Here is a 144179-nt window from a genome sequence, read left to right on the forward strand (position 1 = left end):
ATATATATATATATATTTATATATATATATTATTTGAACTATGAAGATGTTTAAAGAAGATGTGTAGGATGAGCAATCATAATACTCTTAATGATCCTTACTTTACCTTCCATCAATGTCAGTTAACATCATGAGATCTTAATAAGAGGATTACTTAGTATATATGAATTGGTAATAATAAAGTAAGATCATAATTCAGATTGCCAGTGAAGTACTCAGCACCTCTACATATTTTTTTTCTATTCCTGACCTACTTTCACTTTGTATACTTTCTGTTAGAAGTCATTATGCATTTGTCAATCTTAACACTCCATGTGGGAGTTTCAAAAGGATTGCAGGTTTTCATATAGGTATATAAAATTGGAATGGAAATTTTCCACTTAATATAATCATGAGTCTTTAGTAGCTCCACAATTTATTTGCAACATATGAACTTATAAATTTATTTAAATAAATAGATGGAGAAGATAAACATTTAGCTATTAGAGAAAGCTATGAAATGAAGATGAAAATAAGATAATCCCTTAAAAAGTATGTACAAATGTTACAGGATGTTCATTTAATTTATCACAAAATGCAATTGTATGAATCAGATTTTTAAAGGAAAAAATTAAAATCTCCAAACTCTCTTAATATAAACTTTTAGATTTAAAACACTTTAAAATGTACAAGAAAGGAAAAATAGTTTCAAAATATAATTTAAGAATTGTTAGATAATTAGTACTCAATTATTTAACTAATGATATTAATGAATACCACATTTGATCCATTTTAATTTAGATTTCAAAAAATATAGCAATAAACAAGTAATATGGGGGATTAGTATATTTGGTCTTCATGAGAAGAATTTGGGTGTTTTGTCAGTTGTGTGGGAGATAGTAAATGAAAATTAATTGACTAACTAGAATCAAAGCAGCTTACTTTTGGTGAACAACAATGAAATTGGCACTGATGATATTGCTGTCTTTCCATCTGATCTCTGAAGAGACCCATACTGACATATCAGACAGAATGAAGGAGAGTCAATTTCAAATGCATGGGCATTATTTAGCCCTATTGTAACTGCTTGACTTATTCTTTATTTTAAGCTTATAGCTTTTGAAATTATCAGATTCTCATCCACTTATATATGTGTACTATAAATTTAATATTACTAGAGTCTATTGAATCATTTCTAAGAAATCAATTAATATTAATATTGATTAAGCATATATAAATGTCACTATTTAACATAATTAAACGAACATCTGCACCATTGTTTCCAAGTGAATGCATACCAAATTCACCAGAAACTCGTTTTTTGGGGGGGTTGTTGGGGAGAGATAATAACACACAAGTTGTATAACACTTTTAAAGATAACATATTATCAATAACATTTGTTCTGATGTCTTCTATAATTGTGTTCTAAGTCTAATTCTAGAAAAAAATGCTTTTGTTCTTTAAATTCTATTTTATTGCAGGAAAGAAGGACTTGGGAAAAAGTTGTAAATGAAAGAAAGGATGATATTAAGACAGACACAATTCAATATTCTATCATCAAATGGTACCACAATACACACACACACACACACACACACACACACACACACACACACCTACTTCTAGGACTGCCTGCAACTCCTCACCCTACTTCCTCAATCTCATTCCTCAAACTCCTAAGTATCAGGGTGCCAGAGACACACCACCATGCTTAGCTTAAGACAACCATGATGCTTACAGTTCTCCCAGTGTCTGGCTTTTTTCTTTGTTCATTTGTTTGTTTTATTTTCTTGGAGACAAAATGCATTTTCAAATTATTCACAAACAATTTAGGAACCATCAACATAGTAAAGAATAGGAGAATTAAGAGAAAACTCATATTAGCAGCATAAGTTGGAAAAAATTTTTCAGATGATAAATCAAGCATTCTAGAGAAGATATAAAATACTGCAAGAATTTAGAAATGAGAAAATCTGTGCTATGCCCTCAAATTAGACATCTATTCCTAAGTGCAGGCATCTTAGCTAGCTGTCCTTAGACGTGTTCTGCTGCTTTGGAGATCCAAGTGAATCTCTTAATTGTCTAAAGCTTTGCGACATAGAAAGTCTTTTAGAACCAGAATGTACCTGTATCAGACAAGTGTGTGTAACAGTTTTGCTTACTGGTCAAAGTGCCACAGTAAGTATGAAGTAAGAATACTTTTCATATAAACTACTCCAAATGCCAATTACTTAGACAAATCCCAGACAAGAAATGGAGCAAAGTTCAAAATTTGTTTTTACCTCTTTAAAATGTTGAAAATTTTTGAGCAAGTTGTGTGATTTTAGAAGCTATAAACTTCAAATATCTCAGAACAAAATAGGTTATAGGCTCAAAAAGTAACTCAAGAAAATATGTATGTATGTATGTATGTATTAGTTAATGGGTCATGAGTCAGCCTATATGATTCAAGATTTTGTACTGCCATCTTCAAAAGTAGGTATAATTTCTGAGACTTGCATTACATTGTCATATACGACAATGTTCCTGTAAGCTGTGCTTATGATCTACTCCTAAGTGTTTTATAGCCAAAGTGGGCATTTCCCCAGAATTAGTCCATTCTATCTCAACCTTGACCACATGATTTACGTGACTGAATGGGCAGTACAGTGCCTTGGTCCTTCTCATGCACTTTGAAAAAATGAACAGAAGAATAGACTAACGGTGTTTGACACTCTTATGAAAGAGCAGGTTAATTCCTATGTGCATAGCTATCATAAAGTACAAATTGTGAAGATTCTGCATGCAAAATATAGTTGTCTTGTTGCTTCTCTATATCTTAGAACCCTTCTGTAGTCACTGGCATCTAGCTTAATGTTCAACAAACAAAAAGTCTAACATAAATGAATCAAATTGTGGACAAGTAATTATTTGATTTGTACTAATAAGTCTAATTAATGCAACAAAGTTGTTGATGATGTCATAAAATTTAAGACAGAACTGCCTATGAGGAAAAAATGTTGTGGGTGTGAACTGTAAGGAGTTGTCATCTGTTATGAATTAGCAAGAACACAGAGTGTCTGAGGTAACTCATGAATAGCAGGAATAATCCAATGTACTTTCTGAAGAACTGGGTGGATAAAAACTTGTCCAGTTGTTTTTAGCACAGGACTGCAACCCAGACACCACCCAGCCATAACAGTGTAATACCGGGGTGAACATAAGATATGAGTTCAACAAATACATCCTGAGATGGTAAGAGAGGCTTATAATTGCAAATGTTTAAATAAGCAAGTACTTACTGTAAGTGTTCTTACAAACAGATGCCTTTATCGTTCCTTTGAGAGAGTGGGAGTTTTATGGAGTGACTTCTCTGTATAGTTTCAGGATCTTATTTCAATTTATTGTTATACAAAATGTAAATAATGAAAAGTACAAGACTCCATAGGTAATGGTTTCATAGTAATTATTTGACTAACCCATTTATCCAAGGTGTTTGAAAAAAATGTTAATTCATTCCTGTTAGAAACTAATGACATATACTATTAAATTACTTTTAAATCTCATTTTACAAGAGAACCGATAATTAGCAAAGAATTGCAATACCATATTTGCTTTTCCATACTAATTATGGTTAGGGTCCTTTGTGATATGCAGTGTGGATTGCTTCACTATTGTGTTAATAAACTCAAGGGAAGGAAACACCACTATTAGTAACAGCTTTTTATTCGGAGTTCTCATTTTCCAGACAGGTCATATGAAACACAGCCATTAAACAATAGGTGTTGAGATAAATCCATACAATGTATGCTGCTTTTGTTGTTGTTGTCCTTGTTCACCAATCACTTGGTGCAGGAAGAACCTTATGAAGTGATGGGACTGATAAATGAAACTAGCTAACCTGCAAAACACTGGGGCCAGGAGAGTCAGACTTTAATCAGGTCTCATTCAATTATGTTTCAAACCAACACATCTTGATAGCCAAAACTCTCATGGAATTAATGCTCTGGTAAATGTTGTCTCTTGTCAAAAGAATATAATTAGACAATAATGAGTAGGTATATATTGTGCTAGTCAATCAATTTGTTGACCCCAGCTTCTTCCATTGCATTAGACAACAAACAGCTTTTAACCTGCTCATTCCTACATTTGTGCCATATTTTGGTTGTTGTTGTTGTTTTTTGAACAGTACCTGAATCCTTAAAAGGAAAGTCACATTTTCCAAGAGCTCAGTTAATTTAGGGAAGTGAACAATTAATTTCTCACCCAATAATTCTACGGAACAGGGTCCAACCTTTGTATGTTGCTTGCAATAGGGATAAGTTTGTTGGGAAAAGAAACAATATGATAGCTTCTTTGAGATTACGTAAGGCATTTCTCTGCAGCTATTACTTTGATATATTATAACACTGATTTTTATTTTTACTATTTTGGACTTCAATGAAAACATTTTTATTATTAACAAGTGGAGAAATGATTTCATTACTGAAGATTTTTTTGCAGTTCACCAATAAGCATTTTTCAGTATTTTGAGTCTCTTAACTAAAACTTCCCAAAATGTAGTTTTCCTTTACTTAAAGAGCTCTAAAAAATTAAAAGACTTTATTTTTCATCATGTGTGTATTTGTGTGTATGTGTTTGTGTGTGTGTTTGTGTGTGTGTATGTGTGTAAAGCATTCTAATTCCAGAAACCCCTTCAACTCTACTGATTGTGTGCCACCCATTAGAGACATTGTTTCCCAAAGGTGTGATTTTGGCATCGCAAAGGCTTCCTTGGAAGCCAAGCACCAGAGTTCTGTGACAAGGGCAGGTCCCAGGGAGATAAATAAAAGCATGATTCCCTCAACTATAAAAGCTCAGAGTTCAGACTTGAACTACCACCAACTACCCCTTGTAAATAAATAATCACTAGTAAATACACATAAAGTATTAAACAGCTAACACTAATAAATCACTGGTGGCTGCTTCGAGTCAATTCCTCACATATTGGCACAAGCGATTCTGTGACTCATGTGGTGTTTCAATATCATCAGACACAATACATTGAACAACCAGTTACTTAGAATTAAGAAGTTTTAAAAAATAAACTTATTCTTTATGTTGAATTCATTTGCACACTGCTTTAGATTTTAATAAGTGGTTATCTGGATAGTGAGAGAGAGGCAAAGCTTGGAAAAACTAAGAGGAAACAGTTTTCCATCAACTTTCATCTATCAAGCTAAGTCATTTTGTAGTCTCCTGGAAAAAGTAACATTATAGAACAGAGACAACACGCCGTAGACACAAAAGTTGCTCAAAATATAGTGTCAATTGGATTTCACATGTACAAGATCCCTTGTTTTCTGATTTAGACATTTACAGATAACAAAAAATCCAGAGTAGAGCTGTGGAAAGGCTGTAATAAAGAACCAAATGCAGTTCTCAGGAGGATAAGGCTGATTGATGGAGGTCACCCCTTCATACCTGCAAAGCAATTTTGCTAGTGAGGTACGATCTAAAACTTTTCTGAAATGATGGAAATATGTCCAGAAGATTTTTTTTAATTACAAAACTCAATTTAGCACAATGTTTGTTTTGCTTTTCCTTTTGTTTTTAGTATAAGGATTTTATGACATTATGCTGTTTCTACACTGGCTTGGTGGCCAGAAAAGAAGGCACAAATTCTCTCCAGTTTGTAAATAATCTTTTTTTTTTTTTCTGCTCCAGTGCAAAAACAGCCTTTATTTAACTGAGCACCACGTTCTCCAAGGTATGGGCTCAAACTGTTTGCCATGAAGCTGTTAAATGCCAAAAACAAAATTTAAATGCTGAAGGAAAATGTCAATCAAGGCATTTCTCCATCTGCTACTACTTCTGTGAGTGCTAATTTTATTTTTCCCAATTCCCAAAGTTAGAGTTGTCTTAGCTTAAGAAGGAAGTAAGTTGGAAACTTGCTAAACGTTACGAGAAATGGGGCAATCGAGTGATGGAATAAAGGGTATTGTTCTTAAAGGACAGCGATAAAAGGAGGCAGAAGAGCACAGAGAGAAAGGAAAACAAATTTTGTTAAGACCCAGACCTCTTGAAATACAGTACACAATGCATGTAACCAGCACTTGTACTACACATGCATCAAACCATGTTTAGTAGTAATATGATGTGTACACACACCTGAACCACTGAAGGTACTTTTGAGAACAAATCAATGTTATGATATCTACACAGCAGAGCTTTGTGTTATTGAAAACATGGTAAAGAATTTTCAGGTATTGGTACAAATGTATTTCTTGTGATTTAGCATGACTTTAATTGAAGCTTCTACAAGGACTTGCACAGAACTATGACTGACATGTATTCTTTTTGACCTTTCAGTTAGTTCCATCAGCTCACTCGAACACATTTTGAACAGAATTATGTACTGTAGTACTTGGTAGACTATACATTAAACAAGAGACTTTGCTCTGAGGCACTGCTTCCCACGCTCCATGGGGAAAAGGAAGCAGGAAAAAAACAAAACTCATAGAGTTCGACAGCTACCGAGGCAACACTTGCCATTTACAATATAAGCCCAAATATTTTGCAACACAACTATATATTAATTTAATAAAATACACAATATAGCTCTTATACACTCAACAATTTGGCTCATATGCACAGAATCTGCAATAAATCAATAAAAATATGCCATTTGATGTAAACACATTGAATCTTACATCTGCACATTAACGGTCATGTGATTTGTTATGTCTAAGACTTTTCTTTTACTTTCCTGAGCTATTTTAGTGTCCAAAAATGAATAAGACATTTTAGTCATGTTAATTTTCTCTCAGTATTAGCACTCAATGATAACTCATAATTCAGAATAGTCACCACCATTTATGTCTTACTTGGACACTAAAATGCTGTATACACATTTTTAAGTCTTCATTTTTTTTTTCTTTAATGACGTGAATAGATCTACATGTGTTCAGGACAACACAGACTATATCTTTTTACATTGAACTTTTATACGACATGAGGTGTCTTACAAATGACCAAGGGTTTTGTTGTATTTTTTGTTTTGTCATTATTATATATATATATATATATTTTTTTTTGCTTTATGATGATGATATGGAATGGTCTTTGTGTTTCTATGCTTGGCAGGTACTTTATACAGAAATGTTTACCACAAATATGTGTTAATGTTTGGTGTAGCTCGGACTACTGCAAGGTCTTTTCAGGACTTTCAGTAGAAGCCTGTGATGTCAGCTAGAAATCCACCACAGATAACAAATATGACCCTGCTTTGTATGAGATTTATAGGTAAACAGTTAAGTCAGCATCGATCTCAGAGGACAGTCTTAGAATGATTAGAAATACTTTAAGTCTCCCGCTGTGTACCTTCCTAACAGATTGTCAAAAGGTAACTTGTCTCCTCATCCTCCTTTTTTTGCTCTCCATTTTCTTCTCTCTCTCTTTTCTTGTTTATTCTTAAGCGTCTTTAATTCTGTCCTAATATAAGTTTGGTCAAAACCATTGTTATTTCTGTAAAAGAAACAGCAGTGAAAAGAACATACTTGTGGGCACTTCAGATGTTCACTAAAAGCCTTAAAGCAGCATTGGTCCTTTTCCATCCCTGTAAAATGGGTTGTCACCGGGAGGAACCATTTTTAAATCAACAGAAGAGACAAGAAAACACCAATGCTGTTCCCCCCTCACTTTCTCACAGCTACAGGGTCATTTCCCCGGCAGTCTTGCAAGAGTTTATCAATCTCTCTCACAACTTCTTCTGCATCCACGGACTCTCCGCCCAGATCTCTATTGGAGTGATCAAGCTGCTCCAGCACAGCTCCCATCTCATTGGAATCCCGGCTGACTCTGGAATGAACATCCGCAAAGACTCTCGCCATCTGATCAGAAGCCATGAAGGAAGGGTCTCTTGGTTGCTTACTGGGTGACAGATATTGACTGTCAGTGGGCATATAGGAACTGCTTGCTTCAGCTAAAGCCCCTGGTTTTGCTTCACAGCCATCCAGGGAGCCTTTTGTTGAGGCGCAAGGCTCAATGCATGCCTTGGTTGGGCTGCTAGATGCTGAGGGGACCTCTTGGAGGAGAGGGCTCAGGGCACGTTTGGCTTTTAAATAAGGTTTCACATTGGCAATGAGAATAGTGTGCTCTCGCTTGTCTTTTCCAAATGTACAAAAAGTCTTTTTCCCAGTGGGGTTCACAGTTTCGTAAGTCTCAGTCTCAACATTAGCTTCAACTGTGGGTACAAAGAGATTTGTGCGGTAATCTGCGTTTTCAGCTTGATTGGCAGCAGGGAACTGTGGCATCCAACACCTATCAGAATGACCAAGCACTCGGCACTCATCTGTGCAGTTAATGCACTCTTCCGGTTCTGTAAAACAAAAGGGAAAAGCAATCCTTAGAGTTTCTTTGAAAATTTCTACTTGAGGCTGTGATCAGCTGTCTCAATGGGCTTGCTTGACCTCTGGTCTCTTAATTAAAAAGGAAAGAAAACAATAATTAAAACGTTTCAGGATGGTTGCATAAACCTGCTGGTTGAGACAATGGTTTTATTTAAGTCTATTCTCCAGATATTAACGAATTCCCCTAGCCTGGGAAGAAGTAAAAACTGGTCACTGGAGAATGATTCTCTATGGAAGACAGCATCACTGTTACTTAATCCCATAGGAAACTTAGTCTTTGTTCTATGTAGCCTGACCTGGAAACAGTGAACGTCAAAAAAGATGGTCAGGATTTGTTTGTTAAATCAAATAACAGGTAAACAGTGGACCACAAATTTCCATAATAAATTCTAAGCTGCTTTTAAAATATTTTATCATTATTTATTTGTAAATGTTATTTTGGTGACAGTCATGAAATTAAAAGTGTTACTTTCTGTACTGCCTTTTTCCCTACTGAGAGAAGCAAATAGAATTTCTTTTTCTATCAGACTGTATTTTGAATAAGCTCGTCAAAAGGGCACTTTCCTGATTTATTATATATGCATATGAATCTTACTATCAATTTCTTTCACTTAAAGTTTTTTATATTGGTGTAAGTACGTGAAAATAGATTTGCTCAACAGGAATAGTTCAGAATAATGGCACTTTATAGTTTCCTACCCTAAGCAATGTTTTCTGTGAGAATTTGCACTTCTCTCTTTTGCCAATAGAGGAATGGGGAATCTATATAAAGCATGATCTAATGATTACTACTTTAAAGACACTGAAGAGGACACATTAAGCAAAATGCCTTTGCTGTGATGCTATGAACTTCCTATTGGCCCCAACATTTTCCACCATATCTTTGAATTACATCTTCTCAGTTGTTCCTTCTATGAATGGTTGCTTCCTTTTCGTTTAATGATGCATTTAGATCAGGGACTCCTACTAGGAGAAGAGGTGCATTTACAATTCACCTACATGTGATGGGAGTATAATTCCCTACACATTTAAAGGCTCTTAGGGATTGCCTTTTAATTGATGCTAGATGATCCTTACAAATAAATGGTGTGCTCTGAAAGGAAAGACAAGTCTACAAACAATACATTTGACACAGGAAATAGCAAGTATAAAATAATTTATGTGTTAGTTTTCCAAAGTCACACAAAACATTTGATTTTTATATTTAAAGCCCACAGAGAATTCTTATCAGTCAACCAAACATACCCTCAAACATTTTTACCATAAGAAATTTGAGCCATGAAATAATTATGATTATACCGAGTATCAGAGCACCTTGACAAGACAAAATATTATGATATCTCATAGCATGCATGATTTATACTTGTGAATTTTAAAATGTATTTTGTTTGCGTATGTCTAATTTAAGTTGCCATTTTTTTAGTGAGATATTTTCCTTGGAATAAATGCAGTGCTATCTTTTAACTTTACTATGTAAAGCAGGCACCAATAGGGTATCACAGTCTCTGCATGTGGAACAAGAGGAACAAGAACTACTAGAGAAGAACCTGGGCCACCGGAATGTTTTAGGATGCTTTGTTACGTATTTAAATAAGAGCTGAGATTAAAATGTACTTCTAATGTCTTAGTGGTTCAGCATCAGGAATTTCTGTTAACTAATCTGAATGGCCATCATATGACTGTGTGAGTGCTTCATATCATTTAAAGCTAGGCATTTCATCTTGAAATGATTTACAACTAATACACTCATTTTTAATTTTGCTGACATGGTTTTGTAATTCAGTATTGACTGGACTTCCATTTCAGCTATTTAAATAAGCAGCACTGAATGAACTCAACATGGCTTTAGGGTCAGGGAAAGAGGTAGACTAATGCAGGCTTGAGAAAATGTGAATCGACCCTGAATTTGAAACTGCCAACATACAATGACTATGCTTCACAACCGCACATTGTAGCTTCTTCCTTGATTCTTCTATGTCACATTCAGGCGAGTAAAGTTTCAGTATTGATTATGATACATTACAAGCCATTCACCTTGTGATCAGACCGTAATTTTGATGCCAGCAGTTCACAGACAGTGAGGAAAATCGAATGGCATTTTTGTATAAACAGCAGAAACCATCAGCACAAAGTAAACTATAACTGTCACAGTTCAGATAGAAATTTATAAGTAGAACCTTTCTGAAAGAACATAAATAAACATACAAATAGGGAGGTAAAAAGGAGACACGCTTATACGCAGGGAGTAATTAGCTAGACAAGCTAAAACAACTGAAAGTAAGGAAAGTGAATATTAAAAGGAAGGGTAGAAGGAATAAGAAAAAGATGGGATGGGAAAGAACACTAAGTAGTTAGGAAAGGAGAGAGGTAAAGGTAGAGGAGTAATAGAGAAATATAAAGAGAAAGAAGGATCCTATGAAGGTGTATATTGAAAACACAGTTACATCAACTAGGGAGATGGGGACACATGCACAATCTATCATATATATTTTACATTTCAAATACGCTGAGTGTGTATAATAAAGAAAATCATGCAGAGTATTCAGTCAGGTGTTACAGATATTAAATAAGATAAACAATTTGTGCTCTGTGTCTTACAAGGAATGATCCAAGAAAAGACATGTGGAATAATAGAATTATAAAATTAGAGAGTGAGGAGAAGCACATTATTTTTATTGATATAGATTTGGTGCTTGTGATCAACAAGTAGAGAGGCCTTGGGCAGAAGATCACATAACAGAATTGGTCATATCCAATTTACCTTCTAATTTAAGATTACCTAGAAAAAACTCACGTTTATTGTCATCCTTGCTACAGTGCATGTGGTCACCCTTTCAAAGAATGTGATAATTCTATGAAAGGTAACAGAGCCCTAAGGAAATACATTTGACAGAAACTGACAAAACAACAATAACAAAAATTAGCAAGACAAATTTGAACATTGACAATGATTTCTTATGTATCTAATTCAAGGAAACATCTCATGACAAACAAATAGCTTCACGCATTTACTTGGTATTTCGATTTATTTTCAACTAAGTTCAGTGGTAGATGCCTATAGGCTATAGCCTTATTACTTGGAATGGTGAGGTGGGGAAATGCTGAATTTCAGTCCCAGTCTGGACTGGGAGTATGAATATATATTTCAGAACAGCCAGTACAGTCTTTTACTCTTGCCATATAGTAAGAGCTTGCATAGATAAATAAATAAATAAATAGAGAAAGAAATGTGCATACAAAGACAATATGTATAGCTAAGAGTGTGAAATCACTGGTTAGATCAGTAACAACTATATATAAGTTCATATTTTCATAGCTAAATAACACACATTTAAATAATTCAACTTTTAGAAGTCTTAGGGAAAAGGACATTATTATTTAGCATTTTTTATTAAAAATTTAATCTTGGAATGGCAGGACATCACTAGACATACTTAACCATTCTGACGATCAGTGAAAGGTGTCAGCAACCACTCTGAACATTAAAACTAAAAGTCAAGACATTGGAGCTATCAAGGTATAGCAAAGTAAAGTGAGCCCTTGTCAAACAGGTGTTTTGCAAACCTCAGATGAGGCTCTGATACACCACATTCATGTGTGTATATTTTTCCACTATAAAAGAAACCTGCTGAATAATTAGTCAAAAAAACTTAACTCTCAGAGAATATATTTAATTATTCCTTTCTGTCTTGTTCTGAGTCAGAAGCTTATCACAAATCACAAGTTTAAACTTATTCCCTTGTAGACTGCACACCTGGGAAAAAGTACCTAGCAACTAACTTGTTACCACTTAGGAAAGTAGTAGTAGAGGATGTCAAAGAATTCCCTGATCTTAGCTTAAGATTTATTTGATATCTCCAAGGTTTTCATGTTCTTATATATGAGAAAACATAGTTTTCAGCATCAGAGTTTGCATATATTTAGTATTCTCACTCTGATCTATTTAAAAATACACACACAGGGTTGGGGATTTAGCTCAGTGGTAGAGTGCTTGCCTAACAAGAACAAGACCCTGGTTTCAGTCCTCAACTCTGGAAAAAAATAATAAAATAAAATGAAATTTTAAAAAAAGACCAAAAAACAAGGTTAAAAAAAATACACACACAGGTTATGTTATAGAATATATGTATAATTATACATATGTATATAGGATATATACATACATACATACATAGTCTGTGACACAGATGTTTGTAAATCTGTCTATAAATCAGGATATCAGTGAGGAAGGTCTACATTGCTGTGGCTCTGGGGATGGATATTTAGAACTCTTCTGTGTTTTACGACTAACAACAAGATGTTTTTATTTCTGTTTTGTAAACAGCTATAAATAGGCACAGTGCTTCTCTATTATAGCAGTTGTTGGTAGTGTTTCTTAGAACATCTTAAAATTAGAGTTGTTTCCAAGCAGATCACTCTATAAATGGAAGTCCATTTTTATTCTCATTAACTTCCTTTTTCATTTCTAATTTACCTTATTCCACCACTGTAAGCTTCCATAACACCTATCAGCTGTCTGGAAAGTGGAATATACATTGATATCTATTTCCAGGTGGCATTGTATTTTTTAGAGTATTTCCATAGAATTTAAACATAGTGTGCATCTCAGATTCTCTTCTACTTGTAAGCCTTAACAAAACAAAACTTTTGACTGCAAATCAGGACATACAGTTTCTTACACTGCCCTGCTGCTTCCCTTTTCTATATACAGTACCTATACATAAATGCACATGGCAGAATGTACATGCTTTTCTAAGAGCAAAACACACTGCAATTTCTTCAAATGTATTCTTATATTCAAAAATAAAGGTATCACCACGAATGCCAGATACAGAGAGGGAGGACAAGACCAGGCTACAAAACCCCACAGAGACAGCTGATCAGAACAAGGGGAAGCTAATGGGCCTCCAGACTGGTAGCTGGAAATACAGCATTGGACTGACTCAGATCCCCTGAACATGGGTCTCAGTTAGAAGGCCTGAGCAGTCTAAGAGACCTCTGACAGTGGAACTGGGATGTATCCCTGATGCACAAAAGGACTGTGGGATCACATTCCTCATGGAGGGATTCTCTCTTAACCTAGAGGCAGGAGGCAGGGCCTGGTCCCTACTCCAAATGACTTGACAGATTTTGTTGACCCCCTCCTGGAAGTCATCACCCTTCTTGTAGATTGGGGTGGAATGGGATGGGAGGGTGGTCTGGTGTCATGGGAGGGTGGGAAAGAGGGAGGGAAGGAGAGGGAACTGGGATCTATATGTAAAATAAGATAAATAAATACATAAATAAGAAAGAAGTATCACAGTCAACTTAGGAATCTTGTTAGAATACAGTTAACAAACCTAATGAAGCGATTTTTCTTTCACTGAGTTGGTATGACTTGCAACATCCTGTGAAATGACACTTCTCTACCATAAACAGTCAGGTTTTTTTTTGTTTTTTTTTTTTATTTTCACTGTTATTATTCATTTACTTCCCTTTGCCATTCTGCAAATCCCTAGAGCTTGTGGTGATGATATGAGTCATTACAAACAACTGGGATCTTAACTACACATATGCATACAAATTAATTCCAGTTATAACTTATGTGACCCCATTTACTAGAGTATTTGATAAAAATAAACCTGGTTTCATCCTTCCTGCCTGTGAATGGAATACAGATTTTACTTTCAATATTGTTCTGAAAAATATGAAGTAACGATATGTTGCCTCAAAAACTTTTCTTTTCCTTTTCAGTATGAAAAATGAATATTCTGATAATGCAGTCATATTAGATGTAGGATATTTCTTAACAAGGATTTTCACAGCTCACTTGCTTTATTTTAACTACCTTTTAAAAAACATGGTGTGTAAATTATGCAAGTGAAAAGGAGAATGGGAATGGAAAATTGTGATGTGGGAAAACCAATTACTTACTTAGCTAGACAATCTTTTATCCACTGCTTTTTATTTCTCATGTTTCTCATTTGAGCACAAGGAGGTATATTACTTATAGGCGGAGCTGAGATGTTGTCTTGCTTTTAATTTTGATGCAATAAATAAAATATCTTGTTACAGTATACTCATTAGAGAAGGTACCTGTTTACACTGCAGTGATTTCATAGGGAAAAAATCCTTGATATTAGAAACATTGAATTTAATTATTTATAATAATTATAAATGACAAGAATTTAAAAGCAAAATTCACACTAAAAGAATACAATGAAAGAAGCACTTGTAGTTTCTTTGAATGCACAGCCAAGGCAGCTACCAGACTTTATCTTAGTTGTGAGATGCCATTCTATCTGCTCTAGATAGGCCAAGAGCACATTTTAAAGAGGAGGTTATTATAATACCATCAAATAGTCAAAGCATGGGCACACTGAAGTACCAATCCTCAAGTGTGCATCTGCATTGCACAATGCTTCAAAATGCATTGCCATGGATGCATTCAGATACCGGAAACCACTGGCCTATATCATCCAAGTGAATCCAATCACAGTGGGGTATTTGGAGCTGCTTGGAGCAGTAGCACTTATTATTCAATGCACCTGCTCACCTTCAGGGATGGTTTTAAGTGTCTGTGATCTCCTGGACATAATAAAATGCCTATCAGAGTGGCATTTTTTGGAATATATATTGATAATGCATAGCAAATGCCCAGAGATGAAGGAAAGCTGAGATAAATTGAAATGAAATTTATGTTACGGAACAAGTACAAAACAATATAAGGAAATTTGATATCAAAGCACTTGGTATATGAAACAATAAGATTCTAAAGCACACGGTGGAAATTTATGGCACAAATATAAGTGTGTTCCAAGACATACCTCTCTGAGGTTATCATTTAAAATTTAGTTGCCCTCCTACCTCAGTCCTGTTATGTAGTCACAATTATCACCTGGGGCACCAGCAGATGCTTGGATGTGAAGGCACAGCTAAATGGGTCCATCTCTTTTCTAACAGGCACCCTTAGGAGAACTGGCTCTAACACTTAGTGTTGTACAATGACACAGGTTTGCATATGCTTTGAGAAAACGATTTTTGCAGAACCACCAAAGCAAAACAATGCAGTCCCAGTGTTTCAATATAGAGGTTCTGTGAGCTCTGTGTGCTTCTCCAATCTCTTTAAAAATTTTGTGCTTAACGAGTCATTATGTATCATTGTATTAAGCAACTATTTTGTGTCTAGGTGTTATAACAAGTAGTGGTTTATGGCAAGTGAACCACTTTTAAATTCACAAGTTTATGACATTTTAACTCATCCCCCAATGAATTTTAAATTTCAAGAAAGTGTGTAGTAGATTTGAATTCTGCATAAAGGAAGTGATTCATGAACAATTACGTTTTGAACTGTGTCATAGTAATTCCAAGGCACAGAAATCTTCAGAATGATGTAGATGATAATACCATGAAGGAATTTATACAAAAGATGCTATTTGATCTTCAATTCACAGGATGAATAGCGCTGAAAGGGAGTTTAGAGAGAACATGTTGCAAGTAAAGAAGTGGAAACAAAAACAATAACCTTTCACAGATCTATGAGAGATTAACTTGATCAGTTTAGGAACTATTGTTGCATCACCAAACATTAACAAAAAATAAAAGTAAAAACATAAAGTAACTGTGTTGGTGAAATTAACAAGTACCTGGAGAGAGAATAGAAAAGTTTTGAGTGAGATTATTGACTCAGTGCAGCAGGCACTGTAGTACAATCGTGATTGAGAACAGACCACGTGTTTTGTAAGATTTTGGTTATTTGAGCCTTTAACGGGGACGACGTTGACCACCATTTATGGCCCCAAAATACTTAGATGCACTAAAGGGATGGTATTATTTAATCAGCATATTTTTCAAAACCCTTGCATCTCATGTCTTTCTATCTCTAACAGTAACATAGTTCACTGTTCCCCCAAACCATTCTCAGGTGTGGTCACTGTGTTCCCAAATATTTTCTATTAAGATTTCATTCTACTCTACCTCTCCTCATTTGAACACAATCTTAAATTACTTAGGTTTGAATAACATTTTTTTTCAGTATAAATCCAATACGGAATGCAAGCATGCACCAGATTAATGCTTCCTCTTCCTACTCCAACTTCTATCTTTCCTTAATTTTTGCATCATCATCAACTAGCGTTCATATTTTTGACTACATATATGAAGTAAAACCTTCTTTTAGAAAATGAAGAATCTATAAGAGGAAGAATAATCTCAAATATGGTACAGTATGAATGTCAGAAGCCTATCCAATAATACAGATAATTTAAATAATCAGGAATAAGTAATTAAATTAGGCCTTTAAAATGTCTTAACAATAAGCATTTCAGTTTCAGATAATGAAAATGTAATGTTTACCTAATAATTTTGAATCATCCATTATTGTCCTACATTTTTTTTTAGTTTGACCAGTTTGCCTTCAGAAATGATTTTGACCCTTGAGGAAGAAGATAGAATACATACTTTTCAGTTCACCATACCTTGAAAGAATACAACTCAATGAGCACAAGAGACTGTAGAAGGAAGGAATGCTGAATTTAAAAGTTTTCAAAGCCGATTAGTCTGCAATAGGAACAAATACTATACATAATTAAAAGCCATTTGTTTCTATGCTAATAATATCAGTTTGCAGACTGATAGAGAACTTACAAGTTTTACATAGTAACTATTTATTCGTATGATATATGGAATGCTTAGAGGAATATCAGTCCCATTTGTTAATGTGTTATGTTTCTATAAAATTCCCAAATTCTAAACATATCAATTTAAAATGATTAAATAAAGAAATCTTGTCTGGCAAGGTTATCCACTCAAATTTGTAGTCTGAATATTTTCCTTATGTGAAAAAGTAATAATTGCTATTGAAATCCAAACCAATATTTAAATTATAGAATTAGTGAGTATCTGGAAGGACTATACTTCAACATGTATGGGTTTCCTTTTCCTCTCTTACTGTTTCTCTTACTGTTTCTCTTACTGTTCTTTTATTCTATCTTCTGTGGCAGTGCTGTGTAAATTGAGCCGTCTTCTCTTTTGATTGAACTGTGCTGTCTTTGTATTTCACACTCCATGGGAAATTTTCCATCTATGTATAAATCAATGTCTTCATAGTTGTGGGGTCTTGAAAGAGTTAAGATGTTTTCAGAATGACCTAATTTACATGCAGTGTGAAGCCTATGCTCTGGTATGCAATAGTTAGCAAAAGCTGTTTAGTTTACAAGGATAAATTTAAATTCTAGCAACTTAAATAATTGTGTGAACTCCAGACCAGAGACTATGTAAATATGCTACTATTCTTTGTCTTCCCAGAGGATGCTTTCCTTATGCCTTTATTGCCTCTGTAAGCTAACCCTATCTCTGATAATGGCACCATTTTTTGATGACATGGATGAATACATTTAAGATTCAAGTCATCTTCCTAGCAAAGTGGTAATCCTGTAAGAAAGGTCAATAAAAACATGCCCATTAAGCTGAACTCTGTAAGCAGTAAGCAAGATAGTCTTATTAGTGTCTCTCTCATGCCTGCTATCTGATTTCTTTGGGGAAGTACATATATTTACCAATTTAAATCCTGTTGTTCAGCTCATTTCTACTATGTCTTTGTTTTCAATTTCTAGAAACAAGTAAACACAATCAATGTCATGCTTAGCATTCTTAGAAAAAGAGTTAAGTCTGAGGTAGCTAATCTTCTGCTTATTATTTAGGAGCCAATCAACACCTTTCAACAGAAGATGGCTGTTGTAGAGGATGGATTTTTAAGAAATGTTTTAATTGTTTAGATTATTTTCCAATGACACCCTAAAGGAGACAGAAACAGGCAAGGTTTCAGTTGCTTAATGAGAAGGATATAATTCTAAATCAGGAGATAGGTACCCTGCTTACATCAATATTTTCAAAGTGTATGTGTGTGTGTTAGAGACAGTTCCTTTAATGGTAATTCAGCTTTACTAAGGATAAAAAGTGAAATGAAGAATTCTCCATGGTTGTGTTTCCATGTGCTTGTTCACTCTCACAACACATGTAAATCATACAAAATACGTATTTTCATTAAATTGTATTGTCTTAAAGAAAATCTTTCTATGAGAGTCTTAAAATGGACAGTATCTAAAGTTTAATTCAGATTGAGAGAGTGCAGTTTGAATCTCAAGAATTTCACCTATAACTAGCCAGCTAAAATTACCATTACCATTACCACTAGAATCACAAGTGAGAAAAACAAAAGAATTTAAAAAAAAAAAAAAATGGGGGGAGAGGTGTGGAGAGGAATACATAAAACTTTCCTGTGTTCTTGGAAAATTTTCCTGAAATCATCTGTTATTAATACCTGTAAGTATGCTCTTGTTTTTTAGAAGCATTTTTTTTTTTAATGCACGGTTGGGTCATCCTAAGAATGAAAATTTAAGCAAAATCAATAGATTCAATTTCCATGTTCTAGAGTAAATATACTGAAATGTTTCTTGTAATGGATTTTACTGGCAAGGACAAGCCATTTTTCTAGTAACAGATTTAATATTCTGTAATCATTAAAATACACTGAAGGGATGAAGACACCGAGAAACAAAGGTCAGGAGACTCAGAAAACAAAGCCATGTGTCCCAGTATACTGGGGTGCTGTGTAACCAACCAAGGGCCAAAAGTCCCTGACAATTCCATATGTGATGCAGCTCACACATCAGAAGTTATCTGCAACAGGGTTTTAAACATGTCCTTATCTGAGAGAGCACTCCTGATTTAATTGATAATCAACCACATCCAGAACAAAGAAGAGATGATTAAAAGGAAGCATATTTCCCCTGAGCAGTAGTAGAGGGAAAACAAATTCAAAACGACATGAGAACATATTTAAGTTTCAGACTTGTAATCTAAATCTAATTTTAAAAAACAAATTCATATTGACCTCACAGGGAGAATTCATTAGGATGTTCTTTGCTAATTCAAGCATGTTGAACTTGAGTTTTTCCTCCTGTAAAACTGAATGCTCAATCTTTAGAATGAGTGATCTGTTTTGCTTGCCAAACTGATTTCAAGTAACTTTTTTTTCTTTTCTTTTTTTAATTTCCTTCCTTGGTACTCACCACAAGGGCAAGTCATTTTAACTATTCAGTGTTGAAAGTGCTCCACATTTAGGCTGACATAAAGTTTTAGGCACAAGAAAAGAAATTCCTACCTGTTAATGTTGTTAATCTCTCCCTCCCATCCCTCTCTGTCTCTATTCTCCAGCAGAGAGACATCTACTCAGTATATTACAGAGGAAAGTAATAGTACATTACTGGGAAGCAACAAGCATACTTTCTGGGTCTTAAGCAAGTCTCCTTGCATTGTCATAAAATCTGCAGCAACCTCTTAACTAAATCCTAAATTCATTTTAGAAATAACATTACAAAAGTCAGAATATGGAAAACTGATCACAGAGATGGAATCACTAAATTTCTGCTCAGAGAAGATAACAACTTAAATTTGAATAGCAATCTACTCTCAACTAAAATTCATCCATGATTTGCTTTATAAGCTTCAGATCTATATATTCTTTAGCCTATAATTGTCCCAAATAAAATCCCTAGGCTCACCTTGAAATACAATTTTAACTATTATATTTGGTAGATTTCTAGTAAACTGTTTAGTGGTCATTTATTGAATTTATAAAAATGTATATGCACACAAAAGCCACATATCTAGGTGTTTGTAATATTACTGAAAACTTGTAAATGGCGTTAGGCTAGCAGTACTTGGTAGATAGAAACTTCCCTCCCACTTTCCTTTATTTACTGAGTAAGCATATTTTATTATTGAAAATAACCAAATTTGCATATATCTTCTAAAAATAAATGATGTAGTATTTGCTTTAATTTTTCTTTATACACATGACTTATTTCCTCATTGCCTATAGCACAGAAGGAGACAGGATAACAAGCCCTGTAGAAAGGCAAATTTCTCACTTCTCAGCCTCTTGTATAAAATGGGGTCATCTGATAGAACTTATACATATCCACCTGCACACTTTAGTCATCTCTAGGTTACCTCAGACATCTAAAACTCTGTAAATGATTTGTAAATAGTGATTCTAATTTATATGATTAATAATGACAAGAAAATATGTGCATTTTGAATTCAGAAACAGAAACATAATTCAGACTTATGCTACCTGGTTAGTTGAGTGTATAACCCTAAAACCCTTGAATACCAATGAACAATTGTAAAAGTAGATATTTTTTATCTGCAAAGTGCTTCTATTCTAACTCTTTTATAATGTTAGATAAATGATTATATCATGTATGACAGTTTTGTTATAATACACATGTGGATGTTACCAAAGGATAAAATTTAGTAAAACTTTACAACTGTATGTTAAACTGAAGTTTTATTACATAACAGATTTAATGGATGATATTTGCAAGCTTCACCATGTTGATGACTTGATACTTTCAATAACACACTGCAAATATTTGAAATGATAAGATAACTTCAAATTTGTCACATATTTACCATCAAAAAAGGCTTCCAATAATAAGACATGCATGCGTATGTGTGCATACTCTGTAAATATAATAAAAATACTATACCAAATGGAAAGGAATGGAAGGGACCTTTCCTTAAGTAAAGGGCCTATCACTAACCTGTGGATATAGAAGTAAAGCTTGTTCAGTCTAACTACAGTTTCAGGTTTCTGGGTGCTCAGTCACAGCTCACAGTCACCTCAGAAATTCAAATGCAAAATACATGTATGTCTTTGGAAATTTGGCTATGAACCCGATAACGCATATGATATGCCCTTGAATAGAAAGTTTATGTCAGATCAAGACAAAAATGTACATAAAAATATAAGGAACAGAGTAGAGAAATCTATATTCTGAAAGCTAAGAATGTTTTTGGCATATGTAATACCTTTAAAAATAATTTTACTAAATTAAAAAATAAATTTTTTCTTTACAATTAAGATAAACCACAGTTCTCTAAGGAATTATTTAAGAGAAATTATTTAAGGGAGAAATGAAGACTTGATATAGACTATGTATTATGTGTGGATATGGACACAAGCCTGAGTTTTAAACTTCAAATAAAAATCTCCAAATCAGAGACAGTAAAAATTTTTCACACTAAATGTTACCCATTTTTTTTCTTTACATTTCATCTTCAATTTCCATTCATTTCCATGCAGGAAGTAAGGGAAATGTCTCTATTTCTGGCATAAGTAAAGCAACACAAATAAATATAAAAGTAATTTATATGTTGCCAGAATATACTTTTATATATTTTTTTCAACAAAGCAACAACCTAATATAACCATTTTCTTCAGTAACTAGACCTTCCCATATGCAAAGATTAAACTACTCAGAGAGCATCAAGTCTCAGAAACTCATTCAAATGGTTCAGTATTGAGACTATAAAAATGTAGACACACAAACACGCGCGCGTGCGCGCGCACACACACACACACACACATAGGTAAACTAAGACTTCTACCCAGACTTCCTTTCTAGCTAGACCAGCTACAACAAATCTCACTGTGCTCAGATTATCTGTTTCCCATCCAGAGCATGCTTAGAGATTAGAATATTGGAACAAATGGCCTCCGCTATATAGGTCTATGATGTTTTACACAACCAGCTATTTAAACTCGCACAAATTGGATTCTTCCTTTCCTCTAGGAATTCATATGAGAGTGATGTGTAATGATATTTTAAAGTAGTGCATACAAAGCCTCTAATAAGTTCCCATAAAAGAAACCTTATCTACGATGACCAGCAACTAGTTGTTCAAAAAGGCACAAGAATTTGGGGACCTAGTTTCTCTGGCAAAAGATTTCTTCAGACTGGGACCGTGAAGTCCTTTGCTCAACACCCACAACATTTGTAATAGTCAAGTCTCTCTTTCCTTCACTGATCACTACAGTGCATCAATTTTCCATTTGTCAAAACCTATACTGCCTAGAATGTAAAATCAGTACAAAGGATAGACTTCACATATAAAATGCTTGTCGATAAACCGCTAAACTCATTTAAGTATACTAAGCAACAGAAATCCTGATTTCACACAGTATTTTTATTTTCACTTGAATTCCACACACAAAACTCTTTGTGAAATACTAGTCTGGCAGATGCAAAAGTCGCAGCAAATCACTTCTGTTTGTTTTTCTTTCTTTTTTTTTTAAAGAATTAAGATCCATATTTCTGCATGGCAAATGTACAGTCACAGGAATGCCATCATCTAACAAGTAAAATTCGGATCACAGAGAAGAAAGCTAGCAGATGAAGAAAATGCTCACCTGGAGGAAGCGGGTCAACAGATTGAAGTCTAGTAGTGATGGTGTGTAGGGTGAGGATAGCAAAGGAAAGCAAAGTCGGGAATGCTTGAAAGATAAAATATTTTTAGTTAACAAATAGAAAGACCAAGTGGGATAAAAAGGGCCAACTGAATCATGAATCCTTCCTTATCTATTTGATATTTCAAAAATTAAATTTCAGAGAATAACCATTTCCAAAGAGCTATGGTCACTGATAATTCCTGTTACATAAGACATTGTCTTCCCAAGAAAAATTACTTTGAAGGAGATTTTGATTTAAATAAGATGGAAATAGTACAAAGTAACTGCCAGGATCTCTGTCAATGGCACCCTTATTAGTATGATGATACATACATTTATTCAGCGTTCAGCTAAATGCATTTCTACCTGGATGAATCAAAGATGCAAACCAGCAAATAACTGAAAGTAAAGTCCAAAACTATTTCCTAACACACCCACAGATCAAGGCTTGCTCAAAATGTTCGCTGCACCTTACTATTAGTTATACAAGGTAGGTTGTCTGAAATCCAAGCAATATATTATGAATAAATTACTTTTTAAGGATCAATTAACATTTAAGAGTGTATTTACTTTAGTGAGGATTATCTATCAATATATCCATTTTTATTCTGAAATATATAATATATTCATATATAACTTCTAATATACAATTGTATACTACAATGCTTATCTTTCATCCAAAATACATATTCTAATACTATATAAAACTTATACTAAATTACATATGCGTACATTTTGAGTGTAACTTTTAGTTAAATGTGAAGAGTAACAATGCAAACTTTAGGGAAATACAACATAGTTTTTCTTTTGATGTTTTATTTTTTATTTTATGAGCCTCTGATTTAGATATATCACGGGCATGTATCAATGATCTACTTCCTAGAATAAAGAAAAAAGAGAGAAAACTTCATTTTGCATTTGTATTACTGAAATGTGCAATGACTATGCAGAATCAATTGCTGCCCAAAAGTCCTGCCAGAATCAAAAAATACAGTAAAGAAAAATGACTGCTGATGAGCAAAGGTAATTTCATTTTTTAAACAATCTCATTTCCTTAGCTTCATGACAAATTCTACATCTTTTGCTGCCCCTCCCCTGGAATGAGTATATGCAGACTCTGAGGTAAAGCAGGTTGAGTAGTTACCAAGAGCTCAAACAATATTTTATATTGCCCTACATGTTTCTTCCTTTTCCATTTCCTGCCAGCTTCCTTTTTTAATTTGTGTATTTTTCTCCTACTCTTAAAGGCACAGCTCCAACAACAGTTGGAACACCTGAGAATGTCTATGTCATGTACATGTGTAAGTGTAATATTCATCTCAGAAAGTGAAACATAGAATGTACAGACTATAGACTATCTCTAGTAACCTCATTATTATGGTCACTTTAAAATTCAACAAGGACATTAGTACTTATCATAAATGTATAAAAATTGTGTAATTCTTTGACATTCATTAATATTAATTGTAATTAGGTAGTGTCATTTCTATATATGATATAGTTTTCATTTTTTTTAATTCTATCAACCAATAAATGAACCTGCTTTGCTAACTTATGACTCACCAGTCAATATCTAACGCCTTTTAGATATAACCTAACTACTGTAGTTTTACATAAGTACAGCCATATAAACAATAGACGAACTTCAGTTAGCAAAGTTCAATGGCTACACAGTGAGTTGAAAACATGTCCTAAGTTTTATAACACTGAACCAATGGTGTTTTGAATGTAACAACAATATTTAGATGCTTATTTATTTATTCATTTCTTATTTGAAGTGTATATGTATGTGCTTGGGTAAGTTGTGTGCACCATTAGGATACAAGGGCTTGGAGAGGCCAGAATAGGAAATCATTGGAACTTCTGGTATTGCAGTTGCTGGCAGTTATGAGACATCATTTGCTTGCTAGGAACTTAACCCTGGTATTCTGCAAGCGCAGTAAGCTCTCTTAGCTGCTAGTCAAACTCTAGTGTCCCAACAATGGCATTTAATACAAGGATGTAATAAAATGTGACCTTGTGTTTAATGTTACTGCTCACTGTGGAACATTTCCTTACGTGACAACTCAAAGTCGATTTTATTATAGTTTAATAAGTTACCCCTGCAACTTCATTCAAACAATATTCGCTAAAGAATCAGTCCACGTCTTTGTTTTAGCAGTTTGTAAACATGGATTGAGCATTGGGACCATGTTTTACAATATAGAACTGCTATTAGGACTATTCTTAATATCTGTCTATTAGCCATTTGCTGACCCAGACATAAAATGGAAAGTTAGATTTAAAAACAAGTTTACATTATAGTAACTATAATCAAAGGGGAAAATGTTGAATAAGTTTTTGGTTTTCTACAGAATGTTTCTGGCCTGCTAGGCTGCTTTAGTGATCAAATTTCATTGTCTGTAATGTTTTCTGGAAAGTCGGGAAGACATAAAAGTCATGAAATAGTTATTATACATGACAATGGCTACAAAGTAGGAAGAAATCACTAAAATCCTTTCACTTTTATGTCAAAACAAAATGTTATATTTATAAGTTCACATTGGGCTGTGATTAAATTTCAGAAGCTAGGAATGTACATAACTAAATTCTCATTCATTTAGTCTTGAAGTCAGTGAACAGGTATCTATGGGAATAAATACATCCAACAAGATCAAAAGCAAATCTTATCTGACATTCTCTATGTGAATTCTATTACTGTACAACAATAGCAATAGACAGAAAGCAAACACTGCTCAGCTATGTAGTCAAGCAAATAGATTTGATAGGTATTGTGGCATATAGATTTGATAGGAATCCTCTTTCTGTCTGGGCCTGCTGGCTACCAAGTAGAAATCAGAAAGAGGCAGAGGGGAAATCAGAAAGTTTTGTTGGCTCATGGGCATGAATGGAGACTGGCCCTCAGAGAGACAGATTTCAGGGAATTGCTCCACTTTATTCAAGAATATAAAGAATATATAGGAGTGGGGAGCCTGGGGAACAAACCCTAATTTGCATTAAGTGGCACACTTCTATCACAATGATCAGTAAGTAAGTGGCAGTCATGTTCTATAGAATTGTCCTTAGCAATCGCTCTAGGGATCTGTGCTAAGGGTCAAGCTAAGATGAGTCAGGATTCTGTTGTAGAGACAGATTTTTGATAAGGTCAGTGATCCAGGCCCAGGGACATTCTCCAGAGAAGGGCAGGTAGAGACAGGGAGCTCAGGTGGTTCCACTTTGTGTACCTGACTGAGAAAAACTGCCAGACCATGGGGAGGCTGCAATCTCTGACCAGCCAGCAATGTCTTCTAACAAGGTATTCCACAATTACAGGATTCTTTTCTGGCACCTGTTCATTATTTCACTTTTGTAATTTAAATGTATCTTAGTACAAATAAAAGTATTTTACTATGTAAAATGTGAATGTTAAATAAGTTTATAGGTGAGTTCATAAAAGCACAGTAAGGCAGGGTGGGTGGTGGTGGTGAATTCCTTTAATCCCAGTACTGGGAGGCAGAGGCAGTCAGGTCTTTGTGAGTTTGAGGCCAAGTTGGTCTACAAAGTGAATTCCTGGACACAAAGACTCGAGTTAAAAAACAAAACAAAACAAAACAAAAAAACTAAAAAGCATGGCCAATATAGTCTGGGGTTAAATTAGAATACTATCTCAAGATAGTTAAGTAAATCCTAATAACAAGGAGGAATAAAATACAATAGGAGATCAGGTAGAAATCTATTAGACTCTCACTTCCCAGACATTCATATGATTCTTTGGGAGAAACACTTTTATGAACTCTAGGATACAGTTCCTTCCCCTTCTTATATCTCTACTTAACATTCTTTATCTGTACCCTACAATTAATTTTCTTTTCCTTCCCAACTAGGAACCATCATCTGGGTTTAATTAGCCTGACATTAGAACTATTGAATCCAACCAAAACAAAGGCATTTTCCTCCATTAAGACCTCAAGTTTTCAGTCAACCAACACATAATTACTATAATGCTGGGTCTATAAGCACAGTGATTAAATTATATGTTAAATTGTTATTTTTTAAAGTGGGCAGCCCTATCAAAGCAATAATCTGCATAAGACTAAACTCTGAAAGTATCAGTTGGGGACACTGGGCAGTTAGTGGGGCCACAAGCACTGGACCCAGTATTTATCCCTAGTACATGAACTGGTTTTTGGAGACTGTTCCCTATGGAGGGATATGCTCAATCTAGATACAGAGGGAGGGTCTTAGTCATGCCTTTGTTGATTCCCCATGGTGGGTCCCACCCTCTCTGAGGAGTGGATGGAGGCATGGGGAGAAGGTGGGGGGGAGCAGGAGCATAGGAGGGAGAAGGAACTGGGATTGGTATGTAAGTTAAGATTGTTTTTAAAATAAATAAATAAGAAGAAGAAAAGAAACAATCTGCATTTCCTGAACTTACAAGAAAGTTCTTAGCCAACAAATATTTGTCCTTGAGAAAGGTGAGCATTTCAAAAGTGGGTTGATTATATCACTTATGAAACTGTGGTAAAAGTAAACTGGAGATTTATAAAAAAAGAATGGAGACAAGGCAGAACAAACACATATCCATGCACATGTTCTCATACACAAAATTCTATAGGGAAAGAAGCAAAAAGACCAACACCATAGAGCAGATTGTAGTATCTCTAGCTATGCCATTTCCAATAGATTTGTCTTCTTCCCACATTGTGAACTGGCTGCCAGCATCAAGTGTTTGGGATATGGGAAGGATGCATAGAGAGGAAAACATCCTTTAATGGGTTCATGTGCCTCATTTGTAATTAATGCAGAGGTGTCAGTTATATTTGGTACAAATGAGTCTTTATATTTGGTTCCTGTAGGTTATTTAAATTTGGCGCATGTGGGTCATTTATATTTAATCCACATGGATCATTTATATATCTGGTCCATGTACATTTGATGCATGTGAGCACTCATATTTGGACCACATAGGACTTTCTGTTTGCTGACATGAGACTCCAGAAGGTCAAAGATACTTGTACTCTCACATGCAGAAGCATTTAATGCCATTGGCTTTTTGCAATATGTAAAGGGGACTCAAGACTATAGCCTCCTTCTGTGCTTCAGCTCAAAAATTCAACCCTAGGACTTAGATTTTAAAAGTTCTGAATAAATACCATTTAGCAGGAGCATTAGGAAAAGGCAGGTTGAATTTAACTAGGTTCAACATTTTACTTGATGGAATATGTTTTTGATGGAATTCCCAAAGCTTCCTATTGCTTCATTTTCTTATCTATAAAATGGGGAAATTCATTCTCATTTGCTTGTCTTGAAGACAAAGTACATCCATCTGTGCAAAGCCCTCAGGTTGGAATTTATTGAAATCTAGTATTAAGTTACCAGGCTGCAGTAAGATTGGCATATCAACGCAAGTACAATGTGATTCAAATAAACTCCAGCTAAATGTGAGGCATTTGTGAGTCATTTGTTTTGTGAATCTAGTTTTCATTTTGTTATTTTTGTCTAATAATATGCTTAATATCATATTGCTCATTTACTGTAGGCATACAATGCATTATCCACATAGTTTTTGGATCATGGATTATTTAAAACTAAAGGAAATAGGAATATATATGACACTTTCATTACCTATGTTTCATATCTTTACTGAATGGACTTAGCTATGAAATCTCATTCATCATCTATCATCCTGATTTTCTATTTTCTTTCCTAAAGATATTTATGTTCATTTTACATGTATCAGTGTTTACCTGCATGTATGTCAATATATCATGTAGATGACTGGAGCATTTGGAATCTAGAAAAAGGCATCAGTTTCCCCAAGAACTGACATTGCAGGTGGGTGTGAGCCACTACACAGGTGCTATGAATTAAACGGGACCTCCTCATGAGCAGCAGATTCTCTTAACCATTGAATCATTGCTCTGATCCTCATGGTATGCTGACAGGAGACTATTAACTGAGCCACATTTCTTGCACATTTTCTTTTGTAAAATTATTGAAAGAAAGAATGAACCACCTTCCCTTAATTGTCAAAATTATTGAAAGAAAAGCAATGCGTTTGTCAAGGGCCACACAAACTTTAGAAGTTGAGGAGGTTTAGAATATGTGTCCATTTCTACTATGAGAAAGATTGATCCGCTCTCCCTCTATAATATATAGAAAAAAAAGTATGGTGGAGGAAAACAGATTAATGCTATGAAAGTGAAATTTGGTAAAATATAAAACATGTCTTTCTAAAATTTTTAGTAGGCTATATTTGGATTTAAAAAAATACATCCCACCAGACCTCAGTTCTGAAAGAGAATAATAAAGGAGGTATATTTTGGCTTACCATAATGCTCATCATCTACATATTATATATTAAAATTCAATGAAATGGTAAAACAAAAAGGACATCATATTTACTTTTTAATTGAACTTTTGGTTAAACAATTATCTTCACAATTGTTTGAACTGGGCTGACCCAGTCTAGCTACTTCATGAACACTTCATGAATTTCTCACACAAAGAATGATATTTGCAGTCATGGATGTATTTTGTATTTTTCACACACATATGGTTAATATTGACATAACTCCAAACAAAAGAAATTCAGGACATACTCATTTCTACAATCTGGCTTTTCCAGTTTCTTAAAACACGTGCGGACATCTAAGCCTCTTCTCTTGAAGCTATTGTTTATTTAAATCTCAAAGAGATAGTTTATCGAGTAGAGGCCACTTTTGATGCCGTTAAATAGAATGTCTAATTTTCAGATAAACATGAGAGAGCAGGAAGGTTGAGATGGGGAATGAACAGACAAAGAGATCAAGGAAAGAGATACCTTAATAGAGGGATCCATTATGGGCTTAACGAGAAACTTGGCACTAGGGAAATCTCCAATGATCCACAAGGATGACTCCAACTAAGAATCTAAGAAATAGTGGAGAGTCTACCTCCTCTATAATGAGATTGATGACTTCCTTAAATGTCATCATAGGGCCTTCATCCAGAAGCTGATGGAAGCCGCAGAGTTTCACAGCTAAGCACTGAGCCGAACTCCTTGAATCCAGTTGTAGAGAGGGAGAAATGGTGAGAAAGGGGTCAGTATCATGCTGAGGAAACCTGAGCAAGTGGGAGCATACTGAACCCATACTGACAGCTGGGGCACCCGCATAAGACAAACCAGGCCTCCTGAGCATGGGTGTCATTTGGGGGGGGGGGCTTGGGCAGTCTTTGGCATCTCTGGCAGGGAACCAATATTTATCCCTAGTGCAGAATGAGCTTTGGGAGCCCATTCCTAGTGTAGGCATACTCTCTCAGCCTAGATACAAAGGGGAGGGTCTAGGTCCTGCCCCAAATGATGTGACAGACATTTATCTTCCATGAGAGGCTTTGTGCTCCCTGAGTAGTGGATTCAGCTGGGATGTGGGGGAGGGGAGAGAGCAAGGACCAGAGGGAGAGGGAACTGGGATCCATATGTAACAGTATGTAAATTAAGATTGTTTTTAATTTAAAGAAAAATTGACTTTAAAAATTTGAAGTTCAGGTCAGTTCTTGGCACAACAAACCTTAATATCCTGAAGTTTCTCTTCTCTACCCACCATCAATCTGATCAGATTCCCTTTTGTTTCACTCTGATTCAGTCATCTAGAACATGTTGAGTATATAAGGTTTTGTCCTAACCAGTGATATTTCAGGAGTTAGGGATTACTATTGAAAAACATGCCTAGGTAACCGGTATAAAGTTTTTCTAGAGTGACTGCAATATGTAATAACTTGTAAAGCATGATAAGGAAAACAAAGATAAATCTTATTAACTCCCATACTTTGACATGAAAATATCATTTGAAAACCAAGTTTTATTTGAGACTATTAATCTCTATATTATGAAAAACAAAATGAAATCCTAAATTTTCAAAAACTGAAAACAATTTCAAATTCCTTGACTAGTATTTTCAAATCTTGATATATAGAAAAATAAAGAAAATCTTTATTGAATTTTATGGGTAACAAAGATGACCCACATAAACAAAATCAATGAAATAATATAAAGAATAATAAAAATATTAAGCTAATTGTATATTTTAAGAAAAATTTAATCATAAAATATAGCTGTGACTTAATGAATCTAATCAATAGATAAACTAAGCATAGCACATATTAAAGCTGAGGAAAAGGCATGAGATTCAGAATGAAAACATTAAATATGCAAAGAGACTGAAATTAGACACTTGAAATAAAAAGGAAAATACAATGTACAAATGGGGAATAGAATTCCTATGGCACACACTGAGTAATCAAAGGACAGATCAATATTCAAAATTAACAGAAAGAGCTGAGAGAATATGCTATAAAGGTGGGAAATTATTAGATTCTTCTGTCTCCCCCACTCCTAATTCAGAAAAGAGAAAAAAGAGGTATGGATTGTTTTATATGCACAGATATAAAAACACAAATCAATAGAACATAATGGAAGTTTACATAACTTCCAAATGTCTCTTTGACACAACATCAATGCCTTAAAGGGAATGTGCACTCATAACAGTAACACAGACTGAAGTCATTCAGATTTACCACAGCTAGTAATTATCTAGGACACTGAAGGATCCTGGCAACAGCTAATCTAATAATTCTGCCATTATATCTAATACTTCAGATCTTTGCCTGGAGCTAAACAGTTGTCAAAATGGAGCCCTGTTTTCATGTATCTGAATCTGAGTTGGGGGCAGAGATGTCAAGGCTAGTATAATTACCTGTTCTTTCGTTTAGTTTTATACCTGTAATAGTTCATTGATGTGTTATTCTAATGCTCTAAATTATACTAAAGTTCCTTTGCTTTTTTCCTCGTGAATATATGTGAATGTTCTTTTGATTTTAAGCTCCAAAACCTAGCTTTATTTATGTGTATAATGCCACCCCTCCTTTTAATATCTCCATGGCTTAAATAAATCCACAATAGAGTGAGAGAGAGAATGTAGTGTTCACTGATTTCTGTGGAATTGGTGAATTCACTTAATATGGGATTCAAAGTATGTAATTAAATGTATGAAAACAATGATATGCTTTGTTGTGTTTTAAGTAACACAAACATGGGCAGCTATCAAAAATTCATAATATCAGTTTTCCAGGAAGATAAAAGAAATGTAGTATGATTCTGTAAACTTTTGAAGACTAGTATTTGTACTCTGATTTTCCTTTAAACTGAAAAATACCACGAGAGACTATTTGACATCAGTTTTCCATAATGTCAAAAGGATAGTTTTACCCCAGAATATTTTCCAGGAATTGTATTTAAAATTGGCACATAAAGAACACATCATTAGTTAATAACAAAGCAATTTACACACTTTGCATCCTTCTAAACAGCCTCTGTATACATATGCACGTTCATATGCATGTGTGTGTATATACACAAGCCACCAGTCCACTCAATGTAGAATATTTTCATTTAGGACAACATTGCAGTAAGACAAATTTAGAAAATTATACTTGATAAAATATCTGTGTGCAATATCACACACAAAAACTCCTCTTTTTTATGTCAGCTACAAAGGCATGTGTACCATATATTTGTTGCATGCTCTCCTACAGAAACCGCTGAAGAATAGCAAGGATTCTGAAATGTCTTAATATATATTTTTAAAAAATGAAAACAGGAATTAGAATTCTGGCCTATTTGACAACACAGGCAATTTAAAATTATGCTGCATACTGTCACCAGAATAGGAATTCATGTTCTGGGGATTGTTTTGAGGACCGTAGTCCAACATTTTTTGTCACCCTCAACATAGTTTTCTTGGAGCTGCAAGATGTTAAAAGATTGTACTGCGATCCAGTATTCATATCCTACTATCTTTTATTCAAGAAAAACTTTCTTGTATGACTTTGGCATACATATTCTCATTCATGTGTTCTGTATAAATGCTGTAAACAGATCCAATCTTATTCAGTGAATGTGATCTAGAAACAGGGCTTTCAGTTAATTTTTGGTAGAAACATGACAATACAGGCTGAACTAGTAGACAGTGTGTCTGGAGTAGTCTTTATAATATATATATAATCAGTTACCTTTTCAATTATAGGATATTTTGTTTTTTGGGTATAATAATCACATTGTTTTATATGTGAGTTATGCAATCATATGTAAAATATATTAGCATGACTCCAGTAACAGTATTGCTAGCATAAAAAAATCATTTTAATCTTCTAGCATGAAGCAATCATATGAAAATTTTCTAATTCAACCTCTCTTACATCAATACCTAGACACAAATCAATGATTTCACAAGTAAATAGGGGATATTTCTTATAATCATGGGCAAGAAATAGCAAAAAACAGCATCAATTCTTGTCAGTGCAATTCAGTGAAGAGTAACATAAAAATGTAACCAGGTCTAACAATGTATAGATTGTCTCTAAATATCAAATTCCTGCATTAGGAAAGGCAAATGACCACATTTGAAGTAATAGTTTACTAATGTCCTCAAGCTTACTTAAATTCCAAAATAATTCAAAATTTTTAATAAATCAAGTGGGCAGCTATCAGTTTGTTGAGTGTCAGTGAACCAGTTGCAGGAGAAACATGAGTCCACATTTTTGCTTTTAGCCTGCATGTTTGACTTCCTTCTTTTAACAAACAAATATATCAGGAGTTTTTCCACCATTTAAAAAGAGGGTAAATGACTTTAATATTCAATTCATTGTGATTATTTCAATGAATAATTATTTTATAATTTCTATTGTCAATATCCACGATGTGTAAAATCATGTGTCTTGCTTGAGAAAGAGAATCGTTAATATCTTTATCTGGTGTTAATGAAAAAATATGCTTAATTCATTGTTAACACTGTGAAATATATGATAATTTTTTGCAGGATATATTTTCAAGGAGGCTGTTAACTAGTAACTGAAAGGCATTTAAAATCACTAGTTATTTTCTTTATACTGTTGTTTTCAAAAAGTATAAATCTGTACTTCTATCAGATAGAATTACATTTTCTGTTTTAAAGAATCCTTTCTTTTGTGTGTTTCAGTATTTAATCATTTTCTTTAAATGTCATTACTGTAATATAGTATGTGCATATGGAATTTTAAGTCCCTTTGAACACATAGGAGCATCATAATTTGGCTACCTGAAAAATAAGTATTTACACAATCTTCCCTTTGCAAGATTACTTTTCTGTGTTTAACCACAAAGATACCCTGTATTTTCTGTTTGTTGTATATTGGATACTGTTGAAATATTGTCTATTGAAAGTTAAAAGTAAATGATTGGAAAGCCAAGGTAGTAGTTTTGGATAAAACACAAATTTTCAGCATGTATTCCTACTTACCAGCAACAGCTTTTATCTCACTATCAACTTTCCAGAGTTACATAGGTATAGGTTACCCACTGCTGTACTGCTGTACTATAGCAATAGACTTGAACTTAGTCTTGAGAGAGGTGGAAAATGATATTGCATCTGGATTTCAGAAACGGTCCTAAGTCTAAATACGTAAAGAACCTTGCTTTGTTTCAGTACTTTGTGAGTTTATTGAGAATTTGGGTCTTCTGCTCCATCTGTTATCTATTGTTCTGTTAAAAAGCCAAGTGGTAAAGAGGTTGAATTCTGTAGAATGTTGTAACCACCATGGCTATACTAGCAGGTGGCAACCTCTGAATTACAGTATATTTAATCTGGGAGGAAACAGCCATTATGTAGTGGAACTGAGAGGAATCGGACACTCAGACACTTGGGAAGCTTCAGTTTGTTTCATACCCCAGGGCCCACAGGTTTTAATTCACCACAACTTTTTAACTCAAAATGTGTTTGTTCAAAAAAGCTTCACTTTTTGAGGAAAAAGTTGATTATCACTATACAATAAATTAGAATTTGATCACCTCTGAAATAATTAAAGTACTTTTTAAAAATTTCTAATGAGAACACAGGTTATCTCTAGAAAAAAAGTACTTCTTTTTTTCGCTCCTTCCTTTTTTACTCCTCCCTCTCTCTTTCCAGTTCCTCCATTTTCTCCTTGTCTTCTGTTTTCTTCCTTAAAATTTTCTCAAGTCTTAGTTTTACCCTGACTGATTTCTATGGAATCTATGGAATCTTGGTCTCGTACCATGCCCAATATTACATGAGAAGTGATAATTTTCAAATCACATATGACAGTTTCTGTCTTTTTTTGAGAATTATTTATGCAATGTTTATCAGCCTAGCTTATATCAGTTAATAGCATATTCTCTATGAAAGTAAGAAGGTAGTCCACACTTCCCTTTTCCACACTTTTGATTTTAAATGATATAAAAGGGACATGCAATTTATTCCTTTTCAGGAAGTAGAAGACTCCCAGATATTCTTGTATGATTGGGGCTTTTGCTTACTAGAACAGAAGAAACTCTAGCTCAGAAGGTATACTGTAGGAGCAAGGGGGAGTTGCAAAATAGAAAACATGACAGACTATGTAGTACAGAAGCTCAGTATCTTGCTTGTCCTCACTAGGGAATTATGGAAACATCCTGACCCAGCTTCTTGGGCACATAGGAGTTGCTACAGAATTCATATCTGTGACTAATAAACTCCAGAAAGATACATCAATCTGTACACCAGGCAGTGGCCTACATAGGACCTCTCTGAGAACTGAGGAAAAATTAGACCATCAAAATGGAACAGTCACGATATGACATACCATAACTGTTTTTATAGTTTGCATAAAAATAGAATGACAAAGGTTGAAATTAAAAAAAATGATGTTTTCATGAGAAAAGATTTTACTATAGAGAATGGGAAATATGTGTGTGGGTATACACAATTTGCATATTTACTTACCTTTGTATTCTGTATTTTGAAAACTGAGAAGAGTATTAAATGAATTCACACGGGCTATATTTTGAAAACTAACATTGGCCTTAAACGCAATGCTATTTTTTTTCCAGTTTGTGGACATTTAACTCATAGAAGAAGCTTCTATATATAAGAAAGCCTGTATTTTCAAAATTTCTCGGCATGATAAATACTCATGGGATTTAAACCATTCAGTTTATGGTAACCCTGAGAAATACTGCTGATATAATGGTTGAAGAAAGTTGAGGTAACAACTATATTAGATCTAAAAAATATCACAAAGATAAAAAACCTCTCCACTGGGCATCTTAGCACAAACAAAACAAAACATCACATATCACTTTTGACCAAGAGAACAGTTTATGTTTCTAGTGTGTGAAGTGATTTGCTTGTCTCTGGTGCTTACATCTTGAAAATTATGTGAATTTAGTAGAAATAATTTAGTGTTTATGTAAATAAACAATATAGAAATATAAATATCAAGGCTAGCACAGTAGCAGATGCCTGTAGGCTCAGCGACTTGGGAGAATACATATAGGTTTGGCTATCAGTCGAGGAGAATTCTGTGTAGAGGAGAGAGTGGCGGCAAGAGAGAAGTCATGTAGGAGCCCAAACAGTACCATGCTGGAGAGAATAAGGCTCATGGACCCCCTCCCCAGACTGATAGTTGGGAAACCAGCATTGGACTGACTCAGACACTCTGACCCTGGGTTTCAGTTAGAAGGACTGGGCAATCTCAGGGACCTCTGATAGTGGAACCAGGATTTATTCCTGGTGCACAAAAGGACTTTGGGAGCACATTTCTCATGGAGGAATACTCCCTTATCCTAGAGACCGGAGGGAGGGCCTGGTCACTACTCCAAATGACATCACAGATTTTGATGATCCCTCCTGGAGGGAATCAACCTCCCTGTGGAGTGAGGGAGGGAGAGAATGCGACTCAAGGGAGGTCAGGGGCATGGGAGGCAGGGAGAGGGAACTGTGATCGATATATAAAATAAGAAGGAAAAAATATATATGTATGTATATAAAATACATAGATTAAATGTTAATAATTAAGGGAGGGCTAGCCAATAAGCACGGGAGACATTGGCCAAATAGTTTAATAATTAATATGTTTCTGTGTGTTCATTTGGGGTTAAACGACTGTGGAACCAGGCAGAACAGAACTTGTGTCTATAGTGACTTTGACAGTGTGATTTAGTTTTACTAAATGAGGAATTTCTTCCATTTTAAGAAGAGAAGCTTGAAAAGATGCTGTAAAGGTATGAGGAAGGAAGAAAAGTTGTATTAGACCTAAAATTACTGACAGATGGCTGAAATACAAGTTAATTTGGTTTTCAACTTCAATTCTGAATTTGATATTGTGCCTTTTCATTCATATTTAGAGATATATCTCAATAAAAGATTTGAAACACATTTTAAAATTCTATAGTATATTTGTAGCTTTTATATATTTAAACACTCAAGTTTCTTTAGAAGTAGCTGAACTGGTTTATAGTGTATACTAACTCACTTTAATAGAAAAGCTTAAATGTCTTATGTGAATAGACCACTACTGTCATCCTCCTTAACCTGAGAACATTTCACACTATAGAAAGGACTTAAAAGAAATTAACACTTGCTAAGCCACAATTTAAGAAATGATATCAACTTATATCATAGAGATCACTTAAAATCATCACTATATTTTCTGGGAATGGCTGGAAAAAGTGACTATCCCTCATTTCCTTCTCTATTACATAGCAAACAATTTAATAACAGGAATGAAATTGTTACTCAATGCAATGCATCACAATGCTAACTATCAATGTCTGGATACCATTAAACAGATGATAAAGAAAAAATGTTCACCTGCATTGCAAAATATTATCAAGTTAAAATTATCTTCCTGAGTTTTATAAGCTTTTTGACTTCCTGTTCTCATTGGCATTTATTAAACCATAAGTCATCTTAAATTGGTTTACTGATATTAAAATTTAATAAGCTCAACCATACTTTCAAAGTAGAAAAACAGTTTTATCAAACCTCAAATATAGGCTTGCCTTGAATTAAAAAATTAAATTTCTTTATCAGTTCGTATCAAAATAATATAATTATTCAGGAAAATTAAGATATCTAGCATAATATATTTCATTATATGTAGCAAACATTTACTTAAATAGGCTTTATAATCTGTGAGTTCAAAATTAAATTATCTTCTTTTATATAGATTCCCTTTGAACTTTCTCACTTCTACAAAATATACAAGGAAAATAAAAAATTAGACTTTAAAGCTATAAAACTTTTAAATGATGTGTTCACACAAATCTATGCATAATAAATATGCCTTGTTTTATTTTTAAAAATTAAAATAAAATGCCAAAATATTTTATATTAAAAATAATCCTTAGAGAACCAAAAAGAACAAATTTTTTCAGGTCATATTTTATTTCCCTGCTGTAGTTCCCATTGTCTTAAAAATATTTATGTATTTGGCTGACAATAGTCAGGCTAGTCCAGAAATATGAACTACGATGCAATACTAACAATACTAACAATATAATTTTCACCATCAGAAAATGTACTGTATAGGAAAATAAATTGCACATACCCATCCTCCTTCTAGAAATAAAAAGCTACAGATTAATACTTGAAGTTCACTTAAATGAATGGATTTCCTCATTTCCGCTGTCCTTTATCTTATTGAGTAATATTATTTTGTTTGAAATAGTTAAATATCCTGTTCTCATTATTTCATTTTTGATTCTAAGAGATAAACTGACTAAAGGATTGAAAAGTAATAAGCCAAGACTTCTGAAATAATGAGACTTCTAATAAGATAGTAGATGAAAACATATACTGCAGACATTTTTCAAAGGATGTAATTTTAACTCAAGTACATGTAAGTTAAATGTCTGCAAAATACTTCTGCCAAGTTGTTGATACTGCATTTAAAAGCCACAAGGGATAGAATTTTTAAAGGTTATGCAGTTATTGTGTCAAATGAAGGGCATGCAGTAAAGCTGGCATAATGCAATTAGTATACACATTGTGTTTGGTTCACTGTGAAAACTGTCCAAGGCACAGCTAAAGGGGATATGATTAATATCACAAAAGTAAGTGCTACGATAAAAGATTTGCGTTATGGGTCATTGTTATATCACTCTTACTATGAGAATTTTCAGGGTTTTTTTCAAATCATCCTAGATGAGCACTAAACTAATTTTACATGTTAGCAATTCACGATGTGTTAAATTCTGTCTAACCTGTTTAGTTTTAGTTACATAATTTGATGAAATAAGGTATATTTGCTTCTGAATATTTTTGTGGTAGTTTTAAGTCTTTGTTAACTGCTCTGTCTAATCTTGAACTTAATATCAGCTCTTATATTCTTATTGCATAAAATTCCTCTAGTCAGGATGCTCTAGACTTTCATTTCACTGCAATATTTAAAATGTGATTTGTAAAAAATACCTTTTTCCCAAATAATGAAGAGAACAGAAACTATCCAGCTTGAAGATGTTCAAAATAAGTGTCTCAAATAATTAGTTTAATGCATGATTTTTAAATTCTAAGTATAGTTACATCTTAATTCTTTTTGGATTACTGGCCAATTTTTGTATGTGAAAATTTCTGAGAAATTTTAGATTCCCTGTGAATTGTTTGTTTTTGTCAAGACCTTTAAAAACATTCATATTGTTTCAAACAGTAATTATGTTCTTAGCATCTAATCTTGTGGAAATAAGAAGGTATTTTTATAAGAGATATCTTTAGAAGTATATTATTTGCAAATGTAACTAGAATACCCTATTGTTTATAAATAGTAATTATAAAATATACATAAAGTTTTAAAAAAATATTGAAGCATGGCTCAACAAAGATTTGTTCAATCACAGTTTTGAATGCAAATTGCATAAGACTAATGATTGAAGGAACTTAAGGATCAAGTATTTACTCAGAATGTTAAATTAATTGTAAAGAAAAAAGCACAGATTATGTATTATGAATGACTCCCTATGTACATGTATGAAAAATTCAATATGTTCTTTTCATGTAAATTATGTATTTTACATATAGAATTATGATATGTATAATTGCATTCAAGTATGCATTAAAAATATCTATTGAGAAATAAACCACAACTAGATAATTCCTTATGGGAAGCAAGAATAGAAAACAAATTGCAAGCACTCTCACATAAGGTATAAGTAGGAATCTCACCCATCTCACTTTCCCTGTGGTTACACACCATTCATTTTCCTTTTTACAGATCTTCCATTTTAATCTTATGCTCTTGAAGGTGAATGGGACTATTTTGGTTTGTCCTCTTACAATTGGGAAGCACACTGGTCCTGCTTTCTCCCTGCAACTCCCCCTAGAGCTTGTGGATAGAGCACTGATAGAGCTTTCATATGCTGATGAGAAAGACCTAGCCTTGAAAATCTGTATCTGCCTTATTGTCAATATTCAGTAAGTTTGTTAAAGGAATAAATTATTTGGGTTGAGAAATATTTATAATGATTAACATTTTGTAATCCTATTTGTCATGCTATTTTCGGCAACATCAATAGAACAGCTGAAACTTTTGAAAAGCACAAGTGTGTTTTCTTCCTAAAGAAATTTTAGGGATTAATTTCATGAAATTAATCACTGCTTTTTCTCCATCAATAAAATAACTGATGGAAGCTGAATAGAGTTTACCACATCAGTCATGTAGTGGCAACACTTTTTGGTTTCCAGAATATGAGATTCTTAGAAAAATAAAAATTAATCTAATGTGTTCCTCCTATGTGTGGATAAGGCAATTAAGATATACTCATATAAGGGAAACTCTTAGTCAAAGACATTATTTTTTACTAAGTCAACAGTAGAGTTAAGTGAACTAATTCCTGTTCTAGTATTGAATACAAGCATGTAGAACACTTGAAGCCTTCCTCTGTGTACTTATTTGTCAGATTAAAAATGCATCAATAGAGCATGTAGTATTTTAATTTGAGAAGAAATTTTAAAAAAATGCAACCACCAAATTAAGGAGAAAAATGAGCTTTAGTGAAAAGTCACTAACCTGACTGATAGCTTATTGAAAGAATTAATTTCATTAGTATTCACTTATAAATGTAAAGAGATAATATTTTATTATACTTATATAAAATGTCATATTCTTCAAATGTACATACTATACCAATGTAAAAGAAACCCCCAGGCTCTTAATGTTGATGAAACTGATCTGAGTATAGAGGAATGATGCTATTACATTTTTTAATATGATAAAAGAAATCGAAAATATTTGTATCTCACCATAGCACTAATGATATAAACTTACCCTATCTCTGCAGTTGGTTTCATAGATACCCTGACAGGATTCCAGCTATCAAGAAAATCTTGCAGCTGTTAGGAGGGCAAGCATCCGATAGTTGTGAGAACTTAGCCCTAGGTTTGGAGAGCTTCCACTTTTCTGCCTTTGGCAATTGTGTCAATCAGTGAACTAGAGCATACTTCATCCATATGAAGTAGTGTTTTCCCACTAACTCTTTTATACATTTTAATAATGATGTTATAATCTGTACTTCACTGCATCTGAATGAAAGATGTGGTAGAGGTCTATACTTTTTGAATGAAAGTGTATTTTTAATGCTTTGTTTTCCAAAGACATTCTTCACATCTTCTCTTCTGACACTGCTATTGGATTTGTTTTGAACAAAGTGTCAGTTTCTTTAATGAACCAAGAGTGTGGGGGAAAAAGTTATTGGAAGTTTGCGAGCTTGCTGTAGGAACTTAGATAGAAGATATATGATAGAGGATTGTGTCAATCAGAGTGGATATTAATGATGACAATCCACTACATGTTTCATAAAATCTGTAACAAGAGCCACGGAATTACCACACATTCACAAATACCAATAACTGTCTGAGGAGACAGATAATTAACATGCTTATTCTTGAACATGCATTGTAAGGTACTTCCTATGTATGAGCACTTTTTATTCATCAATTAAAGGAATAAAAATGAAAATTGATGTTGTCAAGTATCTCCTCCAGTTTAATAAAGTGAACTGTCCCTGGAACTGTTTCATTTATCAGGAACTCCTAATTAAAATATTTCAAATCCCCATTTATTGAATTGTTCCAGACATGCAAATAGCATTAACTCCCTCTCTGAAGCCAGTACTGGTACTTTATTGGTCGCTTCCTAATTTCAACATTACCACCATTTAACCTCCTGTAAAAGTTTCAGAAGCAATTCATTTTCCACTTATAAACTGCAAAAGCCAAAATTGCATTTAATAAAAAGTTATTCTGCAAATGAACGTAAAATGAAAGTTGATTCCCTAGAACTCCATTGTCTCCCATCAACTCAAACTTTAAACATATCCTACTTTACATTATTGTAAAAACTAGTGTTTTATAGGTATGAGAGAAGTTTCTGATAGAACTATAGCCTACCATTGAGCTGATGTGGTTCATTATACATTCATAATAAAATGCTGTTTTAAATAATTGTTCCATCACTATAACAGAAAGACTGAAAAAGTGGCAGCCAGGTCCAAAGTTCCAGGAATCCTTTGATCACTTCTGAAGTTTTAAATTGTGTAATCACAGAACATTCGTGGAGTAAGTAAAGCTTTCCTTCTTAGCCTTGAACATCTAAATGTATCTTCTTTTAGCCTATCTTGTTTGAACCAATCAGGGACTGTATATTCTAAGCTGAAGATAATATGCTATTTCTCAATTCCAAATTGAGTTCATCATGTCCCAAATTTCCTCTCTAAATTATCCAGACACTTTTCTCCTATAACTTCATAACCAAAGGCTTGTCACATATTGTTGATGAGAACCAGAGATAAAAATTGGAGAGGCAGTTTTAGTGACAGTGACCTCTAGAATGAGCAGTTCTGATTCTTGTCATAAGTCAAAATCTGGATATGTCCTTGGTTTTGTACTGGCTGGAAACCAGAAATGTTAGAAGTGTTTTGTTGTTCTGGCTCCAATTCTGGTGTCTTGCTATCAGTCTTCTGTGTGAAAGCAAAGAGCACAGTTGTCTGGAAAATCTCATGATGGTGTGAATGAAGCTAAAGCATGTGACACATGCTCCTGGATGGGACAGCTGAATTGACAAGAACCTTCCACACCTTGTCCAAACCATTAAAACCTCAGTAACTCCTGAATAGAGACAGCAAGGTACCATAAAAGGATGGTACTCATTCTTGTTATACAAGGGTTCTACTTGCTTTACTTGAATCTCTAACCTGTGAACCTATAATAGACTCCTAAAAACTCACTTTCCCTGTCAAGTTCATTCCTCATTTCAAGAAAAAGGATCTTGATGTCAGTGGCTTTCTGGCTTCAGTGATTGTTAATTTTCTGAGACAGGAGCCCACACCTTGAAAGACTTCTCAATCACTTTCAAGAACTCTCCCCTATCCCTCTGTACACCTTCACCTTTGTTAGTTATTTAGTGGGTTTCTAGTGTATGTCTTCCTATTTAAAATAACTACCATATAACTTCTCATCTGCATCAGTTTATATGAAAACTTTTGTCTTAAAATGATACTTTTATAAGACATTTGCCTCCTAAATTTATTTGTGCAGTCATTAAAAAAAAAGCATCTTCATACGTGGTAACTTCTTTAATTTTGTGTTTGCAGATTTTCAAGAATGGTCTATTGATTATTAAAATGTTTAGAGTACTAAGTTAAAAACAAGGATCTAAGTAATTTGGTTTCAATGTATTTTGCTATAATAAAGTGTTCAATATAACTTTTATTTTGGAATAATTTTATATTTGCAGAAAAAATGAGATATGATAGAAAAAGTATAGCATTCACCTAATCACTCAGAACATCCCCTACTCACTGATTATCCTACTCTTTGTTTATTATCAAATTTCATCATTCACTGACATTCATACAGTAGGTTTAAGTGTTTTGTTTCTGTGTGTTTTATATTTTAAAGGTTTGTGTGTACCACTAACACACTGTGAAACCAATACTATGTTCTAACAGTGCTTCAAATATCAAAAATACAAACTGGGAAAATGAGCAGAAAAAATGCAGAGATTTTTATGAATAGTGCCTTGTAACCTGTTAGTTGAAAAAATAGCTGTGGAACCCTCATTGAAAATTACACTTGAAAAGCTAGTGAAGAAATTAACCCAATGAATTGAAAAATGAGAATATTTTGTCTTCAAACACAATATAATTTTTTCTAGATATTTTTCTCTTTTTCAATATTTAAACAACTAATGTATTCAAAAACACAAACCCCATTAAATAAAATACTAATAGCATGAAAAAAACAAACTAGCTTCCTATGTAAATAATGTATATTAACTGCTATCAATTTATATTTGACAATCATAAAGATTTATGAAATGACACAAAACTGACTCAAGTTGACTTTCATTGTGACATTGAATCAAAGCATGTGATAATCTGACTTCTTGTTAAAATTATTCATGATGCAGATAAATACCCCCAAGGTAGTATTAATGACATTGTTGCATTATTAAAGTGAATTTGAGTGGTTTGACATCATTGAACTGACATCAGACAAATCTCTGTTTCCTCTGAAGAAAACAAGTGCTATCTGCTCAGAAAATGAAAACACTAACAAATGTACTGAGTTTTAAAACAAATTAGGGAAGGATAAGTAAGAAATTTACTGAATTGAAAGCATATATTATATTTACAACCCAACATTTCTAAAACTAATTAAGGGAAGTACTAAATTCTCTCTGTAAAAAGCATAACAAGTACTCATAGCACAAAATAATTTGCTTGCCTAAAGCTTTCTGAGAGCTGTTTTTTTTTCCTTTTTAAAACTTTATTTATAAAATGGTGTTTAATAAAATATTAACATGTGAGTGCAAAATAATTAAGATGATAAATAATGTATTTGAATAGTCTCACGCCAGGAGGTTTATGTGAAAATCCATTGTTATATATTTGTTTTTACATTATGTAGCTTCAGGAACAAGTTTCCAGTGTTGTGAAACACAGTCGATGAACATCACAATGTATTTGACACAATTCTCTTCTGTGAATGTTAGCTAATCATAAATGTATAAGTCCTTTAAAGAGTATTCACATTTGAAGTTTAATGACAAATTTAAATATATAAAAATATTACACATAAGACATGGAATATGCTCAATAATCAATCATTAAAAAAAAAAAAAACTAAAGTCACTGGAGTTTGGAATGCTTAGCTTTCTAACTTTTAAAAATCTCAATATACTACCAAAGGGAATTCTCACAGGTAGTGCTGCTGTTCCTCAGTAAATTCTGAGGAAGAAGGCAGAAAAACTCTGGCTTCTGGAGAGGTGGTTTTTAACATTTTTATTTAAAGTACATATTCTCCGTTAACTCAAGGGGATCTCACATCATGACCTAAAACGGTACACTTAGCCTTCTCTTTGGGAACTATTCACTAATTGAAGAATTTCTGACTATTCTGTTTCTTAGTGATGTTCACCATTATGGCAAATCATATACTTTTACACCATTATTTTCTCCACCCCTATCTTGCTCTAGAAGGATGTACACAAACTGATCACTTTTAAAATAAGTATGTATGTATATATTATATATATATATGTATATATATACAGGATAAGCTGTATCAATAGTATTTATAACAAATAAATAAACACTCCAATATGGCTACCAAAAATCTGGTTATTTTATTGTTAATATGTCTTCTTGGTCTAGGAATATGAAGTCCTAATAATATGAGTCCCATGACACACTTACCAGACCCTGGGGGTTTTCTGTCTTGGTAACTAACGGGATGAGTTTTTTCTTGCTAATTTGCCTTCTCTTTTCAGTATCAGTTCAATCAAATGTTCTTGAGAATGGGTCAAATTTCTACTTTGTTTTTTTTTTTTTTTTTTTTGTATATACTTTATAGCATATATTCTATACATGTTTTGAATATATTTTATGTGTTCCTTTGTAGACACTCAAATGTAAAATAAGCCATTATGGTCTGAGGATGTCCAGTTACATTAGTTACAGGCAAGCACATGCTTCAGTGAAATAGATTTTGAATATTTTTACATTCTCATTTCTCTTACAGATTCCTATTGAATCACTAATGTTCTGTGTGTATTATTTTTGCCAAACAACACTATTCAAATGCCTGACAAAATCATGAAAACAGTCTCAAAATTTGATCATCACTCTGATTCTTTGGGCCATGGTTAGAAAAATTTGCCTTTACTTTCTAATTTTCTGTTTATTTTTTAATATTGTTGCTTTTTTATTTCATTTTTGAGACCATATCTGTGGATGTAGCCCATGTTAGAACTTGACATGCAAATCCCACTGCTTCATTCTCCCATTTCCTGAGTTTATTATTTACAAAATATCATTTATATAACAGATTTATAAGTAGTTTAGTAGTCTTAATATTACCACTACTGACAAAAACCTAATAAATTTGGTATTTGGTATTTTTAAAACAATATTTATTGCCTTCAAATTAGAAGAATCATCCATGTAAATCTGAGAGGTTCTGCATGTGAAGACAGTGCATACAAATAGGGGATCAAGCAAAAACTGGGGACATGAAACCTTGTACTTTGTAGTATACTAAGTAATTTAATAGTAATAATGATAATGGTGGTGATGATAATGATGGCCAGAATTAAATCAGATGACTATAGATGAAATGAAAATACCCTTCATAAATCTGCATATGTTGGCAGAAAGAAATCAATTGTGATTCTTTTTAAAGTGCCACAGCCTATTTTTCACTTAGAATTACTACTCTTATTGACTTGCAAATGGCCCTTTCAAGTTATTATTGAAATTGGTAAATAAGTAACTAGGAAAAAAGAAAATATGAAGTCCTCCTATTGGAGAAGAACTGAGGCTTTGCTGTCTAAGGACAATGACTCAGGCCAGGCTCCTTTGTTCTTGGAGCTTTAGTCTGCAAAGCACCTTTGCAGGCACATCTGCAGAGCACATTGATTTACAGGTAGTTTGTGAAGTATTTCACAGCACATGCTCCATATATATGTTTTGTTTTGATTTTTTTCCTTATTTACTTACATTACAAATAATCTTGTTTTACATGTCAATGCCAGTTCCCACTTCCACCGCTCCTCCACTGCCTCAACCCCAACCCTTACCCCATCCCCTTTCTGCTCCACAGGGAGGGTAAAGCCTTCCATGGGGGAATCTTCAAAGTCTGTCATATAATTTTGAGCAGGTCCTAGGCTCTTCCCTGTATGTCTACTGAGAGAGTATTCCTCTATGTAGAATGGGCTCTCAACGTTTATTTGTACCATGTTTGATCTCATCTGATTTTTTTCTTTTTAAATTACCTGTTATTACTAGCCTACGATATCTAATAAAGTTTAAAATGCCATGCACATATAATCCTTAAAAGCTTTCATTAAAACTGTATTTAAGTGCCTAGGTGGGCATAGTGTTATATGCTTTCTTAAAGTCAAGAAGTAGAAGGTGGAGGCATCATTTGTGTTGTGGGAGGAAATAAAAAGGAAAAAAAAAATCAACTCTGAGGATCAGCAACACTATAATAATATCAACCAATATATGATATTGGGTTATTTTTTATTTCTTGGAGTTATCCTGATTGTTCAAAAGGAAACACTTGTATACCACAACTAAAGTTTAAAAACTAAAAGAATTATTGATAGCTCTTCACTTTTGCAAGGTTTTGTGTTGTCTCTTTGGCCACATGACTCTTTTTCTTGTTAAACAAGTTCCGGTTTATCAACAGATCAGTTCTAAGACTAAAACCTCAAAATAAATGTTTTAACTACTTAATAAAATCAGGCTTATATTCTAAAATGAGGCAATGAAGTGTCCCTGCAATAAGATTACAACTGTTTTGCTCTAAGCTATCACTACACTCTGCAGTTCAGTGAAAATGTGTCTGCTTTTCTTGCCATTCCTCGGCTATACTATCATTTGCCAAATCTCTCTTTGAAGATAGTCATTTGAAAATAGTCAACTAACTTTTTATTTCATAGTCACACTCCACATTCAAGATGCTACTAAAAGTCCATCTATTTTTCTAAATATATTCTCTATTCTTTTCTAGAGAAGTTCCTTTTTTATTTACATTTGTGTGTGTATACACACATACATATATATGAAAATACAACTTTATCAGAATATCATCTACATGAATTCTATAGCATTATGTACTATGTTAATATACCATTTAAAGATTATTAGATAGACCATGAATTAATTTCACATATAACCTCATGAAACCACCTTAAAAATCTGGTTGACATTTCCTTAAGATTCAATCTAATTTATGCTGTTAGCAGTATTAAATAATATTTATATGTCTTCTGGAATTGTTCTGTATAATACATTAAAGTTCTCTAGGGCTTTTTTGCCATTAGCTCTTAATTCTTTAAATAATGAATGTTAACATATAGGAGTAAAAGTTCAACACTCTAAAAAGTCTTGTATAGTAAGTAATAAACAAGCAAAACAATTAAGATAGGAAGGAAATGACTCAGGACCCAGGCCCAAAAAATAGCAATGATGTCTTCCTCCTGTATGAATTTTCAAACCTCAAAGAAAAGAAAAATCCAAAGGAGGCACACCAATTCCCATAAAATCTATATCTTGTTTAAAAAAGTACTTTCAGTGTGTGTTATTGTTTCTAGACTGTAATTCCTACAATGATCCCACAGCTAAACCATTTTGAAGGTCAATACTGTCTTACACCTACTAGAGAAAGATCTTGATCATATTAAAACTATTACAAAGTAACAGATTATTTTTCCCTTATTAAGTCCGATGCTGATCTCAAATTTCTCAACTCTATAGTTTAATTTGGTTTCACAGGGCAATGTCTATAATAAGTCCTTTGGGGAGGACGATATTTCAATATACTGATAGTACAGTGCTCACCATTATAACATATTATCAAGAATTTAAAGAAGAAAAGACTATGTATATTACACACAAATTCACTACAAAAGCAAAAATATTCTAGTGAGATGAAAACTGACTAAAATTAGTATTTCTATTACTTACTCACCTCATTTAGTGTATTTGAACTTTCACTACAGACAACTGTATTTTAGTTAGGATGTTGCCACAGGGTGTGGTTTCAATGTTTAATAATATGTAGAGGGAATACATCATTTTAACAGTTATGAAAAAGTCTCATTTCCAAAAACTACCTTATTCTGGGAATTATAAAATATATCATGTTATCAACTTTTAAGTTTTTCTAAGAGACTGAAAAAATGAAAGGCGAATGAGTTTCAAGGTGTATTTTTTCTCTAATCCAGAGCTTCATATGTGTCCTTCTAATTAGAGTTCTCACATCATTACATACAGTTTCACTCACTCTGAATAATCCAAGTATTTTCCACCATGGGATTTTCTTTTCTAGTTCCCTTTCTGTATACACTGTTTCCCCACCACCAAGACTGGCCTCACCTGATATTTGCTATCTTTGCAAAAGGGCAGACATTCTGTCTCTGATTTCTGGCCACAGTTTCATGGTACACACTACTGAAGCATCTCTTATTTATTTATTTTTGCTTGTTTATTTATTTTTAAAATTCTTTTGTGCTGCTATTATGGAAATCAAATGTGACCTGTCACTTTTCAGGGGAAAACTGCTCTTCGGGCCTTATTTTGCAGGAGTTTCCTAGTGCCTCACATTGTTTCTTCCTTACTATTTTTAGCTACTATGACAATGTGGCTTCCTACCCATTCACCCCCCTTTCCTTAGTGACCTTTTACTTCCTGATGTGACTGATAATTCCTTCTTCCTGCCCATTCTCCTTTAAATAAATTAAACTGTTTATTATCCCTCAAGGTTGGACATACTTTGCATACCTAAAGAATGTTTATGTTATTTGTAGAGTTTATATTACCTCTTAGTCGTGTTCCTGTATTAAGGTTTAGCCCAAATTTTATCATGTTTGTATTATATTAAATAATTGTTAAATTGTTAGTGTACTGTTCCCCTTTTTGCAAGCCTTACAATCCACAATTTGCAATCCTTATTTATTACATTCTGTTGAGTACTGAATTGTCTGTTTTTATCAATAGACTAGAGGTTCCACATTGTCAGAGAATTCACACATAAATATCTTCACAGGAAACAAGTTTCTGTGTGAACCGGAGTATTTGCTTCATTTCCTCCATGCTTACTGTTTGGAACAGTGATTGACATAAACCAGACACTCAAAATTGTACACAAGAAGTCAACATAGCAACTAGAGTAGTTCTGGATACATAGTGCACACAACAAATAGAGATGCTAAACTTTCAGAATGTAGTATTTCCAAGATTGCCCCTTCTTCAAGAAAGCATAATTGGTTCTCATTAGGCCAGGGATGCTAAATCATACATTTCAAACTGGGTTCAGGTTTAGTTTGTGAGACATAAAATACAACCTTATCAGGATCATTTTATTTTAGAACAAAACAGCATTGCCTGATGAATGTACTGATTTAACTTGACTATGAATTGTATTTAGTTGTCAAATCCTGAACATCTAGTCTATACTTAAATAATTTGAGTAGCTGTCCCCAGATGTTGGAGTCATTCAGAACACATATAATCATTTCCTTACTTAGGAAGATGATTATTGGATTCTATGTCTTCTCAAATTTAAAATATTGACTTCTGTAGATTCTAATCTTGTCCATGTTTCTTTTCCAACAAAAATCTTATCAATTTAACTGGGTTTAAATATAAGCTATACAAATGACTACCTGTTTGTTTGTCTCAACCTCTCTGATTACCCAATGACATTTTTAGATGCTCGCACTGATAACTATGTGTCAGGGTCTCAAATGCTACTAAACCAACATGTACAATGCCAGCACTTTCCCTGTAAATTCACCCTTTCTTATCCACTTTAGCAACCTCTGTCATTGCCTGATGAAGTCAAGATGTCATACTCTTAAGCTTAAACAATGTACTGAGTTTAAACTACCTTCCTGCTACAGAAAGTATGTCTATAGTGCCTGATAGTTTTGTTTATTTATTTTCATATTTTTATGTGGCACTGTTGAGTCTCTGAATGATAGTCTCATCTAATGACCATTCACTCATTTATATTAAAATAAGAATTGATCATTTGGAGGAAATTAGCACAGAATTGTTTGCTGTATAGTGCTCTTAAGTCACACACACAAAAAAGTAATAATTTGTTATGGCTCCAACACAGGCACAAAAATCTTTCACTGTGTTCACTGTTTCTACTTCTTCACTGCTCAGACTGTCTTTTCCCTCCCATCCCAGCTGTATCCCTGTCTCCCAAGACATCATGAGAAAAAAATGAACCTCTCTAAAATAAAAGTTTGAAGTGTTACCTCCTGATAATCCAGCAGTCCTCCATCATGTGTCACTTCACTGGGCTTCCAGCCACCTCCCCAGCCTCACATCTGCCATCCCTACTCACACTTCCCTACCCACCTGCTCCTAAAAGCAACTTCTCACACATTGCTTGATTTCATCTGTGCTTCTAGGAGTGTCCTGTCACCTCCCTTCCTGCAACTTCACTCTGCCAGGTTAACAGAAGGATTTTCTCAAATGCCTTCTTCTCCAAAAATCTTCAGGGTCTTTAATCTGGGCTGGATTTTCCTCCCAAATTACATTATTCATGTGGAAATAAATGACACTGCTCTGATATCATAGTTTATATGCCAAATTCTCTTCAAAAATGAAACATCTTGAGGATCCAGTGTGGATCTTAATACATCTTTGTAGCCGTTAACAAAGTGATGCTTTGCTAATAGAATGAGTGAGCAAACAAGTGCATGAAAATTCCTCTACATCCATCATTCCTCTGTGACCCTTTCTGTCATGGACCAAAATCTGGGAAAAGTATAAAGTCTGTGCACAGTAACAAATGCACACACTTCTAGTGTTCGGTGAGAAATAGTACAGTATTATCCATGACTACATCTACCACAATATATTTCATTACCCTTTGGAAGCTTCATACAATATATGTTCTAGCATCCACAACCAAGTTGTAAGAGTTCACTACTTAATTCTTCAGATTCATAAGAAGTAGAACATCCTACAGAGATCCGATGTGCCTATTGGGAACTGAAGTTTCAGTTGTGTGTTAATAAAAGGACAGTGTAGAATAGAAAGAATGCAGCCTACAAACTTATAAAACTGAAAAAACTGTCACCTCTGCTACTTCCAGGTTACTAGAGAATCTGCCTTCTTATAAAAAGCAGGGTCATATGTCAGCTTTCTCCTAATCGTAATGACTGATAATATCACTTTTATTAAAAATCAGAAACTTCCTGGTGCACAAAAAGACCTTGTGAACACATCCCCCATGGAGGGATACTGCCTTAACCTAGAGACAGGAGAGAAGTCCTAGTCCCTACTTCAAATGACCTGACAGATCTACATGACCCCACCTGGATGGCATTGCACTACATGTGGAATTGGGGTCGGGGTGATGGGAGGGGAGGGTGGTCAGGGTGCATGTGAGGGGGGAGAGAGGTTAAGAGGAAGGAAGGGAGAGAGGGAGAGAAGGAGGGAGAGGGAACTGGGATCGACATGTAAAGTAATAAATTAAATAAAAAAGTTAAATAAAAAAATCAGAAACTTCTATACAGGAGCCATGTTATCAAAGTGACAAATTGGAGGGTGGCAGTTTTAGGTGTATTAAATTATCAAATTTAGTTTATTTCTACTTAATTGACAGATAAGGTAAAATTTATCCTGAATGTTTGTGGTTTAAAGACATGATCTTAATTTCAAAAATACTGATTATTAGTAAAAGATTGTTTTTTAAAAACATGTATAAAGTAAATCTTTGCATTTGCTGAGGTGTTTGAAGAGTGTAATCATTCTAAAGCAGTAGATTGGAGAAGTAGTGGATTAAAATTGTGAGTGGATATTTTAGGAAATGTCATTTTACGTATTAAAGGAAAAATCACAAAACGATACTGAACTTATCATGGATCATTCCACTCTTCACAGGAGTGTTTAGAGTAAGTAAAAAATATGAGAGAGTAAAATCTGTGTGTTATCAGCTGCTGGATAGTAGCAACAGATGCCTTCAGTGAAGAGACAGGATGCACTAAAACTTCGTTAGTTGAACTACAACACAGCTAGAACTGTAATGTTCACAGTATGAAGAATGGTTTTCCTTTTTCTTCTTTCTTTTTTTTTTCTTTTCTTTTACAAAACAGAAGATCAGGTGTCCAGTGAATGCTAAAATCCATAGAGAGAAGCCAAGTAGTGTGTGGCTACTAATACCAATATGCTGGAGTATAGAAATTATTTCAGAAATATCTCACATAAGTACGAAGTTCTTGCAAGTGTTGAAAAATAATACACATTTTAAAATGTCACTTACGTGAATTGAGAGGAAGTAATGTCTGAAATTTTGTGCGTGACTTTTTCCTAGCATTAAATCTTCAACGTCTTGTTTTCACTCTTCCTATAATACAATTCTTTTCAGTTTCCTTCCTAAGGTAACTTTATTGTTAATGAGCTTACAGCACCATTATTTTCTTTAAAATAGCATCATAGACTGGCAAAGGGGCTTCTAAGAAGATGAACTAGAGCCTCATCTCTTCATGCTGTATGGAAGCTGATTTGCTTCTGCACACATGGGAAGAGATAGGAAGAAGAAAGGGTCTCACTGTGAGTCAGAACTACAGAAACTGTAATGCACACTAGAACACATAACGTTTGAAATTGCAGGATTGTTGGCCCTGACTGAATTGCCTCGGTAAAGAGAAATTTCAAAGTAGATCAAATGTGGGTTCCAATCCTAATGCTGTGTTCCAATGATCTACCGAAATCTGAGTTTAAATTCTGTGAGCAAGAGGCTAAACTCCATCTCTTTTTTCTACTCCAGCTTCCCTCACTGTCCCTCTACAGCAAAGGACAAGTTCTTAAAGTCTTCCTAAATTGTCTTCTTCTTGGGCATAATTATCAATACAGTGGAAATACAGTCATATTCGGGAGAATAGGTAGATGGTTTGATAGAATGGAGAACAGGCTCCAGGATACTGGGAAATAAAAAAAAAACAAAAACAAAAACAAAAAAAACAAAACAAAAAACAACAACAACAGAAAAAAGGACAAGTTGAGCTTTAGTGTACTTTGATTATATAGCCCACAAGGAAAATTCAAATACTGATTGAAGCAGATGACAAACACTAACTTTACTTTCTGAAGTTTTTAGAATATTCTTTAGGAATTGTCGACACAATTTAGCTTAGACAGTTGAATTAATTGTAGCAAATGAAGGCATTTAACATTTTTAATCTCTGTGAAATTGTAATAATTGGATTTTGATCAAGGATTCTAGTGGGAATTCTATCTTAATACACGACAGCAAAGGTAGACAGGATCTCTATAAGTAGAGAGAGGATAGAATGTCTATATATCAGGACAAACCTGTATAATATAGCTGTGAGAAAAAAAATATTCAACCTAACAGCAACCAAGAAGCAGAAGAATTACTGGAAAGCTGGCACAGCCAAATGGACTCCTCCTATCAACAAGGCTGTAGATGCTATAATGTGGAACCAGCCACCTCTGTTGCACGATGTCAATAAAATTGCAAGACAAAATTTTATTCTACTAGCTTATACTGACTTGGTATCTGTCAGTGAGTCATGCAAAGATCATAAGTATTGCTCATCTTTGGAAAATTCAAAACTTTCATTAGGCAAGCAAGTGACTGGCAAGTGTTTGGGAAGTCATCCAATAACCATTTTGACATCAAACAAAATGACTCTCTTTTAGGTAGTACTTATAAATCATTTGGAATGATAACATTATTATTAACACTGAATTCTCTTATAGGACTTCTAATGGATGGAAATCCAAAAGTAAAAAAATTCTTTAGAAAAGTTAAAGTGTGACTAGTATTCTGAACCATAAATCTAAATTTGTTTTAAAAGCTCTTGAAAGGGATTTGTTGTTAATGAAATCATATAGGTTTGTCTTTATAAAAAAAACAGCATTGTATGTATTTTATTGGCATTTGATGCAAGACATTTTTACACTAAAATGTTAGTCAATGAAAGAAAAATAATATCTTGTTCAATTTCTTGCACTTCTTCATAAAAATGGTTTATTGGAAATTATAAAATGTTTAGTTTTTTTACTAAAAAGATGCACTATTAAACTTGTGCTATCTTGTTTTGTATGATATCTAATTATATTGTTCTGTCATCTCTTTATGTATTCACACTTTTATGTACCTATATTACTCGATAAAAGTCGAAAGGGGCACATGGGAATATATTTTACAAATGCAAAAGGAGGGTGCAAAATTCATTCAAAATAAGGAGAACTTAAGTACATTCTTTAAGAATTTTTTAACACAATAAAAATAGCTTATTTCTCTTGGAAGTTATATTAACATAAAATCCTTAAAGCTATCATCAGCTGCAGTAACATACATCACACCTTCAATTAGCTGCTGAATCCTTTCAAGTATTCTTTGCAAAACATAATGGGCAATGCATACTAGTGTTCTGTATTTGGTATTATTAAGCTGACGACAGCAAAAATACAGACCCACATACAAGGAGCAGAACAAATGAAAGAAATCAAAACCCAACTCCCCCAAAATGGAGAGGAAAAGTAGCCTTAAATTAATAAAAGAAGGCTGGGCATTGGTGGTGCATGTCTTTAGTCCCAGAACTCAGGATGCAGAGGCAGGCAGATCTCTATGAGTTCAAGGCCAGCCTTGTCTACAATAGCTAGTTCCAGGACAGCCTCCAAAGCCACAGAAAAACCCGATCTCAAAAAACAAACATATAAAAAATTAATAAAAGAAAATTTCAAGATGTCTAAGTCATCTTCTCCAAAAGAAAATCATTATTTTCACTGAAAGTCTGAATAAGGTTGTTGGAATTTTTTTAATGTATAATTTGAAATGCTATAGTTAAGAAATGAAACATTATTTTTCTAAAGAGAAATCTTTTAAACAGGAACACAACCCAAAGGAAATGACACAAAAATATAAAATACAATATGGTGCTGATTTTTAACAAACCACATAAAGTATTATCACAAAATTTCTAAGACAAATGGGATAATTAGTTTTTATTTAATTTATATTCTAATTTTCTTTAGAAATTTCTGGGTGTACTGGAAATTAGAATTTAATATTTGAACCCTAAATGAGATCATTATTTAGACATGAATGTCATCATCAGTAAAGTAAGTTTTCTTCTACACGTGTTTAATGAAGTTTATCATGATGCTTTCAAAAAAATTAGCAGAATATTTTGTCCAAGAAAATAGTAATATACTTGCTCAACATTTTCAATTTCTTATGAGTAAACCTCTCACCATTTAAATTGTATGAAACCCAGATTATAAGGTAGATTCTGAAATCATACTTTTAGTGTCCTATACTGTTTTTCTTCAATTATTGCCTTCACTGTTTACAACTGGCATGCATTAAAAGCACATACAACCATTAAATGTGAGAGCAATAACACTTAGCTGTTGTAAATGCTATAAAAATAAATTGATAAGATTAAATGGATAATACTTAATGAAGTAAAGTGGGTATCTCATGCTCAATCAGTGCATACCAGGTGTTTGATTTCTTTCCCTGCCTCAGCAAACATCAACATACTCATTCATAGCGGCTTCATATCTCTTCAAAGCAACCAACATCAATCAAAATGGCCATAAGAACAAATCCACAAAGAGACAAAGTTTTCTAGAAAATGCCCATGTTTTGCTCATATATATTCCTACTATTAGACTTTAGCCTCTTAAACAAGTTAATAGATTCTGCTAAGCTTTACTTTCTAATGTCAGATAAAGGGAGAAATTTTCTTAGATATTTCAGGTTAAATTAAATAAATTTGTGATAAATTTTCCATTGTTTATATTCAGTAGTAAGAACCTAGTAAATTCTCATTCTGCTCTCTGAATCTAGATAATCAGAAAGAAAAACAGACATGCACATAAGACAGATAAGGTAGATTGAGATGAGAGAGATGAGAAAAAAAGAGAAAAATCAAGTACACTAGTTACATGCAAGAAAATGAAGGCAGCACTCAGCACCATCCATTCAGATGTTTCTAACATTCAGCATTCCTTTATTACATAGTAAAATGGATATTTACTAAAGTAATAAATAAAATAACTAAATCGATTTACAAATAAAGGGAATGATATAGCTAAACTTAACATTTTTAAAAATGGAAACCAGTGTTCTTTCCTGAATAAATCATAGCTCTCCTAAGTCTATGTTTCCATTTCATAGGAACCTTTCTGTGTATTTCATAGCAATGTGTCCAAATTATTAACTTTAAAAGAGACACTATTATCGGAAAGCTCACTCTTGTATTAGCAATTACTTCATGAGTAACAGTAATTGAAATATATGATTACTTGTACTGTTTTTCAAAAATGACAGTCACTTTCCTAAGGTTATCTTTTGATATAGAAGTTGAAGACATAGTATTTTACTATAATTTATATTTTCAGGCATAATTAGATTGAAATTTCTTTTTCTACAGGAGAAATCATACCAAATATGTACTGTTATGGCTTAAAGGATAGAATGGAATCAGCATTAATGCTTGCAGTGTTTGCTGTGGTATTTTTTATACTTACTATTTAAAAATGCCTTATAAAGATGTCACAACCCATAAGAACTTCATCTATTGTGTATCCCCTTATAAATGATATTTATAGTGTTATATTTTTGTTTCCTAATTTGTCACACCAACACATGGGACAGTTGTGCCATGTACTCACATAAGGAAATCCAGTAGTAAAATGTGCCTAAAAGGTTTATGTAAATTATAGAGCCACACTCTACCATAACCATTTAGGGTTCTCCAAGTAATCACCCAAGGCTTTAGGAAGTGTGCATAGTAAAGAAGTATTCTATTTGCTTCTTTTGAGAATAAGTCTTAAGACAGAGTTGTTTCACCACCCACCATGCTGTTATGGTAAATATATAGAAATTGCCATTCGTCTAAACCTTACTATTTAAGCAAACAATTAGGAGGTCATTCTTAAATACAATAAAGTGAATGAATATTTATTACTCTACACTGACTATACATTTCCTTTTTTAAATGTCTCTAAATAAGTAGGCATAGACGTTTTGAAATGTAGGTGAATGAATGTTTATACTGAAGTCTCATTATTATTTGAAAAGTCCCTAAAATAATACTGCAATACACACAAAATCGTATTTGGAAGAACGATTACTAATTGATCTAGAAGCTATATGCCATTAGTTTAAGTGTGGTCTCTCACTAGAAGGAATCTACAATAGTTTATCTAAATCATGCATAAATACTGTCAATAATCTGAAGACTAATATGTAATTAGCATATCTTTCTAAAATTTGATTTATGAGACATGTATTTTCATCTCATTTAAAACAACATTAAAATCTCTTCGTTGTCTTACACAGGAGATAATCTCAGTTGTCTATGAAGGAATCATTAGCAAATGTCTCATAGTGACTGAAATAACTAAAACATCAAAACATTAGTATGAAGTTATGCCAAATGTCCTGACAATAGTATCTTATATTCCTTTTGCATCTATATCAGTGTTAACAAGTTTATGTTTATTTGCTAACTCTGAGAACATAAAGATGCCAATCTATAGTGACCAAGTCTCAGCTGTAATCACATCCTTGAAAACCAACTTAGAAACTACAATCAAAGCTAAAAACAAAACAACATGGATAAGAAGTATAAAATCTGTACCAAGTTTTTACATCTAAAATTGTTTTCCAATGTTAGGAATATAAATGATAGCTTAATGTTCCTAAATATTCAGCTTCTGCGTGCAAAATTGTCCTTGCTAGTGAAACCCAAATTAGGCAAGGTTAGGAAACATCCATATAACGAGAACCTAGTGTGTAGAGTCAAGTTCCACTTTTAAGCTGCTCCAAGGGCACTATCCATTCTGGCTGTGATAAGGAAAAGCTTTGTTGTCTAGGGTCACTGTGGGCTTTCTCTGATATATTATCAGCATTCTAGTCCACTGTGACAAACAACATTGCTAGGTTTATGCAGATGACTTAAGCTTTACACTTGGTAAGCACCGGAAGACATCACTCACCTTGTTCAAGTGGTTGACTTTTAGTTGAAGTAGTTTTCATCTTGAGTGCCTCCCTAACAGACATGTCACAGCAGGAGCCTTTGTTAGTGTCTTGGTCACTGTCAGCCTGATCACTGTCCCCGTGCCCACTGTCTCTCAGGCTGGCTCTTTCTGGGTCCTTAAACGTGGAGCTACTGAAATACATATAAAGAAAAAGAGGAGAAAGTGTTGTCTCTACCAGTTTAAACCTGGAGTGTAGTCTCTTGCAAAGCAATTTTGACAGGAATGCAAATGGGGAAGCCGAGAAAGTTATTTAATAGGCCTTACCTTTGAACAAACTGCTGCCTGCTGCCCATGTAATTGGGCTCTGCGGGAAAATTGTCTGTCTGTGAACGAGAAGGAAAAAAATACGTATAGTTGTACACTGGACAAATCTCCTGCAGAGCAACAAGATTTCCTAGTGGAAAAATGATTAATAATTCAAAAATTCCCTTAATCTTCAGATTTGTACATTCTAATTAAATTGGAAATTGCTGACATGTAATTATGTACTCAGAACAATTAAATGATTCCGGTCCACAAATTACCTGTTAAAGTAAACAATGAACCTGTCATAACTGGCATTATCCATTAGTACCAGGATGGATAACACTATCTGTGTTGTTTCATTACACAGATATTAAGATTGAATATTTGTGGGAGGAGTGGGGAAATTACCTAATTTCTCCATATTAAAAGTGTGCATTATTTAATAACACTCATTTTTATACATATGCATCATCTGCTGGGATTCTCTGCCCTTCCTGATGTAATATGTTGTAAAGTCATCTAGTCCGTTCAAAGATAGATGGCCTTTCCTTAAAATGTTACTAGAACAGATACAGGCTTATCATGAATGGTTGAATTCATTGCTAGTTCATTCTTAATTACATACAAGTACAAAAACTATGCGCAAACAAGCCAGTGGAAATTGATATCCCTTTCTTGGTCTTTAAGACAGAATAAAATAAGAAAATGTTAAAGTTACTTAAGTATTAAAAGTAAAGACATTGAGAAGCCTGTCTTGTCGTTTTTTACTGCTTTCAAACTGACATGGAGGTCTGCCAACAAGGACTGAATTCTCCTTGTATCTTGGAACAGAGTCTTTTGGGAGAAATAGACTGGATCTTTCATAGATTTCCCTATACTGTACATTCACACACGTTACTTCTTCGTGCAGCTGACTCAGTGACAATGCTTCCCCTGTTTTCTGCATTCCTTCATATCACACAATTATGTGCTGGAGCAGCTATGGGTTAGTACAAGACCACCCAACACACAAGTATCAGACATGTGGAGCATGTAACCTGTGAAACAAGAGGGCCAAGGTAAGGCTTAGTGCACTGAAATATGTGCTTTCTTTATAAATAAGGCTATTTTAAAACTGTAGGGGTTTTTTGTTTTGTTTTATTTCCTATGTAATAATTGAATTTATTTGCCTTCGGGAAGTGTTATTGGGAAAAATAAAAAGGGTTGAGGAATATTGATGAAAATGACAAGTCTAAGATTACAAAAATACATTCACAGATTTCTTAATCTGTAATTATCTTATTTTGTAGATACTGTGACCTTTATCAAGCCACATGCTTAGGTGAACTGTGTGGATTCATGGTTCTCCCCAATAGTATTTAGGGAACAGTTGAATGCCTGCAGTTTTCATTGTCATGTACCTGAAACAGGATTCAGTGGTGTATCTTCATTTTAGTCCCATAATGACAAACTAACAATTCAATGAAACCTTTGTTTCACAGCAAAACAAATATGGCTAAACTAAATACATGGCACAATGCTTACAGATGTACTGGCTAATTCTAATAGTATATACTAACTTGGGAATACTGCATATTTTGTCATTTAAGATGGTGAATATCTAAATCCAGTTCATTATTACTGCCAGGAGAAAAATATAATTATCTCATATGGTTCTTGAATAGTGGAGTCCAGTATGTTGAGAATAAAGTGAAAGTGTAAGTTAGTTAGAAAATCTTGGTATCACTATAAATAGTATTATAACTCCAATGGTCTTAATTAGATGAAGTTTCTTAGGTATGATTCTGTTCAGTGATACATAAGGATAAAGACTGAAGAAACGTTTCCACTCTTATCCTAAGGACAGTTTCTGAAAATCCATGCATGTTAGTATAGTACATTTTCCCTAGATAAAAATTATAATGGATTGTGTGTTCATTAATGCATGCATTAATATGTGTGAACACAACACATTAATAATGCTGTCTACACTTGTTTAGAGGATGGTAGAAAGTCAAAAGGAAGGGAGGGAAAAATAATAATTTGGTGAAGGAAAGAACAAGAAATAAGACAAAAAGCAAAAGGGACAAGCTTGAGAACTACGCAGAAAAGGACAACAGAAACAAAAGTATTTATGTAGGAGGCAAAAGATAGAAAGAGTGAAAGAAACCCAAGACAGAGAATGCATGGCTTATCATCCCAAAGCTTTTAAAACTGCAAACATAAAAGCTTACAATTTTATCAGTAACAAAGTCTCAAATGTTTATGAGTATCATCTACTTATTCATTAAAGTAACTTGGCAAGCAAGAGACTGTATTAGTTATTAGTTCTTAAAAACATACAGGGGTATCTAACAATTCATTTAACCTTTTCAGACTATGAAATAACAGTAATTTCCTGTAAAATAAAAGTAAAATAAATTCAGAAGTACCAGCATCATTTATTAAACTTAGACAGAGAATCTCTTCAAGAATATGTATAGGACTGTACTTTAAAACCCGAGTTCTGGTTTGTACAGGGATGACTTTTAAGTTTTAACTTGGAAGAGAACAAAAATTAGCTCAGACCTTCACAGCTCTTTAGCTTTCTTCAGAGTCAGAAGTATTTTCTCATAACCAAGCAAATCTAAGTTAATGAAAAACTGAATTGACTTGCTCTTTTCACTGTGACATGGTTATTTTATTTTTGGTGACAAAAAACAGGTGGGAATTCTTTACTTGGAGATAAGCAAATAAATCAGTACACTTAGCAATCAAACACTTAGTTTAGTTTTGCAGAGTATAAAATTCTCCCGTGATTCCTTCATTTCTCCACCAGTACTTACGAAAGTACATGGCTTTAACAAATAATGTTCATGCAAGTATATGTATCAGCAACATTAAATAATAAGCTAATTCCTATGTTAAACCACCTTCTGAGGCGCGCTTACCCTACTTGCATTATGAAGCATAAGTTAAAAACAAAACAATGAATTGAGAAAGTCTAAAAGAATACACAGTAAGACCTAATCATGTGGCCAGAAATGAGCAAGATCTTATTTGTGAAAGAAAATACACTGCCATTTTCATACACTTAGATGTGAATGTAGAGTAGATCATAAAAGCAGAAGGACTTTACTTTAATAAAATAGAATAAATGGAAGTTCTGGAAATATCAAATAACATTAATTATAAAATTCACATTAAGTGTGAAAAAAATCCTCAAGTGGAATTATTTGGAAATTATGGCAATCTAATACATTACTAAAGTAATACTAAAATCGTATATATACATGGATTAACAAATATATAATTTTACCATAATTAAAATTAACATAAAATAATATCAATATATGGTAAGAATATATGTTGCATTTTTAATGTGGATTTAATATATGAATATATCATGAACTTTTTAGGCATGTACAAATAAAATGGTGAGAGTTTGAATTTTTTTTCTCCCAGTCAAGTAGATCCAGTCTCATATCTCCTGGTTATCTCTGAACTTAAAGTCCTGCCACACTACTAAGGCATATGACATAAAGTAGGACATACAAATTGGAAATGGATAAAATGTCTTCCAGTAATGTAATTATACTTGCATGCTATATTTATGTTTAGTTAAAAGATAGTAAAGCATTAGACAAACTAAACTCTCTAAAATTAATAAATGAATAGTGTCATATTACTTTATTGAAGAATATCACAAAATCTGGTAATATTTCTTGACTCTATAATGAACTTGTAGCACCCATGATATTTATTAAAGAAATAAGTATTTAAAGTACTTGTCTGATATATATGCGGAATACTGAAAAAGTGGTAATATGAATTTGAGATCTAAATAGACAGGTGAACACACTTCTGCAATAGGAATCCTCCTCATTAATGTATTTTATTTTTAGGTATGTGAGCGTTTTGCCATATGTATGCCTGTTGCAAGTCAGAAGAGAACATTGGATTCTGTAAAACTGGAGTTAGAGATGGTTATGAGCTACCATGTGGGAGATGGGAAACCAAATATGGGTCCTCAGCAAGACCAATAGTTCACTTAACTACAGAGATATTTCTCCAGATAACAACTAGTATAATATTTAATTGAAAAAAAAAAGCATCCATTTTATAATTTTCCCAGTTTCTTCTAGTGTTGCTTTTTCTCCTTTAAGGCTGAGATTAAAGTGAGGAACGGGAAATAGAGTGCAACATTCTAGCTTCATTGTGCTTTTATAACCTTTACATCTTTACGAGACCCTTACTAAATCCCCCAAGCGTTTTCACCTCTACATTGTTTTCATTATTTGATTTTTGGCCCACTATGATATTTATTTCCCACTTATATTATAACCATGGAAGTCTGTATCTTATTTCAGGTATTGTTATTTATAAGTTGTTAAAGGCTAGGTAGTTTTTGTACAACCTATGATCTGAGTTAAATGTGCACTAGTTACATGAACATATTCCTTGATTTGAGAAATGTACTTAGGTTCACAGGCCTTCCATCTCATAAAGAAAAGGGGACCGTATAAGGACATCAAGAAAATACCAAATAGTTTCCAACCCATGGTAACTGTGTCCCTCAAAAGGCATCCAGAAGTGACTGAGTTGCCTAGGCTGTCAAAATCACACTTTTAATAGGGAAGGCCAGTTCAATGTGGTTAGTACATGATTATTTTGACTAGTGAAGAATGGAGAATATTGTTTTATATTTAATGACCAGAGTGTGATTACAATAATCACATATTTCCTTTCAGTAATATTGACTTAAATTGTGTGGATAATGGTGAAAAGCTTCCTATGGAACCTTGCTTCCCAAAGCTCCCACGTTTCTTCTCTCTTCCTTTTGCAGGGCCATACCTCAAGCTTATTATTCTGACATTTTAAAAATATTGATTACAAATTACAATAAAAAAGTGGGGTCTTTTTTTTTACCCTACAAGTATTTTACAGAATTCAAGAAGAGTTTGTAATTTCATTTTATTATCATTTCCTTCATTGCCATGTTATTAATTGGTTTTAAAATTATTAAAATGTTATACTGGAAATGTTATCATTTACCTAAGAAGTCTCCACATGTGTTGTTGTATAAACGTACAGCCATGAACTCTAGACAGCATTAGCTTGATAACACTGTCAAAGATGCAAAATGATTTTGACAATATTCTGCATGTACAATGTACCTCAGACGTTTACATTAAATAGCTTTTAAATGTTAGCATGCATATGCTACTAAATTATTTCCACAAGTAGACACAACTTTAAAAGGCACTATTATCTTGAAAAACATCCCCTCCCTAAGATGGCTCCCAGTGTTCCAAGCTTCAGCCCTGTCTGTCTCCCACTTAATATGGGTGCTGCCCATTTACTGGGCCTTAAATGAGTGTCTTAGAGATATTTGATTTGCTGATGTTGCTACATCTAGACCTTTATGTCTCACACTTGTCTTCTGTCCAAATGAATATGGGCTGTGTTCACAGATTATAGCATTTGACTCAATATCATTTTAGAGGGCAAAAGCAGAAATACTCTACACTAAGAATGTGTATTTAAATAATGTACAATTGTATAATCATTCACCATGGAGAGAGAAACAGCCTCGGCAGACAATAGATGGAAATGATCATGCTAGATCTAAGAATTCTATGAATTCTTAAGCATCTGTAATTCCAAGCAAGAAGCAGAATAGCAAGTAAGCTGTACAACCACTTTAGTATTTTCTTGTTCTTTCTGGCCTCTTCTATTCACTTTTAACACCCAGTAATATTGACTCTTACAAAGAGTCAAAGGTTTACAATTTTGGGGAACCACCCTTCTTGTTGTTGTTGTCCAACCTAATTTATTGCATTAGTAATTCATTTATTATTAAAAATAATATTTCAGGATAGCAAAACGTCTCAGCAAATAAAAATTCTGCCTAAAGCATAAGCTACTAGGACCAAATTGGGGAAAGAAGAAAACTGCCTCCTCCATGTTGTCCCCTTCCCAGCACACAAGCTGGGCATGTATGTGAACATACATACACAAACACACACGTAAATAAATGTAGCAAAATTAAAAATTATTTCATTTTACATACTTCTAGCTGTTTATTTACCTGAATGATATCTAGCTTGACTCCAGTTTGAGGAGAAAGTTTCTATGAATATTCACTTGCAAATATTTGTCACTATAGTATTAATCCTTAAGGGGAAAATCTGGAGGCAAAAGTTTTAGGAACTAAAAAAATATGTTCAATTTCATAAGAAATTACCAGAATAGCTATAAACTTTTGTATTCTCAGAAGACTGTAAAATATATCTGTTAATTGATGTTAAACATTGTGTTTAATAAAGGGGCCATGTAGTAATGCTTAGATTGAATTTTAGTAGAATCCCCTTTTTGCAAATTATAGAATGTAGATTTTCATGTGCATATAGGTCACTAATACCACGTGATGAATGCATTGTTCAAATCTTTGTATCATCTTGTCATTTACCTGTGAGAGTTCATTGCAATATAAAGTATTCCCCAAATCAGTGTCCTGTCTTTTAATCTCATCAAACACCATTAGCAAAACAATTATAATTTAGCAAAGTTCTTGTCTATCTTCTGTGGCACTTACTTCAGTAATGTCTGAAAGTTATGCTTAAAAACAATTAAAATTTTTGCTGTTTTGTGTTTTTCAATGGACTTAATAGTTTAATATTTTACATTTAGATCTGTGATTCTGTCTCTGTCTCCCTCCCTCCCTCCCTCCCTCTCTCTCTCTCTCTCTCTCTCTCTCTCTCTCTCTCTCTCTCTGTGTGTGTGTGTGTGTGTGTGTGTGTGTGTGTAAACTGTGAAATGTTGATCATGGTTCATTTCCACTGTTGTGCTATTGAATGGACTTTGCATTTCTGTCAAAAATCAATTTGCCATATTTGTGCAGGCAGACTTTTGAGCAGTATCTTTTTCTTTATTGATCTCTGTTTCCATTCTTGGGATATTGCAGCAGTGTCCTGATTAGTACAGATTCAATGTAGCCGTGTGACTCCACCTTAAGGCTTCTCTTTTGAATTTGTTTTTGTTCCTCTAATTCATGTGTGTTTCTGTACAAATTTAAGAATTACCATATTTGTATCTACAGGGACTCTTTCTGCAAACTGAATGGAATTGGGTTTTTATTCATTGATTACTTGGGGAAGATTGAAATCTCTACTGTCTTCTGAGTTCTGACACATATACATGAGTTGGCTGTCCATTTAGACCTCTGGATATAGGAAATAAAACAGTGAGTAAAAAGAAAAGCAGGTTTCTCATTGTGTGTAAATATGAAAAAGAAATCAACTCATTTCACAAACTAATTGGGGGATGAAGTAACACATGCACATGTTTGCTAAAAGTCATGGGCTTTCTGCACACTGCTGAATCCTGCTTGAGTTACAGTTAAATTTAGATGCTCAGGATTCAGGCACAAGGTAGAAAAAGTTTGAAAAATTCCTTTGAATTGGGGACACGAGGTTGATTGTACACATTGATGACAGGGTTTGAAAACAAAACAAGTTGAATGCTTCCTTTAATTCAAAGGCACTGTTTTCCACACTGCTAACAAGCATTCTTTTTGCGGCAGACTAAACACCAGGGAGTGTTAAGAAGGAAATAATTCATTTTCAGTCTTTTCATACAGACTTTCCTTCTGATAGTTTTGCCTTCAACAGAATATATTTGCAGTTCTTTCTACAGTGTTGAAGTAGGCAACGGCATTTTAAGCCACTACTTATAAAGTTATCTGACAGCACCCAAGGCTTTGGAATTTCTAAAGTGCATGAAGTATGGCAATAACTATATTTATCAGTGGTTTTCAGAATAATACATTTTATACAAGTATGGTGTAATAGACATTTGTGTTTCTTACTAAAGGGACAATAAAACACTGGATAGTCTTACAATACTAAGCAAAAACCTGTATCCTGTAAAGTAAGGAAACAAGAATAGCTATATACTGTAAAATAATTTTACATCTACCACTCAATGAGTATGACTTAGACTATTTTAAGGCGATATAGTGCGATGTTAAAATCCTCAGCAAATGTTAACATCTATAAATGACACTGACAACTTTAATAACTTACATGCCAGGATTTAATTATGCAATTTATAAACCTTTAAGAAAATCATCCTTGACAAGAGTAAAATTGAGACAATCGAAAGGTAAAATGAGTGCTATTTTGCTATCAAAATACAGATACAGAAAATTCAACTCATTCTCCATATGTGTTGGCTCAGTTGAGTCCTGAAAACCAGCGACACTGGTACACTATGAAATACGAGATGTGCTGTTACTAGATGACTTATGTGATTGCAGTAGAGATAGCAGTGGAAGTTCAGAGTTCTTTCTTTCCTGTCTTTTGGTATTTCTCTGGAGATTAGTATCTTCCCTGCCTGTTTTCTTTCCATGTCTCTAAAGAGTAATTGCAGGATTGTGTCTTCTAGAAGTGACACCTAAACTGGGTCCTTTGCAACTCAGGCTGCAGGACTAAGAACTCAAACATCATGTGAGTCCAGTAGAATGTTACTGCAATTCTGGAAAAACCTGCTTTCAGTCTTGTCAATGATTATAGAGACAGGAAGGGAAAAGTGAAGGAGATAAATCAATAATATCAACACTGTGAGTGATGAATCTTTTGAAAGATGAACATTCCCTTAAAATCAGAATTCATTAATATTAAGGAACTTGGCAAGAAATATTTTTATGAACTAAATTACAAATTCAAACCAGTCTTTACTAGTCTCATTCACTTAGGAACTATGAAGATGCTTTGAAACCCTGTGGCACTGAGTTTGAGTGTCTCTTTCTGGAATATTTTTGTACAGTGGTAGATTAGGAGTGCTCTGTCTTATGTTAGGATCTACGAAACAGTATTATTGGGTGTTTTTTATTCATTCATCTCAATTGCCAGAGTAGACACACTGGAGTTATTGTCCACATTCATTTTAAACAGAGAAACTGCTGCTAAGGGACTGCTTCAGAGTCGCCTGTCATCTACCCTATTCATTTCCAAGCAGGGACACTTGGCAAAGACTTGCCATGACTCTTGAGTTCTTTGCTGACTCTCTCAGATCAAAATCAGAAATAATGAGTCATCTCATTATTTTTGGAAATAAGTCAATGAGAAATTAATGTAAACAGCCTTAAAAGTCTTAACAAAAAAACACTGTTATATACTAAGCAAAATAATGCTATTACCATCCCTAAAAAGTACTTGTGCTTTTATCTTTCAATACTTTCATGGTAATTTTTTTAGATATTTAATACATATACACATATATACAAAATTGTATTAGCTAGATTGTTTTCCTCTGGCCAGTATCATAAAAGGACTATAGAGGCCATTTATTGTCAAATACTCAAATGCATGCATCAGGCATAACCATGATTACCTACCAACATTATACTACAATAAATTGTCAGCACAAGCAATTGTAAGAACTTACCTTACAAATGCAAAAGATGTTTAAAACATTATGTTTAACTTATATTTATATAAAATTCCCAAGCACAAATATAATTAAAAAAGAGCCAATTTTGTCTGCTTATTTTGTCAAGATACTAAAGTTAAGCTTTACAAATGCAACTATTTTCTATTAAATGAGATTCAGTAGTATTATGACTTAAAATATTAAATAATCCATCAAAAGATAAGGTCAATTATTGCATTTTGTAAATGAGAACAAATAGTAAAAGAAAGAATTATGTGTTCTTTCTGATTTTGTATCACTAATTCATGTTATCAGCAAGCATTACAGATAATTCTAATAAAAAAAATTAAAGTGAGGAAATTTGATGTGAATTTGGTACATGAATTTCTGTTTATATTCCTTCTTCTAACTCTATTAGGCATAGGGAATTCATTATTGATAAGTACAAATAAGTTAGCCAATGCCTCCTTGGTAGATACATTTTACCATGGCTAGAAGATACTTAAGATTAATCTAATGTCTTCTACCTTTGTGATGGATTTCAAATGTAACCTTTCTGATAAGCAAATCCAAATCCCACAAATGATGCAGAATTTTGAATTTCTAAAACTTTAATCCATTATATCAAAGTTTTGCTTCAAAACAAAAATAACTTAAGACGCAATTGTGGAGACTGGGGATAACATATACAAGTAATGGTGGGATTTTGTTCAAAATAGAAAATGGCAAAACAAGGATTTTTTCCATATTTTAACATATTGCTAAGTGTTCACAGGATAGTATTGGTTTACTAAGACATCATTTTTCTATGCACTATAACAATAAGTATTGTATTCAATATGTAAGATTATAAAGGGATGGTCCCCTTTAGTTAGGTAGTCATAAATGAAATTAAACTCAAAGTTTCTTTACTAATATTGATATTGTTAAGGAAAAGGTGAATAGAAGTATCTCTTCTCTTTATCACAGTATCACTGAAATAGACAGTTCTAAGTTTGTGTAGGTTTTACTTTGCCTTATTCTTTTAATTCCAAGAAATTTCTTTCTCTAAAGGATGAACTGTCCTGATAATGATAGTTACTTAACAAAACAGTAACTCAGATCCCTTGAACTCTAGTTTGGAATTTTAAGATGCTAGTTTCACTTTGTTGAAAACCATCTAGATTTCATATGGCATGATTTAACAATACATGCATAACTTAAAATGAACAAACAAACTAAAACATCAAGTTTGCTGAGTCATTAATGTCTTACGATAGCCTTTGACCCATGGCTGTTTGCATTTTTGAAAGGAAAATTCTATCCTAAGCCTGCCATTTCCAAGTAATACCAAGCTGCTCATGGCTACTTTTTGCTTCAGCCACAGAACAGAGTTCTTAAGAGGGATTGCTTTAGTCACACACCCAAAGTGTTAATCATCTAGTCTTCAGAAAATAAAAATGCCTCAGATATATCTCATGTCTTAATTACACGATTTAAGCATTTACCGTTTTTTTTTTTTTTCCTGTACTTAAAAATGTTAGGTTGATAATTGCACGATTTTAACCAGTTTATAGCCTAGCCAAAACAAAAATTAATCACTTATTTCTCTCTCTAGGAGACAGATGTTATTCATAGTGTCTCCATTCGCAAAGGACCTGATGGAAAGAACTGTTGATATTATTAAATTGGAACCCAGACTTAGGTGATTTGTAGCATGTTTATGTTCAATTTCAAAGTTTTTCAAATCTTACAAATAGTGCTACCATGGGAACCCCTGAAAATGAAATGCACTTAGACACACCAGGCTTCCTGGAGTATATTACAAATTCTTCTAGAGAACCCTTATGATAAGAGTAAGTAACTGGGATTTTTGTGTGTGTTTTTCCCCAGTGACACTGCTCTCAGCTCTGTTACTTCAAAGAATGTGCCGTTATGCCATGCTTCCTCCCCTGCTTGACAAAGTGATCATACTGATGTACAGGAACTCCCTCCAAATCCAGTATTTCCACTCACCCTCACCTAGAGGAATAATAGGGACATGATCTTTACTTTGTGAAAGGGAGAAATACTATTTGTGGAGTTGATTGAAAGCCACTGTAAGTAATGTGAATCAACTTTCTTTTGATTCTAAATTTTTACTCAAGACATACATACATGACTCATCTGAGTTTCATGTGTAATACACTTACTATTCTGTTCTACTCTTTTATATTTATCATTGTTGTTTGTGTTTTATGGACTTATGATTCTTATCTCAGTGATAATTGCTAACCAGTTATTCCAATGTCAGGCTACACAATGCTCCTATAGTGGTTATGCTTTGAATAAGCACAATAAAAACATGGAAATGTATGAATCAGTTTGGGTAACAATGAAAGAACCATAGGTAACTCTGTGGTTAAATATAAGAAGCACAGTTTGTTTCTGGAGTCTGTAGTTAGGAAGTAGTTCTACTATACTGGGCAAGCTAAAAAAAAAAAAAAAAAAAGCCGTGACCCTGTGTTCTACACCAGTTCTGGAAATGTCAATGTACTGTGTGTGTGATGTAAAGAATTTTCCTCCAAATAGATCTGAGCTTCAGGAACTAAAGAGTAGTCATTCATAGCACCAGTTATCCACACTGTATTGTGTTCTGATCAAATATGCGTTTCAGCATAATTCACTAAATAGAAGAAAAACTGAATTTTACATCAGATGAGCTTCCTTGTGTAACTTTCTAATTTCAATTTATAAATAAGAAAATGAATGTGGATGACAAATGCAATCATAAGTACTTGTATTTATTTTTAAATTTGAATTTTGAGTGAATGTGTACTAATGTGTTTGTGCAAGCGTTAGTATGTCTGTGTTTTAAACCTGGCATGCTAAGATAAGTGTCTTCTTTAATAACTATCTACATTGTATTTCCAGAGAAGTTCATTTGCTGAACCTTTAATTATCCCGTGTCTGTCTGAACAACATTGGGATAACAGGTACCCAGTAAGTGTCACATGTGGCCTGGTACCTGGGTACTGGGTAGACATAAGGTCTACATGCTCGAGCAGCAAGGGCTTTACCAACTAAGTAATTTTCTAGCCTGTATAATGATACTTTCAATTTTCACTGTTTTAAAATTCTTTTGCAGAAATGTCTGTTTGACATGTTGTGAACCTTCTATTCCTTCAATGCCTCACAGTTTCAAAAGAAGTTTATTAAGGAAATTTACATCTTTTCCCTTCAAAATTTAATTTGTTAACTTAAGAAATTTAAAATATTTGGAATGAAAATTTAGCAATGTGTTCTTAAAAGAATTAGTTATCGTAAAATGTCTATAAAACAAAACAAAGCGGGAAAAATATAGCTTAGCAAGTGTAAAATGGCAATTTGCAATACAACACAATTTTTCAGTATAATTAATAAAATAGTCATTTGTTCTGAAATAAAATTCTTATATTAAGTGAATTATCGATTTTCTGTTATATGGTTGCTAGGGTTTAGGTTACCTGAAATACGAGGCATAATTCTTTCTTGAGGTTTTACTGCTCCAAAATGTTTTGTTATTTTTGAGAATAATAAGAGTTGTATGTGTTAATATTTCTTTAATACAAAATACTATTAATCATGTGTTTCATAGTATGAATTATCATTTAATTTTAATTTCTGCATCCACCATAAGAATAGAAAATGTTGTTATATTACATAAGAAAACAAAAAATAAATCACATCAACAAGGAAGCACCTATGCCTGAATCAAAGAGCTGTATTTTTTTACAGGAGGAATCATGGGAATAGAACTTCATTGTAAACAATCTGTCTATGGAGAGTAACTGATGAAATGAATCATATCATTGACTGACCCCGAATTCCCTCATTGAAAGACGACATAAAACTGCACTATCAACATTGAAAGAAATCTGTGTCATATTCACATAATTACAAGAGAAACATAGTTTAATATATGTTCAGAGCATATATTAAAAAACCAAGTTGCACGTGCATATATACATGTATTTAATGTAGAAATTAGTCCCTTCCCTAAGTCCTTGCCCTAGACAATATCTGAGCACTATAACTCTTTCACATTTTAAATGTTTGGAGTTGCAGAACAGTTATTTACTTTTTCATCCCATCAAGGACTAGCACAACATCCCAATAGTCAACATAGTAATAATCTCTCAGCAGGGGAAATGCCTATTCACAATTAAGAAGAATCAATAAAAAATATAAATAATCTTAAATCTGTTTATATTTGAGTCCTATGGATTTTTGTAGATGAAAATAAATTGTAGAATTAAATATTGAAATGTTAGCATTGGCGATGTCAGGTTAGCGAATTAAAGGCAATCAAAAGTATAAATTAAATCTGTTCTATTTCCAGTCAACAATTATATAATAGGACCTTACTACATTCCAGAAACAATTTTGGTAAGGTGTTTTAAGTAAAAAGCTTTCAGTAAGATTTTTCTCATGAAATTGGGGGGTGTATAGTTATTTTTATTTAAAGAAATTTGGGGAAACTTAAAATTATCAACTAAATTACTTTGGTAGGAAATAAAGGAGTTAGTATATCAGGGCTTTATGATATGTAAGTGTTTGTTCCCTAGAAGAAGTTTCTCTGGATAAACAAACTTTCAAAAACTCAGGCAAAGCCCAGGCTGGAAAGCATGACCTAGTCCCAAACTCACAAGTAGACATTCATCCCATGAGGATTTTTGCAGGCCCCAGTTCAGTGACAGAAAACTAAAGTCTGAGTTACTCAGGCCTGGAAGCAAAAATTCTAGTGGAGTAGATAGATGTATCACCCAAATCCAGTAAATGGATGTCTCACAGCCACGTCTTGAATTTCTCTACAGGTTTAAAAACTAATGTTTCGTAGTTTAGTATGTCCATTTCTTAGTGCTACACTTGACTGTTTTTTTTTTTTTATTTTTTGAAAACACACAAATACAATTTACATAATATTCCCTAAAAGAAATAAGACAGCAGGAGATATGTTCTCAATGGCCTACTTTCTCCTGACTTTTCTTCAAAATAGGAAAATTGAAGTTGTCATATACAGGTTTAAAAATAAGGTTTTTTTTTTGTCTCTTGAAGGGCATGTGTTGTTTCACATTTAATATAGAAAATCCAAAAACCAAAATGAAGTGCATTCCCTAATCTAATTAAGATTAGGAATCCTGATACACATTTCCTTGAAAAGACAAAATTGCAGAAAAATAAAAATGGAGCATGAGGACCATAGTGCATAATAGCTCAAGCTAAAAGCATAACAATAAGCTTGTTTTCCATTATTGCAGAACCAATAAATAAGCATAATGAAAATCATGACACATTATTATATTACTGCATTGCCTCTATTCATTTTAAAAAACCCAGATGAGTGCACTTAAAATACTGCCCCATGTCAAATGACAGTAAGATTTGAAATTGAAAGGATGCAGAAATGGGATATTTTAAAGAGCAAATGCCTAGTCTTATGTGTCTTATATTAAGAGTATGATAGGAATACAAGAGATCTGAGCAATAACTACTTCACACTAAAATGGTAGTAGCATGAAAACTAAACATGTATATCTTTCACTTGTGATATTTGCTTTTTGATATTATGGGGTCAATACAAACCAAAAAAAAAGCTTTAGAAAAAGCTTCCCTGACAATTAGCCCTTGGATAGAATCTCCTGTTTCAGTTTCTCTGTGATTTAATATACTGGATTATATTAACAGCACAGGCTTGTAAATAAGGAATATCTGAATACTGTTTTAGGGATAGGCTGCCAAAACAATCAGCCTCTCACTTATCAAGTTTTTAAGTATTTAGAAAAGCTGTGAAATGGGATTATAATGTTAAACTGTGTACATCTGGATTGCCACTATATAAATATTTTAGAAATTTGATCTCATGGGCTGAGAAAAAAAAAAAAACAATTGTCTAATCATAAGTCTTTTTCAAGTTACATGGATTTCAGTGAGAAAGAAGTACATGAATGTTGACAAGAAATCTTCATCAGTTTGCATAATTCACTTCTTATGATAGGAACATAATTTTATCATGCTTCTCTTTTCCAAGTGACTACACAAAAGTAATCTAGAAAGTTCTGTACTGTCAAATTTATTTTGATAAAAAAAATTTATTTGCCAAGGGTAAGTAAATTTTCAAAACTCATGATAACTACCTGAAACACTAAATAGATACACTGATTCCCCCACCACACCCCTTAGGATTTAGCGTGCAATTTTAGTGTAGTTAGATGTTGTACGTATAAATTAAGGATTCCATGGAGCCAGAGCATAATTAATGAGGAGTTGAGGCCTGTCACAAAATACCAGTCACAATTTAAGCAGTCCCCCTAGTTAATAGAGATATTAACAATGTAGAACATCAACTGCTTTAACCAGACTCAAGATTGAAAAATTTCTATGATTTTTTTGTCAAAACCACACCAGGCCATTAAGCTTGATTTTAGTTTTGCTATTTTTAAAGAGGGTAATTAGGTTAAAAATGTGTAGGGAGGACTGTTCACCAAATTCTCTTAACGTGTACAATGTGAAAACACCAGCTTTTAATCCAATGTGGAAACTAAAGGTCATGGGCTCAAATTTCTAATGGCATTGCCTGGGAACAGATGGGTGCAACGAAAGCTAAAGATTGGATTTTCAATGCTTTCACTTACCGTGTTGATTGTACCCTAATGTCCTAACAAGATGATGGGCTATTGCAATTAACCAAGTGAAATGGAACTCCACTTCTCAAATCAGTGTAATTCCAGGGTACACTGAACTAGAAGTCTTCTCTACTTCTCTCACTCTTTCCATATGCCATCATTCATCCTGAAATCTCAAATCCAGACAACATATTCTAAAATAACTGACATATCTTTAAAAATTTAATTTCTACATTAAAATTATAAATATTTCATATAAACACCAAATGTATATGTACTGAAACCCAATGGGAAATTTCAAGTTAAAAAGTAAGAAGTGTTTGACTAAATTTAAAGTGAATTTCCTTTTCCTATATCGTGCAAGATATGCTAGGTGTGAACTGAGATGAATAGCTATAAACAGAAAAGTTTATTAAGAAGCAAAATTTAATGTCACTTCCTGATTTTTTTTTAGATGTCGCAGTTTTATGAGTGTGTCTTTTAGTGCACATGCTTGCCTGAAAGATGCAAAGAGGATTCATATTATAAAGTTTCTCTTATTGATTTCATATAAAAGAAAAACAATAGTTAATTTTTAAAAATGTATACTCATTCCTAGATCAAGAAAATAGGGAGATAGCTCATTTTCATTAATATCCCAAATCTTTTCCTCTTAAGTAGATTTTCAAATTGAAGTGCATGAAACTATTTAATCCAATAGTACATATTAATCTTTACACTGAAAAGTCAACGAAATCAATCCCAGGTACAAACATAATTCAGTTACTTTGATGATAAATACCATCATGTTTTGTCACCACATATATGTGAATTTCAAATAGAAAACACCCCATAGATTTAAATGTACAAGGAATTTTAAATATACACATAAAATCCATGCATTCTGCTGGAAAGTCATAGAAAAAAGAGCAACAGAGCAAAGATGAGGACAGATAGATTATTTCGGGATATGGCAAAAAAAAACAGTGCTTCCTTACATCGTGTCATTATTATGTACTTTTTGTCATGGTGCTAGATATCAAACTGAAGGATATGGTAGAAATGTGCTGTACTACTGAGGCCTGTTCAGACACTGGCTGCTTGAGACAGGGTATGACTATGTAGTTCAGTCTGGCCTACATGTTGGGGTGTTCTTGCTTCACACGTCCAAGTAGTAAGATTGCAGGCATGCTTTGCATAGGTGTTTTAAATGACATTTCACAGTTGTTAAGCATTGTGTCTCTTGTGAAAAAGTTCACAAATGCTTGAAAATGAGTTCTTGCAAAATTTTCACTGCTCTCCAAATCATTTAGAATTTACAGATGTAGAAAGTGCTTCAACTATATTCTTAAAAAAATAGGTTGTATATATATATATATATATATATATATATATATATATATGTAAGATGTCTTAAGTAAAAGACATATAAAGAGAGAAATGAATAAATTGTGGAGAGATTATGACTGGCCCAGTATCTGGTCAGTAGTGTTCGATAGAACACCTGCATCTAGAAGAACAAAGAAAATAGCCATCCTGGCAATCATCCATCTGCATTGCATGACTGCCAATGTGCCTTTCTTTCAAAAGGTCAATGTTAAAGTATGAATTAATACATAAACTTGAACCATAATGTTTAGATGAGTGTGTACATAAATGTCAACAGTGAGAGTTGACTATCTGCAAGTTCACCTCATACAATATTTAAAACTATTAATTTAATCTTTCAAAAAGTATCTGTCATCTATATGATTTTTAAAATAAATCATAAACATTTACTGTTATAATTATATGTTTCTTTTCATTAATTTGTTTTACTCTCTATCCTACATACTCTAGTTGGATTATGAACACATGACAATTTTATTTTTCAATTCTTAGAGGTTATACCAAGAGTCTTGCATGCTAGGAAACTATTCTACCACTAAAATATACCCTATGTCCTGAATGAACTTTTAATATGATTTAAAAATTCAATTTTTTGCATATTTTATTACTTAAGGCCCCCTTACAATTTGCATATCGAGCCCAGATGGATAACAATTTTAAAATAACATAATAGTAAAGATTTTAAATTAACTTTAAAACTATTTTGCTATTTATTCCTTCAATTAATGATTACAAATAAAATAAGTATAGGTTGGGACTGCAAGTTAAATAAAAATATGAAAATAGGCAGTATGATATTCCTATAAATACTTTTTTAAGACAGTGTAAAATTTTCATCAGCACCTACATAGTCAAAATAGAATCTGCAATTTTGTGACTTTATTTTATACATATAAGCTATGTGTAGATTAATTAGGTGCTTATATCAAGTATAGAGTTTATGCAGCACCACCATGTCAGCAGGAAAGAGATGGATGGAAAGAAAGAAGTTGTTAGTACTTGAGTCCTAATATCTTTAATATTAGCCTTTTAAACTCTGAAGCTTCAGGTAGCTTTGGGAGTAAGCATGAAACAAAATTACTACCATGGCTTCTACTCATTTAGAAATATTTTCATTCTGTTTCTCACCATAGTAGAATCTTCTCACTTTCACTTCAAACTTAATTTGGGCCAAGGAGGACAGTAATGGAAAATATTATCCATGCCTTCCCTGAGTTGTTACATGACAGCTTCTTGCCTAGGGCAACATTTAATGGCTGATTTGTGGATCTTTATTTCTGGAGATTTACTACAGAAACACTCATACGACCTTTATCCAGAGCAAACACTCATTCTACTAAGTAGACACCAAACCTAAAAGTGCACAAGGAGGAGAAAGATCCTGGCAGGAATTAATCTACCATTTTCACACATCTGCCCAAGGGAAGCATTGTAATTGCAAAAATTTACTCTAAGACTGCTGAGACTCAGAGTAATTATGTTTCTTTTCTTTTTTTTTTTTTTAATAGAAATAGCCACAGGTGGTAACAAATTGGGTTTGGAGATGGGGAACTGGGCATGCATTCTAACCCAAATTACTGTGTAATTGTCTTGATTATTTTTTTTTTAAAAAAGGAAAGTCTATTGCTCAAAAAAAAAAAAAGTCTTAAATGTACTCCTCATCTTTATCTTTTCTTCGTTTTTTACTACTCATATATTTGGTATCAGGCTCATCCTATATCAAGATGATATCTCAGAGCAGGCCTCTAGTAATCATGTAAAAATTGCACTAAGTATTTGTTTCTTTAAAAGGATCGTGTCTTTTTTCTAAACTTATTATTATCTAGGGATAAATAACAGTATTCCTCCAAAGATCAGGACCTAAACACTGCTAATGATTACTAACAATGATGCACCATCATTAAAAGTGCAAGGTTAGAGATGTTTAGTTCAGTCTATGAGCTGATATTGAACTCATTGCTGCTTTCATACATATTGTCTCTCAACAAATATACACATTATTTGACATGTAAGTTAATTCCATAGAGTAATTTGAATGATTTCTGCGACTACAAAGGCATGTTACATATTGTATGCCCAGTAAAAGTCAAGTATATATTCAAACTTGAACTCTTAAATGTCAGATTTTTGAAATAAGGAGGTCAGATTACAATGAGATAATATGGGGAGGGTTGTTATTACAACATATGGTCGTGTGAAGATTCAAGTGATAATAAAATAAAGGAAACAAGTATTTTTCCATGAAATTGTTTAGAGTTGATTTTTTTTTCTGTAATCCTTTATTTAGGCATAATGGAAATGATAATAAAGATGGGAAACTGAATTTTCCTATTTGGTAATCTAAAATTCCTCTCATATTTGCTCTTGGTGCAAAGAGGTTATCTTGGACAAACTGTCCTAGGGTATATTAGAGACTGCAATGTCAGCTAGAAGGCAAGGCCAGAGTGTCTCAAGAAAAAGATCACTGACATTTAGATGATATATTATTTTATTCATCACAAATTAACTGCAGAAATCAAAGTAACCCATTTTAAAAGTTGTCGGAATATTTGCATGACTAATAGCTATGAAAATATGTGTCATTAAGGAATTGTCAGGCTAGGGTAAGAAAATAACTCATTTTGATAAAAGCCAATTCTCTTCTCTTCCAAAACAGGTAATTGAAAATAGTTTTCCTAGTAAATTGTTAGTAAGTTCACAGGCAACTGACTTCTCAAATATTCTAATTTCTTATGTTATATTGTCTACTGAAATAAAAGCACTGGTAGGAAGCAGAAAGTGCCACTTTTTACATGTTTCAATTATTTATGTTCTGTATGAAAAGCAACTTAATCCTATCCCCGATGTTTTTGCTGCAAAATTATAAATAAAATAATGTTCAGTCATACAATAACATTCAGTCACCAATTGGTATTAATGTAGTGTGATGAAGATGAACTAAGATTCTTGAAATGTAAACAGCTGTAGCAAACATATTTGTGTTGAGAACCACAGTTTGAAAAACTGTGTTCTATATTAAGGGAGAAACACCTATAGTATCAAGATTTCAAAATGGATAGGAATACTTGCAATGGAAGAACAAGTTTAGGAATATTCTAAAGCTGCAATTTAGATTTTGATTATAAAAATAAGAAAACATTATGATACCTGAATCATATTTAGGCATCAATTTAAATGTACATTTCCATTTTGTATAAGTATACAAATATTAAAAGGAGGATCCAATCAAACTATAACTTTCTAGTGAGTTTCACTGGAGGATATTAAAATTGTATGTACCCATGTGAGTATTAAGAGTTCTGACTGAACAGTCAGAAATAATATAAGTGCATATATTTGTGTCTTACATACTAGCCATGTTTAAAAATATTATATGAAAATAAATATGAAAGATTTATGTATATAGCATCGTAGGTATATAGAGGATGTGAGTTATTATGTCAGTTCTCAAGTTCTATTGCCTAAAACATGAATGCTATTTAAATAGCACTGATACCTTTCAGAATATAAAACTAGCATCTATATTCTATATTATTAATATAATTTATAAACATAAAACTAATGTTTGAATATAACAGTAAATATCTACAAACAATTTTGAATGTATAACTTTGAATTGAAATTAATTTTAAAAGATTTGGCTTTTAAACTCTTCAAAAACTGCTTTTAGCTGACAAAGGAAGTAAACAAGAAATTGTCCTTTCAATGGTCCCTTTAATGTGTTCCAGTAATTAAAAATCAATAAAGACATTACAAGTTTGAAAAGTACTAAATATTGTTTAGGCAGAGTATTTTTTTGAACCAAGCAGGATCTTTGAAATTATAGTATCTTTACCATACTAATTTTATATAACATTAATAAGGATGATGAGACTATTTCATAATATTTAAATATAAGGAAAATAAGATAACACTGGTCAGCAAATATTTCAAAATGCCTGAGTAAAATGTATTTCTAATTTCATTACTTTAATGTATTCCATTCCTCTAATCAGATCAAAGTCTATTCATATAGATTAGTTACATATAAAGTTTATTTCTCCAAACTGTGTTTATTCTTTGATCACAAAGCTTGTTAACTTATAGTCTTTTGTTGTCATGATTCATTTTACCATAATTATGCTGTTTAACTGCCTTATTTTTTGAATAAATATATGCAAATGTGCCAATCATATTCAGCATAGTTATGCTAGACTCAATGAACCATAAGAACCATTTCACTACAGTAAAGCTGCCTGGAGTAGATCCAGAGAAAGGCCTACAAATACCAATAATCAGAATGTCACTAAGACCAGAACAGACAAACAATACTGTATCACATGTATATCAGCACATTCTCTCAAACATTGCCTGAAAACAATTTCATAGTCCACTAGAATACAAGGCATGTAAGTGAAATATGCTTCCACAAAAAATCACAACTTGCATTTATAACCTGTCATGAGTTTTTTTTTCTTTTATGCTACACCTTAAAAATACTGATCTGATTCATCTGCAGTAGCAATGAAGCAGGAGTATATTTCTGCTTAGTCACAGTGAGAATGTTGATGCCATTAAAGACTTCTTTATTATAGATGATTTATTTCCAGAGACCAAAGGATAGCAATACATCACTGTCAAAGCTAGTGGTGAAAGCTATGACTTGCTGTAAAATACTGTATGCGCCATTGAGAGGAATACATGTCAAAGTCTCCTTTACTAAAGTAGGTTGACAATAGATTAGTGTAGGTCTGATGAACTTCGAAAATGTCTTGTAAGTGGGTGGCAAAAATCATGCTATCTTCAAAATGATAAGTAAAAAAATGAACTGTCTGTTATTCTCCAACAATTATGCATCGTTGGTTGAAGGAATTTAATCCAATGAAATCACTTCACTAATGCTTTACTAAAATATGACTTTAAGGTAATGCCCTCTGGGATTTATTAAACAGACATATTACTTAGGGGAATACATTCTAGAGCAATGACTAATCTCATAATTAGAAAGTGCATTTGTAAGAATGTACCCACTATTGAGTGTATTGCAAGACTCCCCTGCTTCAGGGAGTTAAGTTTCATTTCCTCACTGGCTTGAGCCCAGCTGTAGGGACTTCGTCCTCATGGTCTTTCATCATCAACGTTACACCATATGTTTTCAATGTTTGCAGCCATCCCACCACTCCCTAAAGAACCAAACATTTGCCTGACTTTTGTTTTTACTTTCCTTAACACATAGTAGTCCTAAATTTTCAATTGTAACAGATTTTCAAAGACAGACATAGCTATGAGTTGTTCTTTATAGAGTGAATTGCTTTGAATTAAAATCTATACAATGAGATATTTGTGTTTATATGTTTACATACATATTTGGTACTGAAAATATTCAGCTGCATAAGTATACACATAACTACTTTTCCCAAAATTTTATTTCTGAGTATTTTATTAAGCATTGTCAGGGCCAACCTTACTGAATGCAAATAAACATTTGTTAATGTTTATATATTAAAATAATTCTAACTTATAAACACTATGTTTCTATAAGGATTTCTGTTGTAATTTGTTATATGAGTAGTACTCACAATGAGAAATTTCACATCTTAGACCTGAAAATAGTGCTGTCCCATGATACTGTAAGAAACTGCACTTAAAAACAACACCAAACATTCACACACACACACACACACACACACACACACACTTGAAGGGTTTTCCCATTAAAATATGTATAATTCTTTAACTTAGATGATATTTTTGGGTTAATTTGGGTTAAGTTGACATATAAAGCTATTTTCTAGGCATTTTAAAAAAAACGTGAGTAATAAACCTCAGCTGTTGTAACAGTCACTTAAACAATGACTAAACAATGTAATCACTTAAACAGGACTAAACAATGTAATCAGTGGATATTTTCTGTTTTAAGGAACTTAACTATTTTCTAAATAAATCTTAAAAGTTGAGGTAAGAATTTGAGGAAATTTTTTTTTCTCTGATCACATCAATGTTATAGAAGAAAGGGTGCTAAGAATACAATTTCAAACACACTACTATGGATTGAAATAACCTAACTCACCCACACAAGTGATATAAACTTTAAAAAATTGGATTGGCTCCACAATAAATCAAAACCTAACGAATGCTCATCTCAATGTGATGATGGTCAAGAATCACCTGCCTGTCATTTGGAAAAATTGTTAAAATATGGAGGTCAGTAGGAAATAATCTGAATTCATGAAGAACATTTATGAAACCCGATATTAAAAATAAACTTCTGTGGCTTCTAGTTTTATAGAAATACATGGCAGATATGCACTGGAGGTCAAATATCCACAGAAATACATACAGCTAAGAATATTTCTGAGTTTTTAATAGGAACACTAGCAATAAGTTTAGAACTTTTCAAAAAGTTTAAACTCTCCTATAAGAAATTTCAAACACCTAATGTTTGGTTAAATTGTAGATTGCTTAATATTTCATGTATTTCCAAAGCTTAATAAAAATGTTTGACACTGTATACTTATTAAACTAACATGGAAATTAATACTCCAATGTTTTGAGCAGTCTTTGAAGCGGAAAAGGAAAAGTGCAAAATATACCAGGAGGCATGCAGTATGACAGTGGCTTCCCTTTCCTGCTTGAGCCAACATAATCCTCATAAGTAAGGATTATATACCTTATGAAGAGTGATGAGTGGGAGAGATTAAGCAAATGGTAGCTTTGTAGCATAAAAATTGTAGCAAAATACCTTCAAAATTTGGAGTGACACATAAACATACTTATGCTGTGCATCTGTTGCTGGAATCATTAATTTAATACAAACTACGGAAGATCATGTGTGGCCTAGGGAACTCCTATGAACTCAAGAATCTCCTGGGTTAGAAAAGTGGGATTGAATACAGACAGTGGATGATATTATTAAAGACATTTTAACTTTTATCTTTTCCAAAATAGTGTTAAGTCTTTATATTTGGTAGCTTATTCCTTTGCAATTCAATCTCTATTTTACTTATTAGGGCTTGATCTAGGCACTCTCCACATCCTTATTTACTCTGTATATATTCAAAATATCATATTTAATTTATATTTGCCATAATTGTGTTGTAAGCCCCATGTACAGATTTCAAAAGAGTTTTATTGTTTTTTTTTTTTTTCATGAGGACTCTATAGTGAATGCTCATGGTTCTTATTTTTTTAGTTGATCTGTAAAACTATATGTTTTTAAAATTTTGTTTTAGGAAATGTTTTTGCTGGGTTAATGCTCTTTCTTCTATGAGAATATATTAAAACTGACTGCAGTAGGTACTGCGGGAGAACACAGATATTTAAAACAAAATGAAACAAGACAAAAACAAAGAAATCCTAAAATTAGGAGTCCATGAATTCTCCTTTCTTCTCAGTGAGGACATCACTGAAAACAGCTGTTGAGAATCATCTCCCAGACTTAACTTACTATTTTTGTTTTGCTTTCTGGAGGCAGGGGTTTATGTATCTCAAGTGGGCTTCAAACTCTCTGTGTAACCAAGGATGACTTCCAACTTCTGACTGACTGATCACCTGCCTTCCCCTCACTGAGGCTGATCTTACAAGTGTGGGCTTGTCCTTAGTAAGCCAGGATTAACAGTTATTCTAATAATTGGTGAAGACTTCTATGCTAATGTTATATTTCACATCACAACATAAAATAATATACATGGAAATATCTGCAATGGAAAAATGATGTTACATTTATACCATAGTCTACCTTACCTACTAAAAATCTGTGTTTCAATTCAATACAACTTCTGCACCTTAAAATAAATACTTGTACATTGTAACTTTAATGTAATACTATGATTCTTGTGCTGTTACGAATATTTTAGTTACTTATCTATATTTGAACACTTTATAATCTGATTTTGTTTGTACAAATTCACAACATTTAACAAAAATAAAATCTTTTTTTCCCACAAATCTTTGTTAATAAATGTACATACACCTATGATGAAACAAAAACTGCAAGCAGGAACCTTAGATCTGGCAATCAAAATGCTTTCAGGCTGAAACCAGTTTTTACTTTAGCTGTAATGTGAAGTTTACAGTCCCAAAGCCCTGTATTTCATATCATCTTATTGTACAAGGGTATTGCAACACACTTATGACAGTTTGTTTAACCCATTTATAAATGGATTCTATGCACTTTCAAAACACCATGCAGGATACTGGAAAAGATCATAAAGATGAAACAGAGATACTAGCTGTTGATCCAACTTGATTTGGTGGAATAAGAGTCTGCCTTTAGAAAGAGATGTGAAATTAGTATCATATTTACTTTTCAGGGTAAATTATGCATATGCTAAAAAATGAGCTTGATACAAGATTATGGCATTCCTACAAACTTTCAGCATTACACTTGAATGTAATGTGTTTGTAACACAATTGGTGATGGAAAGAAATGGGTGGGGGATAGCACCTGGCTAATTTATTATGGTTTTCAATAATAAATATCAATATGGTACATTTCCAATGTGATTAATCTATCAGGATTTTATAACCCATCCTTTAAAGGATTGCAAAAACATGATGGGAAAAACTGTTAACAGTTTAGGTGGAGATATTTTTACGACAGATATAACATAGGAAAATGAAACACTTTGGGGAAAAAATCAAACTCAAAACTAAATCCATTTTGTACTTTGGTAGAATAGATTCAAATTTTAGAAATCAAAAAAATTACCAAGACAGGCTTTTATTTTATGCTTAAGTTGTTTGAGGGGTTTGGTAGTATTTGTGCTTTTCTTGTCCTGATCTGAGTTTTCTGTTAGGGAGGAGCCACCACTATCATCCATAACCAATGACCAGCTTCAAGGGCAATGTTGTTTACATGTATAAGTACCACGTCCCTCCAAAGCTTTGGATATTTTTCTTCAAGAGTGCTCTTCACTAGTCTGACTATTAACCTAGACTTGCTGAGAATTTTACTGTACCAACTTCATTTTATGGTTTTTTTTTAATGCTGGAAGCTAGATGAGAATTCAACTCACAACTCTTTGAAGATAGATGATTAAGTATTAGCCCTTTGTGCCAACCTTGCCAGTGGCATAAATATAGGAAAGGTATACCAATATTTGGAATTCCAAAATGACTATAGCATATCTATAAACATTTTATCATAATTCCCTCTAAAGAGATATTAGTGATCATTAATGTAAATTTCACAATTAGGGGAAGACATTCATAGAAGCCAAGTTTTTACAGTTGAGAATATCTTTCATGTTTTATATATAAACTTTAAATCTATGATTACATGATTACTCATATACAGTGGATATTACAAAGGTGGGATTTGATACTTCAAAAGTCAATAACATCATACTTGATGAGTATGGTTCACTATGCTGCCATAAGCAATACCTTCTGTTAAGTATTAGGACATGAATGGTTTCTATTAACAGGGTGATGAAGCTTCAACACTATTTGGACAATAACAAATTTGCTGTGTCAAGCTTTTCAACTCATAATAATATAGACAGGTGACTTTTACTTCTGCCTCAGTTGTTACTTTTGGTTATACTGAATTGCAAATTTGAAGCATTTATAGTTTGGGGTCATTTGTAACATCATATGCTTGTGAATATTATGATAATCAAGAATTAATTTTTGTGATACAACTCAGTAGTGAATAAAGGAAACCAGACGCTGACTAGGTCATCACAGCACTGTCATTTTTTTTTTTTTTTTTTAGAGTCAGTACCTATGCTTTTGGCAATGATTTTATTTTCATTTTATGTTAACAATACATGTAAATATCCTGAAAATATGGTCCAAAAAAAAAAAAAACTAATGTGGGTTTTATTGCAACTTCATCCCCTGTCATCAGTAGCATAAAATGACCTTAAGACTCTTTGGAGTAGACTGTTCATTCCCTAGCCACCATAGGAAACTTACAGGGAAACCCTAGGACTAAAGAAATTCTTTTCAAAGATTTGTTTGGATCACTATGCCTAACCTGTACAAAGCACTTCAGCATATGATGTACACGTCCAAAACTTCTGATGAAAATTTAGTTAAGGAGTAAATGGGGCTCCTGTCCCTAAACCATTTTCAGCATATAAATCTGATTTCTCAGGGAAGGAAACTTCAGATTGATTTACAGAACTGACTTGGTTACTATTCTGTACTCAAGAAGTTAGCTTCAATTGGGCATATAAACTTGGTATCAATATAAAAGTTTTAATGAAATAAAACTCATTAAGGAGAGTTCCTTTTTTTTGTTCTACTATAGAAATCATGTTAGGGAGACAAATGTAGTCCTACAGATGGAATAAAGTTTAAATATTGACTGTTGCTATCATTTTAAAATCTGTAAAAAATAAACTTTGAAACTGCAAGAGAGGTAAGCATGTGTTTAAAACTATTTACCCAAGAGGGGTTGTGAATGGGAATGGTGTGCACACTGGGGCAAAGGTGTGAACCATTTTTAGCTAACTACTACAGACCCCACACACTTTGCTGTTGGCCATGTGGCTTTAGGCTATTCAAAGGACAGCACTAACCAACAGCTTTTAAGTGAAGTCCCCTTTTCCCTAAAAGTCTCCTACCTGAATTATGGACATCCGAGTGGCAGGGGTCTCGCTCGAATTAGTCCCTTGTCCGGTGAAGCTGGTGTGGCAGCCTGCGTGTCCCTGCGGGACAGTCAGGTTGTTGGAGGCTGGCTTAAGATACATCACCTCTGACCGGGGCGAGCTGAGGGGCAGGCGGGTTTGGTAGTCGAAGTACATGGGGGAGGTGGCCAGGGAGGGACTGCTCACCACGTTCATGACGTTCATGGCGTTCCTCTCCTCCACCTCGCTCTGCACCAGCATGATATCGTTTTTGTTGATTTTCTTCTTCTTGCCCTTCCCCCCGCCTAGCTGTGGGTGGCTGTACTCAGCGATGCGGCAGTTGTAAGTGCGAATCTCCTTGTTTTCTCTTTTGCACTTGACAGCTATGGTGATCATGGCCGCTAGGAGGATGATGGAAATCGTGCTCAGAGTCACTATGAGAGGCAGCGACACGTCCCAGTGGTGCTGCTCACCATTCACTCGCGGTACTCCTTCAGGCAGAGAGCCGCTCACTGAACGAATGATGAGTTTGGCCACCGCGGACAGGGTGGGCTTGCCATGATCAGTCACCTTCACTACTAGCTCCACCACTGGGGTCACATCCTCCCAAAAGGGATGTAGGGTGCGGATCTCGCCGCTGGATGGATCGATCTCAAACAGGTGGTCGTCGTTGCCATCCACAATCTCATACGTGAGGCGTCCACTCTCTCCAAAGTCGCTGTCCAGGGCGCGCACGGTGCTTACAAGGTAGCCCAGGCCAGCATTTCTCGGGACCTGCAGCTCAGCCGTGTCGTTCTGTAGAGTAGGGAGCACAATCACTGGAGCATTGTCATTCACGTCTAACACCATCACCCTCACAGTGGCGTTGCTCTCTAAGTGCGCTGGCGCCCCGGAGTCCTTAGCTAGCACCTTAAATTCAAAAGCCTTCGTTTGTTCATAGTTAAAGGAGCGCAGGGCGTATATGGCTCCGTTAGTGGGGTTCACAGACACATAGGTGTAGATAGACACGTCGCCAATGTGCGAGGGAAGAATGGAGTAGGACACTGTCCCATTTTGGCCCAGGTCGGGATCTTGGGCGAGCACTGAACCGAGGTATTCTCCTGGAATGTTGTTCTCATGTACTTGGAGAACATACAGCCCTTTGGTGAAACGAGGCGGGTTGTCATTCTCATCCAGTATCTTGACAGCGAACGACTTGGTGGAGTTGAGTGGAGGGGAGCCCCCATCCCGGGCCACGATTGTCACATTGTACTCGTCCTGTGTCTCGCGGTCCAGTGGACGGTCAGTAACCACCGTGTAAAAGTTGTCGTAGTTCTCTTCAAGCTTGAAGGGAACGGAACCGGGTCCCCCTAAGCCACCTCCACCGCCAGTCCCTCCTCCACCCAGTACCCGACACTGCAGCTGCCCATTCTTGCCTGAGTCTCGGTCAGTGACCCGAACCAGGGCGATGACTGTGCCAGGCGGGGCGGCTTCGCTCAGCGCCCCCTGGCGCACGGAGACGAAACCAATGGACGGCGCGTTGTCGTTGCGGTCGATAAGCTTGACTGTGACCTTGCAATGGGCTGGAATTGGATTAGGTCCTAGGTCTCTGGCCTGCACGTCGATCTCCAACATGCCATTCTCCTCGTAGTCCAAGTTACCCTTAACGCGGATCAGGCCAGTTTTGGGATCAATGGAGAAGAGCTCCCGCACGCGGTCTGGCACATAGCTGCTGAAGGAGTAGAGAACTTCCCCATTGGGACCCTCATCAGCATCAGTGGCGTTCAGATCAATGACCACAGTGCCCAGGGGTGCGTTCTCGGGCAGTTCTACCAAGTATGACGGAGCCTCGAAGACTGGACTGTTGTCGTTGGAATCGATCACCTTCACATTGATCTGCACGGTGGCGGAGCGAGGAGGCTCGCCGCCATCCAGGGCTGTCAGCACCAGAGTGTGGTGGTTCTGCAGCTCGCGGTCCAATGCTTTTTGAATGACCAGCTCAGGGAACTTGGTACCGTCGCCGCGGGACTTGACGTCCAGTGCAAAGAGCCCATGATCATCGCGGGTGAGCAGATAGGTACGGAGCCCATTCTCGCCAGCGTCTGGGTCGTGAGCGCTGGTAAGGGGAAAGCGGGTGCCCGGTGCCGCATTCTCTGAGATGTCCATTTCGATCTGGTCCGAGGGGAAAGAGGGAGCGTTGTCATTGATATCCTGTATCTCTACCTTGATCATGCAGATTTCCTTGTCGTTGGCAAACACCTCTAGTGACAGCTGGCACTTGGTATTGTGGCGGCACAAGGACTCACGGTCGATGCGCTGCTTGGTGTAGAGGAGCCCGCTGTCGGCGTCCACGTCCAGCAGGTGCGGTGCGGAGTTCTCCAGCACCCGGTAGCTGCCGGACTTGCTTCGCCCGCTGCCGCTACCGCGCTCAGCCGGCGGAAGCCCGGGTTGCAGTCGGGCATCCTTGCCTATGTTGCCTATTACCGTGCCTGCCCCTTGCTCCTCTGGCACTGAGTAGTTGAGGTTTTTGAGTGTCAGGGCAGGGGCCCACAGGAGAAAGCAGCAACAGATGGAAAGGTACATCCCAGACCGGTGGGGTGGGAGCAGGAGCAGCCGGACTGGAAGTGCGAGCTGGTGGGTGCGCGCCAGTCTGGAACCGGGGCGGAGCGTCGGAGCTCAGAGGGAGCCACAAGTCTGTGAGTCCTTCCTTCCCTCCGCACCCGGGCTGCGGCACCAGACAGTCTCTCCTAATTCCGCTCAAGTTGCCCGAACCTGTTGATCTACAGCATTCGCACTGGGTGAGAAGCAACCGCTCAGCGAAGCTGCAGCAGCTTGGAGCAAGGCGGCGGCTTCCTGCAGCTTAGGGCGAGCCCAAGGCTTTGTCTCCTCTGCCTGGACTTCAGATGGCTCAAACTTGCCTGGTGATGAGGCTGGCGATAAGAAGGAAATAGAGTCTGGGAGAGATGATAATGAGCTGAAGAATTGGTGGGTTTTCCTCGCTCCCGCTAGGCGCTGCAAAATCCACTCCCTCTGGCAGCCTACAGAATACTCTTCGAATCGGGTGGGGGAGGGCTTGGGGAGGTGTGTCTCCAGGCAGATAGAAAAGTGGAATCCTTAGTTACTCGTATTCGGTGATGAAATGGATGGGAATGAGTAAGGACGAAGAAAAGAGTCACAGATACGTATGTATGTTTGAGGCTTCCCTGGAACACGGAGAAATGTCTGCTCGTTTTGCAGGATGGTCGGCTTTCACGCTGTGTATTGCTGCATTTAAAGATCTAATCTTGCATTGCTGGCTTAGGCAGCGGCGGTGGCAGCGGACTGCATCTCCAAGCCAAGTCTTTTTTTTTTTTTTTTTCCTTTTCTTTTCTTTCTTTCTTTCTTTTTTTTTTTTTTTCTTTCTCTCTTTTCCGAGCAGTCAAAGGGAGGGGAGGAAATGCAGTGCAAAAAAAAAAAAAAAAAAAAAAAAAAAAACCCTAGTGTCCCGATTTGTAGTTTCCTCCCCTTACCAGGCTCCTCCCTCTTTTCCTCGGAGAAGGCTCTCCCCCAAAATCAAAAAAGCCACAGCCTGATCAGCATTTGCGCTGAGAGCCTGTTGGGAGGAGAAAATATAGAGATATATCTCCGCCTCGGTTCGTAGAACACTCTGGTGTGTCTACGCCAAGCCGAGAGCCGCCACTACCATCCCATCCTCTTTCTGCAAACAAGGACTTCTCTCCACGCAGTTTAATTCCAGTTTGCTTCTCTTGCCAGGCGAAAGGAAATCAACAGGCAACTCATGGTTAGAGGTGCAGATTTGAAGGGGGAGGGGGAGGACAGAACAGAAAGGAGGGGGAAGCCACCCTCCCAGTCCTAGCACACACTCTCGCCCTGTCTCTTGCTAGAAGGGAAACAGTCTCTGCATTCACAGGGCTGGGCTGTCAAGTGGCTCTTTTCTTCCTATTCAACATCTCCTTCCAGTGGCCCAGCCTCCCAGTCCTTTTCATCTAGAAAGGAAAACCTTGGCGAGGAACAAGAGTGGTGAATATTTGAAGAAAATAAAGTCCAGGATTCCCCCGCCCCTTGCTGTTATTACTGTTCTTGTTTTAAACAGGAGGAGTAGAATGGATGGAACACATCAAGGGTTGGCGTTGCATTCTGCAGCCTGGCTTTCACGGTCTCTGGTCGACTTCGGGAGGGAAGAGGGTGAGGAGCTGCAGCCACCAGGGTTCTGCCAGGGCGCCCACCCGGGGAAAATACCTCCACCACCCAGGGGAGGTTAGGTGCGGCTTGATCTACACACTATTTCTGCTTCCCCAGGCGCCTCGGTATATGGGAATGACACATCCAGAAATGCAGGTGTTCTGATCTGCCGGATGAGTCAGAAGCAGCGGAACGAATCGTATTCTCTCTCCCCTCACGGTCCTCCCTTCACAGACATTAGTTGCGGCTTCTTCCTAACGCTTTCTCTGACTCACTCAATAGGGGAAAAAAAAATTCAAAAAAAAAAAAAAAAACTGGATTCATGAAGGGGGGGCAGAAAACGAGATAAAAAGAGAGTGGGGGGAGGAAGGCAAAGCTGAACCCAGGAGCACTTTTACTCTACCTCTTTCAGCCGGAGTCCGAGGCTCTGCAAAACAAGGCGTCTGCTTTGCTTACGAATATTTATTTGTTTTTTTTTTTTTTTTAAAAAAACCTTTCCACTTGGTTAGGCGTGAGATGTCCCCGAATCTCTCAGTCTTAGGGAGGGGAAATGCACGTTTCCAGGAATGATTCACAGCTTAGCCCAAGATCACAGTTCAAGATTTTCCTCCCAGTGGTCTCTATTCACAAAGTCCAGCATCGATGTGCATAGCTAATTGTGCAGTCTGTTGTGGAGGGTTGTTTTTTTTAATTCCTCCTCCTTATTATTATTATTATTATAATTTCTGTCACTGGTGGTCTCTCAGTCTGGTGCTTGTCAGAATCACCCCAAAGCCCGAGAAAGACGTGCAGATTTCAAACCGAATAAATCCATCTCCGCCAGCCAGGGCGCGGAGGAGGAAATGGATGGTGGAAATTCAATTCAACAGTTGGAGTAGCGTCTCTGGGCTGCCCTCCGCCGCTGCGGCAGCCGCCGAGCTCGCAGTCCGGATTCTCTCCCCAAGCGTCTCTTGCTGACTGACTCTATTCACCTCACGCCGCCGCTTAAACATTGATACTGATTCTCTGCCAGCCAATCCGTGCGGCGAGCCAGGCCCTGCCTTCTCGGCCCACGCCCAATGGGAGGTGGAGAAACGGGGAGGGGGCGGGGCCAGAAGCCCCAGCGCTTTAGAGTCATTGACTAGCTGAGTCCGACCCGAGAGCTATGCAGCCAGCAGAGCCCGCGCTAAGTCACCGCCGCGGTGCCCAGGACTGAGCCTTCGGTCGGTCGTCCGGGTCCTTAGCTACAGGGCGAAGCAGCTCGGCTGTCTTTCTCTAGAAAAGTGGGGGAAAAAAAAGTTTGACGGTGGCTCGATTTTATTTGGGGATCAGATGCACCGCCAGGCTTGAGAAACACCTCGTACTTTGGAGAATGAGGGAGCTGCAGTCTTCCTGGTGCATTTCTGTTCACACACGTCGTCAGCTTACACACACGCACATGCACACACACGCAGGCTAAGGGAGTTGCAGATTTTCTGACTCCTGGTGCACTCGTCTGAAGAATGTGCGGAGTGTGTGTGTGTGTGTGTGTGTGTGTGTGTGTGTGTGTGTGTATACCCGTTTTCGCACAGTGTGCTGTATATTTCAGTGAGTGCCTGTGAAGTCCAGTGTTGGAGAGCCAGCCAACTATGCAAGCTAGCTAGGGAGCAAACAAGCCGCAAGCAACAGCAATCAGTATGTAACTTTCCTCATCCTCAGAGAAATCCCCGCTGTCCCCAGGCACCCATGCAAGGAAAGTCACTTGATTATGAAAGTGTTTCAGCAGAAAAGCAGACTCTGGTGGGGAAACAGGCAGTGTCTCCTCGGAGGAAAAAAAGCCTCTCTTAAGACGTTTTGTAGCTTCATGAAACTGAAATCTGCTGAATAGTATTTAAGGCTCTACCCTTCTGCCATGTCCTATCATAGAGCACATTCAGTCTATTCCAATTCGACAACGAATAGCTTTGTTGTCTGCTTCGCCTCTGTTCATTTTACTAAACTTCCAAATAGCAATATTATATTTTTTCCAAAATAAAGTCATTGATAATATTTACAAAATCTCTATGTTTAAAAGCTGAACTGTTAAGCAAGAACTTACATCCGTACGAGATCAATGATTCAAAGATTCCTGTTCTATAAGTACACACACACAACACACACACACACACACACATACACACACATACACACACACACTCACACACACACACACTACCCTAGCTCTAAATTCCTAGTCTTCAAGAACTTGACAGTCTCAAGTTGTTTTGCCTAAACTATCACAAATGTCCACAAGTCAAGACCGGTTGTTTGTGATCTAGCAGTCTGAAAAAAGGAAACTGATGCGTTGAAATCGAGAAGGTGAGTGTTTTGATTGTTAGAGTATTGATTGTAATTCATAAATACTGAAGTTAAGTTGCCATTTATAAATTGTGAATGACTAACGTACAAATCTGTAGCATGAATCATTCAGGATTTCAAAGAAAATCAAATCAGACCAATTGCAAGAAAGTTCTGGAGATTGTTTTGGAGATAATTGCTTAAAGATTCAGGTAGAGGAGCTATTAATTTCCCAGAGCTTCAAGGAGATAACCTATACTCTGATTTTGAAGTCTGGTCTTTTTCCCAATTTACTACTCCCTTGGGAGACCAGCAGTTCAAAAATTCAAAGAGACGCTTTTTTTTTTTTTTTTTTTTTTTTTTTTTTAGTGAGACCTTCAAATTCTAAAATGCTCCTGTCTTGTCCTTTCTAAATAGATAATTTTTAATATATACCTTTTTACTAAACGGGGCTCAGCCTTTCCAAAACCTAGGCTGCTTTCACAAGTAGTCTTTTAACCCAGAGCCCTGTATAACCCAAGTTTTATTCTCTGGGGTTAACAGTGATGTTGGTTGAAAATATGTACTTTGGATTCAAATCTTTAAAATCAGAATTGCCTTAAAGGGTAATGATCACATTCAGACATTCATCTATCAATCTTTAATTTTTACTTCTGCATTTCCTTATCCCTCTCTGTTCTAAGGATAAATACCAGAGCTTTCCAAAGTTAAACAAGAGCTTCAACTCTTAGCTGGGTCCTCAGGTACATTGTGAATTACCCTTTCAAAATGACCATTCTAAAATTAGTTTTAATGATATAGAAATAAATTTACCATGATACACAAACAATACTCTAAAGAGCATCATGGAAAGTTATTATAGTGTATTGCTTAGGCTTAAGTCAACATAAATCTATGCAGTTGAAGGAGGACTACAAACACAATGCTTAAGAAAGGACTTCATGAGGTCAAAAATGTATCCTCAGCAACATACCTATGCTGCTACCCCCCTCACGAGTAATTATGCTACACTTCCCCCTAGTGTTTGCTGAAAGAACTACCTGCATATGATGAATGTTCTATTAGGGCATTTGCTAAGAACAAAGGAAACACAGGAGGCATTTTCTGTTTCATGTACCTCTAGAATTGCACATGTTTATTGAATACTGACTGGTATCTTAATTTTGTCTTTATTATCTATACTTTATTTTTAAATCGAAAATGGGACTGATTGATCTCTCTCTTCCAGTGTGGCTTGTTTTTGATCCTTCCTGCAACAATCACATTTAACTTAAAAAAAAAATCTTTAATGGTTTTTCAAAGTTCATAGTATACTTATTTAAGACTTTCTTATTAGCTACTCTTAAAAGATTGATCTCAATTAGGAAAAAAGATGAATTAAATATATCAGGCAGAGGAAGGCTCTGTCACATATGCCAACATGCTAAGGAGTTTAGGAGTCTATAATGACATCTACATAGCAAAGCAATCTCAGAATTCTCAAGAGTAGCTTGGTTGATAATCACTATTTGTAATTTCAAACCAGATTGAATCCTAAGCCAACACTTTATCCTTCTGTCTTGAAATGCACATACACTGGCCATCTAAAGATCTTGTGTGCTTACTTAGAGTCTACATGAGAATTGGCTTAATGACTTAACATTTGATTGATTAATTAGTAAAAATAGTGTAGGTAAGTTGAGTGTAAAGGTAAATTGAATGATGTGTTGGAATGATTTCAAGTAGAAGTATTACATATTAATTTTACAGACTAAAAAAGAGTAACAAACATTGCTATGTCACTCAAATTATTAACTTCACAGTATTAATGGAAAAAATCTTAAAACATGATTTCAAGGGATTTTGTACAATATTTAATTTTGGCCTAGAGACACTGTTTAAAGATCCATACTTATGTGTTGAAGATGTAGTTTCAAGAGTTTATTGCTTTAGCCAGAACTACTGTTATAGCAGTTTCCTGTAACTTATCCTGTTTTGCTATAATCTTCAATTTAATAGTATATAGCTCTTGAGAAAAAACAGAAGCTACTTTCTATGCAGTCACTATTTACATAAATGAAAAATTAGTTTTTATAATTCTATTGCTATCATTTCACTATCTGGTTTTATAGAAGTTTTAGAATGTACAAAACATTTCAAACTCAACTTAATAGCAGAAGGTTTAGTTATTAGAAAAATCAAACCCCAATCAAATTTAAATTCTCAAAAATGAAGTATTGTATTTTTAGCTAGTGTCCCTCACCTTTTAAAGATATGTATGCCTCCCACCTTGTACTGTTGTTGACTGCTTACTTTTAGCTACTGATGAAATGACTACTCAAAATCTTTCTCCTTGGTGATGAATATGATAAGAATAAGCAATGTAAATTAACTGTACATTTTACACTTTAGATGAAATGCTTTATATTTTAAAATAATTATCTCATAAACAATGAATTCTAAAAGTGTAAAATGTTTATATAAAATACTAATACAAATTAAATATAAGATTTTGCCTACTTTTTACTAAAATTATGAAATGCTGCTATTAAATAATATGGGTAATAAAAATTTCATATTTAAAATTTCTTCTAAATTATACTTCTGTTACTATATGTTATGGTATGAAAGAATATTCAGATATCTGTGCCTTTTTCGCTGCAGTATGTTAACAATATAGCTAGAAATTTAAGCCAATAAGGACTTGCAAGCTGAAGCTGTGAGAAAATAATACACACAATGAATGAAGCAAACATACAGTTGACATGTGTATATTTTCCAATAAATTTAAAATTTTGTAAGTCAGAAGAAAATCCTGATAAATTAATAATCAAAGATCAAGTAGGAAACTTAGTGTAAATATTCTGAATTACAGTGACTAATTTAAAGTTAAAAGCAAGAGTTCTCCGTTTGAAAATTATGATGAAATGTTATTTAATACAATGTCTTTTTTTCTACATGTGTGTCTATGTGTGTTCAAAGTGCTTGTGTGTGTGTGTGACTGTGCATGTGAGTATGTATGTACGTGTTAAGATATAAACTAAACCACATATAAAGTGTATACTAATATTTATGAATGTATCTGATGTGGAGCAACCCTAAAATAATGTTACTCCATATTTAATATATTAATGTATATAAAGATGAGAATTAGGTTAAATTGTGTATGTTAACATTTAGCATTAACATAAAAGTAGTATGACCTTCTTTTTAAGAAATTCCAAATGGCATACTTGTGTCCTTTTCTGTCATGCCGGCCAAAAAGAACAGGATATATTAACTCCATAATCTCAACACTCTTGCCCCATAAGAAGTTACATACTGGCTCCCCCTTGTGGTCACTTTGAGAGACATTCGGGTACTTAGGAAAATTGCTGCATAGCAAAATTTAGAGTTGTTTAATATTGGTATATTACGTTTTAAAATGCAGAGCTTTAGAGTGAAATAGTTAATTTATAGATGTGACTACTAGATCATTAAATTGGTTGACACTGGGAAAAAAGATAATATTATGATTTCACGCACTGTGCAGCAATCTCATTATTTTCTGGAGTTAAACACGTTAGGGCAGTGCTGGCTGAGGCTGGAAAATCAGCCCTTGGAGGGGACCCGGGAAGTTCAATTCAGTAGGTGGCACTATTTCCTCAGAGTCAGTTTTTACAGTGGTGACCTGAAAAGATGTTACAAAACGCTGTGTCACAGAAAGGAGGTTCTGCCTTGCAGGTGAGGCAGGTGCTAGATGCTTGTGATCAGTAATGGTGCTAAGGGCTCACACATTTCTCTCCATTATTCTGAGATATTCAACCTGCATGTTCTACAGCTATCACACAGAAATCAATGAAAAGAATATGCTACACGTAGCTGAGCTCTTAGGAAAACAAATAAGTGTTCAGCAAATCCTCTGCATTTTAATTACCATTACAATCGTTAACCTTCCCAAGTTTCTGTGACAAGGTCCTACTCGGGTAATTATGGCCTCTTTATGTAAATTCCTCTTTTAGTGAGCTATGCATATTATTTCCTTCCAGGCTAGGAAGATGTCAGCTGTATACCAAGTACTGTCAAACAGCAATTGTCTATAAATCTGGACACAGCACACTCTTGCTTTACATGAAATACCTCCATTGAGCCTTCTCCCTCTTGAACAGGAAGTCCACAGTAAAGAAAATACACCCAGGGTTTTCCTGAGTGACACTTTTGAAATCATGTTAAATAAAAGAAATCAATGCAATAAAACATCATTTAAAAAATCATTGAGGTTGAACCGATTTATTGAAGCTTCTGGACTCAGAGGCATCAAGATTGTCCTTACCTTTCTGAATGAAAAAACCTGATGATATCCAGGAAAAAGGCCATGTACCATTTACAGATTACCCATCTGATAGAAATGGAATGACCTCCGATTTTAATTAGGCACTGAGGATTTTGTGCCCAACTTTGTTGAAAAAGTTAGGGAGATGTCTTTATTTCTCATACAAAATAGTGTTTAGAATCTTGGTATGTGACATTTGTAAATATAGTTAATATAGTAAAGATAATAAAAAATTTATATGTTTGAGTATAAACATATTGAAGAAAACTATATTGGCAATTCTTCTCAGAACACTATAGATTAAATTTAGAAATATATTGACTATAGTTAGATGAGCCTGGGTGATTTATTTTTCCTTTCCCAAAGGTACAGGAATCAGAGATGCCTATAAAACTGAAAGATGTAATGAATTAACATTTATTGCACAGCTCCGGCATTTGTACAAATACAAATTAACAATTTTTTGAAAGCTTATCAGTAAGAGTGGTGGTAATTAAACAATTTTGTGACAAACACCAATTCAGGAAGCTACAGACTATTACAGAACCCCTTCCTAATAAATGTGATTGATATTATACAAATATCTTCACAAACATTAAAAAACACATATACTTGATGAACATAATCATTATATGCAAATATTGCTACATTTTGGGAAATTATCTAAACCTATCTTTAAGTTAGGAATGTTAGCTTATACCTATCATTCTGTCAATCAGGTGGCTGAGGCAGAAAGACTACAATGACTTTTATAGCACGGCTACACAGTGAGACCCAGTCTCAAATCAACAAAGTAAGTAAATAAACAAATAGAATCTCTGCTTTACTGATATCAGAGTCTTAATAGAGGAAGATTTGTACACAGCATGGTACTAGACAAAGCATTTATCAAAGATTTAATTATTTAGTTTTAATATTCATACATTTAGAACCATAAATTTGCTCAGCAATAGGAAATATAATAGATTAGAAGCCACATGACACAAGTGAGTGACATAAATGCTTGCCTAGCCCACAGGTTTTTCACAGGGGTACTAGCTACAGCAGCATGTCCATTGAAAAGCAGAGATCGTTCTCCCTCACACAGGTGGGAGAAGGACAGAATAACAATATTTATTTAGTGATGAAGTGCTCTACTAGTGACAAGAGTATAATCAATTGTGAAAATTTTGCAGTTTATTTCAGGTTTCAACATTTGAACAAATGTAGCTCAACACTATTCTAAAATTTGTAATTAGAATCTTATGTCATGGGAATATCCAAGAATCAACAGAGTGCATGAAAATTCAATGTATGCATTTTTTAGAGTTTTGCATATGAAAACACACTTAAAGTATTATGACACTGCTTAGTCATTGAAATTGTTTATTAAATTGTTCAGGAAAAAAATAAAAGGATGGAAGCCATTTTAAACACACAAAATCCAGATTAGTATATTATGAAGCAATTTGTTTGCATTTTTCAATAGGAATTCACCACTCTTAAGCCTCTGTTTGCTGAGCCCCCAGAGAAGGACATACTCTGAATCCACCCCCACATCACTCCAGGTTATAGGAATGACCCAGGGACAGCCTCTTACAACTGCCCATTTTTATTTCTCTCTTGTTGCTTACTGTTGAAAAAATTGTTACTTTTGTTATGAGTGCTTTCCAGATTATGGTGCTTAGATAGCAGTACCAGAGCCTCTGGAGCCAAGAGGAGTCTGCTTCTTAATTTCCATAGTTCTAAGATTAGAACTATTGACAAGAGAAACAGGGGGGAATGAAAGACCAATATATATATATATATATATATATATATATATGAAAATGAAGGACGGTCTGACCTGGAAAGCTAACCAATATCTATTCCTTGGAATTTGCTAACTTCCTCTCACCAGGCTCTGAGATAACAAGAATTTACACTGCCCTTCCTTTCCTGTGAGTCAGCAGGTGGTGAATAGGGTCCTTAGGAAACAAAGAGATATCTGCAACTCTGGTTTGCCCAGACAAAATTAATTAGCAAAACCTGAGGCCCTAAGGTCCGTTGATACTAATAGCAGACCATCCGCCCTCCAAGGGTCACGTACTCAATGGACAGAGGGTCCCACCCCCTCCCTAAACTTGTGGGTTTGCCTTTAAAAACACCTGTGCCTGGAGGAGGGGGATTTTCTCTAGCCTGCTTGCTGGAGGAGCCTATTTGCGCAAACGTTTCCTGTTCATTAAAGCCTCTTGCATGTTGCAGCAACTGGACTGGACATTGAGTTGGACATTGAGTTCTTGGGGTATCCACTGAAACTGGAAGACTCCTCAGGGTCTTACACCACAATTGAGTTAAGGCAAGAAGGGTAATTTAAGAGAGTGGCTAGAAAGATGGCTCCCATGTTAAGACTGACTTTTCTCCCAGAGGACCTGGTTTCATATTTCAGAACCCATATAGTGGCTCAAACCTTTCTATAATTCCAGTTCGAGGGGATCCAATGCCCTTTTTTGGCCTGCTGTGCCAATAAATGCATACATATACACAAGCATACACAGGAATGAAACATCAACACACAAACAAACATATAACATAACTCTTTTTAATTTAAGAAAAGGAAACCATAACACTGGACTTTAAACCATCTATATGTAGAGAAAATGTTATGTAACATCAATCAACAATGGATATCCAAGTCCCCTCATTTCAAACCACACAGGTGACAATATAGTTGATATCTTTTTTCTCATCTCACCTCTTGTTGCTAAAACAAAGGAAAAGAAAACTGTCCATCACTATGTTAAGAACATCAGTGATACACTTGAACAGCTGAGAGTAATTAAAGATTATATGTAGAGGATAGGTAGACGCATATTCAGCAAGTCTTTATTCATTAGAAACACTTCCCTGGGTATAGAAGGTAAAGAGGCTAGGTAAAATAGATATTAATTTCAAGTTGTAAAAATAAAAAGAAAGTGGCTGTTGTTTTAGTAATAGGGTGGGTGTATATTTTCCTGGTAGTTCTTTTTTTTATTTTTATTTTTATTTTACATATCAATCCCAGTACCCTTTCCCTCTCTCCCTCCCTATTTCTTTTTCTCCCACACTAGCATACCCCCCTTACCCTCCTCTTCCATACCCCCCACTATACATGTAGGGTGATGACCTCAAGGAGGGGTCATCTAAATCTGTCAAGTCATTTGGAGTAGGGACTAGGAATTCTCTCTTGTCTCTAGGTTAAGGGAGTATCCCTCCATGGGGGGGATGTGCCCCCAAAAGTCCTTTTGTACGCCAGGAATATATCCAGGTTCCACTGTCCAAGGTCACTTAGACTGCTCAGGCCTTCTAGTTAAGACCCATGTTCAGGGAGTCTGAGTCAGTCCCATGCTGGATTCCCAGCTATCAGTCTGGGGACCCATTAGCTCCTCCTTGTTCAGGTCAGCTGTCTCTATGTGCTTCTGCAGCCTGGTCTTGTCCTCCCTCTTTGCATCTGGATTTCAGTTCGGCTCAGTGTTTACTTGTATGTGCTTGCTTCTATTTCCATCAGCTACTAGATGGGTGCTTCATAGTCATAGATAACTTAGTCGTCGATAGATCTCCTAATCAGAGAAGGACATTTAGGGAGCCTTTCCACAGTTGCTCAAATTGTTATTGGAGTCAGTCTTGGGTTCAGTTTTCTTTTCAAACCTATAATGGCTCCAACTTTTATGGTCTCTCTCTCTCTCTGTGTTTCTCTCTCTCCTCTCTCTCATTTCTGTCTTCTATTCCTCCCCTGATTCAATCTCCCTAGTCCCATGTGCTTTCCACTCCTCCCATTATCTTTCTCCTATTTCCCTCTCCACTCACCATTTCCCCCCACTCCTCATGTGTTCTGGAGATCTTGTCCTTTTCCCTTTCTGTGAGGGACCTTATATGAAACTCTTAGACTCCTCCATGTATCCTATTTTCTTTGGTGGTGTGAATTATAGGTTTGTGATTCTTTGTTCTATGTCTAAAATACATATATGAGTGAGTACATACCATGTTCCTCTTTTTGTGACTGGGTTACCTCATTCAGGATGGTTTCTTCAAGTGCCATCCACTTGCCTGTGAATTTCAATATTCTACTTTTTTTCCCCCACAAAGTAGTATTTCTATGTGTAGATGTGCCACATCTTCTTTATCCATTCTTCAGTTGAGGGGCATCTTGGTTGCTTGCAGGTTCTTGCTATTCCAAATAATGCTGCTATGAACAGAGTTGAGCACATGCCTTTGTTGCATGGATGTGCATCATTTGGGTATATGCCTAAGAGGGGGATTGCCATGTCCTCTGGTAGACTGATTCCTATTTTCCTGAGGAACCGCCATACCGAGCTCCAAAATGGCTGTAGAAGTTTGCACTCCCCCCATCAATGGAGGAGATTTCCCCTTCCTCTACATCATCTCCAGCATAACTTGTCATTAGAGTTTCTAATTTTAGCCATTCTCACAGGAGTAAGATGGTATCTTAAAGTTGTTTTGATTTGCATTTCCCCTATAGCTATGGATGTTGAAGACTTTCTTAAGTGTCTTACAGCCTTTTTGATTTGCTCTATTGAGTGTTCACTATTCAGTTCTGTACCCCATTTTTTAATAGGGTTATTTGGTGTTTTGTTGACTAGTTTGAGTTCTTTTTATATTTTGGAGATCAGCCCTTTGTCAAATGGAGGATTGGTGGAAATCTTTTCCCAGTCTGTGAGCTGCTGTTTGGTCTTGTCCACTGTGTCTTTTGCCTTACAGAAACTTTTAAGTTTGAGGAGGTACCATTTATTAATTGTTGATTTCAATTCTGGAGTTATGTTCAGGACGTGATCTACTGTACGAATTTGTTCAAGCATACCTCCTCATTTCTCTTCTAAGAGGTAGAGTGTGGCTGGATTTATGTTGACGTCTTTGATCCATTTGGACTTGAGTTTTGTGCATGGGGACAGACATGGGTCTATCTGCAGTCTTATACACACCATTATCCAGTTGTGGCAGCACCATTTATTGAAGATGCTCTCCTCCTCCCATTGTTTACTTTTAGCTGTTTTGTAAAAATCAGGTGTTTGTAGGTGTGTCGGTTAATATCAGGATTTTCAACTAGATTAAATTGGTGTACTTGTCTGTTTTTGTGCCAATACCATGCTGTTTTCAGGACTATAGCTCTGTAGTAGAGCTTAAAGTTGGGGATAGTGATGCCTCCTGAAATTCCTTTATTTTACAGGGTTGTTTTGGCTAAAACTTCTGTTTCTATTGTGTGGAACAGCTTGAGGAGTAGTGGTATTAGCTCTTCTTTGAATTTTTGGTAGTATTCTGCACTGAAGCCATCTGGCCCTGGGATTTTTTTGGTTGGAAGGATTTTGATGAGTGCTTCTATATCATTAGGGGTTTTAGGTCTATTTAAGTTGTTTGTCTGTTCTTTATTTAATTTTGGTAACTGATAGTTATCCAGAAATTTGTCTATTTCCTTTGACTTTCAAATTTTGTGGCGTACAGGTTTTCAAAATATGACCTGAAAATTGTCTAGACTTCCTCAGTGTCTGTTGTCATGTCCCCCTTTTTGTTTCTGATTTTGTTAATTTGCATGTTCTATCTCTGCTTCTTTGGTTGGTTTGGATAATGATTTGTCTATCTTGTTGATTTTCTGAAAAAACCAACTTCTTGTTGCATTGATTTTTTTTTTTTGTGTGTGTGTATATATATATTGTTTTCCTGGTTCCTCTTTATTGATTTTAGCCCTTAAATTGATTATTTCCTGGCATCTATTCTTCCAGGTTGAGTTTGCTTCTTTTTGTTCTAAGGCTTGCAGTTGTGCTGTCAATTTTCCTTTGTTTTCATCAAATGGGTACTTAGTGCAATGATATTCCCCTGTTGCTCTGCTTTCAAGGTGTCCCATGAGTTTGGGTATGTTGTGTTCTCATTCTCGTTGAATTTTAAGAAATTCTTAATTTTTTTCTTTATTTCTTCTTTGACCCACTTATGGTACAATTGTGCATTGGCCGTTTCCATGAGTTTGTAGGGTTTTTGTGATTTGTGTTGTTGTTGATTTCTAATTTTAAAGCATGGTGGTCTGACAAGATACAAGGGGACTATTCCTATTATTTTTGTATCTGTTGAGGTTTGTTATGTCACCTAGTATGTGGTCGATTTTATAGAAGCTTCCATATGGAGCAGAGAAGGTATATTCTTTTGTGCTTGTATGGAATGTTCTATAGATGTCTGTTAAACCCAATTGAGACTTAACTTCTGTTATATCTTTTGTTTCATTGTTAATTTTCTGACTGGTGGTCCTGTCTAGCGCTGAGAGTGGGGTGTTGAAGTATCCCACTATGAGTGTGTGAATTTTTATTTGAGTTTTGAATTTTAGTAGCATTTGTTTATGGATGTGGGTGCCTTTGTATTTGGGGCATAGATGTTCAGAACTAATACTTTGCACAGATGGATTTCTCCTGTGATGAATATGAAATGACCGTCTCCATCTCTTTTGATTGAATTTGGTTTGAAGTCTAACTTGTTAGATATTAGAATAGCCATACCTGTTTGCTTCTTGGGTCCTTTTGATTCGAAGATCTTCTCCCAACCCTTTACCCTGTGGTAATGTCTGTCTTTGAACCTTAGATGTGTTTCATGTACGCAGCAGAAAGTCGGATTCTGTCTTCATATCCATTCTGTTAGCCTTTGACTTTATATAGGCAAGTAAAGCCCAATAATGTTGAGGGTGAGTATGGACCATTGATTGTTAATGCTTGTTTGTTTTAGGTTTGTTGTTGGCAGTGATATGTGAATATATTTGTCCTGTTGTACCCTTAGGTTATGGTGAAGTGGGATTATCCATTGCCTATGTCTTTGTGAGCATAGTTAACTTCCTTAGATTGGAGTTTCCTTCCAAAACTTTCTGTAGGGCTGGATTTTTAGATACATATTGTTAAATCTGGCTTTCTCATGAAATATCTTGTTTTCTCCATCTATAGTGATTGAGAGTTTTGTTGGGTATAGTAGCCTGGGCTGGCATCTGTGGACTCTTTGTACTTGTAGAACATCTATCCAGGCCTTGAGAGTTTCCATGGAGAAGTCAGGTCTGCCTTTATATGTTACCTGGCCTTTTTCCTTCACTGCTCTTAATATTCTTTCTTTATTCTGTATTCTAGGTGTTTTGATTATTATATGTCGAGGGGTCTTTTTTCTTTGGTCCAGCCTATTTGGGGTTCATTATACTTCTTGTACTTTCATGGGCAATCCTTCAGATTGGGAAAATTTTCCTTGATGATTTTGTTGAATATGTTTTCAGCACTTCTGAGCTGGGCTTCCTCACCTTCCTCTATGCCTATTATTCTTGGGTTTGGCCTTTTCACGGTGTCCCACATTTCCTGGATGTTTTGTGTTAAGGATTTGTTGGATTTATGATTTTCTTTGGCTGATGAATCTATTTCCTCTAGTTTATCTTCAGTGACTAAGATTCTCTCTTCCATCTCTTAAATTCTGTTGGTTATGCTTGTGTCTGTAGTTCCTGAACATTTGCCTAATTTTTCTATTTCCAGCATTCCTTCAATTTGTGTTTTCTTTATTGTATCTATTTTAGTTTTCAAGTCTCCAACTGTTTCCTTCACCTGTTTAATTGTTTTTTCTTGTTCTGTACTTTTAAGAGATTTGTTCATTTCGTTCAATTTTTGTTTGTTTTATTCTTCCATTTTTTAACGAAATTATCTCATATCATCTTTGAGCGCCTCTATCATTTTTATAAAGATAATTTTTTATTCGTTCTCTTCTGCTTCATCTGCTTTGGGGTGTTCCGGTCTAGTTGGTGGTGTCATGCTTGTATCTCTATTGTTAGTGGTATTCTTGTATTGACGTCTTCCCATTGCTTCTTCCAGTAGGTGCAGGTGGGAGTCTCTCTCTCTCTCTCTTTTTCTTTCTCTGGTACTCCCCTGGTGGGATTAGGTGGGTCAGAAGTTGGATGTCTGTAGCTCTGGGTGGTCCAAGCTCTCTAGGAGGTATCTCCTCTGGCAGGGGCCCAGCGATAGGGGTCAAAGTTCCAGCAGGCAGGGAATCAGGATGATCCAGAGGGGATAGGTGGATCTCTGGCCCAGGCTAGGAACTCTGGCAGAGGAAAGTCGGTAGGGGTCAGAGATCATGCAGGCAAGGATTCAGGGTGGTCCTATATGGATAGGCAGGTTAGTGTGCTCACAGCAGCTCCAGGGAGTTTCCAGAAGTTGGCAGGATTTTTGGATCCACCCTCTGTTCCAGTGCTTTACCAGAGCAGTAGGACAGTGTGCAGGGTATGACACAGTGTGGGGGGGGAGGGCATGCTCTTCATGTGTTGGGGGATTGTGTGTGTGTATCAGTGATGGGAGATGTCATTATGTATATATGTTTCTCATACTGGTTAATGAACAAAGCACTGTTGGCCAATAGAAGAGGAAGTAGGAAGGGGGAATCAAGATGGAGAGTCTGGAGAACTCAGAACCGCCAGCCGCCCCTCGCTGGTAAGACCATGTGGAAATACATAGAAATGGGTTAATAATTAAGACAGAGCTAGCCGTTATATGAAATACAGAGTCTCAGTGTGTTAATTGGGGCTGGCGCAGCGGTGGGACAACACCTTCAGCGGGCAGAAAAACATTACTACTTACACATCAGAGCACCAGGGGTTGGGGACAGGACACAGGTGGAACAAGATTCAGGTCCAATCAGGGGAGTTCCCAGGGAAGGGTGTTGGGAGGATTGAACTCGAACTGGTGCCAGACTCACCTCCAGCAGAGGCCGTCAATGGGTGTCAAAGTTCCAGCAGGTAGATACTCAAGATGATTCCATGGGGATAGGTGGATCTTGGGAGGGGCCGGAACTCCAGCAAAGGACTGGCGGTGGAGGTCAGAGATCAGGCAGGAGGGAATTCTACATAGTCCCAATTGGATAGACAGGCCTATGGTGCTCAGAGCAGCTCCAGCTTTCCTGGTAGTTCTGTGAGGTATGACAGAGGAGTGTATCTTTATTTTTGTTTAAACCTTACCGGAATCTGTTAAGTTGTTAACTTGCTCTGTGAAGATAAAAAAGGTTACATGAATCATTATAGAAAGTATGTTTTGAAAGTCAGGTATTGGGAATTAAAACATATTTTCTTATGAGGCAGAATGAAGATGACAATTTAAATAAATCTTTAAAACAAAATAAAGCAAGTGTGGTAATTTTAATAAGGATTTTCCCCCATTATCTTAGGCATTTGAACACTTGGTCATGCTTGCTGGAAAGGTGGGACAGCCACACTGGAGAAAGTATATCACTGGGAGTGTGGTTTGGACTTCCAGGTAACTCTCTCTGCTGTGTGCTCATGGATAAATGTATGTTTTCTCAGCTCTGGACATGATGCCTGCCTTTTGCTGCCATACTTTCTGGCTATGATGGATACCTTGTTCTAGACTTATAATCCAAAAAATACTGATCTATAAGTTGCCTTCCTCGTGGTATTTATTTCAGAAAAAGAAAAATCATTCATACAGAAGTTGAAGTTGGTGCCAGTGAGTGAACTGTTCCTGTTCCTGCAAAAAAACAATACAAACAGACAAAAAAAAAAAAAAAAAAAAAAAAAAAAAAAAAAGTGAAACAAAAAGCATTTAATTTTATTTTTTTTTTTTTTTTTTTTTGGAATGAGGAAGAGCTTAGGACTTTGGACTCAAAAGGTGGTTGAATGTTGTAAAGAAAGATTCTCATGGCCTTTTAGTATGAGTCTGGATGAAAGCAGTGCTTTGAACAATGTCAAATATAAAAGCTCAGCTTGAAAGGCTTCATTAGCCACTGTACTGGAGGACATTTGGGTGGTATTTCGCAAACAATCTGGCTGCTTTCTGTCCCTTCGAAAAACTTATCAAAGGCTAAATTGAAAATTAGTGGGCAGTTTTTCTCCTTTTTTGTGAAAGACAATTAAAGATAGTATAGTATTTAATTTATATAATTTATTACTGATAATACTTATTATACCTGTCTGTAATGAAGAGGGAGATGGGACAAAAAGAAATACAAGTGTATAGTATGTGGACAGAAGGGACACTAGGAAACTCAATGTTGAATCTGGGGCATGATGTAATTTTAAGGGGATTAACACAGGTATGGAGGAATCTTTCATTTTGTACTGGAATGAAGGGAAGAATGACTTCAGTGAAAAAACCTACTCGGGCACCAATTTTTCTCATAAAACATGGATCAAAACAAGACTGAAGAAAAATTCGTTTATAATAGACTTCTATGTCATAGTCCATCAACAAAGAAAGCCAGGACAGGAGCTTGTCAGGAAACTGAAGGAAGGAACTGTAGCAGAGGCCATGAAATAACTCTGCTTACTGGCTTAATCCAAGTGGCTTGCTCAGCTTGATTTTTTTATACAGTATGGATCACATGCCCAGGGCTGGTATCACTCACTATTTGCTGGGCCATCCTATATCAACCATTAATGAAGGAAATCCACTCATACAGACCTGCTCATGGGCCAATCTGATAATGGCCATCTGTCAGCTATACTTCCTCTTCTTAGGTATTTCCAGTTTGTTTAAACTGAATAAAGTCTAACCATTACAGGTGGTACTTTCAAAATAATTCTAGAGATAGAGAACAAGTGGAAGACACATCTAGAGTTGATGAAAGAACAATAATATAAGACTCAACTTAATATAGGTGACAAAGGTGTGACTGGAACAAGATATGAGGCCACTGGCAATGGGTCCAAAATCTAACACTAATGCACAAACTGATTTAGTGGAGCCCATTCTATTTGGAGAGATACTCAGCCTGGACACAGGGGTGTGGGGAGGAGAGGTGCCTTGGTGCTGCCTCAACTTGATGATGGGACAGACTTAGTAGACTTCCTAAGGGAGGCCTTACCCTTTCTGTGGAACAGATGGGAGGAGTGGGGTGTGGGCAGGAGGAGAGGAGGGAGCAGTGACTGGGATTAGAATGTAAAAATTAAATTAAAAAAAATAGAAAAGTATTTAAATCAATAATCCTACCAAACGAAACACTACAGTAGGTGTAGTCCAATAGCAGAAAGAATGTTGCAGAAAAATATCAGTGTCAGGAATATGATGGCTTTATGTGGGTTGTTGATCAGAGAGACTCCACAAGGCCTCCAAAATGTGTTACTAACACCCCTTGGTTTTTCAGTATACCTAGATAGTAAGTCACCACGGGAAAAAAATATTTGCTGCATGTATGCATTCTCCCTGACAAAAAGCAATGAGGGCTTGTGGGCAAGAAAAAGCCCCAAGTTACTTAGCTAGCAACGACTCTTATAAAGTTAATTGCTAACCTTCTAGGAATGATGTGATGACTCATGAAAGAGTAGCACGAAAATTATAGGGTAACCAAACACTCAGATTTTGTTTGAAGCCAGCTTCACAGAGAGAATTCATGAATGGTACTTTAAATCTATTAAAAATTATCAGACGCAGGGGAGGTTACAGGCTCTAGGAGGGAATATAATACTCATATTGCTAACTTGACATAGTTTTTAACAGGAATATGTGGAAGAATTATCTTCACTTGTGTAACCATTAGTCTCAAATGGTTAACTATAATCAGTGGTGATACAAATACCATGAGTACACTGAATAGTTCACAACTAACCACATAGTTCAAAACCAACCAAAGCTTCATGAATCTAGGATGGGGGAATAATAGAGACTTAAAAAAAAGAGCATATAAGAGGGATCGAAAAGCATTATAATCCTCATGTGTTTTCTGCAATGGAAAGCAACAGGCAAATGAGAAGTAGAACAAATGCAGTGGCAACTGCAAGCTTTTCATCACCAAAGTATGAACTAAGTTACACAAATTCTATAGGCAGAAAAAGAGTAAGGAAAATGTGTAACTATGAAAAACTAAACACAGAGGTTCTGATGAGAAATAAAGTATGTCCAGACAAGTGAACTACAATAATTCATTGGGCATCAGATGAAATAGGAAACTAACACAGATATATTCTTTCAATGATGGAATTTCAAGAATTCTGAAGTATGTATCAATTCTTATTCTATGTGGTACTCGGAAGTGTTACTTTGGGTGGTGCCTGCTCTCTGGCAAATGACCAAGATGAAGCACAGTTGACTGCATTTTTCCAAATTCCAGATGACGAATGAACACAAGAAGGGGCTCCTATTATCTCCAGGACAGGTGAGTGTTACAAGCAGTTTTCCCCGCTACACTGGTCCCACTGCCTCATCAGCCCCAAATAACACACAGAGATGCTGTATTAGATATAAAGCTGCTGGTCTGTTACCAGCATTTGTTATTGGCTAGCTCTGTCTTAAATATTAACCCATTTCTATTAATCTACATGATCTTATCTTACCAGACAGATGGTCTGGACCTCTGCTCTCTTTGTCCTACATGTTACTTCTCCTACCTCTCACTGAATTCTTCTTGTCTCCTAGTCCTGCCTATCTTCCTTTCCTATTGGCCAACATTGCTTTATACATTAACCGATAAGAGTAATATATTTACAGAATGACATCTCCTGTCAGGTGAGCTTTGTAGGCAACACTGATGGGAACAGCAAGACTGCTTGAAACCTCAGTCCATTCTTGCTTCATTTGTGAGTACATGGAATAAGCCAATTTTCTTCAATATCTCAGGAACTAGGTCATTTGGAGTCAATTTAATTTGTTGGGGATAATATGAATTTCTTCATGTTTTTAAAACACATTTCTACACTCCCTGTGTCCTCAGAATCAGAAAATGGTTTAGCCTTTCTAGAACCTTGACTTGTACACTTAGGTCCTTCTCTGTTTGTGTTTCTTCCTGTTCAAGTATCAAAAGGATGGCAATTCCCATTGTCCTGCCTGATTTTTCTGTTTTGCATGGCTTTCTATGACATTTTCTAAAGAATTCCTTTTAGTAACATACACTAACTTATCTCCTACAAAATAAATAATGCTTTGAAATCCCTCATCCTAACAATACTAAATATATAATATAAAACTATTAGCTCTTAAAAATCAAGAGAGGTAGAATTATCTGTAAAGAAAAAAGGAAAACTACCACAAGTGACCCTAAGAAAAAAGCATAACAAAAGGTAATTGGTCACCAATAAGTGAATTAAGCAACAACATTGACTCATGTCAATCCCTTCCTCAGGTTTAAACCTCATCTGCTAAGGAAATTAATTACCTTTTCTACTTTTTTTTTTCCTCACACAATGTGGCATATGAGACTATTCCAGGGATTCGGACTTGGACATCCTAGGGGGATGGGAAACATAGAGTCTAGATGCGAAATAATTGGGTAAGGAACTTATATAACAGTTACATAAGAGTTGACCCCCAAAGAAGGTCATCTGCTAGAGAAAGAGGCCTCAGCTAGAGAGTGCCAGTTTCCAGTGAGATCCAACTATCCTGCAGAAAGTTCCCAAGTTTCAGCTCAGCCTTTGTCCTCTTCCACCAGCCATTGGCTAGAGGTGAGACTGGGCCCAATTGGGGTGGCCTCTCCCCTACAACCTCTCACCCCATCCCGAACTCCCTGAGTTGGCCCCTGATCCTACTGCTCCTGTGTCCTGTCCCCATCGAGAGCACTCTTGGAGCTCGGATACACCCCCATCTATCCCCACCGCGAGCCTGCCCCCCCTACCCTATGCCCTACCCTGCCCACTGTCCTGCTGCTCTGGTTGAGCACTGGGACAGAGAGTGGAGCATAACAGTCCACCCTACTTCTGAGACTTCTCTGAGCAACTCTGAACAAAGGAGACCTGCCTATCCACGCAGGACCACCCATAATTTCCACCTGCTTGATCTCTGACCCCACCTCCAGCCCTCTGCTAGGGTCATGGGCCCCTCCCAGAGATATTCCTATCTCTGCGGGGCCACTCTCATTCCCTGCCACAAGATCATTGACCCCCAAAGCAGGGCCTTTGCTAAAGAAAGAGGAGTCAGCTGGAGAGTGCCAGTTTCCAGTGAGATCTGACTATCCTGTAGAAACTTCCCCAGTTTCAGCTCAGCATTTTTCCTCTTCCGCCAGCCATTGCCTAGAGCCATTGGCTAGTGGCATCTTCTACTGGATCCTCATCCCTGACCCCATCCCTGGGTCCTTATCTGTGGAGAGTCACTCTATAGAGCTTAGACCACACAGAGCTACAGATATTGAATCTCTGACCCACATAAACCCACCGGGGAAGTACCATAGAGAGAGGGGGAGACCCCAGCAACACCTATTGGAAGAAGCTATGCGAAGATGGCAATACAAGAAAACACATAACAACAGAAAGACAAGCATGACACCACCAAATCTAGGGAATCTACACCAATTCGAACTGAACACAACAACAAAGCAGAGCAAGCAGAAGGTAATGACTTTAAAATTACTGTCATAAAAATGATAGAGGACCTCAAAGAAGATGTGAGAAAATCCCTTAAAGAAATGGAGGAAAAAAACAAAATAACCAATAAAAGTGGAAGAAATGAACAAATTCCTTAAGGAAAGCAAAGAAATTATGGAAAGCCAAAAAAAAAAAAAAAAAAAAAAAAAAAAGCAATTCAGCAGGTGAAGGAAACAGTTTCAATACTTGACAACTGAAATAGAGAAAATAAAGGCAACACAAACCGAAGGAATGCTGGAAATAGAAAAATTGGGTAAAAAATTGGAAACTACAGACACAAGCATAACCAACAGAATTTAAGAGATGGAAGAGAGAATCTCAGGCACAGAAGGTAAACTAGAAGAAATAGATTCATTGACCAAAGAAAATCATAAATCCAACAAATTCTTAACACAAAACATCCAGGAAATGTGGGGCACTATGAAAAGGCCAAACCTAAGAATAATAGGCATAGAGGAAGATGAGGAAGCCCAGCTAAAAGGTGCCGAAAACATATTCAACAAAATCATCGAGGAAAACTTTCCAAATCTGAAGAAGGACATGCCCATGAAAGTACAAGAAGGATACCGAACCCCAAATAGGCTGGACCAAAGAAAAAAGAACCCTTGACATATCATAATCAAAACACCTAGCATACAGAATAAAGAAAGAATATTGAGAGCAGTGAAGGAAAAAAGGCCAGGTAACATATAAAGGCAGACCTATCAAAATTACACCTGACTTCTCCATGGAAACCCTCAAGGCCAGAAGGTCCTGGATAGATGTTCTCCAAGTATTAAGAGAACACGGATGTCAGCCTAGGCTACTATATACTGCAAAACTCTCAATCACTATAGATGGGAAAAACAGGATATTTAATGACAAAACCAGATTTTCCCAATACGTATCTACAAATCCAGCCCTACAGAAAGTATTGCAAGGAAAACTCCAAACCAAGAAAGGTAACTATGCCCACAAAAATGTAGGCAACAGATAATTCAACTACACCAGAAAAAAGGGTAATGCAGAACAAATATAATCACAATACCACTGCCAACAACAAACCTAAATCAAACAAACATCAACAATCAATGTTCCTTACTCATCCTCAACATTAATGGTCTTAACTCACCTATAAAAAGACACAGACTAACAGAATGGATACAAAGCAGAATCTATCATTCTGCTGCATACAAGATACATATCTAAGCTTCAAAGATAGACATTACCTCTGGGTAAAGGGTTGGGAAAAGATTTTCCAATCAAATGGAAAAAGAAGCATGCAGGAGTAGCTATCCTAATATCCAAAAAGTTAGACTTCAAACCAAAATTAGTCAAAAGAGATGAAGACAGTCATTTCATATTGATCACAGGAGAAATCCATCACCACAAGGTCTCAGTTCTGAACATCTATGCCCCTAATACAAAGGCACCCACATTTGTAAAATAAAATGCTACTAAAACTCAAAGCTCATGTAAAACCTCACACACTTATAGTGGGAGACTTCAATACACCACTCTCAACACTAGACAGGACCACTCATCAGAAACTCAACAAAAAGACAAAAGAACTAACAGAAGTTATGTCTCAACTGGGGTTAACAGACATCTATAGAACATTCCATCCAAAGACAAAAGAATATACCTTCTTCTCTGCTCCACATGGAACCTTCTCTAAAATTGACCATTTAATAGGTGGCATAACAAACCTCAACAGATACAAGAGAATAATAATAGTCCCCTGTACCTTATCAGACCACCATGCTTTAAAAGTGGAATTCATAAATAACACAAATAGCAGAAAACCTGCAAACTCATGGAAACTGAACAATATGCAATTGCAACACACCTGGGTCAAAGAAGAAATAAAGAAAGAAATTAAGTATTTTCTAATATTCAATGAGAATGAGGACTCTTTTGGTACATGTTGAAAGCAGTGCTATGAAGGAAGTTCATTGCACTATATGCCTAAATGAAGAAAACAGAGGATAGTCACTTAAGAGAATTAACAGTGCAACTGAAAACCTTGGAACAGAGAGAAACAAACTTACCCAATAGGAGTAGACACCAGGATATAAGCAACTCAAGGGCTGAAATCAATAAAATAGATACCAGGAAAACAATACAAAAAATCAATGCAACAAAGAGTTTGGTTTTTTGAGAAAATCAACAAGATAGAGGAACCTTTATCCAAATTAACAAAAACGCAGAGAGAGAACACGCAAGTTAACAAAACCAGAAACAAAAAGCGAAACATAACAACAGACACAGAGGAAATCTAGACAATTTTCAGGTCATACTTTGAAAATCTGTATTCCACAAAAATTGAAAATTCAAAGGAAATGGACAAGTTTCTGGATAACTATCATTTACCAAAATTAAATCAAGAACAGACAAACAAATAGACATATAACCCACAATGAACAGAAGCAGTCATCGAAAGCCTTCCAACCAAAAAAAGCCCAGGGCCAGATGGATTCAGTGCAGAATTCTATCAGACATTCAAGGAAGAACTAATACCACTACTCCTTAAACTGTTCCACAAAATAGAAACAGAAGGTGCATTGCCAAACTCTTTTTATGAGGCCACAATAACCTTGGTACCCAATCCTCACAAAGACACAACTAAGAAAGAAAACTATAGACCAATATCCCTGATGAACACTGATGCAAAAATACTCAATAAAATACTGCCAAAGTGAATTCAAGAATACATCAGAGAAATCATCCACCATGACCAAGTAGGCTTCATCCCTGGAATGCAGGTATGTTTTAACATATGAAAATCTATCAATGTGATCCATCATATAAACAAACAGAAAAAGAAAAACCATATGATTATCTCCCTAGATGCTGAAAAAGTCTTCGACAAAATTCAACACCATTTCATGATAAAGGTCTTGGACAGATCAGGGATAACAGGAACATACTTAAACATAATAAGAGCAATATACAGTAAACCACCTGCCAATATCAAACTGAATGGAGAGAAACTTAATCCAATTCCTCTAAAATCAGGAACAAGAAAAGGCTTCCTTCTTTCTCCATATCTCTTCAATATCATACTGGAAGTTCTAGCCAATACTATAAGACAACAAAAGGAGATCAAGGGGATCCAAATTAAAATGGAAGAAGTCAAACTGTCTCTATTTGCAGATGATATGATAGTTTATATAAGCGACCCAATAAACTCTACCAGGGAATTCCTACAGCTTATAAACAACTTCAACAAACTAGCAGGATACAAGAATAAACTCAAAAAATCAGTAGCCCTACTTTTTTCAGATGACAAAGAGACAGAGAAAGAAATCAGAGAAATGTCACCCTTTACAATAGCCACAAGCAACATAATGTATCTTGGTTTAATGCTTACCAAAAAAGTAAAAGACCTATATAATAAAAACTTTGTGGCTCTAAAGAAAGAAATTAAGAAGATAGCAGAAAATAGAAAGATATTCCATGTTTTATATGGAAAAACAAAAGACCAGGATAGCCAAAACAACCCCATATAATAAAAGAACTTCAGGAGGCATCACCATTCCTGACTTTAAGCTCTACTATAGAGCTATAGTTCTGAAAACTGTCTGGTATTGGAATAAAAATAGACAGGTAGACCAATTTAATAGAATTGAAAATCCTGATATTAACCCACACACTTATGAAAACCTGATTTTCAAACAAACAACTAAAATTACACAATTGGGTGAGGACAGCATCTTCAACAAATGGTGCTGTCACAATTGGATGAGAGTGTGTAGAAGACTGCAGATAGACCCATGTCTGTCACCATGCACCAAACTCAACTCCAAATTGATCAAAGACCTCAATATCAATCCTGCCACATTGAAACTATTAGAAGAGAAAGTAGGAGGTACCCTTGACAAATTGGTATAGGAGACTGCTTCCTGAACGTAACTCCAGGGGCACAGATAATGAGAGTAAAAATTAATAAATGGGACCTATTCAAACTTAGAAGCTTCTGTAAGGCAAAGGTCACAGTGGACAAGCATAAGTGGCTGGCCACCAACTGGGAAAAGATTTTCACCAATCCTATATCTTACAAAGGGCTAATATCCAAAATATACAAGGACCTCAAGAAACTAGTCAATAAAACACCAAATAACCCTATTAAAAATGGGGTAAAGAACTGAAGAAAGAATTCTCAATAGAGGAAATCAAAAACACTGAAAGACACTTAAGAAAATGCTCCACATCCTTAGCTATCAGGGAAATGCAAATCAAAACAACTTTGAGATACCATTTCACTTCTGCCAGAATGGCTAAAATTAGAACCACCAATGATGACTCATGTTGGAAAGGATGTGGAGAAATGGGAACACTCCTCCACTGCCGGTGGGAGTGCAAACTCATACAGCCATTTTGGAGATCAGTATGGCTGTTCCTCAGTAAAATGGGAATTAGTTTACCACAAGACCCGGCAATCCCCCTCTTAGGCATATACCCAATGGAGCCACATCCATCCAGCTGAGACATCTTTTCAACTATGTTCATAGCAGCACTATTTGTAATAGCAAGAATCTGGAAGCAACCTAGATGCCCCTCAATTGAAGAATAGATAATGAAGATATGGCACATCTACACAATGGAACACTACTCTGCAGAAAAAAATAATGCTATCTTGAAATTCGCATGCAATTGGATGGTACTTGAGAAACCATCCTGAATGAGGTAACCCAGTCACAAAAAGAAGAACATAGTATGTAGTCACTCATATATGGATGTTAGACCTAGAGCAAAGGGTCACCAGCCTATAATTCACGCCACCAGAGTATCTAGGATACAAAGTGTATTCTAAGAGATTCATATAAATTCCCTCACAGAACCAGGTACAAGTCCCCCAGAGCACAGGGGAAGTGGGGGTGGGCAGCAAATGGAGAGAGGAGTAGGAGGAAAGGAAAACACGTGCAACTAGGAAGATTGAGCCAGGTTAAGAATAGAAGACAGGAGAGAGAGAGACAGAGAGAGAGAGAGAGAGATAGAGAGAGAGAGAGAGAACATAATTGAGGGAGCCAATATTGGTTTGAAGATAAAATTGAACACAAAGAAAGGTCTAGAGAACTACAAGACTGCCACCAACTAACAATTTGGGCATCCCTGGAAACGCTACCATAAATGTGCTTCCTGGATAGTGAGATCAACAACTAACTTATTCATGGAGCCCTCATCTAATATCTGTATGAAACAGGAGCAAACACCCATATATAAACACTGAGTCGAACTATAACTCAGATGCAGATGGAGTGGATAAGACCAGGCTGCAGAAACACATAGAGACAGCTTACCTGAACAAAGTGGAGATAACAGGCCACCAGACTGATAGCTGGGAAGCCAGCATGGCACTGACTCAGGCCACCCTGAATATGGGTCTCAGCCAGAAGGCCTGATCAGTCTATGGGACCTAACACAGTGGAGCCAGGATGTATCCCTGGTGCACAAAAGGACTTTGGGGACACATCCTCCATGGAGGGATAACTGCCTTAACCTAGAGACAGGAGAGAAGCCCTAGTCCCTACTTCACATGAACTGTCAGATCTACATGACCCCAACTGGATGGCGTTCCCCTACATATGGAATTGGGGTGGGGGGTTGAGAGAGGAGGGTGGTTAGGGTGTATGTGAGAGGGCAGATAGGTTAAAAGGGAGGGAGGGAAGGAGGGAGAGGGAACTGGGATCGACATGTAAAATCATAAATTAAGTAAAAAACATTCTTTGCCTCCAAAATTTAAGTTCAAGGACATGTTACTGGGGAAAAGGATTTCTATTTTTGTTCCCACAGAAAATGAAAAGATGTGGATTCCTTCCAGACTAATGTGGTTTGATCAAGCCAGACCACCTGAAACAGAGTACCAGGTGACCCTACATTCAAAAGAGCTGGATAAAGCAGCCTTACAGACTACAGCCAGAATTTCTGCATCTTCTTAGAATCCCCCATGATACCGCCCCTTACCAGCAAGAAGTAGTTTGGAAAGAACGATGCCCAAATTCCCAAATATTGTCTATAAATGTTTGTTTTCATTTAAATGGACTTGGTTATATAAAATCAATAAATAAACAAAAAATCCCTCCCAAAAAAAGTTACATAAGAATATTTTACTTAATATAATTACAATCAAATTTACATAAAAGAATTAGTGTCAAATATATTAAAATTTTCTTCAAGTTTGTGCACATATAGGTGTACACTGAAAAAGACAACAGTACCAAATATGTTTTGTTTAGTGATAAACAATAAATACTTGTCTGGATGACAGTGTAGTAGGTGTAGTAGGTAACTTCTCAATTGCATACATTTATTAAGTGTTGTATTATTGAACATTTTTGTTCATGTTAAATCACTCAAAAGAACCAGGATAATTTTCTTCATCAAAATCTTATTTGGCGTTAAGCTGTTGATTTTTGTATAGAAAATCTTTGATTTACTGTTGTAAATTTTCTCCTTTTACCTAAGGCAATCATTTATTTCACTGAAATATTTTTGATCTTTGAAATTACTGACTGCTTTTTCCCCACTCTCTTGTTTCCCACAATTTGATGGAGAGTATATAAACTATCACCTCTAGTAAAATAATGGCTTTCTTGGTGTAGTCCCTTGAATAAATAATTCTTTAAACAGAATTGAGGAAGAACATAATGAGAAATAAATGCATTCATTAACTTATGGGTAAATAAAATAAGACCCTAAGATTTAGTATGTTGCAGTTTAACATGCCCAAGAAGCTATTTGTTAAACTTCTTATTTTATTTCTGTAGGCAGAACAAATTGTTGAATAACTCATTAGTAGATTAAAACTATAATAAACAAAATAGTATTTTCTTGCTAAAGAGTGTTAGACCACAAAATTCATGGGCACAGGTGTCTTTACATATGTGAAACTGAAAATAATTTTTTATGTATTTAATTTGGTTCAGTATATCTTCAAGATAAGATCTGAACAAAATGATTTTATGTGGCCCTACAACACACATCTGTGGAAGAATTAATAAATACATTCAATAACATATCTGTAAATACAGTTATGATATATAGTAAAGTATCTTGGGTGATTGTCACTCTTAAAATTCCTTTTACTTTTTTGAGATCATATTATAACTGTATCATTTCCCCCTTGGTCCCATCCCTATGAAGCCTCTGATACAGACCTCTTTTCTCTCTGTAAAATTCTCATTTTGCATTAATTCTTGTTGTATACTTTATATACTTTATTGGAAAACAAATCCGAGGGATAAATATTAAGGAATAAAACCTGAGAAATCCACAGAGCAACTGAGACATGATGATCCTCCCTTTATACTTCCTAGATCCAACAGAATACAGAAACCATTGGCTCAGCCTCTTCCTTCCTTGTGTGTCTCTGTTTCTTCTCTTTGTCAGACAGAAAACACAATGGCCCATTCTAGTAAGCTGAATGTGAACTTTTTGGACTTTGCCCTCTGAACCAAGGTTAGCTTCATGCTGGTCTTAGAGCAATCAACTCGAATAAATCTCCTCCAACATTTCCTTTTTTTATTTTTATTTTTTGTCTAAATAACAAGGAAGTATTTTAACACTATATAAAATAAAAACAATTATCTGATATTGTCTAAACAGAAAGGGACAATATTAACTTTAATAAAGGTAAACTATAAACAACGAGAGTAATTTTCAAGTAAGAATTATGTTTCCAATGTCAAGACTATTTTTGTTTGACAAATTCAGAGAAAATGTTCTATTAACTATGCTCTTGATGAGTCCAGAGTTTTGTACCTAAATTACTGTCAATCATAAGTAAAGAAAACTCTCTACCTATTCTTCAAACCCATCAAAGAATGTGATATTACCTACGTAAACAGGATCTGCACAGCAAGGAACTTCCAAAAGTATAAGAAATGACATGAGCAGCTTACTGCTTGGAAGTCACCTAAGCTCCTCTGCAATGTTGGGGCACACATCTTTGGCCCAAAGGCCTGGAATATCTGACAGTTTTCTGCAAAGCTGAAAATTTTTGAAGGACTTTCCTACCCTGCCTTGGCAAAGCTCAGCAGTTGCTTTTATTTTATTATCATTATTATTTGTGTGTGTGTGTGTGTGTGTGTGTGTGTGTGTGTGTGTGTGTGTGTGTGTGCCTGGCTGGTCTAATTCATACAGCGTACTGTTAGCAGTTTCTTGCCCAAATGTTGCCACACCCAGATAGCATTTCTAATTATAAGCCCAAGATATAGCATAATAAACTGGCTCAATATTGCACTTTTTCTTATAATTTTTCTTATGAGGAATGCCTTTAATTGGGGTGGCTTGCTTACAGTTTTAGAGGTTCAGTTCATCATCATCATGGTGAGGAGCATGGTGGTTGCAGGCTGTCATGGTGCTAGAGTAGCTGAGAATCCTACACTTTGCATGCTACAAGACGTCAACTGACACCGAGCATAGGAAACCTTAAAGCCCCTGTAGTGACACAATTACTCCAAGGCCATACCACTCCAACATAGTCAAATCTCCTAATGATGCCACTCCCTATGAGATTAGGGGGGCAATTAAATTCAAACTCCCACATGGTGGGTACTTGACCAATTTTTGCAAATGGTTCATGGCTGAGTCTACTCAAGGATGGCCTTTTCTGAATGGGAATGACTTCATCCATGGTCACAGATGATCATTTCAATGACATGTTTATGTGTCTCTGTTAGAAACCTTGATGGGCCATTTCCATTCATTCTCCCCTGGAATTTAATTAGGCTTCCTGCAATAGCCTTATAGCATCACAGTCCTATAGCTCCCTGTGCTCAGCCCTTACAGTTGACACTTCCAAGTACTCCCCAGAAAGCTACTGCATGTGACTTTACATAATAAATAAAGCCCATTCCTCTGGCCTGCCATAAAATACTATGGTTTTAAACAGTTCATGCCTTCTTTTTCCAATTGTTCCAACGCTCCTTAAAAATCAAGATGACTATTAAGAACAAATAGTTTCTCCCTAGCAAGCTGAAAATTAAAATATTTAGTCATTTAATTTAGCTCAAAGTACTGAACACAAAGAGCTTTGTTTCTATGGGAAGGCTTTTCCATATAGCCTCTTCTCTTCTATGGGCATTTAATCTTGAAATATTTAGTTTATAATCAAGTCCTAATCCATTGTTTAAGCACATGTTTCTGATTTTTTTTCAAAGTCAGATTCAGCAGCAGCTATTTTTATTTTTTCTTTTAATTTTAAATATTATTTTTTCTTATTTTACATATTAATGCAAGTTCCATCTCTCTCCCATCTTCCCACACCCCCTCTATACCAACCCCATGTCCTATTCCCCATCTACTCCCCAGGGAGGGTGAGGCCTTCTTGGAGGGATCATCAAAATATTTCAAGTCATATGAAATAAGACATACATTGTCCCCCACAGAAGGGGAAAGGGGCAAGATCTCCTGGGCATATTGGAAGGGGGTGCAGTGAGTGGAGAGGGAGTTAGGAGAAAGAGAAGGGGAGAAGAAGAGGGGAGATGAGAGCATGAGGGAGCAGGAAGACTGAGTTGGAGGAGGAATAGAGAACAAGAAAAGAGATACCAAAACAGAGGGAGTGAGTATAGGTTCAATGCTAAATTTTTAATGACAGATATTTTTATTCATTTTTTAAGGATAAAGTTATTCTTTAAATTTACCTGTAAGAAATACAGTACTTAAACAATATTCTTAATAATAGACTGAATTTTGGTGCAGTTTATTTCATCTTGTATTTTATTTCTCAGATGATACTTAACGAACATAATGCTCTTAAGTTTGATGGCAAAGGAAAATAACTGATAAAATATATCTTAATATGATTTTCCAACTTCTAAGCACACCAGAGCCATTTCATATAATTTTCAGGTGTCAGATTAGAGAGAAAATTGATTATGTCTCCAATTACATTCTTTTTTTTTCAGACAAGTTTGCAATTAGTAGATTGTATGATGTGTAACCAAAGATTAGAACTTTTTAATTAAATACGGCCTTTTGTGACTCATCAGTTGACATTAATTGCTGTTTTAGTTGGATTCCTTTCGATTTGTAAAGAGCCCTGAGTACCACAAAAATTATATTACATCATAGAAATTGCTGATAATTAAAACAACAGGTTTATTGCATCAGCCCATCACAGATCTTAAAAAGGAACATCATTTTACATGTTAATTACAGCCTTAGATAAACAGACTAGAGGGTTTTGAAGTTAAAATAACAGATGCATGTTAAACCAGTTGCTTTGGATAGACAGTTTGACGGTTGTTAATTATGATGACTTATAAGGTGTTTTCAAATGTGCAGTCACATTTTTAGGGGATAACTAATGGTGAAAAGTATACGTGCTGTTCTAAAGACTCCACACCCAGTGGGAATCATAAACCTAGCTTACACCTTGGCTGAAGCTAGTGATCATCTATCAAACTCAATGCTAAAGATAAACTGACCCAGGAGTTCAAACAATATTTTCATTTGAGGACTCGTGTTACAGGTAGGTTCCCCACCAGCCTGGCCCCACAGCCACACCAGCCCCAAATAACACAGAGACCTTGTATTACATATAATGCTGTTGGCCTGTTACTAGCATTTCTTATTGGCGAGCTCTGTCTTAAATATTAACCCATTTATATCAGAGTATTTTCACGTGGTCTCATCTTACCAGAAAGAGGGCCCGGAGTTCTACCCTGTTGATCCTACATCTTGAAACTTCCTACTACTTTCCAAATCCTTGTCTCTTAGTCCCACCTATCTTACTTTCTTATTGGTCAACATGCTTTATTCATTAATCAATAAGAGAAACATATTTACAGAATGGCATCTCCCATCACTTATGGAGAATAAAATGGAAGTTAACATATTTATAGTAAAACCTGCCACTCATGCCTGTGACTAGAAGAATTTATACAAGCGTTCTTTACATTAAAAAGATGAAATAAAAGGATTCAGACTGTTTTTGATACCAGTTTTGATACTTCTTCTAAAACATAATCTGAGAAAATGTATGGCCATATACCAATAATACATATTCTATTCTAATATTGTTCATTTATATAAGATGAACAGCTTGATACTGCAGTTACTAGATCTTCACAAACATGGATACTGAAATTTTCTTTAGTCGTGACAAAAGAATCACATATATTCCTATCTTGGCTTCTTTATAAGAGAAGACAATTTTAGTACAATTTATCTTAGGTTAGAGTTATGGTCTGTGAACAGAATAAAACTAATTGGCCTGAAAACAGATGCCACCAAACCTGTGGCTTCATTAGCAGTGTACACTATGCAGCTAAGATAAATGCATGGACAAAGAATTAATAAAACATCTTTCAAAGCCTTTGGTTGTAAGAACAGGTAATATAAAGCACCGAAAAATGGAACAGGTTACAAATGATTTTGTCATCATTGTACTACATGTAGACTCCAGTAAGCCAAACACGTGCTCATGTAATTGTCCAAAAACATCCTTTAAAACTTTTTGAGATTATGAAATATTAAATTATCAGTTGCTTCCTTTCCTTCCTCCAAACATACCCACAGTCTGTTCCAGCTTCCTTGAAATTCATGGCAAGGCCTCATTTTAAATTATTATATCATACATGTAAACATATATGAATATATATATATATATATATATATATATATTCCAAACTATAACTTGTTTAGTACATATATTACTTGTATATATATTTCCAGGCTTCCCATTTGGCACTAGACAACCAATTGATATGTTTGTCCCTGGGAAGATCACCTCTCCTGTTCCCATCTTTCATCAGTTGTCTGAATTGTTGGCTCCACCTTCTGACCCAGTGCTCAACCAGAGACAGTGGACAGTGGGCAGGGTAGGGCACAGGTTAGGGGGAGGGCAAGCTATTGTTGGGGGTGGTTGGGGGTGTATCAGAGCTCCAAGAGAGCTCTCGATGTGGACAAGATTCAGGGGCAGGGGCATCTGGGGCCAACCCAGGGATTCTCTGGGAAGGGTGTAGAGGAGAGTCCACCCGAATTTGTCCCAGACTCACCTGTAGCTAAGGCCTGGCAATACGAGACAAAGGCTGGGCTGATACTCAGGTTGTTTTTGCACTGATAGGGGGATCTAGGTGGGACCTGGTACTCTCCAGCTGAGGCCTCTTTAGCAGAGGCCCTGTGATGGGGGTCAAGGATCCTGCTGGCATGAACTCAGTTTTATGTGGACTTTTGATTGGTTAATTTTTGCTTTTCAACTAGACCAAATCTGGAACCAGCTATATTCAAGATGATTGGCACCCTGTGCTTTTCATGTTAAAATTATTTGGAGTACAAACACCCATCCTAAATGTGGACAGACAACTGCTTTCAGTGGGAGCCCGATAAAAGAGAAGTCAAAGGTTTACTTTTTGTTAACTTTTTGCTTTTTTTGCATTCGGTATGACTGGGTTGTTCATCTACCTGTTATTGCTCATACCACATTATTTTATTAATATCAATGCTCAGCTTTGGGTTCCAATTGGGATTGAAGACAAACACTTCTCAAGGAATCCTTCTTGCCTTTGGATCCAGATTAGGAATGATGAGACATCATGACTCTTAGACTGAGAATCTACTGGATTCTTGGTCCCTCTGATATGAGACAGCCATTGTTGCACATCCCATATTGTAGTTTTTGAAGCCCATCTAATAGAGCCCTTTTTAAAAATATCAATTCCACTGATTATTTGTTCCTGGAAAGAGTCAGTACTTACACAGATTGAAGCAAATAAAAAGGAATAAAAAAATTAAATTTTATGGGATGTCTATGCATTGTAACTAGACTCTGACCCCTGATATTTTTAGGTCACCCATAGTTTCATATCAGACTTTGTTTGAGAACCTTTTCTTCCAGGAAAAGGTGAATGGTTTTGGGGCATTCCATCAGGGTATCTCTGACCAGGCATGGTTAGGTAAAGGCTGGAAACTAAGGATAATAATTTATCTCAATAACAAACTTTATGGCTAGTAACTTCCCTCCTTTTTTCCCAATGAAAGTAGGGGTGCCACTTTTTCTAGTCTTTTAACTTGTCCATGAAAACAAGAGAGGAAAAATAATACAAAGTATTCTTTCAATCAAATTGATTTTGTAATATTGAGATAGAAATTAATAATAAATTGGAAGACCCAGAAATGGCAGACTCAGGCCTAATTAAAGCATGAAATAAAAGATACTTGTCATGAAGGAGTTAAAATTACTATCCATAGGTTACATTGTTTATAAAAAGCAAAGACACAAAATTGCTTCATTTAATATGTTTTAAACTCAGAATTAATTGTCATCAAGGCTAATTAAACCTAAAATCAATGATTACCACAAAATCTTGTTTACAATATAATGAAGCCATATTTTTTTTCCTCCTAGAAAATATAGTTAGGAGACCTTAAAAATTAAAACAGTATTTGGTATTCTTTGCCTTGCTTATTTTTCTGTAAAAAGCCTATCAGTTAAAATGATGAATTTTAACCTTTTTCATTTCTCCCAGACAAGGTATAATTCATATTCTTCAGGCTTGTTGCATCTGGCGCCTCATACTGATGAAGAAATTATTGTTTTTATAATATTTACTAAAGCCAAGTTACTGAACCTTCTTCAAGGACATTTACTTTACTTTTAATTTGAAAAACTCAGAGAATCTTTTGGAAAAATGGTGAGAAGAAAAATGCATTAAATTATACAGTTAATTTTGCAGTTTAATGAATTTGAATTAAGTCATAATACATTATATTCAATACAATGTATGTGATGAATAGGAAATAAAAAGGTCATGGTGTCTAAGAATAGTATGATCAAGAACTAGAATGCTAATGGATCAAAAGTGTCCTGCATAAAAATTTCTTTTTGCTGTGTCCCAATTTTGTTCTTTTCAAAATGATTATTCTCAAAACTGTTCAATATACTCAATTTATTCAACTGATTTTCTAGTTTTCTGTGACTCCAAGAAAGGACAGCATTATGCTATGTGTTGAAATATGCTATTTTCAGAAATAATCAGTTAAATAATAATGTTCTGAACATTAATTATCTGGAAATACATACAAAGCCCCGTAATTAAGAAGAACTTCTTGACTTCTTTGTACAGTGACAGGAATTGGAAGATGCTTCTTAGAAAATGTGGATTCATCTGCATTGAGGTGGCAGTCCATGAACAGTGCCCTACAAAGATGTGTGTACACTTTGTCTGGTGAAAGTAGTCTGCATGACTTCCAGTCACCTCTGTTCTAAGAGATTGAGGCAGGAATGTAACTGTTGTGTTTGAAGGTGAGATGCCCCCCTTTATGCTTATGTGCTTGAATGTGTACTCTCCAGATACTGGCACTGTTCATACAGCTAGGGGAAGCTGTAGCAGGCAGAGGCATAGTGAGAAAGTGGTTGCTGTGGTGGCCTTTAAAGTTTTAAAGACTATCCCCACTTTCTGCTTGTGCTTGCTTCTTGACTGTGGAAGTAGTGTGGTCAGCAGTCTCCTCTTCCTGTCGTGCTTCCACTACAATTTCTTCTCCAGTTCTCATCCAAATTGATCCCTTTGTCCCTTAAGTTCTTTCTTGTTGGGGATTTTTGACACAACAACGAAAACAGTACAGACAAGACCTTCAAAACTCTTTGCCCTAGGATCTGTATGAATGGTATGTATTTTAATTGAACCAAATTATCTCATTTGTATTCTTCTTCTAAATCACTCTATTACTCTACTGTTATCAAAAGACTAAGCATTTAAAATAAAACCACAAACACAATTTTCTGATGCAAATTTATAAATTGCAAAACCTAGTTGAGAAATTTTGAATTATTTCAACTTTAATACTAAGTTATGGAGATACTATTTATGGTAATACTATTTATGGTGAATAACATGAAAAGAACCATGATAGAAAAACAGGATCAAAGATATTTTTCTATTTGCTATTGGAAAAATATGTTCATTTATTTTACAAATGAACATAAAATATTCAATGGAATTTCCTTAGTATAAACATTAACTTTCATAAGAAATGTTTATAATAGCTCATATTTGAACCTTATTAAAATTTGATCTCAACCTTTCTGTCACCGATATTTCATAGTTAGTGATTCAAGTGAAGGCCAATTTAAAACTCTAATAGTCTTCAGGAAGTGACTAGTGGGCAAAGAGCATGTTTAGCTGCAGCAGGTCAAACTTCTGCTCTTTACTCATGGCACTTAAGAATTTTTGTCTTTAATATACTAACATGCAAATGTCAGGTGCATGAGATTACTAAAACTAATATTTGTCCAAATATTTCATACCTTATAAGTAGTTTAGCTGAGGATTTGAACAGTTTGAGGCTGCCTGTAAGACCCTACCCTTACTTCTGTCACGATTCTGCTGATGATATGAACAACAGTAGGAGTGATGTTGAAGAGATGGTTTAATAGGTGAAGTAATTGTACAAGCATGAGAACTTGAGTTCAGATCCCCAGCATCCATTTGAAAAATTAAGTATGGTGGTGGTGTGCATCTGAAAGCTCAGCCTTGGGCAGTAGTAGGACGGTGTAGAGACAGGTGGATCTCAGGGGTTCATAAACAGCCTTTCTGTCCAATAACTGAGCTCACTATAGCCAACTGTCCAATCATTGAGGTCCAGTTTAGTAAGAGACATTGCCAAAAAAAGTATCAGATAGCAATAGAAGAAGATATGCAAAGTCATATAGCACACACACACACACACACACACACACACACACACACACACACACACACACACAAAACAACAACAATAAGGTGGAAGTCTCTTGTATTTACTATCTGTTAGTGTCCTCTCTTAGGTAATGGTGATGATGTTGTAGAGAAAAAGAAGATGTGGATCATTTCTGCCTTTCATTCAATCTATCTAGCACCTACTGCTGGAAATTTCTATATGATATGTAATATTTTTCATCATTCCACTTCTATATATTAGTGGCTAATTTAGAATTTGTGAATAAATAGAAATATATCAGTATCACATTACTTCCCCACATGGAAGTTTGACTTGAATATTTGGTACATATTTATTACTTTCCTAATGTATACCTTGCATTTAGGGTTATTATCATAAATGGAAATTAAATTTATATGAGTATTTTCATGGCATTTCAAAAGAAATATGCCCATGTAATTCATCTAGACCTGCTTTTGCTTCTCTAAGGGTGAGTGGGATGAAGACTCAAAGGGAAAAATAAGGCCCAATCTCATGATATGTACTACATTTTACATTCTTTTCTGTGCCTGTTAAAACTGATGTTCTTTTTGTTGTTACTGTTTTATTTAACTAAATTAATCAATAATTTATTTTTCAAATACCTATAACATTTATAAAATTCAAATGTTGATAATAATTACAGGTATTGATTAAATATTTTTAAATTTATTTATTTTTCCATCCTAGCCAGTTTCTCTTCCCATCTCTCCATCTCTCCTCCCAGTTCCTCCTTCTACTTCACTCCCTTCTTTTCCCTTTCCCCCATATCCATTTATCATCTGTTTCTGTTCAGGAAAGGACAAGTCTCTCATGGATAGCCATACACATGGCATAAGAACTTACCCATGTACTAAGGTAGAACAAGGCAACACAGTATAAGGAGTAATGTCTCAAATGCCAGTAAGGAGTCAGAGATAGCCCCTGCTCCCACTATTAGAAGTATCACAAGAGGACCAAGCTACACAGCTGTCACATATAAGTAGAATTCCTAGGTCAGTCCCACACAGGCTTCCTGATTGTTGGTTTAGTCTCTGTAAGCCAGTATGTGCCTAGGTTAGTTGATTCTGTAGGTTTTCTATATTTATTTTTTTTTTATTTTTTTTATTTCTTATTTTATTTATTTTATATAACCAAGTCCATTTAATGAAAACAAACATTTATAGACAATATTTGGGAATTTGGGTGTCGTTCTTTCCAAACTACTTCCTGATGGTAAGGGGCACTGTCATGGGGGATTCTAAGAAGATTCAGAAATTCTGGCTGTAGTCTGTAAGGCTGCTTTGTCCAGCTGTTTTGAATATAGGATCAATTGGTACTCTGTTTCAGGAGGTCTGGCTTGATCAAACCACATTAGTCTGGAAGGAATCCAGATCTTTTCGTTTTCTGTGGAAACAAAAATAGAAATCCTTTTCCCCAGTAACTTGTCCTTGAACTTAAATTTTGGAGTCAAAGCATTTTTTTAAAATTTAATTTATTATTTTACATTTCAATCCCAGTTCTCTCTCCCTCCCTCCCTTCCTTTCTCCCTCCCTCCTTCCTGCCATTTTACCCTCTCTGCCCTCTCACATGCACTCTAATGACCCTCCCCTCCCATCCCCCCACCTCAATTCCACATGTAGGGGAATGCCATTAGTTGGGGTCATGTAGATCTGACAGGTCCTATGAAGTAGGGACTAGGGCTTCTCTCCTGTCTCTAGGTTAAGGCAGTTAATCCTCCATGGGGGATGTATTCCCAAAGTCCTTTTGTGCACCAGGGATACATCCTGGCTCCATTGTCTGAGGTTCCTTAGACTGCTCAGTCCTTCTGGATGAGACCCATATTCAGGGGGGCCTGAGTCAGTGCCATGCTGGCTTCCCAGCTATCAATCTGGTAACCTGTTAGCTCCTGCTTGTTCAGGTAAGCTGTCTCTATGTGTTTCTGCAGCCTGGTCTTGTCCTCTCCATCTGCATCTGGGTTCTACTTCGACTCAGGGTTTATGTATGGGGTGTTTGCTCCTGTTTCCAACAGGCATTAGTTGAGGGCTCCATGGATAAGTTAGTTGTTGAACTCACTCTCCGGGAAGGGCATTTATGGTATCCTTTCCACAGAAGCTCAAATTGTCAGTTGGCAGCAGTCTTGTAGTTCTCTAGACCTTTCTTTGTGTTCAATTTTATCTTCAAACCAATATTGGCTCCCTCTTTTATGTTCTCTCTCTCTCTCTCTCCTTCTCTCTCTCTTGTCTTCTATTCCTAACCAGGCTCAATCTTCCTGGTTGCACATGTTTTCCTTTCTTCCCCTTCATTTTTTCCTACTTCTCTCTCCTTTCGCTGCACCCCAAACATTCCCTGAGCTCTGTGTGACTTGTCCCTTCCAGGTTCTGTGAGGGACTTTATATGAATCTCTTAGAATAAACCTTGTATCCTAGATCCTCTGGTGGCGTGAATTATAGGCTGGTGATCCTTTAATCTAGGTCTAAAATCCATATATGAGTGAGTACATACTGTGTTCCTGTTTTTGTGACTGGGTTACCTCATTCAGGATGGTTTCTTTAAGGGCCATCCACTTGCCTGAGAATTTCAAGATACCATTATTTTTTTCTGCAGAGTAGTATTCCATTGTGTAGATGTGCCACATCTTCATTAACCATTCTTCAATTGAGGGGCATCTAGGTTGCTTCCAGGTTCTTGCTATTACAAATAGTGCTGCTATGAACATAGTTGAACAGATGTCTTTGTTGCATGGATGTGGATCCTTTGGGTACATGCCTAAGAGGGGGATTGCCGGGTCCTGTGGTAAACTAATTCCTATTTTCCTGAGGAACAGCCATATTGATCTCCAAAATGGCTGTGTGAGTTTGCACTCCCACCAGCAGTGGAGGAGTGTTCCCCTTTCTCCACATCCTCTCCAACATGAGTCATCATTGGTGTTTCTAATTTTAGCCATTCTGGCAGGAGTGAGATGGTATCTCAAAGTTGTTTTGATTTGCATTTCCCTGAGAGCTAAGGATGTGGAGCATTTTCTTAAGTGTCTTTCAGCCTTTTTGATTTCCTCCATTGAGAATTCTTTCTTCAGTTCTGTACCCCATTTTTAATAGGGTTATTTGGTGTTTTGTTGACTAGTTTCTTAAATATTTTGTATATTTTGGAGATCAGCCCTTTGTCAGATGTAGGATTGGTGAAAATCTTTTCTCAGTTTGTTGGCTGCCATTTGGTCTTGTCCACTGTGTCCTTTACCTTATAGATGCTTCTAAGTTTGAGGAGGTCCCATTTATTAATTGTTTCTCTCAGTGTCTGTGCCCCTGGAGTTATGTTCAGGAAGCGGTCGCCTATACCAATTTGTTCAAGGGTACCTCCTACTTTCTCTTCTAAGAGGTTCAATGTGGCTGGATTGATATTGAGGTCTTTGATCCATTTGGACTTGAGTTTTGTGCATGGCGACAGACATGGGTCTATCTGCAGTCTTCTACACACTCTCATCCAATTGGGACAGCACCATTTGTTGAAGATGCTATCTTTGCCTCATTATATAATTTTTGCTATTTTGTCGAAAATCAGGTGATCATAAGTATGTGGGTTAATATCAGGATTTTCAATTCTATTCCATTGGTCTACCTGTCTATTTTTATGCCAATACCAGGCTGTTTTCAGAAGTATAGCTCTGTAGTAGAGCTTAAAGTCAGGAATGGTGATGCCTCCTGAAGTTCTTTTATTGTATAGGGTTGTTTTGGCTATCCTGGGTCTTTTGTTTTCCATATAAAGTTGATTATTATCCTTTCAATGTCAGTGAAGAATTGTGGTGGGCTGCCCTCTCTCTCCATATCTCTTGAATATCGTACTAGAAGTTCTAGGTAATGCTATAAAACAACAAATGAGATCAAGGGGATCCAAATTGGAAAGGAAGAAGTCAAACTGTCTCTATTTGCAGATGATATGATAGTTTACATAAGCAACCCAATAAACTCTACCAGGGAACTCCTACAGCTGATAAACACCTTCAGCAAAATAGCAGGATACAAGATAAACTAAAAAAAAAAAATCAGTAGCCCTACTTTTTTCAGATGACAAAGAGACAGAGAAAGAAATCAGAGAAATATCACCCTTTACAATAGCCACAAGCAACATAAAGTATCTTGGTGTAATGCTTACCAAACAAGTAAAAGACCTATATAACAAGAACCTTGTGGCTCTAAAGAAAGAAATTAAAGAAGATACCAGAAAATGGAAAGCTCTCCCATGCTCTTGGATAGATAGGATAAACATAGTAAACATAGTAAAAATGGCAATCTTGCAAAAAGCAATCTACAGATTCAATGCAATCCCCATTAAAATCTCACCAAAGATTCATGCTTTCTTGTGATGTTCTTGATCCCTCTGGCTCCTACAATCCATTTACACCCCCTTAGGATTCTCAGAGCTCCTCTAATGTTTGGTTGTGGATCTGCACCTGTTTGCATTAGTTGCTCCATGAACCCTCTTTAATGACATTTGGGCTATGCACTGATCTCTGATGTAGCAGAATATCTTTAGGGTAGGAGCAGGACCAGTGGGTGCTGCATATCTAGCTCACCCACACTTACCCGCAGGGCCAGCTCTTCTGTTTTGCTCAGGCAGGGTGCATGTCCCTCTCTCCCACTTGCTGTAAGGGACATATAGGTGTGTAGGGTGGAGTGGGGGGGGGTCAGTCCTCCTGCTATCATGACCTTAGGGCTGAGCCCCCTGCACCCTTGGCAACAGGAGCAGTCCTAGTGTGCTGCCCAGGCAGGGTGCAGGGATGGTTGTCCTGTGTGCTACAGCTGATCAGAAGCAAGGTTAGTTCTCTAGCTTTTGCGACCCTGACACTAGCAAGTGGCAGAGTTGGGAGGACATATTTTTGTCACTTGTGAGGTCACATGGCAGACAAAGGAGGGTGTGCCTGAGGTCAGCTTTGCATCCCTCATGCCTTCAGGGCCGGCTCACCTGCATTTCCCAGTGGCAATATAGTCAGCTCTAGTGTGTTGCCCAGGTGAGATAATCTTTCCCAAGGTCAAGGGCCCACCTGTACCCTGAGGGGTGGGTCCAACTCTCTTGTTTCTGTATCCAGCAAGGGGCAGAGCCAGCTGTTCCAGGGCCAGAGAAGGGAGTAGCTGGTTTAGCACAGCATGGTTGCAATGGTGCCATGTGTCACCAGGGACTATGGGTATCATTACATACCCCAGCTGCAGCAGGATCATGAACCCACACATGGCCCTCAGCAGCTTCTCAGGCCCAGTTGCCACAATGGTCCGGTGGCAGTATAGGCTCTGGAGGCCCATGGCCCTCAGACATCAACATGGTCTCTGATGGCTGATGATACCTGCGTCATGTGCAGAGTCCCTGGTGGTAACAAGGGCCATGGGCATCATTCCAGCCCCTGCCTGCTGTAGGGCCAAGGATCCCGACATGGTCCTCAGAAACATCCAGTGCCCACACGTCATCATGACCCAAGGTGGCAGGACAACAAAATTGGCATGCCAACCCATGTCTTAGTGGCCCTTGGATATCAACATGGCCCTAGATGGTGTCCCAGACTACAAGACTCTGCATGCCTCTCAGAGTTCAAGACATGACACACAGTCCCTTTTGGCTGATTCAGGGCTTCACATCAAAGGCCCGACATCACCTGGACTCGGGTAGGTAGTAGGCCATTAATGTCAGCCTGTTCCTCACCACCCTTACCTCTTCTTATCTGCGTCTGTCTCCAGCCCATGAGCCATTCTGATTTTCTCTCTCCTTTATTCCCCCACCATATATATGATCATAATAATGGTACTAGACTGCCTGGTGACAGGACTCCTGGTTGAGTCACAGGTGGTACTTGTTTGAGTCCTGTCCATATCAGCAGCAAGACATTGCATGGAACTGTTGCTTTTCTTCTCTTGCATGCCAGGGCCAAACCACAGGTGGTATGATGGTTCCTGAGTGCCAAGTGTAAGAGAGGCTTGTGATATATTTTGCCCTGCCCAGGCCAAGAGGTCTAAGGTAGGGTGGAGAATGGGGAACTCTGGCCTTTGCTGGTTTGGGCCTATATTTTATTTATTTTTTCTTAAATGTCTGACATCTTTCCATCCTCAAATCTAAAGATTTGGGAGACAAAGGTTTCAATTGAATTCCTTGGTATAGCATAGCATCTAGTAGATTATGGTGCAAATAACATTCAATAGAAATTGAATTAAGCTGCTCTACTCTTTTGTGGATATCTTGACCAGTTTTATATACCTTTAGTTAGAGTCTTGACTTGAACATCTGAGTACTTATAAAATTACTCTCTAGTTATATCAGTGCCTATATTGATGAGAAGAACCATGTAACTAGGGAGTAGGGCTATATCTAGTTTGTTACAATTGAGCCCAAAATTGGGCCATTTTCTATAACCTTTTATCTTATAAACAGATAAAGATAAAAATGTCTATTTCATTATTTATGAATCCTCACAAAATGACTGATGTCAACTAAATAAAAACATACCAACAATGCATAAAATACATGTAGAGTTATGAATTCAAAACAATCTTCTAAAATAATACATTATATAACATTCATTTTGTAAATTATATATCCTAGTAATAACTTAATATTCTAAAAACACTGCCTTATTTTAAGGGACTTCAAAATTTTTAAAATGTCCCATTCTAAAAATTAGCATAATTTGTAAGAATAGCATATAACAATGATGACACTGCAGTTCTTTCTAATATAATAATTCATTATTTATGCTGTTTAACAGGCATGCATGGCTGCTGCCCTGTCATCAACATTGGAGCTAATTCAGTGTACATGGAAGAACAGTTTAAATATTAGGCAATCAATCAATCAATCAATCATTTTCTCATTCCAGTTAATAAGACTTGTCTCATTTCTTCCCTCTCTTCTGAAAGAATGAACAGCATCAAACTGGAATATTTTTTTTAAAAAGGAAGTTAACTGTCCTTTGTGTTCCGTAATCTTTATGTGTATATGGGCTGCACTTACTGACATAATTTTCAATCCATTAATACAATTTCAAACATAAAGTTATTTAAGTCTTAGTCTTTGGTCATGATCTATTGTTACCATCAACAATAAAGAAAATTTAAACCATCTGATTATGTTTTATAGAATGGCAGGTTTATTTCTGAACCTACAGAGGAGAGTTATTTATTTATTTATTTATTTAATTTATTATTTATTTTACATTGGACATACACTAGCAATTTTATCTGCTTTCTGATTTATCATTAAATTTGTGCCAACTGTTCAGTCTTTCAGGATTCTGTATTGCAAGCAACCACAAAAAATATAAAGTTAATTCACATTTTCAGCAAAATATTTGAGATGACCTAAGGAGAATAATATTAGGGACAAGAAATTGCTTCATCACAAGCAATTTACTAAATGTTATCATGTATTCTCTATACAGATATTCTGTGTTGTAAGCAATTTTACTTGAATAACCTCATTACTTTATCCCCAAATAATTAGGAAATCCTTAAGAACAAAAAAGTTCTAGAGATTATGATAAAACTTGTTGGCCAGAGAATCCTGGATTTTGAAATCAGAGGATGAACAAAATAAACAAGAACACTAAAAAAAAGTTGCTTCTAACATGCCCCCAGGAAAGTTCTAAGCTCATGTCAATAACTACAAAACAGAACATGCCTGGCTAATTCATTAAAGAACTTTAATTAAGACATCTGAGCAGCCTGCGCCGCCCTCCTCCCATCCACTAAATTGCATGCTGGATAAATTGTATGCTGGTTATATTGTACTAAGATTTAAAACTGCAAGCCATTTTCCTAGTTAATGATAGGTAATACAGGAAATGCTTAAGCAAATTTAGGGCCCAGGTAAAAGCCTCAGGGAACATAAAAATGGTTGTGAAGAAAACAATAAAGTAAGGTTTGAGGACTGCTTTTCATGGTAATGGTGTTCACTGAAGTACTGCAGGCAAAGAGTAAAGTTTCCTCACTTTAGTGAGGGTGCAAGCTCAGATACCCAGGAATTTTGCAGAAAGGTTGACCTGAATTGTCAACCTTACATAATAAGGAAAAGAGTGTGTTTTGGATTCAGAATCACAGAAATGAAAAATAAAAAAATATGCACTTATCTATCTTTAAAAATTATTTCTCCCCCTTCTCTCTCTGTGTATGTGTGTGTGTGTGTGAGAGAGAGAGTGTATATACACACTTGCACTCATTTTGTGGGCTTCTATGCCACAGTGTGTGTCTGTAAATCACAGACCAACTTAATGGAGTCAATTCTTTTCTTCCACAATTCCATGGTTATCATGAGCAAAACTGAATGATACAGTTCTTTACTCACTTTGACATCTTGCTAGCCCTGTATCTACATCTTACAATAAAGACAACTTTTTTGTAAGTAAGTTTGTGTCTCAACCAAAACCAAGAATTATCAAGTACATAGAGAATTGCAAAACACAAAGGAAAAAGAACACATGGATAAATAATTCAGGAAGAATGTAATAAAACATTATAAAAATATTTAGGATATATATATATATATATATATATGTGTGTGTGTGTGTGTGTATAATATATGATAAGAGGGAGAATGATATTTAGTCGTAGGAAGGTAAAGATCAAAGAAAGCAAGCAATAATCACTGTATTTTTGCCTTTAAACAATCAACAAATATACTGTAGTAGAACTCAAGATGGTTAGCAATTCATTTTTGGCTATGGTGGCTAAGAAACTATTATGCAAATGTAATATATTTGTAACTCAGTCTAATTCATAACAAAAGTTAATGATTTTGTTCTCTTATTGCAGTTTTAAATAAGGATATTTTAGAAGCGGGTAAATATGAATTTGAATAACTTGCTTAAAATGATATATCTTTTTATAACCTGCCACATGTAAAATCTTGGTATTCCTGTGGCTGAAGTACATTCCTACACGTTGCACTTTGGTGCTAGAGAAGGATAAGTGGAATGGATTTCCAGGTATCTAGGGTAAAATATTATAAGTTTAATAAAGAAAGATGGCACAAGGGAAGGAGGATGGCAGAAAGAAGTAAGTGGGGGTGGGGGACAAATTGAGAAAAACATAACACAGAAAAGAGAATGGTAAGTGTAATAGTAAATTTAATTCCAATACATGAGTAGATTCATAAAGGAAAAACCAATATGGATAGTGGTTGTTCCAAAATCTCTAATTGGTCTTAATAATAAGAACCTGGAATCAGATATTAGAGAGTCAAAGCAGAAAGATGAGAAAAGCAGAGCAGCCAGCCACTAGAGGTCCTACCTCTACAAAATCCTCTGACTGAAAAGAGACCTAGCTCCTGTCTCCTCTCACCTCATATTCCTCTCTCTGCCCAGCCAAATCATTTCCTGTCTGTATGAACAGATCTCCATGGCTTGCTGGTCTTTCCGATGAATGAAAACAGTACAGAATTTTAAAGACATGGATAGGGTTAATCTTAAAACACTCAAAGATTGAAAAATTCTTTAAGTAAACTGCAACAATACTAGGCAATATCTAGTATCACCAAATCAGAATGATTGACCACATGTTACATCAAAAAATGTACAGGCAAAATAATATTAGGATAAGCCACTGGGAAGACAAAGATGTTAATTTAGATAATTAAAAAAAAGGTGTCATTTAGCAATATGAAAAACTTTAGAAGTTAAATGAGTGTACATGAGCATCAATATTAATGGAAGTAAGTAGTACATAGCTTAGAATAAATGCATAGATGATTCAAGAAATAGGTTTAATTTTTTAACATAGACTAAAAATTCACATAGAATTAAGTCAAATCAATTAGAATTAAACAGATAACTTGACATAATGTCTTCAGTTACCTCATTTCTTTTCTCCTGAGCCAATCATGCCAATTTGATCTATAATAACTTAAAAATTCAATACTGAAAAATCCACACATAAGCTTTGTGTTTTTAGATTATATTAGTAAATGAGAGAGCTGTGAAGTCACGGAGCTGAATTCAGTATAATAGATAATATACACATAGCAAAATCACTTCTTATCCCTTAGCCCAAAATATTGTTGGCTATTATGTTATTTAAATCACAGTTGCTTTAGATTAGGGTTCCTTGTCTTTAAATATTCATATGGGATTTCATGGATTTAATTTACTATTTTCTTGCATATTGATGTAGTAGTTCTCCAAAATATTTATCATGTCTGTTCTTTTTGTTATATACTTGCTTAGTATAATATTATTTTTCGAAATCTTGATATTGAAGCCTTTAAAAAAGCAGGGAATGGAAAAAAATGAGAGCCTTTCTTGCATCTGCTTTTTCCACTCATACTTTCCCTTCTTGCCCCCAACTCCATAGATTAAAATGGAGTAATAAAAGCCATGTATAAGAATGACTGTTCTTTTGGTTTACTTAGTAAATTGTTACATGATCTTAACTATCTTCAATTCTTCAAATTTAATGAAAATACTAAATTATGTTTTGATAGACAGCTTTTAATCAAAGTATTTTGAAAAAGACTTATCTGTAGTTGAAGGATGTGCATAGGAGTGGAAGTTTAAATGATGATAAAATAAAGTGATTTAAGAAATAAAAAGACAATGAAAGGGGAAAAAAAGAACAACCATGGCTATGGTCACCTATTCTTACACTTACTTCAAATCCAATTCATAACAAAATAATCTGACAACTGTGGAATCCTTTTGCTGTTCTTTGTTTCCAGTTCGGTTTGCAAATTTGCATTTATTCAACTGTCAGAAACAGATAGTCCTTCTCATCCACTCCTTAAAACCCTTGACATAACTAGGATTCTGTCAGATGAAATAAATGTAGGAAAAGCAAGAGAACTCACACCTTCCTAAAAGCTACACATGGCCACATTCACTTCAAAGCATCCTGCCTCCCACTCCCTGTAACTTGCAGACAAGTTTAACTTGTCCAAACCCTGTGACTGCCAGAGGCATTAGCATTGCACTACAGAAAATACTTTAGGAACCCTCAGGGGGTCTAATACAAGGTGAGTTCCCTGGTGGTTGATTAATACTCAGTCTTCTAAAATACTGCTGTGCTTTAATGGTGTTTATAGTAGCCATTCCACATACAGCACTTGCAGAATGAGCAGAGAAAGTCTGCTTTGAGTGGGTACATCCACTTTATAACAGTGGCAGTCACAGAGATTTTTTTAAAAATCCAGCAACAGCAGACTATAGGGGAGGTTAGCATTTGTACATAAATGAGGTTAACTTAGATGTTCATTCCATAGCCAGTTTTTGTGGTTGTTGTTGCTATTTTGTTAAGTGGGGGAGTTAGGACATCTGATAAGTATTTTTTTGAAAATTACTAACTGCAATACCAGCCATATAACCATTTATTCTGAGAATTATGATTTCCCTGTTGTAGCCAGAGTTCAAATTGTTATTGTAACATTCCTTTAAGAGAGGTTTTCAACTACAAAGTGCTCCAGAAATAAAATTTAATAAAGACAAACTACAGCTTATATGACTGTTATTTACTATTTGACATTTCCACATAATGTAGAGCAAATATTCTATAGGCATTTCAATGTTCTTGTATCTAGGAAAAAGAAGGAAAAAGTCATTAACCTAACATCTTTTCAAGAAAAATTTATAAAGTAATTTCAGTTCAAGAGCTTCATGTACAGTATGATGTATTCTGTATGTGGTACAACACATACAGTTTCGCTATATGCTTAATTTTAGTTCATTTGTTCAGAAGAAAGGAGAGCCACTGTGAAGTATGGACATGCTTAAGGTAATTGCTAAAGAAGTAGTGTTTTGTACTGCCAATGATTTTCTTTACTTCTCTTTTCCTAATGATTGATTTTTTTTTTTTTTTGATTTCTTGTTGCAAAAGGACGGTTTTATTTTCCACAAGTAAATTAATGAATCTTCCTTGTACCCGATTGGCTGATAATGTAAATACAGTGTGGATAATTTCACACTCAATTTAGGGCAGCTACCTCTATATCTATTTTTGGACAGAATATAGCTATGCCTAAAGTGAAAGTCTGGAAGACAGAGACTCAGTAGTTCAAAGATACATTGGAACATTAAAAGAGCATTAACATAAAAATAGTAATAAGTGATATTTTTCATTACTTGTTTTAAATCTTTTTACCCATTTCTCATGCCATAATTTATTCAAATATACATAAGCAGATATGGCCTTAAAATAATCAACGCTAAGTGATGAATAGTTACAGATAAAAATACTATTGGTGCAAAAACATGATTAGATTCAGCTTCTCTAAGGTTAACTATTAATGTAGAAACTACATTATGGAGATATTTATACCATATAAGGAAAAGTAAAAACCCAATCAGGGTGATTGTTTCACACTGCAAAACTTAGCTGCTTTTTCAGGATTTAAAATTTGAATTTCAGGAATTAAAAATTGTCTAATCATTAATGTACTTTTTTTGAGATTTGCCTCTGTATCTGATATATGCACCACTTTTAGCTTTGTAAAACACATAAGTAAAATACATTGTCAACTGTGAGATGCTTTGACTTAATTGAAGCTATTTAATATTTGTTTAATGACAATATTTGCAAATTTTCCATAAAATTTATATTTTGTCCTCACTTGAACTTTCTGTCTCAACCACCAACAAGCAGAGCAGCATGCAGTCAACTAAATAGTTTGAATATAGTATAATTTTTTTAAATTTAATTTTATATAACAAAGTCCATTTAAATGAAAACAAACATTTATACACAATATTTGGGAATTTGGGCGTCGTTCTTTCCAAACTACTTCCTGCTGGTAAGGGGCACTGTCTTGGGGGATTCAAAGAAGATTCAGATATCCTAGCTGTAGTCTATAGGGCTGTTTTGTCCAGCTGTTTTGAATATAGGATCAGTTGTACTCTGTTTAGGCGGTCTGGCATGATTAAATAGTATAATTTTTATATGAATTTACATTTCATAATATGTAGCCAAGGAAATATAGAAATATCCATTATCAATGAAAGAACTATAGGGTGTTTATTTGTGTTTTCTGAAGAATGAACATTAATATAATTAAGAACATTTTATGAATCTCATAACCATTAAATTTTTGGTCCTACACTAAATTCTTCTAAATATAAAAATTATAAATGATAATTCCTTTATTCTATCCATCTTCTTTGTGTTACTTTTACTAGATCATATAACTGCACCAATCTCTTTTTTTCTATGAGATACAGTTTCATTGAAAACAGATAATTTTAATATGGCATTTTTGGATTATGATTTCTACTCCCTGAAGTTCTCCTAGATCTTTCACACACAGCCCTCAGCAAATGTACACTTTTTCTCTCTCTCATTGGGACACAAACTCATATATAAAAACAATTAGATAAAACAAAAACAACTATACTAGGTTAGGACCAAATAAAGCAATAAGGAGAAGAAACAAAGCCAAAGAAAATGCTCAAAAACACATAAAGACCCAGAGAAACACAAGTTGTTAGATACAGAACATTAAATAAGAAACCATATTATATAGTATATACATAAAGGATCTGGATGTTTAAAACATAATAATATAGCGGCTCCTTGTGTAAGCCTCAATGTGCAGCTATGGGCCATCAGGAGGAAAGATCAATTGTCCCTGGACAGAACTGAAGAAGTTGTTCAAGCACTGGATTGTGCTGAGCAGGGATCGCGATGGAAGTGCCTGATGGTCTGGGCCTTGATAGAGGAAGGGCTGATTACAAGGCAGCACCTCAAGTAGCAGGCATCCGGTGCACATGCCAACATCACACTATCCGGGAGAAGCACAGGAAATTCCTGCAGCAAAGCCACCTTGCCCAGAGGGAAAAAGCATCCATGGAAGTGGAAGCCCCCTCCAAGCCAACCAGGACTAGTGAGCCACAGCCCAAAGGACAAAAGAAGATAAAAGTCCTCCAGGATACAGATATGGGGGATCTTGGAGATGAAAGCTAAAGTCCCTCCCTCTTCTATTAGAAGGTTCTCAGCCTCAGCAAAAAGCATTTGGAGGATTTTGGAGAAAATACGACCATATTTCACTGTCCCAGACACTGCTTCGGCTAGCTATTGGGCAGAGGTGAGTCTGGGCCCAATGGGGGCTGCCTCTCCTCTTCATCCTCTCCCCTCCCCTAAACTCCCTGGGTTGGCCCCTGATCCTGCTGCTCCTGTGTCCTGTCCCCATCAAGAGCACCCTTGGAGCTCTGATACATCCCCACCTATCCCCACCACGAGCCTGGCCCCTCCCCCCACTGTGTGCCCTACCCTGCCCACTGTTCTGCTGCTCTGGTTGAGCACTGGGACAGAGGGTGGAGCCAACAGTCCACCCTACTTCGGAGACTTCTCGGAGCAACTCTGAACAAAGGAGACCCGCCTATCCATGCAATTTCCACCTGCTTGGTCTCTGACCCCACCTCCAGTCCTCTGCTGGAGTCCAGGCCCCTCCCAGAGATCCGCCTATCTCTGTGGGTCCACTCTGAGTTCCTGCCAGAAAGAACCTTGACCCCCAAAGCAGGACCACTGCTAAAGAAAGAGGCCTCAGCTGGAGAGTGCCAGTTTCCAGTGAGATCAGACTATCCTGCAGAAGCTTCCCAAGTTTCAGCTCAGGCTTTGTCCTCTTCTGCCAGCCATTGGCTAGAGCCATTGGCTAGAGCCATTGGCTAGAGCCATTGGCTAGAGCCATTGGCTAGAGCCATTGGCTAGAGCCATTGGCTAGAGCCATTGGCTAGAGCCATTGGCTAGAGCCATTGGCTAGAGCCATTGGCTAGAGCCATTGGCTAGAGCCATTGGCTAGAGCCATTGGCTAGAGCCATTGGCTAGTGCCATCTTCTCTTCTACTGGATCCTCAGCCCTGACCCCATCCCCATCCCTGGGTCCCTGTCTGTGGAGAGACCTTCTATAAACTAACTTTCAATTGGAAATTACTTCTGAGTTAGGGATGCAGGCTTCAATTTGCCTCCCTTCCCAATACTGGGACCCCATCCTCCCCTGTCTGTGCATGGCATGTGCATGCTCCCACATTGACTGTGAGTTCATATGTTCATTCATCCTGCTGTATTTAGAAACCCTTGTCTACCTGGTCTCAACCTGGCTCTTACCATCATTTTGCTTCCCCTTATGCAGAATTTCCTGAAACCTGAAGGGAGGGATTTGATGGTGATCACTCATTTATTTGAATGTTTTAAGGTCTTTTACTCCAGGCATATTTTCTAGTTGTGGGTCTCTGTATTATTTCTTATCTACTGCAGGAGGAAGCTTCTCTGATGATGGGTTAGGGAGGCACTGATGCACTGATAGAACAGACTGTCTTTTAAGAGTCTTTTTTATTGCTATGCTCCTTTAGAACAAGAGTAATTTTGAGCTAAGTCCTTGACCTGTCTAATCTTGGTTTTTTGGCCTAGTGTTCAGTGCCAGAGATGGATTCCATTCCACTGAGTGAGGCTTAAATCCAATCAGCTTTGGTTGTTTAATCCCAAAATCTCTGTGCCACCACTGGACTAACACATCTTGCAGATCACATTGTAGTTAAAGGAGTTTGTAGTAGGGTTGCTTATGTTTCTTTTGTAGTAAGTGAACAGTACCTTCCAGTACCATGCACCTTAGTCAGTAGGTGATAAAGGCTCTAGGTAGGCACCAATTTAATTCTCCATGTTTAATTAGTTGTGTAGGTGTTGTGTTCAGCAATACGATCTTATTAATTTATGGAAATTACCAATATTCTTGGCGATGACCTGTTTTTATCAGGGGGCTGGATGGTGTCCCTGGTCCAATAATTTAATGTTACCCACTCTCAGAACTGGGATGTTCTATATCTTCTGCTTTAGGAATTTCCCTTCATTGTACTGTTTTATTTTATGTTTTTCTTTTATTTGGATTAAGGTTGTGTTTCTAAAGGCCAGTGTTTAGATGTTTTTTGCAGCAGAATTGCATATTAACTACACTGTAATGAAACTGCTCAGATGTGCAAAGAAAATGGTTTTTTTCGACTTGGCATATAACAGGTTCAAACTTATAAGCTCTTTTACCTGATAGTTAATTAAATTTTAATTCAGTTTTGAAAATTTAGTTTTCTATCACTTAAGAGTGTACTTTGCATGAATATTAAATACATATATCTGTTTAATTAGTTATTTCTGTGGAAACTGACCAGCCTGTTTTGCTTAGATATACTTTTCCACATCTATGACACCCTTGTAGAGGTGTTTCACAATATGGAGAGATGTTTTACCCTCCCCAGGGTTTACTCTTCACAGTAGCTATTACTGCTTGTTGGGTACTTCCCAGTATTTTTAAGTTCTTATCAGGCTTATTGCTGTAGCAGAATGTTAGTGGTAACCAATGGTCTTCCAAAGGTTTCTGTCATGTATAGTATCTAATTTTTTGATTTGTCTACTTGTCATACAACCATTATTTATTTTTTCATTTTAATTATTAGAATACACTGTGTATATTTATGTTAAGTGAATTTCTTCCAGCATTTCAACTCTATTATTATTATTATTATTATTATTATTTATTATTATTATTAGGACACTGAAGAGATACTACTTAATAATCAATATTGAAACAATACTATATAATCCTTGTGATGTGTTGCAACCTTTGTTTTCATTTGAAAACAACTCTGCTTGCAGAAAAAAGAAAGAAAGAAAACCATGGAATTTTAAAGTAGTACTAATCTGCATTTCCCTGAAGGCAAAGATTTTGAACATTTTGAAAAGTGTCTCCTAGCTATTTGTATTCTTTCTTTACAAAACCTTGTTTACTTAGTCTAGATGTTCAGCCCAGTGGTTGATGCTGCCCTTGTTGGAAGCAGGTCCTCTTCCCTCTT

The 144179-nt window shown here is 35.6% G+C and overlaps 1 protein-coding gene across 6 annotated transcripts; it reads right to left on the reverse strand.

Annotated features, from left to right (window-relative positions):
* Nucleotides 1-3667: 3667 nt before the first annotated feature.
* On the reverse strand, nt 3668-90017 carry Pcdh17 (protocadherin 17). Of its 6 annotated transcripts, XM_051195317.1 has the most exons (6): nt 86899-90017; nt 86689-86772; nt 58770-58828; nt 58464-58636; nt 22589-22672; nt 3668-8318 (listed from the first exon to the last, which is right to left on the reverse strand). In XM_051195317.1, exons 1-6 carry the CDS (start codon nt 89251-89253, stop codon nt 7636-7638), a joined length of 3438 nt encoding a protein of 1145 aa, XP_051051274.1. In that variant the 5' UTR covers nt 89254-90017; the 3' UTR covers nt 3668-7635. The 6 variants fall into 6 exon arrangements, with proteins under 6 accessions (XP_051051274.1, XP_051051276.1, XP_051051275.1 ...); XM_051195319.1 differs by lacking the exon at nt 86689-86772 and having other exon boundaries at nt 58464-58633; XM_051195318.1 differs by lacking the exon at nt 86689-86772.
* Between the last annotated feature and the right edge of the window lie 54162 nt (nt 90018-144179).

The sequence above is a fragment of the Phodopus roborovskii genome, unplaced genomic scaffold, assembly GCF_943737965.1.
Source record: "Phodopus roborovskii unplaced genomic scaffold, PHOROB, whole genome shotgun sequence".
Classification (NCBI taxonomy): Eukaryota; Metazoa; Chordata; class Mammalia; order Rodentia; family Cricetidae; genus Phodopus; species Phodopus roborovskii.

Bases quoted from the DNA above. Each gene is read 5' to 3' on its own strand.
- Pcdh17 (XM_051195313.1), bottom strand. From the start codon at position 89,253: ATGTACCTTTCCATCTGTTGCTGCTTTCTCCTGTGGGCCCCTGCCCTG. The intron at 22,673-58,463 runs GTGAGTGATGTC...TTATCTTTCAAG, and splicing joins AAGTCAACCACTTGAACAAG to CATTCCCGACTTTGCTTTCC. The intron at 8,319-22,588 runs GTGAGCATTTTC...TTTGTTTTACAG, and splicing joins TGTTGACCCGCTTCCTCCAG to AACCGGAAGAGTGCATTAAC.